Genomic DNA, 121,896 nt, shown 5'->3' on the forward strand with positions numbered 1-121,896 from the left:
GAAGTAAAAACTAAGCAGACGAACAAAAAAGCTTTTAACCAATCATGAGCCCCCTAACCATAGATAACCTCTTTAATGCCAGACCAATCGGCGACGGCTATTACTATTTTCTTGCCGTCGACATAACCGGGAAGGCCGGAAGGCGAATTTGCGGTAGGCCTTATAAAATATTCAACGTTTTAAAGCTCAGTTTCGAAATTTTTTGAGACATTTACTAAGTCTTCAACTAAATATTATAAGATTTTTTTAAATTTCAACATAAATATAGCTCTGCCAATAAAATTAGACACGAAAACTACACTAAGCCTTGGCTAGATATCAGCGGCTGAGGCCGAGCGGCGCATCTCGAGCCGCCGGCGGCCGGGCTTGCCGTAACGGCGAGAACAGAAAAATACCTCGTTAAAAAACAGATGCGCGACGTCTTAAATAGTCCAAGCAAAAGCTACAAAGATTGATAACATTTTAACGTCTTACTCCCAAATAATCTTTGGTATTGTGAATAGTTTTATCTAAAGAATATTTTAGACACCCTATTCAGTCTTTATAGTAGTTCTCGAATTTAGGTACGAGGTAAATCGGTTCTTTAGGCGGAAGGATCGGATGGATCCGGAGGAGCCGCGTTACTGAACTATTTCCCTCCGCGTAAGGGGAGGTTCTTTCCTAGGAGCTTAGAGAATATCGTGTAGCTCCCCAAGGCACATGTTACGTACTTCATGTGTAAAGCCTAATCGGCTTCTGCTAATATACCGGTCAGAGGGAATAATTTTTCAATGGCTGCTTGGCAAAGAGAATCAAATATCGCCAACGCCCGTTACTAAATTACTAATACTACTACTACTACCACCACTACTACTCAGGTAAAACTATTAGTCCCATCGATTCCTTGTAGCTAAGAAGAAACCGAAAAATTTCCAAAGCGCGCTTCTAGAATTCTCGCCCGCTCGGACCGGTTCTACATCCATCCCATTCCTCTCTCCCTCTCTCTCTCTTAGAGCTCAGCACAGCTCGTAGATACTTTCGTTCTCTCTCCTATCTCTACATCCGTCATTCAACAAGCGCCTATAGAGAAGGCAGTTTAGTATCAGGCTAGCATGCCATAGGTTCCGGGTTCGGTTCCCGGTAGCGGTGGAGAAGAAAATAGATACTAAGAATTTAAAAATCGTTCACACGAAAAATATGGAGCCAGCACCACCTAGAAGTGATTTTTCGACGTACTATTTAAAAATAGCGAACGAAACATCATCATCATCATCATCTTCATCGTCATCTTCTTCTTCTTCTTCTACACACCAGGTCAAACTAATAGCCCATCGTATATACGATGTGGCTAAAAATTTAAAAGCTCAATTTTTAAGAATGCAAATGTTGGTGAAAAATTAACCTAGTATCCCTTAAAAAATTCTTGTAGATACTATTTATTCTAGATCTACTATTGAGAGCAAAATACTTGTGCATATAATGTTGAAAATATTTTTGGGCAAATGAAATTTTGGTGAAAGAAACTAAGATAAGAATTTTTAAAAATAATTGATGTTTAATAATCGTGTCTTCAAAAGAGAAAATTTGAATATCTGTTACTTCAGGCAATTAATTTTCTACTTTTATCTTTTAGTTTTTCGCGTCTTTGTCTACAATGACAGTTTTTATTATATCTGTTACTTCACTCTTAATATTAGTTAAAATTGTTTAAAAACCTTGGGAGAGAAAAAGTCTTAGGGCGATGCGCATGCAAACTATTTTCTCTCTATTGCTACTTTGTGGTGTCGATATGTTGTTTTCGAAAGCTTTTCCCCAATGGTATACGCTGGAAGTAGAAGGCTGTAGCACTGGCAATAGATCCCTTCACTATATTGTGATAAAATTTCGGTATTTTAGAAGATTTCCGACATGGGCATTCTGAGAGAAAAGACTGGTGCAGTTCCAAAATTTTCACTGCCACTTGCCCTCTACCTAAAACTTCTATCTCCGCTTCCTCAGTGGGAAGGACCTACCTACACCTCCCTCAATTATATCTGTTACTTTGGTCTTAATATTAGTTAAAATTGTTTAAAAACCTTAGAAGAGAAAAAGTCTTAGGGCGATGCGCATGCATTAATTAACTCGTTTGAACTAACATAAATCTATTATAGAACTGTAAATTCAGACTGCTTGACTAGACAATCGACGCCCAGTCGAAATAAAATTGCTTCACCGTCATTTTAACATGCAAAACTTAGAGGAAGCGGTAGTTTTACCACAAAAAAATTAAGTTAACCTGTACACAAAAATATTCCGTAGACCTATGCTCAAAAAATTCCGTTGACCTTTGCACACAAAGATTTTTATACCTGTACACAAAAAGATTTTTTAGACCTGTGCACAAAATGACTCCGCAGACCTGTTTACAGATTCCGAACAAATATCGTAGACATGATGTGCACCAACACATGTCATAGAGTTGTGCACCAACACATGTCATAGAGTTGTGCACCAACACATGTCATAGAGTTGTACACCAACACATGTCATAGAGTTGTACACCAACACATGTCATAGAGTTGTACACCAACACATGTCATATAGTTTTGTACCAACAGATGTTATAAAGTTGTCCACTAACTCATGTCAAATAGTTGTGCACCAACACATGTCATAGAGTTGTGCACCAACTCATGTCATATAGTTGTGCACCAACACATGTCATAGAGTTGTGCACCAACACATGTCATAGAGTTGTGCACCAACACATGTCATAGAGTTGTGCACCGACACATGTCATACATACCAAGCTTAATTACCTCTGTTCAATAATCTATATTAATTACCTCTGTTCAATAATCTATATTAATTACCTCTGTTCAGTAATCTAGCTTAATTACCTGTGATGAGTAATCTAGCTTAATTACCTGTGATAGGTAATCTAGCTTAATTACATGTGATAGGTAATCTAGCTAAATTACCTGTGATGGGTAATCTAGCTTAATTACCTGTGATGGGTAATCTATATTAATTACCTGTGATGGGTAATCTAGCTTAATTACCTGTGATGGGTAATCTATATTAATTACCTGTGATGGGTAATCTAGCTTAATTACCTGTGTAGGTAATCTAGCTAAATTACCTGTGATGGGTAATCTAGATTAATTACCTGTGATGGGTAATCTAGCTTAATTACCTGTGTAGGTAATCTAGCTTAATTACCTGGGATGGGTAATCTAGCTTAATTACCTGTGTTCGGTAATCTAACTTAATTACCTGTGTTCGTTAATATAGCTTAATTACCTGTGTTCGTTAATATAGCTTAATTACCTGTGTTCGTTAATATAGCTTAAATACCTGTAATCGGTAATCTAGCTGAATTACCTGTAATCGGTAATCTAGCTCAATAACCTGTAATCGCTAATCTAGCTTAATTAGCTGTAACCGATAATCTAGCCTAATTAGCTGCAATCGGTAATCTAGCTTAATTAGCTGTAATCGCTAATCTAGCTTAACTAGCTGTAATCGGTAATCTAGCTTAATAAGCTGTAATCGGTAATCTAGCTTAATTAGCTGTATAATCTAGCTTAATTAGCTGTAATCGGTAATCTAGCTTAATTAGCTATAATCGCTAATCTAGCATAATTAGCTGTAATCGCTAACCTAGCTTAATTAGCTGTAATCGCTAACCTAGCTTAATTAGCTGTAATCGCTAACCTAGCTTAATTGGCTGTAACTGCTAATCTTGCTTAATTAGCTGTAATAGCTAATCTAGATTGATTAGCTGTAATGGCTAATCTAGCTTAATTTGCTGTAATCACGAATCTAGCTTAATTAGTCTTAGACTTGTGCACTTACAGAATTCAGTGACGTCATAGACTTGGGCAAAGCTGTTGCTTCTAAAAGTAAATAAGTTAGATTTGAACCGAGCTTATCGACTCGCTAACTATTCAAGCTTATTTAACCTTCAATAGAGAATTTCATCCATAAAACTTGAAATATAATCACTCCAAATGTTACTCAATTACTAAACGCTAATAAAGGCAACTTTCGAACGTTTTGTCAATTTCTAATATCATTGAAAAAAATCGCAAATTAAAAATAAACATACTAAACCTTAATTTTTCTGAATAAAAACTAGAAAAGGACCTATTTATGAAGATCATATGTTCATTCAAAACCGTTTAAAATCCTACGAAATGTATAGTTTTTGTAGTATATGTTCCACAATTTGGCCTTTTCTATAAAAATTCCCATGTTATTTCTATGGGAATTTTCCAGTTTTTTGCCAAAAAGGCTGATTAGTTTTATGTAAATGAAAACCACCCTTAGCAACTTTATTTTATATAAAGTCGTGTTTTCGATCGAGTGGGAATCTAGCTTAATCCGTTACATTTCCTTTGATATTTTTGTAAATTAATGCTTAAAAATTTATATTTCAATCGGGCTAAATAAGCATGTTACAGTAAATTGTTAGATTTTTAATGAAATTCTTGTTGTAGCACAAATTTACGGCAGCAAAATCATGCAATTTTAGTTCAGAATAAATCTTGTAATTATTTGGGTTTTCTATACCTGCAACCCGATTTGTTAATGGTCGACTTGATGATCTGTTAATGGTCGTCTTGGTGATCTGTTAATAGTCGGCTATATGGTCTATAAATGGTTGCTTTGCAGACCAGATTTGTTAATGATCGGCTGCTCTGTAAACGATCGACTTAACAGAATAATTGTTGGCTTCCAAATGAAATTTATTAACGGTCATTTTAATGTAAAAATCGAATGTGTCGTACCAAGAGAAATCCAGTAGAGTTGTATCTTGGAGTTGTCCATATTACTGCTGATTGAAGGTATAAATAATTTATTGGTCAACTGCTGTATTGATTTTGGGTAGAATTGTTTACTCAATAGCAATGTTTCCTTTGATGGTTTATTGGAAAGTTTCAAATTAAGTCTGCATCATTTATAGAATTAATAAGAAAATAAATGCAATATACGCTAGCAAAGAGAAAACAGTTCTATAATTATGACTTGAGTAATAGCAAGGGTAAATTTCAAATAGAAAATACTGAAAGTAAGTTGGTACTGGGCCGGAAGATACTTTTCTGTAGGGTGAATAGTATGTGGGGTTCTTTGGTTGAGAGACAATATGTCATGAGCCGGTCGTACTACCTAACTTTAAGTTATTCCTGTTTGCCTTTGAACCTTGGTAATAGGTTTCATAAAAATTGTTCTTGCGTGATACTTAATAAAATCCATTATCTCGCTCATAAATAATAGTTTCAAGAATTCTACAGGGCCGGTAGGCCCTTGTAGATATGACTTGATACTCTTCTGTAACGTTAAAGCAAAATTCACATGCTTTTGCCAATTTTCCTATGGAGATTAACATGGGGTTTTTCGTGATATTTAGCCACCTCTAACCGAAAAACTAGAGCGAAGTTACTTTTCGGAATACTCTTAATTTAACAATTAAGTATTCAGGGTGTGCGATCGGCTAGTCTAATCAGAAACAATTAAGTCTAAGTATGTTAATTTTAGTTAATTACGGAAGTACAACTCTTGAGTTAAACGTCAGGTTAACCTGTTAGCGCGCTGATACTCATTTCTTCAATTTTCAAGCATATTGAGAACAAGGGAGGGCCTAGCTTTGTGCCTAATAACAAGTTAAATTGACATTTTCAGTTTGATTCATTCTGTGGAAGTTGAACCATGGAGCCTTAATCTTAACAAGATACAGGCTCCATGGTTAAACTTGTTTTTGAGCAGTCGACGCTTGTTTAGTATTTTACCGGCTCAAAATATTTATTTCATTTTATAAATTTTCTGTAACACTCTTGCTAAGAAACACTTTGCTATCAGGTCGAAATTTTGTTTAATAAAGCAATCCAGGTATAAAACTAAAGGTAATTGATTTCATTAAATTATAAGATATTGGTTTTTGGATGTTCTTTAAGACCAAGGCTTAGGTTTCTTATGTATTGTATTTGTATATATTCTTGATTCTCGGAGTCGGGACTCGGGAGAACCCAGTTACACTTACCCAGCTTCTGAGCCTCCAGTGTCGTCTAGTTTGGCCTACACTCTCGTGTTTTTAAGCTGAAGGTTATGTTGCAAACTTGCAACGTTTTTGGTTTACAGACTTGGATAATTTTAATAATAGTGATGCTTCTTGATCTTTACTCTTTAGGATAGTAACAGTATGTTGTAGAAAAAGAGCTGCTACTTGAAGGACTTATCTTTATTTTATTTTAGAAGTATTATTAAAATTTCAGAAGCTCCGCAACCGTTACAATAACTGTTTCTATAGCAGTTAATTCAACATTCCTTTGAGGTATACAGGGTTTTAGTATTTGTTAATCTCACCAAAATGCTACTAATTCAGAAGGTGTGTGGTACAATTCCTGAAACTCAACCAATGTAGAGGACGACATCATTCGTTAAAACAATTTTTTCCCGTTGCAACAGTCCGTATATGATATTTCGTTTTATAAATTATTTGTTTCCAAGAGTGGATTGTTTAATTCAGAAATATAAGTAACAGTGGTGCTGGTTAATCCAGGAGAACATTGTCTTTACGTAATTTAATTAGTCAAATAAATTACATGTGGAGATTTTTTCAACGTAACCATGTGGGAAACAGAGGGTTACGTTCGCTATTTCCACAGTCCTCATTGCCATTTGTTTATTTGTCAGAATTGCTATGAATTGTTTAGGTATTTGATTTAATTACTGGTATTTAAGCGAAACTATGGAATCACATCATTCATTAACATTGTAATCTTTGTAGTGATCCCTTGTAACAGGCTCCCCGTTACAACATATTTTATTGTTAATCTTCACGTTACCGCAAATTTAGCACGGGGCTATGTGTTGGAACTAATTAAAAACTCATCTAAACAAGCTCAATTTATAAGCTAAATCAATATTGCCAAACCATAATCCTTCATTAATTTCAACTCAATTAAGCCTAAAACCTTTAAATTAAACTTAATCAAGATAAACCTTCAAATTAAACTTAATCGAGATATACCTTTAAATTGAACTTAATCGAGATATACCTTCAAATTAAACTTAATCGAGATATACCTTCAAATTAAACTTAATCGAGATATACCTTTAAATTAAACTTAATCGAGATATACCTTCAAATTAAACTTAATCGAGATATACCTTTAAATTAAACTTAATCGAGATATACCTTTAAATTAAACTTAATCGAGATATACCTTTAAATTAAACTTAATCGAGATATACCTTTAAATTAAACTTAATCGAGATATACCTTTAAACTAAACTTAATCGAGATATACCTTTAAATTGAACTTAATCGAGATATACCTTTAAATTAAACTTAATCGAGATATAACCTTCAAATTAAACTTAATCGAGATATACCTTTAAATTAAACTTAATCGAGATATACCTTTAAATTAAACTTAATCGAGATATACCTTTAAATTAAACTTAATCGAGATATACCTTTCAATTAAACTTAATCGAGATATACCTTTAAATTAAACTTAATCGAGATATACCTTCAAATTAAACTTAATCGAGATATACCTTTAAATTGAACTTAATCGAGATATACCTTTAAATTAAACTTAATCGAGATATAACCTTCAAATTAAACTTAATCGAGATATACCTTTAAATTAAACTTAATCGAGATATACCTTTAAATTAAACTTAATCGAGATATACCTTTAAATTAAACTTAATCGAGATATACCTTTAAATTAAACTTAATCGAGATATACCTTTAAATTAAACTTAATCGAGATATACCTTCAAATTAAACTTAATCGAGATATACCTTTAAATTGAACTTAATCGAGATATACCTTTAAATTAAACTTAATCGAGATATAACCTTCAAATTAAACTTAATCGAGATATACCTTTAAATTAAACTTAATCGAGATATACCTTTAAATTAAACTTAATCGAGATATACCTTTAAATTAAACTTAATCGAGATATACCTTCAAATTAAACTTAATCGAGATATACCTTCAAATTAAACTTAATCGAGATATACCTTTAAATTAAACTTAATCGAGATATACCTTCAAATTAAACTTAATCGAGATATACCTTCAAATTAAACTTAATCGAGATATACCTTTAAACTAAACTTAATCGAGATATACCTTTAAATTAAACTTAATCGAGATATAACCTTCAAATTAAACTTAATCGAGATATACCTTCAAATTAAACTTAATCGAGATATACCTTCAAATTAAACTTAATCGAGATATACCTTTAAATTAAACTTAATCGAGATATACCTTCAAATTAAACTTAATCGAGATATACCTTCAAATTAAACTTAATCGAGATATACCTTTAAACTAAACTTAATCGAGATATACCTTCAAATTAAACTTAATCGAGATATACCTTCAAATTAAACTTAATCGAGATATACCTTCAAATTAAACTTAATCGAGATATACCTTTAAATTAAACTTAATCGAGATATACCTTCAAATTAAACTTAATCGAGATATACCTTCAAATTAAACTTAATCGAGATATACCTTTAAACTAAACTTAATCGAGATATACCTTCAAATTAAACTTAATCGAGATATACCTTCAAATTAAACTTAATCGAGATATACCTTCAAATTAAACTTAATCGAGATATACCTTTAAATTAAACTTAATCGAGATATACCTTCAAATTAAACTTAATCGAGATATACCTTTAAATTAAACTTAATCGAGATATACCTTCAAATTAAACTTAATCGAGATATACCTTTAAATTGAACTTAATCGAGATATACCTTTAAATTAAACTTAATCGAGATATACCTTTAAACTAAACTTAATCGAGATATACCTTCAAATTAAACTTAATCGAGATATACCTTCAAATTAAACTTAATCGAGATATACCTTCAAATTAAACTTAATCGTGATATACCTTTAAACTAAACTTAATCGAGATATACCTTTAAACTAAACTTAATCGAGATAAACCTTTAAATTAAACTTAATCGAGATATACCTTTAAATTAAACTTAATCGAGATATACCTTCAAATTAAACTTAATCGAGATATACCTTTAAATTGAACTTAATCGAGATATACCTTTAAACTAAACTTAATCGAGATAAACCTTTAAACTAAACTTAATCGAGATAAACCTTTAAACTTAAATAAAATTAAGGTGAAACTAACCCAAAACACGATTTTTTTGGTTCAATTCATGGATACGTTATTTAATTAAAATTAAAACTAAACTTATCTTTCACCCAGTCTCAATTTTCCTTTTTAATCTTTACAATTAAATGAGGATTCAAGTCGATATTTACACCCATTTCAAATCCATATTTACACCCATTTCAAGTCGATATTTACACCCATTTCAAGTCCATATTGACACCCATTTCAAGTCCATATTGGCACCCATTTCAAGTCCATATTGACACCCATTTCAAGTCCATATTGACACCCATTTCAAGTCCATATTGACACCCATTTCAAGTCCATATTGACACCCATTTCAAGTCCATATTGGCACCCATTTCAAGTCCATATTGACACCCATTTCAAGTCCATATTGACACCCATTTCAAGTCCATATTGACACCCATTTCAAGTCCATATTGACACCCATTTCAAGTCCATATTGACACCCATTTCAAGTCCATATTGACACCCATTTCAAGTCCATATTGACACCCATTTCAAGTCCATATTGACACCCATTTCAAGTCCATATTGGCACCCATTTCAAGTCCATATTGACACCCATTTCAAGTCCATATTGGCACCCATTTCAAGTCCATATTGACACCCATTTCAAGTCCATATTGACACCCATTTCAAGTCGATATTTACACCCATTTCAAGTCCATATTGACACCCATTTCAAGTCCATATTGGCACCCATTTCAAGTCCATATTGACACCCATTTCAAGTCCATATTGACACCCATTTCAAGTCCATATTGACACCCATTTCAAGTCCATATTGACACCCATTTCAAGTCCATATTGGCACCCATTTCAAGTCCATATTGACACCCATTTCAAGTCCATATTGACACCCATTTCAAGTCCATATTGACACCCATTTCAAGTCCATATTGACACCCATTTCAAGTCCATATTGACACCCATTTCAAGTCCATATTGACACCCATTTCAAGTCCATATTGACACCCATTTCAAGTCCATATTGACACCCATTTCAAGTCCATATTGGCACCCATTTCAAGTCCATATTGACACCCATTTCAAGTCCATATTGACACCCATTTCAAGTCCATATTGACACCCATTTCAAGTCCATATTGACACCCATTTCAAGTCCATATTGACACCCATTTCAAGTCCATATTTACCCCCATTTCAAGTCCATATTTACCCCCATTTCAAGTCCATATTTACCCCCCATATTTACCCCCATTTCAAGTCCATATTTACCCCTTTTCAAGTCCATATTTACCCCCATTTCAAGTCCATATTTACCCCCATTTCATGTCCCAAATTAAAACCCCTATTAATCTCATATCAAACCCATGTTCACCCCATTTCAGGACCATACGCCTGATTTACAGGAATATTTATAGTCGTGTTCAGTGGGACTTCACAACCTTTCCTATTGTGTATGTACACGTTGAAGGCTTTCTTATTATATCAATCCTGAATGAACACGATTATAAGTTAATGCCGTTGAAATTATCCAAATGAACTCTTTTGGGCAACAACTAATGGAGTCAGATTGGTTTTAATAATGAGCATGTTTTACTTTTTAAAACATCACTTAAAAACCTTTCTGAGTTTTGTATGCACAATTTTTTAAAAATACATGCTTTCAATTATTGCTTATTGGAAAATATTTCATGGCATAAAAATTTTATTTTTATTTTACAAACCGAGATTTAATATTAGGTCATTACTAAACAACGCGGGCCTTTTCCAAAAAAAAATCGTTTATTTTTCAAGGTCCTTCAACTAAAAACGTTGAAAATATTGCTTGTTTTATAGGTCGGGTTAGGTAAGGCATATGTTAGTTAGGTTACGTTTCATTGAGACACAAATTTCAAGCATTGTGCCTCTTAATAGTAGAAGTATTTATCCTATAAATGCTATAAATTTAATAAAAAAATAGTTCAATAATAACAAACGTTTTATCGTTGACAGCGTTTAAAAATAAAAATATTTGCTTTTAATAATATGTAATAATATAGGCACTATATTACGTTAGAAAATTATTTTTGGGAACTCATTCTATGTTCAAACTTCGTTTAAAGTGTTAGTGACATAATTTTCGTCACCCACAAACTTAAAATGCTAAAAAAATCCTTGAAAAATCTAGTTTATTATGATATGTTTACTTTTGTATTTGGTTTCGTAGAAATTTGTAAAATTGCAATCAAAGTTTAGTGTTTGGAAAAGGCCTAGTTAAAATTTTGTTTCGCTTAATGACGTAGTAAGGAGAAACTTTCACTCTAGATGTCGCTCACGTGACGCGCCTGTTAATATCGCCGCGCCGCGTTAAGCCTAATTTATTCAGACTCGCGCGCAGAGATAGTTCTATATTTTCTTTGCTCGCGCGCGCGCAGCATTAGTAGACTCGGGAGTCTCGGGCGCGCGCGCTTGGCTTTTCCGCGAGATGCCGTGAGTGACGTAGCAAGGAGAAAACCCGCCAAAAATCTTCTTCGCAAATTTGCTTTTGCCCCCCAAATTTCAAGTTTTCAAAGTGTTTTTTCTGTGTTTTCCTTCATATTTAAATATTAATCAAGCATATTTTTGGAATCAGAAGAGTTTAAACTCTCAAAAAAGTAAGGTTTTCTTTAGATTTGAGATCATTTTTAAATCACGTCGCTATTCCTTTAAGTTCGTTACAGTGTTACGTAATTTGACTTAAAAATTAAAATAAGCGAATCGCTTTATAACGGTCCATTTCTGCGACTTAAAAATATTTCATTCTTCTAAACTATAAATTTTGCTTAATGTTTTACAAAATAGATGGGATTTTTGCTCATTTTACATAAAACAATCTTTATAAATTAATCAGACCTAAATGGGTCAATAGGGCCTTAAAACGGGGGAAATAGGGTCTTTAAATGGGTAAACAGGGACTTGAAATGGTGTATTAACGGGTTTGTTTTACACCATAAACGTGGTGCTAAATATGGAAAAAATAAATATTTAACAACTATTTCACAGTTTTTCACTTCACTTGGTTTAATAATGTGACATAGGTAGCGTACTTTTCCCTACTTTTAACACCATTAAACTAAGTAATATTGAAGTTCAACAGATTGCCTAAAAAAGATGTTAAAAACCACTGTAAATGGTGCATAAATGCCTAATATTTCCTTAATACTTGCAAATGATATTAGAAAATGGCGTCAATTGATCATAAAAATGGGGTTAAAGTACACCATGAATGATGTCTTTTTTTGGCACCGGAAAAAACAGCATAAATGGTGTTTGAATGAACCGTTATATTTTAGAGTGCAATGGTATGACGGTAAAGCAAACATAATTATTCAAAATTTAATTACATTAAGACTGAAGTGACAGATATTATAAAAAAACGTCTTGGTTTGGACCAAGGCCGAAAAAACAAACGATATGTGTGAGGTTTATCAATTGACTGAAGTTTCAGATATTGAAATTTTTTTCTAGTTATTTCTATCCACTCAATCCTTAATCAATATTTAATTCAATCAACTGATTTTACTGTTAATCGATCTAGTCCCTCTAAATTAATTGAAAAAATTACATATCTACGCTTTTTCAAGAACAATTACATTTTCCGAAAACATTTTATCATGAAATTAATTATTTTGAAGGGATTTCGTGTCGATGCTCACTAACTTGTAAGCACCTTGACCGACATAGTTTTAATTGTTGCTGGCTTGACAAATTTTCAAGTTTGCACCAAAAGAAGTTTAAATCTGTTTTAAGTTGTTGATAACTGTCGTTTACAGTGAATGTCGTCTACTTAAGACAAAGCAACAAAGTTTATCCTGTGTGGTAAAGGGTAAAGATCACATAAACAGAAATACTTCTCAGTACCAATGACTTGTTATATTCATTTCCCGCGGAAATAATATGGTTAAACACATCATTCATTACTAGTTATGCCAAGAAGGTCACATTTAACTCCGACACCCTTCCCTTCCTCTATTTTCCCAATATATGGCGTTTTATAATAACCAGTGGTTCCAGTGTATGGGTCATCTGAGCCGTCGCAACACACTCAGCCAATAGATCGAAACCTTTTCACATTAGTAAACGGTACATGACACTCCGGACTTGCCCACCAACCTTTTTAACCCAACACTATAAAACATTCGTGTACATGAATGATTATGGTTATGGCTTGACACTCGCTAGCGCCCGAACGACCGATCACTCAGTGTAATCGGTGTACATTTGTAAGTGAGTAGACCATTTTGGAAATTACATACAGAGAAACTAAAACACAGGTGTGATCCCGCCATTGGGGTGTTTTCTCTCATTCTCTCGCTCGCTTAGAAACACCGCTATAGGCAGTGCTAGTTGACTAGCCTCCTGCCCGTAGTGAACTTTGGCACCGTCTGGCGATGACCCTTGGTGCGACGGAGAATACACCTCGCCCCTGATCTTTGCGCTTGCTAAAATGATTACGCGTAATACGTAACCGGTGTAAAAGTAGCGCCAACAATGTAGAAAGGGGTGGTGACGTTTCAAATGAGGACTGAGTTATGACCAAGAAATTCTAAAGTACGGAAATGGAAGTTCTAGTGCAACTTTACCTTCATAGAGGCGGCAATAGAAATGAAGAATTTCTATATACGAAATTAAATGTATAATTTCGCGCAACACCCTCGTTTGGCATCTATTAAATATTTACATTTTCCATTCGAGTTATACCAAAGTTCGCTTGCTCTTTTTAGACATCCAGTAGAACATTTCAAATATTCAATACTAATCCCTCAACACGTACTCCCTTCAAAATAATTAATTTCATGATAAAATGTTTTCGGAAAATGTAATTGTTCTTGAAAAAGCGTAGATATGTAATTTTTTCAATTAATTTAGAGGGACTAGATCGATTAACAGTAAAATCAGTTGATTGAATTAAATATTGATTAAGGATTGAGTGGATAGAAATAACTAGAAAAAAATTTCAATATCTGAAACTTCAGTCAATTGATAAACCTCACACATATCGTTTGTTTTTTCGGCCTTGGTCCAAACCAAGACGTTTTTTTATAATATGTTTATGGACTTGGATTGCAACAACACTGTAAAATCAATATTTGAAAACCAGAACAGTGACTTTTTCTTCAGAATAACATTCTACTGTAACCATGCGCACCAGAAAATAGCTTTAAAAAATGGAAATAAGCATTGATCATGGAGATCCGGTAAGTAAATAATTAAAATGTATACATAGCCATCGGTGATTTTTCTCCTAATATTCATTTCGATATTTCATCAAAATATTTGAGATTGAAGTTAAACATTACGAAGAGGCTTTTATAAACCTTAGACCAGAGATGGATGCTTAAATAGAATATAACGTTTGGTTATTTAAAACTTACCCCGATTTACGACACTAAATATATGTGGTAGTATTTAGCCATGATTAACCTATTGTCATAATAATTGACTCTAAATGAAGTCGTATAAATTTAGTCAAAAAAAACCAAAAACTCTCCAAGATAGATTTGATTTTTTTACTTTGAGTGTCGAGATTGTCAGCAACATACAATAAACTTTTTTTAAGAAATATCAAATAATATCTTAACCTTCATGTTTTTCCATTTCAGTACAGGCCTCTTTTCTACAAAGATGTTGGTGCTAATCTCGGCACTTACTTCGAAAATTCAACAGGTCCCATAATAGACCTAGCTGTAGCCATCGCACTCAGCCTAAAGTAAGGATAACAGGAAAATATGGTCTCGCTGATTTGGTCGCGGGACTAATTGGTCTCACCGATTTGGTCTTGGGACCATTTGGTCTCGTGATTTTTTGGTTCCGTAATTATTTGTTCTCGGGACTTTTTGGTCCCGTGATTTTTTAGTCTCGGGACTTTTTGGTCTCGTGATTTTACGGTCTCGGTACTATTAGGTCTCGTGATTTTACGGTCTCGGTACTATAAGGTCTCGTGATTTTTTTGGTCTCGTGATTATTTGGTTACCTAATTAGTTGCCACCTTTACCAAAACAATGGTCCCAATAATTCAATGTCACCTTTTCCAAAACAATGGCCCCAATAATTCGTTGCCACCTTTTCCAAAACAATGGTCCCAATAATTCTTTGCCACAATTTCCAAAATATTCTCCTATTAATTAGCTGCCGCCGTTTCCAAAATATTCTCTTATTACTTAGCTGCCACCTTTTCCAAAACATTCTCCTATTAATTAGCTGCCACCTTCTCCAAAATATTCTCATATTAACTAGCTGCCACCTTTTTCAAATTGTTTCTATTATTGCTAATAAATTGTTCGTGGTAAGAGGCGGGCTTTTAATACTCATATAAATAATCATTTTACCTCCAAACAAGGTTGGGTTAGGTTAGGTTTGGTTAGGTTTGGTTTGGTTTGGTTCGGTTAAATTTGGCCGGTTAAAAAAATGCTGAAGGGGTGATATTTTTTTAAAAGAGACTTTCGTGTCCAGAGACCAATTTGACCCGAGACCCAATTGTTCCGGAAATAATTTGTCCCAAGACCCAATTGTACCGTGATCCAATTGTCCCGAGACCAAATCGGCGAGACCAAAATGGCGAGACCATAACGGCGAGACCAAATTATCGCGTACCGAAGGATAACAACTGTTAGTTTTTACTTTTAATCACAATCATCATTTAATAATTTGCCTCTCTTTTATCAAGTTGGACTCTAACTGATCACGGAAAGGCAAGTATTCCATATTTGGACGGAACTTAATATGCTTGTTGTTTAACAATATGATATAAGCATTAAATACATTTTATTACTATATGATTAGGATGAGTATTATGATATGAGCCTCTATCCTTACGCTCTTACGAAGACAAGACATGACGAATGGAAATTCACCTCTGAACTTTATTATTCGCGAATTGTTTTGTTTTCAAAGCGATCGAGTTATAAAACTAATTCTCCTTTGAAAAGTATTTCTAAGATTCCAGCTTCTGTAAGTTATATCTTATTTATTTGAGGAATGTAATAATCACGAACCTCACTTATTCAAGAAAACACTAATCGATCATTTAGTCGCAGTATATAAATTGAAAAATTCAATATTTTTTTACCAGTTCCCCATGTCTATTTTTCTATTGTACTTGGTGTTGTCATTGCTTTCTCTCTGGATGGAGCGTCTTCGCCATAAGACGAAAAATCACGGTTTTGAATACTTTTGGAATTTTTTCGAAGCAATTCTCAAACAATGTAAGATTTTTCATATTAAAAAAGCAATCAGTCCTCGTCACGTTGACAATCGATTAGTGATTAATATTGCCACTTGAACAAAATATTTACTTTTCCTTATATGAGATGTTTCGGTAAGGTGATTCGACTAACTTTGGTAAACCATCGAGAATAAAGAATTTCAGCAATACCAGGGTTCAAATTAAAAAAATCCCACCCCAAATTAAAAACCCACAGTTTTATTGGGTTTTACCCACCATAAAACCCACTTAATAAAACCCATCACTAATATCTTCAAATTTGAATATTTGATGAATTGGAATGGTTAAATAACTTAATTTTAAAGATAGTTTAAAGGGATAGAATCATTGTTTTCCGACTAGTACAAGATGAGGGCAGTTTTAGCAGGAGTTCCTAATAACCCCCCTTCGGGGGCGAAGTACGAAACTGGCCATAGAGCTAATGGTAAAAATCGCGAACAACAAGATTCTGTCGTTGCGCATAGAAAGGATTAGCCTGTTTATGGACATACAACCTTACAGTATATCGTAGTGGTATCTATGCTCCTTGGTTTTCGTTCCGAAACTTCCGTTGGCTGGGATCTCCGTCGAAAAGAAAAATGGCGATATGGTGGACGTAGAAACACGTTGCAATTCCTATATTAAAGATACTGGGAATAAATTTGTCCAAACCGTTTTAATTTAACCACGGAATTCTCACTCACACATATCACAACAAAACATCATTGACGATCGTTTAAATGTTTTGTAGAAAACTAGAAACCCCGACTAAAAGCCAACTTCTTAGCCAAGGCTTAATTTACACCGTTCCGACAGAAGCAGACGTGAGCCATTTTCGCTCCCAAAATCACAAGATAAAAATAGTGCTAAACCGGAAGTGTGTAAGTTAATGCGCGTGGGCGCTAAAAAATGGGGTAACTATTTCTTTGGGAGTTAAGCGGTGTATGAATCCAATGAGCTTTATGGCGAAACTTTGTTGTTACGGGCTTTTTAACCAGTTTCGTACTTCGGGTTATTATGAACTCCTGGTTTTAGGTAAAAAATGTGCCTAAAATTATGTGTGCCAAAAAATATATCGAATTAAAACGTTTAAAATTAAGAAAAGTACGTTAGAAATTTTGAAATTCAAACTAGCCGCGAAATACCGCCCAACTTGTTTTTCACGTAGTGACGTTACTAATGTCTCTTGATTCATTGGTTGTTTGGAAATAGGAGAATGTAGGGAGCTCTAGACCACTGTACAGTAGCTTTTCACCTTCACTGGGGAAGCGGCGCATATTTGAGACCTTTGTAAACATAATTCTGTTTTTTCATGTTTATTATCCTTTGTTCTCTTAACTCTCGGTTACGTTGTAGAGTAAGGATGATAGAGATTTGTCAAAATTGTTACAGGTAATGTCCAAAACACCACATTTTTGAGCTATTTTGGCAAAGGCTTAGCTTTCATGTATAATAATGGTATGACTTTATTTTAGCCTAATGGCCCTAATCTAAGCTTTAAAGTTTAACATATTTTTAATTGTAATTAAACATAGTAAAACCAGAGCTGTGCTAATTAGCTGACAACTAATTGACTTAGAATTAGCAATTAGGGAAATATTTATGAACAAATTAATTTTCCAATTAGCAATTAGACATAGAAACTAATTCAATTCAATTAGAAATTAGGCATTTATTTATCAAACTAATTAATTAGAATTACTAATTTCTAATTAATTACTTGTCTAATTAAGGTAAAAAAGAAGCCATAAGTAAACATAAAAGTTTAAAAGTGCCCATGGATTTAGTACTTTGGTAATGCAAAGTTTAATGTTTTAATGCCATTGAAAAACGGGTACGGAAGCCATGAATTATTCTCGAAAAGTGAGACAAGCCTCGAGCCTTCCGTCATGTTAAAATTTGTCTCATTTCTTCATTTTCTTGCCACAGTTCCTATAATGGACTCCTGAGTAGTAAATACATGCGCACTGCTATTAATTCGAGTAGGTAAAACCAATGAGATAGAATATATATATTAAACCTAGAGTCACAACGTGAGATCTCGAGATCGACGTTTCGCAATACACCTTTTGTCGAGCATGAATCTTTATCAAATACGGGTGGCGGCGCCCTAAGAACTTTTTTATTACCGTCTGCTGCTAAAATCTGTGTAACAAGCTGTCAAGATAGTTTTTAAACGTGTTAAATAAAATACGCGAGTTAAATAATAAAACCTCTAGTCCTTTTTAATCTGATAAATAGATGAAATAAAAATCATAACGATGTTTCTGAATGCAAATAAGCAAGTAAAAGTTGTAATTAGCTCCGCTAGAGGCTCCCAGGTGGCGCTGTCATGTTTTGATAAACTTGCTAGATAAAATCAAAGTGTTTCGTGGTAAGCCGATTTGAATTGTAACTCTATCTATCTCATTGGGTAAAACAGTCGAAATTTCGAAATGGGGCAGTTGCGAACTACGAAATTTTCTACTAGTACTTACTAGTATTCTCTCATGTTTCATCACCTACAGGGAGGAAAGTTCTCAAATGCAGCACTATACCTCTATAAGCGAGGGTTGTTGCGTATAAAGTCATTTTTACGGGTTAATAAACTTCTGAAAAAGGCAGAAAGTTTTGAAATTTGTACAAATGCATAGGGTATTAAATTAGTTTTGGAGGCTATAATATTTAAGCAGTAGATATAGACGTTCTTGTTAAATTTAATAATCTCTTTTCACTAAGAGTTTTTCGAGCACCAGAAACGCGTTTAATCTAATTTGCACTACAGATTTTACAAAAAAAAATCCATTTAGTACTTTAATTTTTCTCAAAATAATGATAAAACAGGTCACAAAAGCAAGTGCCCCACTTTGGCCTCTCAAGCTGGCCCTACTGTGAGGCCAGTACCTAACCTAGTCTCGTTTTTTAAGAGTATCGCTTAACACCTGTAAGAGTGTCGCCTAACACGTTTAGCATAGTTTTATAAAGGTACAACACTGCCAGATTACCAATTTCTTTTTTAATTTTATTTAAAGGATAAAACTGTTTTCTACCATGAATATCATCTTTGAAAAAGGTTTAACAATTACGTTTTTCAATAATTTTTTACTGTTTGTATTGACTTTAATATTAAAACATTAATGAAAATGAAAGACCTTATTTAAGAAACCCGCAGTATTATAATTTTTCATGTTTAATTTCGATCGGTGTTTTAATAGTGTTATTTTACACCTAATATATACACTTTAAATTGGCCCCTAAAAAATCAAGGTAATAAAACTCTCTTTCGGCTGTTTTTACGGTGTTTACACCGTTTTAACACGTTTTTAACACTACCATTTCTTAGAGTGTACGGACTAAATATAATCTTCACCAGTGTTTAGCAAAAAACAAGTCTTTAACGTGGACCAATAAGGACACAGTTTGATTGAAACCGATTTAACATTCTAGCTAGTTCATTCAAGAATTCTGAAACATCGAAAAGCGTATTACTCCTGGTTTGGTGGATTTCAATGATTGTGTTTCATAACGTTCTGAATTCGGTCATCCTCGCGAACCTAGTCACTGGAAGCTGCAAGTTTATTGATAAACTACGTGATATTCTCGAGTACGACGACCTTAGTATATTCCCTAATGGCAGATCAGAGGGACTAAAATTGGTCTTAAATGCAAGTAAAATATTAACTAAGAAACTTATTTGGAGGTGAAAGAACGTAGTGTAAGAGATAACACATGCATTAAAAACTTTAAACTGTGTTTAATTTAGTTTAAATTAATTTAAATTAAGCATGCTTATGAGACAAAAATTTAGATGTGGAAGATGGCACACCAATGTACAATTCATGATCATGTAAAATTGTATTTTAGCTTCTTTATCTTAAATGGTATCTTTGCTTCATTATCTTAAATGGTATCTTTGCTTCTTTATTTTAAATGGTATCTTTGCTTCTTTATTTTAAATGGTACCTTTGCTTCTTTATCTTAAATGGTATCTTTTCTTCTTTATCTTAAATGATATCTTTGCTTCTTTATCTTAAATGGTATCTTATTTGCTTCTTTATCTTAAATGGTATCTTTGCTTCTTTATCTTAAATGGTATCTTTGCATCTTTATTTTAAATGGTATCTTTGCTGCTTTATCTTGAATGGTATCTTTGCTTCTTTATCTAAAGTTGCATCTGCACGTCTTCATTAAAAATTTGAAATATTATTTTAAATGTTTTGTTACACTCTAAATCGCGACATCTCTATTTAATTAGAACCTGCCGGATCAAATAAGAGATGAAATTTGGAAACGAAGAATCCTAACTTACGATTATGAGTTTTTACTAAATAGCGTCGAGAAGGGAAACGGTGTTTTTTTAAATTTCCACGACTCTTTGGAACAATTTAAAATATATTGCAAATTGCATGGAAAGAATTTGCCAATTTTTTACCGAACTTCTATGGAGGTTCATTTGCAAAGTAACGCTCTTAGAATAACCGGAGAAAAAATAAACAAAACAATGTTGGAAAAAATAAATACAATGTGTGTATAAAACCAAATATATATACAATTTCTTTTCGTGAAATATTGAACCATTCTTGATTAGGATTCGGTATTACTACGCCTCAGGGATTGTCGACAAAGCCATTGAAAAGGAATATTGGATGTTGGAAGACAGGTGCATTACGGAGAAGAAAACAGATTTTCAGGACGGAGAGAGAAGTTCAAAGAATCAGGTCATGCCATACGCTTTTATATATTCAATGGGAATATGCGTCGCTATCATCGCTCTCCTTTTGGAGCTTATCTTGAAAGGAGTGACCAACTTGCATAAGAGTGGGGTGGCGTAGCGGTTAGCGCTTTGCAGTAGCGTCGCTAGGGTTTGAAATTTGGGGAGGCTAAATCTGGGCAAACTAGCTATTATAAGAACTTAATTAAAAAAATTGCATAATAATGGGTTCATTGGATAATGTGTAGACCTTTAAAACTACGTAATTTTGTGTCAACGTGAAATTATTCGTATTTTAAAGACATACAGCCTTTTATTGATTAAAACGGAACCGATTTTAAAGGATTTTCACTCGTCTTAAGTTTATTTTTAGTTTTGGTTACCTTTTAGTCCAGACTATTGGGGCTCCCTTCGAAAGAAAATGAAACATTTTACTTGTCTCCATCTGTTCTTTTCTTCAAAATTGCACTGTTTGATATTGAAATTAATCTCTGCAGAGGTGAAACTTAACGAATCTATCATTATAATTTTTTATATATTGCTAAAGAATTTTAGGATGCTAACAGCAATTTTTTGGTAGGGTTTACGGATTTTTTTGGGGGGGCTAACTTTGGAATTTGGGGGGGCTATAGCCCCCCCCCCAAAAAAGGCCTAGCGACGCCACTGCCTCGCAGCAAGAGGATCCCAGGTTCGATCCCGGACTATGGCACCGGGTGAAAATCTGGGAACAAATCCTTCTGCGTAGAGTTTGCAAGTTCTCTCTCACTTGTTAAAAGGAGTTTTCCTCCGCGGTCTAGCCCGGTTTCTCCTTTCCATTAAAACTTGCAGAGGTTAACGGTAATAGTTAGTATAGGGCCTGTAGGTTAGCTGTGGCATAGGGGCTAGCCACCACCCCTATATGCAGTGTAAAGGGACCCACCTGTAAACAAGCCACAGGCTTAGTGTGGATATCCCTTCATAGACAAAAGCTTAGATTATTATTATTATTAATATTATTATGGGCTAATTGTAGCCAATATCTTAAAAATAAAATTGAAGGCGTGCAACGAAAATTTATTGAGTTTTGCCACAGATTCTTTATACCCCGATCTACCTTATTGTTAACTATTCTTGATATTCTAAAAATTGACAATATTATTCGTATGAATGATTTTACTTTTATCTTTAAATTGTTAAATAACAAAATTCCTCTCTCTGATCTTTTAATGGCCCTTAAGTTTTCAACCCGTAAAAATTTACGTTCCCCAGACACCTTCTATCTCAGTCGTAACAGTTTAAACCCCATAGTCCGCATGCAAACTACATGCAATAAATTCGCTAACATAATTGACATTTTTTCTGACAACCTACAAGACGCCAAGCGCTTAATTCGTCTAGAGTTGTTACACAATTACTAAATAACTCATTTAACAATACTAACCTTATAAGTTTCTCCAAGAATCAACTAATGTCGCGGCTTTGTACATTTTGTATAAATTCGGATCATACTGTCTAAATTTGTGTATATATCTATGTAATTTTGTATAATTTGTGTATGTACAATTTGTATAATTTAATCTCGCGAGTTGTTTTGCAACTTTTTTATGCACATTAAACTTCAATTTCATTTCATTTCATATCATTAATAGGATAAAACAGCATCTGCTATGCACACGTTAAAAGGTTTCCGTGTACTTGGTACATGAAATGAATTTGCATGCTTCGTAAACTTTAGTCTGTCTGTATTAAAAGTCAAAGATTAATTTTGATAGTGAGTCAATAATAATTTACACTAGAAACCTCTTAATTCTAGAGGGCCGGTAGGTAGGCCCTTCTAGATAAGAACCCACACCCTCCCGTAATGTTAAAGAAATAATTCACAGATTTTAGGCTTAGCGTCCCATAGAAAAAGCATGGGATTTTTGGTGGTGCACTCCATCGAATAACTCAGAAACTACTGCGAAGTAAAGGTTCGGAACACTTTTGAATTATCAAGCAACTATTGAATGTTGAACTTCTGAAGTTTGATTAAGAACAATTAAGTCTAAGTATTTTATTTTAATTAATTTATAAATCATGGTAAAACCGTTACATATATTACACTGTTTGCATAGCATTTTGTTCAGCTTCCATCGGGTTGTGTGGCGCATAGGATAACGCGTCTGCCTATGGAGCAGAAGATTGCAGGTTCGAGTCCTGGCAAGCTCGGTGTTTATTTTAACAGATCTTTTATTCAACATAAATGAAATAATCCTATAAATACAATGTTTGGATAATTTTTTTGTTACGAAGTACGGGCATGTGGCGTAATGGACAACGCGTTTGCATTCGAGGCAAAACATTGCAGGTTCGAGTCTTGGAAAGCTCGTTGTTTATTTTTGATGAAGAATCTTAGTATATAGAAGGGAAAATTCTTAAATAACAAACTTTCATTGAAATGTGCGCGTGCTGGCGTGTGGTTCAGAAATAACTTTTTTTTTTAAATCTATACAAAAGGGTCAACTAAACTTAATTGAGTTACCAACCGCCAACCAATCGTAAATTGAGTTACCAACCGCCTTTTTATCATGAAATAAGTTACCACCCGCCTATCTATGGTGAATTAATTTACCACTCGCCTACCAATTGTGAATTAATTTACCACTCCCCTGCCAAATGATTTAAAATTTTAATCTTTCCCATAAAATAATGAGAGGCACTCGGAGTGAGCCAATATGCTCACGAACATCTTACTGGAACATCGAATTAATGACGTTTGACAAGCATATTATTATTTGTATAATAGATTAATACAAATTAAGGCTGAAGGAACAGATATAAAAAAGACTTGGTTTGCCCAAGCCTTAAAAGCAAAACGATAAGAGTTTTTCCAGTTGACTGAAGCGCGGATATTATTTTTTTTCTATTGAATTTTAAAGACAATCCGTATTTAACTTCTCTTTAGAATTTAATTCAATCACCTGATTTTACTGCTAACAAAAGCGGATTATGCTTCACACATAAAGTACGTAAGTCCCACTTTTCCATAGCTTTGGCCATGGATTTCATGACATTCCAGAAGTAAAAACTAAGCAGACGAAAAAAAAAGCTTTTAACCAATCATAAGCCCCTAACCGTAGATAACCTCTTTAATGCCAGACCAATCGGCGACGGCTATTACTATTTTCTTGCATGGGAGGGACCTCGACTCGACCTCGCCGTCGACATAACCGGGAAGCCCGGAAGGCGAATTTGCGTAATCGTTCCGTAGGCGTTATAAATATTCAACGTTTTAAAGCTCAAGTTGCGAAATTTTTCGAGACATTTACTAAGTCTTCAACTAAATATTATAAGATTTTCTTTAAATTTCAACATAAATATAGCTCTGCGAATAAAATTAGACACTAAAACTACACTAAGCCTTGGCTAGATATCAGCGGCTGAGGCCGAGCGGCGCATCTCGAGCCGCCGGCGGCCGGGCTTGCCGTACACTCTAAGAAATTGGGGTGTGCTTTAACACCTTTAAAAGTAGTTTATATGGGTCCAAATTTGACACCGTTACAGGTGTTGATTTACACCCCTGAAAGGGTTTAATAACACTTATTTGAGCAATTGGTGTCAAAGATAAGAATAAAATGGTGCAACAGAGGTGTAGTTTAAAACCTTTTTAACTCTTATATCGAACTAAAAGTTAATTTTTTACTCTCATATGAATGTTGTGCAATTCCTTAAAAGGTGTGGCATAGCACCTTTCCGAGTTTAAATAACGCTTTTAAGAGTGTCGCATAACACCTTTCAGAGTGTCGCTTGACACCTTTTCTAGAGTCACCTGACACCTTTCAGAGTGTCTGATGACACCTCTAAGAGTGTTAGATTTTATGGCAAATAGCTCTTTATTCATAGCAATGTTCCACCTTGAGAGAACATAAGAGGACAGTTCTAACATGCAGAGCTATACCCCTTTAAGCAAGAGTAGTTCTCGCATGCAATGGAAACTGCGTAAAACCTTGGCCACTTGATCGACTTAAAATCCAGCGTGAAACTGCATGATAAGTTGGTCATTTCCACTGACTAAATAACTTCTGAAAAGGCAGAAAGTTTTAAATCAGTACAAATTCATCGGGCATTAAATTGGTTTTGGAGGAAATAATATCATAGCAGTAGATATGGACGTACTCGTTAAATTTAATAATCTCTTTTCACGAAGAGTTTTTCGAGCACCAGAGACGCGTTGCACCTAATCTACTCTACAATATTAAAAAAAATAAATCCGTTTCGTACTCTAATTTTTCTCAAAACAAAGATAAGACATGTCACAAAAACATGTGTCTCACATATTGGCCTCTCAAGCTGGCGTTTATAGTCGCCCTACTGTGAGGCCAGTACCTAACCTAGTCTCGATTTTTAGTGTCACACAATACTTTTAAGAGTATCGCATAACACTTTCAAGAGTGCAATAGCGTTGCTAGGGTTTAAAATTTGGGGGGGGGGGGAAGGGGCTTAATATTATTGTTCGTATATTAAAGAAAACTTTTATTGATAAAGAGTACGGAACCGAGTTATTGACTATGAGACAATTGTGGATGAAAGAATCTCACTCGTTATTTGTATGTTTAGTTTTCGTTTGCTTTTAGTCCCCACAACTATTTGATACTGAAATTCATCTCTACAAAGATGAAACTTAACGAACTTTTTATTATAATTTTTATACACCATATTGCTACAGAATTTTAGGAGGCTACTAGCAGGAGTTCATAATAACCCGAAGTACGAAACTGGTTAAAAAGCCCGTAACAACAAAGTTTCGCCGTAAAGCTCAGCGGATTTATACACCGCTTAACTCCCAAAGAAATAGTTACCCCATTTTTAGCGACCACGCGCATTAACTTCCACACTTCCGGTTTAGCACTATTTTTATCTTGTGATTTTGAGAGCGAAAATGGCTCACGTTTGCTTCTGTCGGAACGGTGTAAATTAAGCCTTGGCTAAGAAGTTGGCTTTAAGTCGGGGTTTCTAGTGTTCTACAAAACATTTAAACGATTGTCAATAATGTTTTGTTGTGATATGTGTGAGTGAGAATTCCGTGGTTAAATTAAAACGGTTTGGACAAATTTATTCGCAGTATCTTTAATATAAGAATTGCAACGTGTTTCTACGTCCCCCATATCGCCATTTTTCTTTTCGACGGAGATCCCAGCCAACGGAAGTTTTGGAACGAAAACCAAGGAGCATAGATACCACTACGATATACTGTAAGGTTGTATGTCCATAAACAGGCTAATCCTTTCTATGCGCAACGACGGAATCTTGTTGTTCGCGATTTTTACCATTAGCTCTATGGCCAGTTTCATACTTCCCCCCCCGAAGGGGGGTTATTATGAACTCCTGCTACTAGCTATTTTTTGGTATAGTTTACGGGTTATTTTGAGGGTCCTAACTTTGAAATTTGGGGGCGCTATAGCCCCCATAAAAGGCCTAGCGACGCCACTGCAAGAGTGTCGCCTAACGCTTTTAAGAGTGTCGCCTTACACGTTTAGCTGTGTTTTATGAATGTATGTACAATACCGCCTGATTACCAATTTCCTTTTTAATTTTATTTAAAGGATAAAAATATATTCTTTCATGAATATCATCTTTAAAAAAATGTTTAGAAATTAACTTTTTACCTCTCCGAGTGACGTATGTCACGGAGAGGTTCTGTAACGATCGTGTGTGTCTGTTTGTTTGTGTGTGTGTCTGTTGTTACACCCACGTGACCGCGTTCGCAGTTTCCAAATCGGAGCAAACGTGTTCGCCATTTCCGAACTGCTTTCACAGGTTCGGAAATGGCTCCTCTAATTGAGTTCTCACACCACCATCTTCTGGTCTTTGTCCATCCCACACGGACACCAGTCTGTACTTACTGGCTTCTAATCACCACCATCTTCTGGTCTACGTCCATTCCACTTTGACACCAGTCTGTACATACTGGCTTCTAATCACCACCATCTTCTGGTCTTTGTCCATCCCACTTGGACACCAGTCTGTACATACTGGCTTCTAATCACCACCATCTTCTGGTCTTTGTTTTGGTCCATTCCACTTGGACACCAGTCTGTACATACTGGCTTCTAACACCACTATCTTCTGGTCATTGTCCATCCCACATGGACACCAGTCTGTACATCTGGCTTCTACACCACCTTCTTCTGGTCTTTGTTTTTGTCCATCCCACATGGTCACCAGTCTGTACACCTGGCTTCTACACCACCATCTTCTGGTCTTTGTTTTTGTCCATCCCACATGGACACCAGTCTGCACACCTGGCTTCTACTCCATCGTCATCGTTGGGTTTAAGACATTCGCGGCGATCAGCTAGGGTTACGAGAAACGTCTAGCCTCCCTAGGGTGGGTTGTCCACGATAGGTTTTCGCAATTGCGGTTGTTCTTGCTTTTAGCTGTAGTTCGACACCCTTATATACTACCTATTTGAGTAAAGCGAAGCAACCGGCGTATGCTTCATTTCAAACGCCAATATTAGTCAAGTCTCTCAAGAATGTTTAATTGTTCTTTTTAAAAACGATGTAACGTTCAATAAGGCGAATAACTAACGAAGAAAATATTAAATATTAATTATATTTATTTTAATATTTAAGATAATCTTGTTTCTCAATTCAAAATTAATACGGAAAGAGTTAAAAAGCAGTCTATGTTTTTGTCTGTGTGTGTCCGTCCGTTGTTACAGTAGTGCGCTGCGTTAGAAGTTCGTTTTGTTTTGATGTGTAAAGAAATCCTACAGAACCATAATATTCCCTTTATCCTTAATATAAAGTGAATATGTGGAAATATTTTTCGTAATTATGATGCATTTAGTACTTTTGTAGCTTTAAAGCTCTATTTCATTTTGATATTCCAAAGATTGTTTTTAATATTATTATTTAAAATCGATGTTTATATATTACTTAAGCTATACTACATCTCTTTATACCATAATCCTTTCTAAAGTGAATACAAGCACAACGCTACTATGTTGGTCGAATGAACTTTTATTTGTCAATAGGCCTAGTGAACCAAAAAGTAAACGCTTGGGTATGGTTTTCGTTTCTGTAATGCAGAGACATTAACGGTTCAGAGTGAGCCGAAAGTTAAATACACTTTTAAATTATTAGGCTTAGATTTTATAATCATGGTGGAAATCTGGGCTGCGTTCAGCAGAGCCCAGCGTTGATAGCAGTGTCCTACATTTTGACGTCACGGTGGTTCGCGCTGAGCTAGCGCGGTCTTCAAAGAAAATAGTCGGCTTTTTGATTGACGTGACGTAAAACGCGTAGTTCTCAGCTTGGCGAAAAAACCATGGAGGAATTAATACAAATAGCTCTATGGGACTATAGCTATTTAATTGGCGTGAAACCAGTTGATCACGCGAGAATTTTAAGAGATATGTTAGTTTCTAATTTTAATTATAAAAGTTGTTATCTATCTCTATAAATATGTTATCATACAATTTTTGTTAAACCTTGGTACCTTGCACGCTTTATTGCGCTAGCGTCATTTATAAATCGCCGATGACCGGAGAAAAGCTATGACGACAGACCTCACCGGTAAACATTTCCAAAATCCGCTGTCTTTTTTGGTGAGCTCTGCTGAACGCAGCCCAGACCAGTGAAAGGTCTGATCGTAATCGGATAATAGCTTCATGTTTTCATGCTTTTTATGGTACGCATTTACTTTCAGTGTGTGTAGCCACAAATAAGCTTTGGTGTTATGTAACGTTAACAGTCATGTTGACAAACTAAGAAAATCGTTGAGATGAAACGAGAGGATAGTGTTTACATGGCAACCCTGTTGTGAATATGGCTTTGAACATAGAGGGCATACAGTTAAGGAGTAAAAAATTGGGGCTTTACAAACACGTAAAGGTAATATCCCTCCAAAGTTTTATCTCTTCATTTCCCGTTTTTCCCCCATCGGATGATTTTAATGTGTACAAGTATATCATTATTGGATGTAAAATGTCGTCTGATTTACAGTATATTTGCTATGCTTTGTACACTGCTTTAATATTTCATAAATTTTAACTTAAGAAACATTTCCATATGTGGGTAAATAAATTTGTAAGTAGTCGTCTTGACTCGGAGAGGTAATATTTTGGTTTTCCCAACTTGTTCAATAATTTTTTACTGTTCGGATTGACTTTAATATTAAAACATAAATGAAAATGAAAGACCTTATTTAATAGGGTTTTCCTTTGGGTCCTCGTGGAGCGCACCCAAGGAGCAATAAAAATGGTAGTAGTAGTTTCCAGCTTCGTTAAAGACTGTTTTTGAAGAATAGGATCTCCTAGTTTTATTCCTCCATGGGAGCGCTCCGCGAGGACCCAAAGGAAAACGCTATAAGAAACCCGCAGTATTATAATTTTTCATGTTTAATTTCGAACGGTGTTTTAATAGCGTTATTTTACACCGAATTTACACTTTAAATTGGCCCCTAAAAACTCACGGTAAAAAAACTCTCTTTTGGGTGTTTTTACGGTGTTTACACCGTTTTAACACGTTTTTTACACTTCCATTTCTTAGAGTGTAACGGCGAGAACAGAAAAATACCTCGTTAAAAAACAGATGCACGGCGTCTTAAATAGGCCAAGCAAAAGCTACCCAGATTGATAGGATCTTCGTGCCTTACTCCCAAATAATCTTTCGTATTGTGAATAGTTTTAACTAAAGAATATTTTAGACACCCTACTCATTCTTTATAGTAGTTCTTGAATTTAGGTACGTGGTAAATCGCTTCTTTAGGCGGAAGGATCGGATGGATCCGAAGGAGCCGCGTTACTGAACTATTTCCCTCCGCGTAAGGGGAGGTTCTTTCCTAGGAGCTTAGAAAATATCGTGTAGCTCCCCCAGGCACATGTTACGTACTTCATGTGTAAAGCCTAATCGCTATAACTGCCTTGAATATTGTGATAATAATATTATTTTGCGGAGTTAAAAAACTATTTCGTTTATTTAAGGAATGTTTATATATGCAAATTGTAACCGCTTTTAAAATGCCTTCCGTCATGGTTTTACTACAACTAAACCGTGTCCAAGAATTATTATACCGATCGAGTCAAGTAGTTTATTGGTTGGTAACGTCTTTCATGGCATTAGTATTTGTACAATTATAAGTAGAGAGCAGAAAGTGTTTCTTTTCTGTATTTAAGGATTTTGTATATATAATTTTAATTGGTTAAATGGTAATTAATTGTTTAATATATGATTATCTTCATTTAATCATTTTATTTTGTTAATAACGTAGCATTAGGAGAAGTGATCTTCCCCTCGGTTTGCAGTGCTTTAAAATTAGCTTTTCGAATAATAAATGTTAATTTTTTTTACTCTTGATTTCACCGTTTCATGATTTTAACCAATAGTGAAGTAAACTCGAAACTTGTATAAATGATGAAAATACCAATAGTTTTAAAATAAGTTTCATATAGCAAACCCTAAAATTCGAAACTTAATTTGAGAACTTTCTCGAAAGTATACATTTCGATCATTGATCTTTTTAGAATGGTACGTTCAAGGTAAACTGACTATTTTGCTGAAATGCTGAATTCCGAACCGTGAACCTTGAAAATAATGTAAGATAGAGGCCGTCTGAACGTTTTTTACCATTTTGCTGAAATGCTAAACTTTGAACCGTGAACCTTGAAAATAATGTAAGACAGAGGCCGTATGAACGTTTCAGACTATATTTCTGAAATGCTGTATTTCGAACCGTGAATCTTGAAAATAATGTAAGATAGAAACTGTCTGAACGGTTTTTACCATTTTGATGAAAAGCTGAATTCTGAACCGTGAACCTTGAAAATAATGTAAGATAGAGACCGTCAGAACGTTTTCGACTATTTTGCTGTCATGCAGAATTGTGAACCGTATTCCTGGATGTTTCCATATGCAGCTTTGTCTTATAAAAAGTATATATAATCCGTAATTAAGGACATGATTTTACTTTTCCCCATCCCTTTAAAGCGATAGTGGAATATTATTAAACCCAAGCAGGGATCCATGTAATTTCAGAAGCAGGAATGGAGAGCAGGGTAATCTGGGCGCGCGTCTAAGTCCACGACCGCCTTCCCTGGGACGGGGGTATGAAAGAAGAGGCGGGCCATAGCATCAGAGGTAACTACATATTTTCCGCCGTCCCCACCAGCAAGATCATCAAAATTGTAACGGTAGGGCTGACTAATGTCCGACCCCTCGACAATCGCGGATATGGCCGATCCCTCGGCTATGGAAAAGTTCTAACACCTAACACGATGGATGGAAGACCCACGTCACGGGCAAAACCCCTGGCTTGCCCCACGGGTCTCAAAAAAGAAATAGAGAGCGCGGACTTTACAAATAAAGAGGAGTCGAGATCGAGCGCGCCTCGTGAGCAGGTACTTGGTACCTCTAGCCATGAACTTTATAAAAAGACTGGACTAATAATTTGTGCGTGTGTTCACGGCTTAAAAATAAAGACGCGGGCAATAAGACAAAACGTTACCACGAGGGTGATCACCCATGAACAAGCGTAACGAGGATTTACTTAACCCTTCTGGTTCAACCTGAACTAGTTACTTCTTGTAGTAATCTTGTGGATCTCACAATGATGGTCGTTCACATAATTTTTTTTGGTTGTTATGTAATTTTCTTGTGGCTCTCAACTCATTCCACTGTTGTGCTTTATTTTATTGTTGTGTTGTGACTCGCTTTTGTCTTGTGCCCCTCCCTGTTGCGTAACTTTTTTGTACATCATGCTGGACTTTTTCCTACCGGTTGAGCGAGGGCGCTCAACATTAAGTCGGGGGGAATTGTAACGGTAGGGCTGACTAATGTCCAACCCCTCGACAATCGCGGATATGGCCGATCCCTCGGCTATGGAAAAGTTCTAACACCTAACACGATGGATGGAAGACCCACGTCACGGGCAAAACCCCTGGCTTGCCCCACGGGTCTCAAAAAAGAAAAAGAGAGCGCGGACTTTACAAAAAAAAGAGGAGTCGAGATCGAGCGCGCCTCGTGAGCAGGTACTTGGTACCTCTAGCCATGAACTTTATAAAAAGACTGGACTAATAATTTGTGCGTGTTTTCGCGGCTTAAAAATAAAGACGCCGCCAATAAGACAAAACGTTACCACGAGGGTGATCACCCATGAACAAGCGTAACGAGGAAAGCAGAACAACAGAGACAATTTGAGTATCTTTATTATTAATTATAAATTGTATTACCGAGAGTCCACAAGATTGAATTGTTTAAGATTAAATATTGCAATGACCATAGTAAGTTTCTCTAATTTAAGTTTAGTATTCATTAATAGTAGGAAACGTGTCAAAACGTAGTTTAAGTGAGCCAATTAGATAATTTAAATTTCTCGTTACGTGTTGAAGGGAGGGGTTCTATACTGGGTTATAAGCCGTTCTCCATTTCTGCTTCTAAAATTACCTGGATTCCTGACCCAAGCAAACATTCCCAGTTAAATTTTTAATAAATATTTGAGCTACTTATCTCTAGTCATACCATCAAGTTGTGAGACAATTAACCCTTTTTGACGGAGCATTCGGTATGTGGATCCAAACCGTTATTGTGGCTTCAGAAAACGAAGAACTTAGTGGACTGCTAACTTTGAAGACTTATCTGACCTTCATTGGGCCCACACACCGAATGTTTCGTGTTAAACCATCTATATGAAGCAAACAATGAAAAGGGTTCATTTGATTGAATGCAGTTTACAAAAGAGATTTCAGTAAGGTATTTTTTCAAATTTGTTGTTAATCAATGGAGTAATGTTTGATAAATTTACTTAATAAGTTTATGTCTTTTCAAGAGTCACGATTAATTAAAGATATCTTGTTCTTTAATCGATTAAAAAATATTCTTTTATTCAACGTTTGCTTTGAGATATCTCAGCGATTGGATTATCAGAGAAATTTTATTATATTTATTCAACCATAATGGAACGTTATCTTATTCATCGCAAAAATAACCGTTTTAAAAATATAGCCTAAAAGCGTTGAAAGCGATAACTCTGGGATTTTGATTTTGATGTAGAACACTTGCGTTTAGCAAGGTCTGTAGTACAGAGGATTTTACTTCCTCTACACAGTCAATTTTTACTCCATAAAGTCGAAAACATCAAAGGCTTGAAAATCGGAAAGTTTTAAAAAATTCGATTTGAGATTTATTGATATAAATGAAATTAATTTTAAAATAGCTCGATGAACACTTTGAGGCTTTCTTGCTATTTTGGGAGACTGAACGTTAAATCATCATATCTAAATTTTCCATTATCCAAATTAAAAACAGAGGCTCCAAAATGTTCAAACAAACAAGCGATAGTTCATCGTTCCAAAAAGGCTTGCGCTTATAAACTCCAAGGGTATAATCTAGACTGATAATTTACATCATTGACACGGTTTACTTCATAACGATTCTTTCGTCGATTTGAAACGAAGGTTACAATTCATATAAGGATTAGAAAATCTTTAAAAGGCGAGATTGGTGAGTATATTTTTAATATCTGCGATTGCGTAAAACTCGTATTTTATAATTTAAATAAAAGATTAGGTTACTTTGAGAAGATAAATTTTTCATAAAAGTATACGAGTATTTATAGCCAGACGTCTCGTATTTTCAGCTCTAATGTATACGCATTCGTTTTCGTAAACACTTGCGTTGTACTGACGAGAGACGATCAAGGTCTTAATGTAGGGTTTATTTGAAAGCATAGAAAGTTTTAGTTCGTCGTTTGAAGAGACTCGAGTCTTGTTTAATTTGAAATGGGTTCGTACATTTTGGAGGACTTTTGCGAATCTCCATTTTGGGTACGTTACGTGTTTTTACCTGATTTTAACTTTTAAAAGCTTTAAAATCGTGTATATACACTGAAAAAAATGAGCGTGCTTTCGGCATTCAAAAATGATGGCGACCGTTCAATTCTGAACAAACCTCTATTGACGAATTCAGATTTAACCAGAAAAATTCAATTATGAACAAGGACTGTTTTACGCGTTCAAAACTAACCACTAGCATTCATTTTTGAACAGCTTATATATTACCACTCAAAAAAGAATCTTTATTCCATTCAATTTTGAATAACTGCCTTGCGCTAATGAAACGTTCAGACATGGTCGTTTAGGCGTTCTAATAGGATTGTATTAGTATTCAAACTAGAGCGTTTTAGGCGTTCAAATAAGAACATTTTGGCGTTCAAATGAGATTGTTTTTCGTGTTCTAACAAGAGTGTTTTTGGCTTTAAAACAAGAGCATTATGGGCGTTCAAAGGTGACTGTTTTTGATATTCAAATGAGACCGTTTTTTGCTTTTTAACGAGAGCGTTATGAGTGTTCACACGGGAGCTTTTTTCTGTTCAAAAGAGAGCTTTTCGGGCGTTCACGGGAGCAATTCTTGGCGAGTTTTTTGGGTGTAATATTTACAATGGTAAAAATCCAGGTTCATTTTATCAAAATTTAATATTATAATTCAACAAATCATTTTTATTATATTTTGATGTTCAAGAACATAATAACTTGCCAATTATTCATTACCATTATATTATTTTCTTGGCTCAGACTAATGATTTTTTCAGGAACACAAGCACACACAGAGTCAAATTACGAAATATTATTAGAAAATGGAGGTTAAACCTAAACTAATTTACTTGCTTAACTGGGTGATTAATTACATAACTAAGTTTGATAGGCGATCGTCCTCTCTAAATAATCGTGAAAACTACTAGCTAAGTTTATATACAATAAACACCTGCCTTTTTCAAAATTTGTCTTGTTTTGTAGGTCAGGTCAGGTTGAGTTAGGGTTAGAAAAGGCTTAGGTTAGGTTTGGTAAGTGTTAGGTAAGACTTAGTTTAGGTTAGGTGTCTTTAATACCTACGGTTCCAAATTTAAGCATTGATTCTCTTAATACTAGACGCGTGCATATGCACACATCCAATAAATGCTATAAATTGAATTTTTACCTCTCCGGGTGACGTATGTCACGGAGAGGTTCAAATTTCGACGTGTCTGTCTGTCACACCCCAGGGGACCGCGTTCGCAGTTGGAAAATCGGGGTAAATGTGTTCTCAATTTCCAAGCCTGAAATTTGGAAAATTGTATTCCACTTATAATGGCTATTACTCCATTGTCTGTCTAACACCATTATTCTCTTGTGTTTTGTCCATCCCACATGGACACCAATTTGTACTCACTGTCTTCTAAACACCACCATCATCCGGTCTTTTGTCCATCCCACATGGACACCAGTCTGTACTCACTGGCTTCTAAATACCACCATCAACCGGTCTTTTGTCCATCCCATATGGACACCAGTCTGTATATACTTTCTTCTATCTCCATCATCATCGTTAACGTTAAGACAAAAGCGGCGATCGGCTATGGTTACGAGAATCGTCTAGCCTCCCAATGGCGGGGTCTTCCTCCAAAGGTTCACGCAATTGCGATGTTCTTATCAACAGCTGCGATTCGAGTCCTTTATATACTACCTATTTGAGTAAGGCAAAGCAGCAGTCGTATGCTTCATTTCAAACGTCAATATTAGTCAAGTCTCTCAAGAATGATTAATTGTTCTTTTTTAAAACGATGTAACGCCCAATAAGGCGAACAACTAACGAAGAAAATGTTTAATATTAAGTGTATTTATTTTAGTATTTAAGATAATCTTGTTTCTCAAATTAAAGTTAATACGAAAATGGTTAAAAAGCAGTCTATGTCAATGTCTGTGTGTGTCCGTCCGTTGTTACACTAGTGCGCCGCTTTAGCAGTTTGTTTTGTGTTGATGTGTTAAGAAATCCTACAGAACCTTAACATTAAATTTTTTCATAATATAAAGTGAATATGTGGAAATATTTTTCGTAATTACGATGCCTTTAGTAGTTTTGTAGCTTTAAAGCTCTGTTTCATTTTGATATTCCAAGGATATTTTCTATTATTATTATTTGAAATGGCTGTTTATATATTACTTAAGTTATACTACATATACAATAATCCTTGCTATAGTGATCACAAAAAGAAAGCTAAGGCCTAGAATCAGTCGGGTAATTCAAGGATTATCAGAAATTAGCTTAGTGAACCAAAGAGGAAGTAATTGAGACCCGAGATTTAGTAAATTATGGGTTCTGATTTTCTTGTCTGTATTGAAGAGACATTAACGGTTCAGAGTGAACCGAAAGTTAAGTACACGTTTAAATAAGGTCTAGTTTTTAAAATAGATGTAAGCACCATGGTGGCAATTAGATCATTGAAAGGGCTTATCGTAATCGGGTTGTAGCTTCGGAGTTTTCATTCTTATTGTGGTGCATATTGACTTTCATTGCGTCTAACCACAAATCAGCTTTGGTGACAATTAACGTTAAAACACCCGTTGGCAAACTAAGAATATATATGAGGTGAAACGAGACAATAGTGTTTATACTGCAAAACCAGTTGTGAATGTAGTTATGAGAATACAGGGTTAAAAGTTGAGGCGTAGACAACTGGGCCTTTTAAAACGCATAAAGACTATATTTCTCCCAAAAGTTATGCACTTAAATTCCTGTTTTTTCCCCATTGACTGATTTCATGTGTCCAAGGCACATTCTTAATGGATGTAAAATGTCATCTGCTTTACTATATATCCTCTATGCTAGGAATACTGCTTTAAGCTTAGTTCCCACTTGACCGAAAAAACGACGGAAACACGGCGTAAGTACCTCTTCGGTAAAACATCTTCCGCCTAACGTGACCGAAACAGCTTTCGGTCGAACAGAATTGGTGTTCTATTTTTGAAGCAGAGGCCGACGTAAAATTATTTTCATAGCCAATCAAAATTCGTTTCGGGTTAAAGCTTCTGCTGACGTAATAATAGGGGAGTTCTTTATCGCCGCTTCGAGTTTTTTTTTTCACCTCGCCAGTCGCCATTGCCACCTTTGCATGTTATGAACTTTTGAGTTTGAATTCTCTAATCGGATTTGATCGCTAGTCGATATTGCCGTGTTTGTATGTAATAAACCTTTGATTTGAATCTCTGACCTTAATTTGGTAGAAGTAAGCTCCATAATTAAGATACCATCAAGGGAAAATCAAAGGCCAAGGCTTAAGTTCTTCCAACTCGTGCCACGTGACCCTGCCGACCGCACCTTTTGGTCTGAATTCGGTCGTATGTGTGAACCGAACTAAAATCTTGCCGTCGAAGGCCTGCGTAAAACTCAATTTTTTGACGCAGCGCTAAGGTTTTCGGTCGTCATTTTCGGTCAAGAGGGAACCTAGCTTTTATAATTCGTAAATTTTTACATCTAAAAAAGAGAGATATAATTCTATATCTAGGTAAATAAGTTTGTAAGTAGTCCTCTTGACTCAGAGAGGTAATATTTTGGTTTTTCCAACTTGGTTTTTTAATAATAAGAAATTTTTATCGTCGGCAGCGATTAAAAATAAAATATTTGCTGATGTCTTTTATATGGGCAGTGTATTACGTACTCGTTTTATGTTCAAAATTCTTTGCAGTGTTATGTGATGCATATGACTTAAAAATGAAAATAAATATCAAGAAATGTTTTTATAAAGGTGCATTGCTTTAATTTAAAATTATTTGGTTCTTGTGAACTATCTATTTTGCTAAATATTTTACAAAATAATTGGGTTTAGTGCTCATTTTATCTAGCCACTCAATCGTTATAAGTTAAGTAGATTTTTGCAGGACAAGATAGAATCTTTCCGTTCCCGGGAATTAGTAATTTAATATCACTGGGAACATTTAACCCAAGATGTTTGTCCCATTTGATGAATCCGACAATTTGCGGCGTCGGTCGTCAGAATGGGAGGAAAGCGGTTAACTACTATAGTCAAATCAACTTGAAATGCTGTAAATAGGGTACTAAAATGAGGTAAATTAGGTGAATAGAGGCTTAGATTAGGGTATTAATACGGGCAAATAATATTTCACCATGGCGTGAATGGATCACACCGAAATCGTTCTCGTTAAATTGTTAATGCAATCGTATTATAACGCGATACAGTTACGTATGAATGCCAATTCGTTCTCGTTTGAACGCCAAAAGCGCTAACATGAGAACGCCAAAATCGCTTACCTTTGAACGCCAAACACGATCTCGTTTGAACGCCAAACACGATCTCGTTTGAACGCCAAACACGATCTCGTTTGAACGCCAAACACGATCTCGTTTGAACGCCAAACACGATCTCGTTTGAACGCCAAACACGATCTCGTTTGAACGCCAAACACGATCTCGTTTGAACGCCAAACACAATCTCGTTTGAACGCCAAACACAATCTCGTTTGAACGCCAAACACAATCTCGTTTGAACGCCAAACACGATCTCGTTTGAACGCCAAACACGACCTCGTTTGAACGCAAAACACGATCTCGTTTGAACATTAAACACGATCTCGTTTGAACGCCAAACACGACCTCGTTTAAACGCCAAACACTATCTCGTTTGAACGCCAAACACGATCTCGTTTGAACGCCAAACACGACCTCGTTTGAACGCAAAACACGATCTCGTTTGAACACCAAACACGACCTCGTTTGAACGCCAAACACGACCTCTTTTGAACGCCAAAACGCTCTCGTTTAAATGCTAGTGCAATCATATTTGAATGCCAAAATGGCCTAATCTGAATGCTTCGTTAGCGTGAATTTTTGAATATCAATATTAGCGTTCAAATATGAACATTTCGTTAACGTGTACAATTGAATACCACTTTATGCGTTAAAATTTGATTGCTAAGGCGTACCACCACAGTGGCAAGGTATTGAACGCTGAAACATTCAATTTCGAATGTTCTTTTTTTACTGTGTATATTTAACGTTTTTGTTGAATTATGAAGTATATACATTTTTATTAAACAGGACGCTAATTTGACATGGTACACTGATAATCCGGATTTTACACCGTGTTTTCAAAAGACAATTTTAGTTTGGGTGCCATGCATAATATTATGGTTGCTTCTTCGTTGGAGGTTTTAGTGATCACCAGGGCTCAACGGAGAAGCCCTTACTCTTCTCATCTTGTCATTACGAAAAGTGTAAGTGCTTCTAAACTCAATAAGAACCTTTGTAGGACAAGAAATGCATGCTCATCTGCCTATGAGAAAAGCAGTGCCTTAGTGTTCTTCTCGAATCCAGAACTTCGTACAATGTTATAAAAATATTGTTGCTACTTCTTAACTTGTCCTTTCAGGTCTTGACTTTGTTACTGGCCGCAATTACGGTCTTAAAATTCGGAAAACAAATTTATAGCGGCAATTTTCAAGTCGTTGACAATTTGGCAGTCGTCCTCCAATTCGGAACATATGTAAGACAATTTATTAAACTCTTCTTGAGAGCTCTACATCTGATGAAATAAACTGAGATTTCGTGTTTCAGATACTGGCGTTATTTCTCACCATTTACGGCCGAGTGGGTGGTCCGGTTTTGTCGGGAATCCTCACGTTGTATTGTTTTCTCTTAACACTAGCGGAAACGATTACGTTGAGGTCTACCATCACGAAATACTATTTCCAAGTCAGTGACAGTGTTTCCCATTATTTGCTAAGTGTAGTTATGTATATCCAGTTCAGCCTTTGCGCTGACGGTGTGTCGGGACGTTACACGGAAAAACAAGTGTGGCTAGCAACGAATTAAGGCGAGATCCGCTACTACCACCGACCTAGTATTGTGATACAAATTACAATGTCTCTATCATATGAGTTGCATTTTCGAAAAACAAGTTTACGGGTCCCAGTAGAAAATAGTATATTTCTCATGTCCCAGTAGAAAATAGTATATTTCTCATAACTAATGGATTGGCTTAAATTAGTTCACCCATGGTAAGACAAAGGTCTTGCCGTCTCAAGTAATCCTCCGTTAAGGCTAGATGGAGGTGAATATGATAGGACCGTTAGTAATACCTTTGTAAAATTTCAAGAATTGTAGAACGGCTTAGTCCAACTTCTCGCCCACCCGCTCTACTGCTAGTAAGGGGATTGCCTTCAAAACGTGCTAGGATGTTTACTTCTCTATCATCATTACCTACTATACGGTATCTTCTACGTTCACGGTCTTGCACGATGAAAGTACCGAAATCAAGATGGTTGTCGCTAATGTCGGTTTTTAAAGGTACTTCGCACCGGATGTCGTCGGTATGGAAAGCCTTCGGCATATGGCACTGCTGCTTCTCAAACGGTACCGCGACATTCACTTAAAATAAACACGTCCAATTTTTCCTGGTTGGAATAGCCTGGCATTTTGCTACGACACGTAGAGCTCGGCATTATCTATCCATTATCCATGTTATTTTATCTTTATCCATACTCGAAAATTATCCACAGAACTTACATGTTAAATCGTATTGTAATCCACAAATTTGTTTATAAATAATCGGTTATCCACCAATTTGTGGATAATGGATAGATAATGCCGAGCTCTAAGAAACGCACCTCCCATCCCTAAATAACATGATAGAAAGACTTATGATACATATATATTCATGTTAATGAATAAATTTATGCTCGTTTGTATTCCTTATTTAGTCCAAAGTTCTAAGGTAGGGGTGTTTTAATATTTTCCAACCATTATTGCTATGGTTTGTTAGAGTATTTGTGTCTTTTTAACAGGCGTATCGTTACAAATGTATCACTACAGACCTTATATTTCTATGGAAACCCCCAATACCGCAAACTTGAGCCTAAAAACCAGGATCGTAAACGCTTATACCTTTCGCGTCACGACAAAAGAGGCCAAGACATCCAGCAGTGCCACGCGTTGAACGTTAAAGCGACCTTCACCCAATATACATCATAACGTGCTCAAGCCGGTAATCTTTATACACTCAACGTTGTGGTATAACCAGAGGTACAAAATCTGTAGTGTAGCGGCAAAGGTTGTATTATAGTCTCGTGTCTTATAAAAATGCCAGTCTATACCAACTGGTTTCTACACCATTACCATCAAATGTGATGGAAAGTAAATGTTTGGGGGGTCATTCTTGGGAACCGAACTATCCAACCCTTCTTCTAAGATCAAAACATCACTGAAGACATTTACTTGAACTTCGTGCGTCATGAGTTTAGTGCTTGTAAATGTAATACAAGACATTGACAGTCGACTTGTAGAGTGCGTCCACCACGATCATTTCTGTTTGGGTGTTTACCATAGAGATTAGAGGTTGTAATTTGAGGCCTAAGTTTTAAGGCTAGTCGTAGGACTGAGCTCTAAAACATTTTGTTGCACTAAGGGATATTCTATATTCCCCAATATTCCTCTTGTACCTTCTCATTTGCATATAATAGAATCTGAAGTTTAAAACGCATTTATTTACGCCCTGTAATTGAGGTCAGTAATTTAGCATAGTGATGTCATCCGATGGCAGTATTGTGTAGTGTCCACAAAAGGAACTTGATTAACACCAACCATTGGACCATCGAGTTAGAAAACATGGTTTTGTTCTACATAACTAACACTTAATACCCAACACCAACTAAACCTAGCTAATACGGAATGTTTTTTAACGTAACTTGTTAAAATCTGTCAAAAACCCATGGTTCACCACTGTCCACGAAGACCCCATTTCCTCCCAAAAACTTCATTTCAGAGCTAAAGTCAAAACCAAATAATGTCAAAAGTACATTGGAAAAATCATGAATTTTTTCAATACGTTGAAAAATATTTTCGTTAAATGGAATTTTGGGGAAAGTATTAGTAATTAGCGCGTATGAAACTATCATTCCCTCCTCACGACCAACCACACACACACCCAGCTAATAAGGAAACCTAGATTTAGGTGACTTGTACTATAGTATTATAATAATATAGAAAATATTAAATTTTTCAGAACGACAAAGATGATTATTTTGAGCTGGTAATTCAGTCGGTAATTTTCGCTCTAGTAGTAGTTACCCTCGTATTAAACACGCTGAGTGACACTGAGCGGCACTACGGAAAAAATACGTATTCCATGGAGGACAATTCCGTAATATTCTAAACATTTTTATCTCAAGTTTTAGTAGATACGTTCGACACTATTTTGCAAGAGCTAGTTGATTAGTGGTCGTCCCCGTTTTAGAATGGCTTAGTGCACGTGTTTCGGTATTGCATACAACATACTATAACAAAAACGATTTAGCTTTACAAAGTGTGGAAGTCATTAGACTTTAATAAAAAGATTATTTTCTAACTTGAAGAGATCAAAGGAAGATGATGCATCGTTTTGTTCTCGTGTCGTTCATTCATGGCTTACTAGGTAAATCTGTTATTGAAATGTACTGGGTCCCATAATTGAAGAAGCTGTTTCAACGAAGCTGATTGTAATTTAATTCTAAGTTGCAAATTGATCTTTTAAATTCATAATATAATTGCAGCGCCCTGTGGAAAGGTTGGAAGAAAAATCTAGAGCCATCGGATGTGTTCGAACTGAATGAGGCGGAGCGAGCTCTGACTGTTTCACGCCTTTTGGAAAAACACTGGAAACTCCAAGCTAAGGCAAAACGTGATGGCGATGAAATGGAAATGAAAAGATATTCGGAAAAACGAAACAGAACCGAATATCACTTCAAATCCATTGCTTGGTCCTTGTTGAGGACTATCGGACCTTGCTTAATTTTTGGAGCGGTATTTCAAGTTTTGGCAGACATAGTGTCTTTTGCCTGTCCCCTCTTGATAGGGTAAATACTTTTACTATTTTGGCTACAGAGGAACCATCACAAATCAAGAATTAATGAAAAAAGGACAATAAGTTCATACATTGCTGCCAGTAGCCTTTTTGAAAAAGTCTAAAACGCGGTCAGAAATGTGCATGTCCTAAGATAGGAACCTTCCTTTTTTATCGGTCACATAATGCTAAATTTAAGAACTGATTAAACAATAATTGAGCTTACAAGCTATTGGCAACACTGCTTTGAGCTTAAAACAGCGGAAACGGGAAGAAATTTCCATTAGCTCTTAAAGCGAAACCACCCATTACTATTAACTCAATTCTGTCTTTAGTTCGATTATTAATTATTCTACGAGCGAAGATCCTTTCTGGAAGGGGATTTTCTACGCTTGCCTTTATGGTTGTGCCGGTCTTGCGCAATCTTTATTGCAAGAAGGCAGCGCTATTTTCCACACCAAACTCGGACTGAGACTCAAATCTGCCACCATGCACGTTCTGTACAAAAAAGTAAGTTAGTTCTATCGTGCTTGTGGGACGCTAGTTCATTAATGAATTTCGTCGAAGCAGACATTTCGCTTGACGAGTAGCGATCGACGTGACCTGACAATGGGCGAAATACTGAACACGATGTACGTCGACACGAATAGGTTCCAAATTCTGTCGCAGCAACTTGGCCTCTTGTGGTCGGTACCTGTACAAACAGTACTGTGCTTCGCCTTCATGTATCAAGAACTGGGCTATTGTACCTATTGTCGTTCTCCTTCCGCTTAACTATATCAGCACTAAGAAATACAAAGAATTGCAGGTAAATTTTGTCCATTAGAAACACCATTTGATTGATTTCGTAAACCCGATAAAGTTTTCAACGGTTAGAACACACCTAATCTCCCTTTTAAGTTTAGATTATTATAAGAGAAAAAGTGGTTTATGTAAATAATGCATTATACAAATCTGGGAGCACGGCAGTGCTCTCCGCCAAGTCGAGCACTGACATCCTTTTCTCGAAGCAGCTCACGGGACTTTTAAGTCCAGTGTATCTTCGTGATGGTTATAGGTGTACGTCTGAAATTTTGCTTGCCGTGAGGACTGTCAATTCTACCTATAGTTTTCAAATTTTAAGTTCCTACCCCAAATACTTTTCGAAAAATCGCAGGTGAAATTTACCTAATTTTGTCACTCACCGATCATCAGAATTCTAAGGAACTTCTAGGGGGGATAGAAACTTAAAATTTATGACGTAGTTTTTATTTATTCTACGAAGCACAGAAAAATTAAAACATCCTGAAATCGCGATATTTTTGATACGAACAAAGATGTATAATAATGATAGAGTCAAAGAATATTGGTTATTAATTAGGAAAAGGACTTAATTTATAACATAATTTTTCAATTAGCGATTGAATGAAAAGAAAATGAGAGACTTGGCTCTACATGGGATCTCAGAACGTTTTACGGCGAAGAGGGCACGAAGCGAGGCTTGGCCCATTTTTTTACATGTTAATGTTTTTGATATGATAAATATTAGCTTTAAATATCTACTAGTATATTTCCGTACAGTTTTAGTAGCTTTACAAGAGATTCGCCTTGCACCTATTGCTACAATTGACTTACACGTTCTGCGTTTTTTATGCTGCCCCCCATACAGTAGCTAGGTCGTACAAAGCTTGGCGTATATTCTCGTTCTTGAAAATGGAAAAATATAGCGGGTTGAACATTAACTTAAAATATATATCACAACCGATAAAGTCTGGAATTTAATTGGTTCGTTCAATAGGTTGAGCTGATGAAACTCAAAGACAAGAGGATGAAAATGATGAGCGAAATCTTGAACGGAATCAGAGTCTTGAAGTTGTACGCCTGGGAAAGATCGTTTCAAAGAAGCGTTCTTCAAATCAGGAAAGAAGAAATTGCACTCATGAAGAAACAAGCCCTCTTCCAAGGAATAAACCTGTTTATAACATGTGCCATACCGGTTTTGGTACGAACTTAAATATTTACCTTTAAAAGTATTGAAAAGAATTACAGAGCGCGGTATAGCATTGTCCGAACGCATCACATAGTGGTCACTATAGACCATCGTTGTTAATCTAAATACCCTCTCAGCCGCAAACGCGACGGAAACTCGACAATATCTTGCTGTTCCATTTTTTTCAAGTCGACGGATGAGAATTAGATTTTGAATGCGTCACAGATGTCGTATCTTGGTTTTTCGTGATATGTCATAGTGACTACCAGCTGAGTTTCCGCCGTCGCGAAAATTAATCACGCGAGAAGTTTCAGAAAAGTAAATAGCGATGGACTGACTGCAATGGTAGACGGACAAAATATTTTTTGCAGTTACCGTGGCAGTGGTCCAGTCAAAACAAAACCTTTGATCTTCTGATCCTTTAAACTAACTATACATATTTTTCAGGCTAGGATGACTGATTCCATTTACACTAAGAGACCAGGCTACTTGGCAGTGTCTATTAGCCTGACCTCGTGGTGTAAATGGTATCAATCTTCCTTGTCTGAAAACTATGTATTGAACTCCAAATCTTACTTTTTCTTTCATACTTCCAAATTAATTTTAAGTCCTTACGTATATTCTTTCTATATATTCAGATAACTTCCCCGTGTTTTGCCGTGTACGTATTAACTGACGACGATAACGTTCTTACCATGAGAAAAGCCTTCGTCTCCTGGCAGTTGGCACGATTATTAATGATTTCAATGCTTACTTTTCCGGAAACAATAAACACGTTAGTTTTGGTAAGAAAAGTGTCAATCAGATTGAAGGGAAGGTCAAAAGACGAGTCTTATCTATAAACATATAAACAGATACACACACTTTCTTCTTCTTTTAATCATTTTCTGGGCCTTTCTGCTTAAATTAATGAGGGGGGGGGGGTGAAGAACCATACGCAATCTTTCTTTGACCCTTGTTTAACTAGAAATCCGCGTTACACAACGACAGCGTTGTAGGAAGTACAACGCTCTCATATGATTACACTCAATACATTTTGGTGCCAATTTCATAGTCGTGAATATGCTGCATCGCTGGGTCGACACTTAACGGCGAAACCAAGACGATTCATGTTTTTAAGGTTGTTGGAAACTTCCTCCCGGTTCTTCTGGTTTTAATTTGGTGATGGTCTACAAACGGCTGTTGGAAGTTTTATTTCCTTGTCATGATATGTCGTTCCACCAAAAACAAATAGGGGAAAGTGTCTGACTGGGCCCAGTGGCATAACTGCAGAGGAGCAGAGCCCGCAACCGCGGGCGGGCCCATGGCTTTTGGGGGCCCTTTCGAAATTTTGCTTATAGACTGATTGTCCAATATTTTATAAAGTGTCCTATAATTTCACAAATCGTCCAATTAAGTCCTATATTTTTGACATTTCAAAGTAATTATTTATAATCTCAGCTGTATGACGTTTTAAACGCAGAATTTGTGATATCTCATTTGGTCAGATCAAAAAATCACGGAGCTCGCTTTGCTCGCTCAGCCATTTTTGATCCTTAATTCTCACATTATTGAATTATACGAGTTTTTAAGGTTTTTATATGAAATGATAACAATTACTTTCCATTCTCAGCAGCACAGTCTGCACTCAAAAATACCACAATTCAATTTTGCCTCAGACCTTTCATTTAAATATCTAAGCCCACAAATTTATATAGCACAGACCTTTAAAATATGTTTAATTATAAAAAAGAGTTTTGAAAATCTGTCATCTCTGAAAACATCTCTTCCTATACCTGACCCTTTTAAATTGCTTGATTTACTCATTATCATTCACTTTTAAGTCTCTTTTTGCTTACAGTTTCACTTAATTAATAGTCACTGTTTCAAGCAAATCTAAATCTGTCTGTGTGAGCCCTTCAGTATTTGTTTAGATCTAGGTGCGATGTAACGCTTATTTAAAGTGTTTTACGCTCTCAATAAAATAAAATTATTCACACTCTAAATCGAATCATTTATAAGTCCCGTATAATGGTATAATTTGATTAATCTGCTATAATTTTGGGAAGAAAAAGCTTTTGGTATTAAAAATCCTCTAAAGACTAGAACGGCCCTGCATTACAGTTTGGGGGAGTGAGCCATGTATGAGAAATCTTAGTCGAGAGCTATAAATTATGAAAGAAACAAGACGGCCCAAGGGCTCGTAATAGTAGCCACATCGTACGAGTGAATAGCCCCTCTATACCCTACCCAAATGAGTGGATAACTCCTCTATATCTTACCCTAATGAGTACAATGCTGAAATGATTTACCCATGCTGTAATTGTAATATTCCGGCGAAAAAATTTAGACATTATTAATGGTGTATCCGACTAAAAAGATACAAGTTCAGTAGTATCCGACCCCAAAGATACAAGTTCAGAAGTATCAGACCCCAAAGATACAAGTTCAGAAGTATCCGACCCCAAAGATACAAGTTCAGAAGTATCCGACCCCAAAGATACAAGTTCAGAAGTATCCGACCCCAAAGATACAAGTTCAGAAGTATCCGACCCCAAAGATACAAGTTCAGAAGTATCCGACCCCAAAGATACAAGTTCAGAAGTATCCGACCCCAAAGATACAAGTTCAGAAGTATCCGACCCCAAAGATACAAGTTCAGAAGTATCCGACCCCAAAGATACAAGTTCAGAAGTATCCGACCCCAAAGATACAAGTTCAGAAGTATCCGACCCCAAAGATACAAGTTCAGAAGTATCCGACCCCAAAGATACAAGTTCAGAAGTATCCGACCCCAAAGATACAAGTTCAGAAGTATCCGACCCCAAAGATACAAGTTCAGAAGTATCCGACCCCAAAGATACAAGTTCAGAAGTATCCGACCCCAAAGATACAAGTTCAGAAGTATCCGACCCCAAAAGATACAAGTTCAGAAGTATCCGACCCCAAAAGATACAAGTTCAGAAGTATCCGACCCCAAAGATACAAGTTCAGAAGTATCCGACCCCAAAGATACAAGTTCAGAAGTATCCGACCCCAAAAGATACAAGTTCAGAAGTATCCGACCCCTCGAATTACCTTTAGCAATGCTAAAATGATCAAACGCATTACGCTCATTTAACACTATGTTAGCTCTATCTAAACCCACATTTGAATTAACCGCCAAAACGTTCCAGTCAATCATAACATAGATGGCGATAGCTACCGAACGAGAACGAAACGGGGAAAATCGTTATCCATTTAATTAGCACATAAATAAAAAGAAAATAAATATAAAAACCCCAAACATACAAATTCATAAGTATCCGACCCCACAGATTAAGAGGTACCCCACCCCACTTCACCCCGACATTTTAGAGATAAAAATAAATAATAAAAAACTCGGGGTTCCTATCAAGTCTCTATGGCTCAATGGTAGAATTTCTGTTTACCACGCCATCGACCCGGGTTCGATTCCCGGCTGCGATCCGAAAAAAATTTTAATTAAAATTAAATCTCTAACCGAGCCCAGTTACCCCTATGGGTGGGTTGTGGTAATGTGGAGTTCCTTTTAAGCTAAAAAATAACGATAACGAAAGCGAAAACTCCGGCCACATGTACTACTACTACTACTACGGCTCGGGTCAAACTAAGAGCCTCATCGTATACTACGATGTGGCTAAAAAGTAGTAACGTTCGTGATGCTTTCATAGTATCTGAAAGCTCGACACTCAATAAGGGGCCCTAATCGTCGGGTTGCGGGCGGGCCCAACAAACATCGTTACGCCAGTGCCTTCGTCTGTGACATGCATTTGGAGGGGTAAATACATACCCGCGAAATCTGTTTCATCACTTTCCTAAGATAATTTGTGATATTGCGCGTGAAGAAATAGTACGGTTTTATTTTACATTAGCTACTTTTGACTGAGGCTAACCGTGACTGCAGTTTATCGCCACAATTTAATTTGATGGTGTACATGATTGTTAGAGATGTGAGTCGGTAATTTACCGTCCGTAAATTACCGGTAATTTACCAAATACCACGTAAATTACCGTTTTATATCTTACCGTAATTTTACAATGGTAATTTACCGGTAAATTACCGTGGTAAATTACCAAACATTTTTATTACGCATTAAATGTTCATTTTACACTTAAATGAGCAATCATTTCTGTGTTTACTTCCAAAATGACTCACCAGGCGCTATTTGCTAGTCAGTACTTACAAAGTTGCGCTAGAAATTAGTCTTTTAATAAATATTTAACTAGAAATCAGATCAGAAAGGCCACAGCTGCCGTCTTGGTAGCAAAAGCCGCAAATGCGTGTAAAGCAGTCATATAATGCTCACAATTAAACTATGTTTTAAGTAATGCATTGTAAGCACAGGAAAATATAAATTACCAAAAATTACCGACTGAACGGTAATTTTTGTTTTCCAAAAATTTCAATCGGTAATTTACCCGGTAAATTACCGTTTTTAAAAATTACGGTAATTTCACATCTCTAATGATTGTATTAATTTAGTTTGCTATTATTGACGTTATTTACTAATATCAAATGTGGATGAGAGGGAAAGTATGACAATGGCCATAGAGCCTGTGTTAAAAAACGCGGACATTGAAGTTTCGCCAATAACTATTTAGTTTACTAGTGACTGATGGACTTGCAAACTCGCGATTGAAAGTAGTTCAGACATTTATGCTCCTTGGTTTAACCATAGCCCTCTCGATCACGCGAATCACGACGCAAGCTGCTCGCGCTATAGCTAAATTACCGAGATTTTTTTAAACGTATCTAGTTTTATGTGCTCTTCTATTGCTTCGATAACCTTACTTAAATCCATATTATACCTTCAGATACCTTTAAAAACATTATCAGCTACTCTGTCCTGACTACAAACACAAATCGAGGAAGTTCTAGCATACACAATAGCAGACGGTAACCGCGTAACCGCGATTTAACACAAGACCTATTTTAAGGGAGTGAACAGGCCCAGTATAGCTACGCCAATAAAACGGTCAACTACGGCGAAACTCTGATGACTCGCGACTTTTGGCCATTTTCATACTTTTCCTCTCATCCACTTTTGCTAATATTAAAAGGTTTTAGCTTATAATGACAAGTTTAAACGAAATTCTAAAGGATTTTAACGATGGATGTTTTTTTAATTAAATGATGATTTCAAGAACATCCGCGGCATTTTTAATTTAATTTCGGCATGCTAAGGTTTTAAACAAACTTTAACCTCGTTCAAACGCGAAAATAACATTAAAGAAAATAGAACAGAGCGCGGAAGTTGTGACTCTTCCTTGAGATATGCCTATGCCAAATTCTCCCGTTTGGTGGCGTACGAGCGTTATTTTCGAAAAGAATGACATCACCAACTTCAAATCTGATTGGCTGATACCATTTTAAACACCTCTCGCGCGCTTGAGCGTCTCGAAATGTATGTCAATGCAAAGGCAGGACAATATGGCAGTCCGACACTGGTTCCACTGACGATTCAAATATAATATTAATAAACCTTTTTCATATATCATGTTATTGGTTTTACTACTGCTTGAACCTAACCTTCGCAATTAGCGTTAGACGTCTTTAAATGACGGTACATATTTTGATAAAACATCATGCCGAAAAAAACATTTTGCAATGAGCTTTTGTTTTTAGAAAAATAATCGGATAAGATTGCACTGTTGAGCCTCCTTTCAATGAAAGCTTTTCGAAGTGACACTAATGTAGTAAGTGATTCATTACAGACGCAAGTCTCAGTGAGAAGAATTGCACACTTGTTGAGTCGTGGGGAAAGCAAGGATTACGTGGAGCATATGGCTAGCAACACAGAAGATGGTAAGTCAGTTACACTACTGAATGAGAAGCTCAAGCAAATTTAACGTCAAATGGATTTATGGGTAAATATACAAACGTGAACTTGAATGGAAGAAAAAAAGAGAATAGAAGAAATATTAGGCCTATAGTTGATCGTGCAATTTGTTAAAAAAGGTTATGGGAATTTAGTTATATATTCAGCTTAAAGTCCCTTTATGAGAGCATGGATATAAATAAATACTAACTTATTACATTATTATTCACATATATACATGGTGAGTGTGTAATATGGCTTTAATGAAAAACCAAAGTCCATGTCTTTTGCACAGACAATTGCCAAACGGCATAATGATATACCCTCGGTAAATCCATAATATTTCGAACAATGAGTTGATTTTTATCGATACAATTACACAATCATTAATGTTTTTGTATGAAAACTTTAGCAATTGTGATTCAGAAGGGAACGTTTCTTTGGAACGTGGAAGAGCCGGCAGCGGCGTGTCTTCAGGACATCAATTTGAAAGTGTCCCGCGGCTCGTTGGTGGCCGTAGTGGGTCCGGTCGGTTGTGGCAAGTCTTCCCTCTTGTCCGCTCTGGTTTCCGAAATGCAGAAGATGGAGGGGGAGGTGAGAGTGGCCGGCCGAGTGGGGTACATCACTCAACAACCCTGGATACAAAACACCACACTCAGACAGAATATACTCTTCGTCGATGAACTGGACCGGGAAAGATACGACAGCGTCATACGCGCATGCGCCCTACAACCAGACCTCGACCAGCTACCAGCTGGTGATGAGACCGAGATCGGAGAAAGAGTACGTATCAGTGGAGAAGTGAGAACTGTCATATGCCTAGTGTACGCCTCATACGTATTTGGTCTCACGTCTTGAAAACGTGAAACACAGCACTGTGCTAATTTACGTGCTGTTTATTATAGGGTATAAATTTGAGTGGCGGTCAAAAACAAAGGGTCAACGTGGCTAGAGAAATTTATCGAAATGTTGATGTCTATCTCTTGGATGACCCATTGGGGGCAGTGGACTCACACGTGGCCAAACATCTCTTCGACGAAGTCATAGGGGCAAATGGATTACTTCGTAATAAAGTAAAAAGCCTGTAATCTTAAATTTCCCACGAGAGAACTAAGAGTGACATTTCCGAGAAGAGTACTGGTTTAAAGCAATTTACCTTAACATTTGTCCAGAAATCTAAGGAAAGTTTTGTTTTGAGTAATTTTGACATCTTGTCAAATATTGAGCCGAACACAACATTTATCCATAAAGAATTCAAGTTCTTTGACTACAGCTAGTCAGAAAATAAAATTTTTACTGGCAGTTTGTTTATTGGCGACTTAAAGTTTTTGAAAACTGCTAAGTGTATAATTTCGAAAGGTGAGCAGAATATCCTGGCGTAGTAAGCCAATGACTATTGTAGTAAACAGACATAAATCTTGATCTTTCACTCTTTGGTTGAGCCTGTTTGTGTAATATTCTCGTTGCTTAACCAGTTCCTCCTCAAACAGACCAGAGTTTTGGTGACGCACAACTTGAGCTTCATACGAGAGGTAGACGAGGTCTTCTTCATGAACAATGGCAGAATCATCGAAAGGGGAACCTATAACGAAATCATGAGTCGTCAAGGAATGGCTAGAGATTATTTCGCGCATCACATGAACGACGATGACAAAGTTGAAGCGTCGTGAGTAAACGGAGGCTGTATATACATATTAGTGACAAATTTGCCTTGCACAAAGTGCCCATATTGTTTCTACCTCTCCGAGTGACACTAGACGTCTCTGAGCGTGTATCTGTCTGTTACCGCTTTCTTAATTAGCAAATAGCAGAAGTGTCACTAGGGTTAGAAATTTGGGCGCCTAATCTGCGCAATCTCTAATAGAACCAGAGTTATGAGCCTGCAAAGTTGAGTGTAATGTAAATCCTATGAAGATAATGTTTATGAACATTTTGCTTTATTACTCGGCCTCTGTTTGTTCTAACCCAAAGTTTTTAGGATCATTGAAAAGGGTACAAATACGACTATGACGTACTCAAAGGACATCCCCAAATTTCTAATAGAACCAGATTTATGAGCCTCCAAAGTTGAGTGTCATGTTAATCCTATAAAAAGAATGTTTATGAAAATTTGCTAAATTTCTCGGCTCATGTTTGCTGTTGGTGCACAATTGCCTAAAATTTCCTTAATATTTTCAAATAGTATTTAAGTATCGTTTCTTGATCACAAAAATGGTGTTGGAGTACATAATAAATGGTGTGGATTTTGGAACCATTATTCTTTAGAGAGTACGTTTTTCTTCATTTTCAAGCCTTTTTCCACATTCGTCGCAATGAAGTTTTTCCGTTCTACTTTATACTATCCTCCAAATAGTTGTCCATTTCTTTGTCCTGTTTCCCGTAAGCGTCTCTAGTGCAATTGTGCTTGCATAGATTGCTCGAATATTGAGTCGTTTGAACTGATTCTTCCAAATGTGTTATTTTGCAGAAAGTTAAATACTGAAGTGGGAAGATCTCATATTACATCCAAAGGAAAAGGATCAGACGCGGCTGAGGCGAAATTGATGACCAAAGAGACGCTAGAAGAAGGAAATGTATGTACATACTGTTTAATTGAAAAAGGGAATATGAACTGGAGACGAAGCCAGTTTTATTCGTTTCTTGATAATTAACACGTTCTCCAGTCCATTCGGCTTGTAATCATGTTTTTTTTCGCATTTGCAGATTTCCCTATCACAATATAAACACTATTTTAATTCCTATGGGATAATATGGTGTGCTATTTTCGCTGTAATTGTTGTCAGTGCTGCATTCTTTAATTTGGCGTCTGTGTACTGGCTGTCGCTGTGGTGCGCGGACACCAAAGGAAATCTAATAGAAAACCCAGACTTAAAAATAACCCGTATAGCGGTGTTTATTGTTTTATGTCTAATCTTCTCCATTATGGTATCGGTCTTTTCAATTATCAACTTGTTTCGCAACCTAACAGCAGCAAACTGTCTACATGGTAAAATGCTCGAAAGCGTATCTCGCTCTCCCATGTCCTTCTTCGACACAACCCCCATAGGAAGGATACTCAATCGTTTCTCCCAAGATATCGACGCCGTTGACCAGCAATTACCCCCAGCTTTAAGACTTACCGTTTTCGGATTAACATTTGTAATTCTATCGTCGTTGGACAATGCATTTTTTTTGCCATTATTCCTTATTGCCTGCGTTGTTGTTACTTTTGGATACATTTTACTTCAGGTAGGAAATCGACTTTTCTTTTTCTTACAAACAATTAACGCATTATAACTCGACCCTGAAAGTTTTGCGGATATTCGTAAGAAAATCAATTATGGGCCCCCTTAATTATTGTTAAGAAAATTGAAGAACTCAATGTTTAAATTGTTTGTGTGTGTTTATTATCTTAACTCAAAGCCAGCAAGTACGATGACGACGAAATTTTTATAGCCACAATTTTTGTAACCGTCCAAAAACTACGTCACGCAAAAAAACATTTTCTGATCCCCGTCCCCACTAATCACGTTTGGTCACGTTTTCTCAGATCACTACCCTAAAAACCACGTCATATTTTTAACCCACCCTCTAACACACTATGATTTGTCTTTATTTACAAATCTAATTTGATTAACTTGAAACCCCCCCCCCTTTTTGAAAGACATAGCGTTCCACTCAAATATTTTGGTGAGCTTGAAATTCAAGTTCTATTCCGTTTAGCCTCTGATTGAGCTTCAGAAATTTAATGTCTAGATGTGTTTTTCCATAAGCTTCAAAACATTTGTGGGTTTCGACAATGTTACACGAAAACCTTAGCCTAATTGAGCTTAGGATTCAAATTTTAAAAATGTGCGAAGGAAACGAAACCTTTTAAATTGGAATGCAGGATCAGATTCATCTTCGCTTAAGCATGGTTTTCACTTGACCGAAAAAAACTACTTTGCAGCTCGATGTCAAACGTCAGATTCGTTTTCTATATTTTCGCCCAGCGTTATAGCGTTTTCACTTAGCATAGTTCTTTCAAATAATGGAACCAAGGCTATCCATATAAACTGAACATTGCAACAATTGCGGCCCATCTATTGTCCTTCTTTTTTGGTCTTTGTAATATTTGTGTCCCATCTCATAAAGATATGGATGGTTCCGAGCCTCTTCAATAAAACTTTCAGCATCGCACTTCTCAGGGATTTGCACCAGTAACTGGCTCGATTTGAAACTAAATAAATAAAAACATGGCGGACCGCGGACGCTCTTTTCCGAACAAGCGTGGTCGAAAATGACGTCACGGCTCAAGCTTCTTGCTGATAGGCTCGCGCAGAGCGTTAACGTTCAACGCCGCCGAAAAAATAGAAAGCCACGCTCAACGGTCCAGCGTAACAATGATTTGTTTTTTTTGGGTTGATGATTGACGTCGCGCAAAAAGTGGTGATTTACGCCAGTGAAAACCATGTTTTATGCTAATGGCGTATAAACAGTGACATAAGAGTGTTTAAGCTGAAACTACGGGTTCTCACTATTTATCAATCCTTACGCGTTCGTGTAGCTAGCTAAGTTCTACACTGAACTGGTCTTTTTGTTTTAAATAGGCAACAAGTACGCGTAAGTAGGAGATCATGACTTAAATGATGATGGAATAAAAATTTTGGTAAATTATTGGGAGTGGTCCTTCCCAGGTAGAATATTGTGTTTTTTCTTTTATAACAGAAGAGAGCTATCGGACTCTTACAGACTTCGTAACAAAATTTATGTTAAATGTGACGTCATGCATCGAAGAACCCCTCCCTCCAACTTTTTTTCGGACCGTCACAAATTAAGAAACCCCTCCTCCCACGAGTGTGACGTGGGTCATGGACGATTATTTTGACGCTTAATTTTTCATGTCCTTTTTGTCTGTAGAAACAATAAGTTTTAATTATTTCCCTTCTCAAGGTTAGTGATCTAGCGCAACGGCCCAATTATTTTACGTTAAGAGGCACTTTCAGAGCCTTACTGGGCCCCTAACGGCGTTTATGATCCCCCAAAGTGAAACTTAAAGTAGGCTATAGCCTGTGTCGCCTACACTTGCCACCGCCACTGTGTGTTCATGTGAGATCTTACAAATTTCGCCAATTATAAAGGATTTATTGGGTTTTTGTAGCGTTTCTTCATGACGAGTAATCGGCAATTGAAGCGTATAGCTAGCTTGAGAAATTCCTTCTTGTTTTCGCACGTGGGAGGATCAGTGTCTGGCAGCACTGTCATCAGGTCATGTGATGTGGGAGATATATTCGAAGGACAATTTCTGAAACTGATCGATGAAAGCACTGCCGCTAATTACATGATGAACATGGCACAAAGGTATCTTCCGCACTGACTTTCAGTGTTGGTAATTAACGAAACAAATTTCATATATAAGTTGTGTCGAATTTCGAATGCAAAGCGAGAATGAGGTGTAAAAGCAAATGAAAGCACACTTTCCATGCTTAATTTCAATTCCGTTTCTTTTTGTTGTTAATAAAATGAGTTCTTCCTTTTCAGATGGCTAGCAATACGTTACAATCTCTTAGGCAATTGCTTGATGTTTTGCACCGCTTTATTCATTATTTTGAACAAAGACACTATGTCAATCGATTTTGTGGGAATGATCTTGGCTAATGCAGATTATGTATGTACAAACAAGTAAATCGACTTCTTTCCTACGACTAAATTAAGTTCCCTAAAATCTTTGTCGTCGTCCGAGAATATTTGTTTAGCACTTATTACTGTGAACTTTAACTGAAACATTCCAAATTATATATGGTGGAACACTTCCCATAAGCATGTTGCTGTACTCCCGATACAATATAAAAACGGTATGATAAATGTCAGACCTGTGACTCCGAATATATTACTAGGTGTAAAAATATAGCAATAACAATAGTAATCAAAGTATTTGTCTTATCTTTTCCACCCTGTATAATATCATATTGTATAAGCTGACAGACTAGAAAGCTATGTCGTTGAATTGTGAAATTAAACCAGAAGAAATTACTTTTATGCGAAGTGATTATTTACCTTCTGCAATCAAGTATCAATTTTATTTTTGATATTGTAGCTTCTACAAATGATCAAACTCTTTATAACTTCATTTACTGGTTTGGAAACGAATACCGTCTCCGTTGAAAGGGTTGACGAATACTGCCATTTGAATCCAGAGGCTGAGTGGGAGAAACCAGAATCTAAACCGCCAGCCGACTGGCCGCAACGAGGAGAAATCGAATTTCGTGACTACAGCACCAGATATCGTGAAGGCTTGGATTTGGTCTTGAAGGACATAGATGTCAGGATTAAGGCCGGGGAGAAGGTTGGCGTAGTGGGGCGGACCGGCGCCGGAAAGTCATCGCTGACGCTGGCACTCTTCCGCCTGATCGAGGGGGTGCGTGGTCAGATCGTCATAGACGGAATAGAGGTGGAGGGATTGGGCTTGTCCGATTTGAGATCGCGGCTTACCATCATCCCCCAAGAGCCCGTCCTCTTCTCGGGCACGCTCAGACTTAATCTAGATCCCTTCGGTCAACAAGACGACCAGCGATTGTGGGCCGCCTTGGAACACTCCCACCTGAAAGTTTTCGTAGCGTCACTTGAGCAGGGACTCGATCAACCCGTAGCTGAGGGAGGTAACAATCTGAGCGTCGGACAGCGTCAGTTGGTCTGCTTGGCTCGTGCCTTATTAAGGAATACCAAGATCCTTATCTTGGACGAAGCGACGGCCTCAGTCGACATGGACACCGACGATCTCATTCAAGAGACTATCAAGAAGGAATTTTCCAACTCTACCATCATCACCATCGCGCACAGAATAAACACCATCTTGGAATACGACAAGTTAGTTTACCTTTGAAACACACTTACTCGAATGATTCTCTAATTCGTCTCTTAACTCCTCATAGAGTGATGGTTCTCGATCAGGGTCGTATTGTGGAATTCGATTCTCCACATGCCCTTTTGAAGAATGATCAATCAATGTTCTACGATTTGGCGAAAGATGCTAACGTACTCTAGATCACTTTTATTTTACGTACGTTATTTACTAAAAGTTCGTAGTATATTGGATTTGTTTTACTGTAATTGTTAATGTTTTATAATAATACGTCGGGCATAAAAACTTAAAAACAGTTTCTTTATTACTTTGATATAAGTTCGTTAGATAAACATTAAGAATGACTACATCGCTCGAGTATCTGATCCTGACTGTCGACTCGCCGATCTACCTAGCCTGACTATAGCTTTGTTTATCGTGTAAGTTTCTTATTGGCCAGTCTAGATCACGTGAATAAGCTAGCCTCGTCTGGGTCACGTGACAACATTATAACCTCTTTCTTTTCATTAATTTTTTTTTTAATTTTATGCCTATGCTAGTATTGCCCTATCCTATGTTTGGTATCATCGTGGTGGTATTAATGGTCTACCACTCCTACTGGTTCTGCTAGGCTGGGCGTATGTTCTGGAGTTGGTTGCTCCGTGGTCTGGTCTCGTTGACGTCGTTGTCAGGCGTCTGGATCCTTTCGTGAGTGTGGGAGGGTTCAGTCTCATCAAGATTGCCCGCTGTCTGAAGAACTGTTCCGGGAGGGTGTTGTTCGTCTATGTCCTCTGGTTGTAGTGTTGGGTCCTGTCGTTGATCAGTCTGTCTTCGATAAAACGTCCTTGAGTTGAATGAGGCTGTATGGTTTGCTGGACTTGGACTCTGCTCTGGCGTGTTGTCTGGTCTTGGGAGTGTTGGTGGAGTGGGATTGCGAGTACTGATATTGGAAAAGTTCTCTGGCTGTTTAGGTCGCAGTTGGATTCTGGTGCGTCTATAGATCTGACCCGTTGGCGTCTCGATCTTGGATGACAGAGGCTCTGTTGCTTTAGCAACAATTTTTGCCGGTTGCCAATTCCTTTTCCCTTTTTGATAATAAATGGCTTGACCCTGGTATAGCGGTGTTGACGTCATAGTCCGTTTTTCGTTGGCTCTATGTACCATGTCTGCCTGTTGATGAATTATGGCTGTCCTGGCCTTTTGTATCGGGAACCGGGGTTACAAGGTTTTGTTTGTAGTTGTGAGTAACGTGCGTAGCCGGCGACCCATGCTTAATTCTGCCGGGGATGGACGATTCACTTTGGGGGTCGTCCTGTATTCTAATAGGACCGTTTCTAAGTCTATTCCATCTTGATTACCCTTGATAATGGCGTTCTTGATTGTTTGTACCATTCTCTCGGCCAGCCCATTTGATTGGGGTAGTGAGGAGAGGATGTAACATGTTGTACGCCCCATTTCTTCAAGAAGAGTTTAAAGTCCATGGCGTTGTATGGGGGTCCGTTGTCCGATATGAGCCGTTGAGGTGGACCATATCGTGCAAATTGAGATCTCAGGAAAGTGGTTACTGTTTGCTGTTTGCTTTAGGTAGTTCTTGTACTTCAACGTAATGTGAAAGATAATCGACCAGAAGAATATATGTTTGTGATCCGATCATAAACAGATCTGTGCCAACCATTTCCCATGGTAAAGCGGGTACCAGGTGTGGTGTCATGCTCATTGGAGGATTAGCCCGTTGTCGTTCCATGCAGATCGTGCATTCCTTCACATAGTGATGTCCTGTGTTATGTTTGGCCAATAGACATTGAGTTTGGCCTTGGCAATACACGCATTTGTGCCTTGGTGAGTATTATGGATTTTCCCAAGAATCTCTAGTCTCATACTTTGAGGTATGACCAATCTGGTGCCACGAAAGAGTAAATGGTGCTTGCAGTATAATTCGTCCTGATAGGGCCAGTATGGTTTACATTCTTCAGGTAATGTCTTTTGATGTTTAGGCCAGCCACCTTTTACAATCCAATTACCAGCTGTAAGGTAGAATCCTGCTGCGTCATTTCTATGTATCGATCCTGTACTTCTTGGGGGTGGGTAGTTATGGTATGTACTGCGGTTTGTGGGCCTTCCAGTTCAGGTGTGTTGATTAACATGTGTTTTTGAGGGGCTCGTGAGAGCATGTCGGCGATCAAAAGTTGTTTGCCAGGGACATAAATTAGATCGATCTGGTAGCGAAACAATCGCATGGTAAGCCGTTGTAGACGTGGTGAGATGAGTCGTAGAGGTTTTTGCAACAATCCTATGAGAGGATTATGGTCTGTTTGTACGGTGAATCGTGTTCCTGCCACATAGTAGTGGAAGTATTCGCATGCGTAGACTATAGCCAGTAATTCCTTGTCTATTTGGGCGTAGCGTTGTTGGGTTGGATTAAAGGATTTCGATGCGTATTCCACTGGGTGGCCGTCCTGTAGGAGAACGGCTCCTACTCCGTGCGGGCTTGCGTCTACTGATAGTACGATTGGTTGCTCCGGGTTAAAATATGCTAGTACTGGGGCTGTGGATGTAAGTGTTTTTAAGTTGTCATAATGACGTTGGTGTGTGGCTTCCCATCGAAAATCTGCATCCTTTTTAAGCAAGGCTCGTAGTGGAGCTGTGTCTTCGTTAGAATTAGGAATGAATTTTGCGTTGTAGTTTATCATGTCGAGGAAGCTTTGTAGCGCCAGTTTGTCTGTTGGTGGTGGTAAGGACGTAATCGCTTGGACTTTTCTTGGATCTATTTGTACTCCAGATGGGGTAAGGAGATGTCCTATGTAGGTTGTTTTTGTTACTGCCAGTTGTAGTTTTTGACTACTAAACCGTAATCCTATTTGGTAGGCTTTTTCTAGAATTCTTATTAATGAATGTATGTGCGAGTTCATGTCCGGTGTGGCAATAAGAAAATCGTCCGTCGATATATGTACTTCTGGAAATTGTGTCTTTGGATAGATGCGTCGTAAGGCTGCTTGACAAACTTCCGAGCCTGTTGAGATGCCCATGGGGAGGCGCGTGAAACGATATTAGCCTTCTGTCGTGGCAAATGTGCACAGCTTTGAACTGGATTCATCAAGTTGTATTTGCCAGAAAGCGCTCTGGACGTCTAATACAGTAAAGATTGTAGCTCCATTTAGCTCCGCAAATATTTGTTGGGACGTTGGAACTGGATATGGTGTGCGCATTATAGCCTTGTTGAGCCGCCGAGGATCAAGACAAATGCGGACTGTGCCATCCTTCTTTGGGGCGGTCACCATCGGATGTACCCAATCCACTGCATCCTGGACTGGGACTATGATTCCAAGTTGTAGAAGTCGGTTTAGTTCATGTCTCACTGGCTTTTGCAGTGCTATCGGTATTTTGTGGGCGGTGGCTATGTGAGGCATAGTGTTGGGTTTCAATTGTATGTGATGGGTGCCCGGAATTATGCCAATTTCGCCGAATACTGAGTATTGTCGAATTACTTCCGTGGGTGTAATTTGTAGAGTCGTTGTCGTATGGTCTTCTTCGCCAGCTAATGATGTCGAGTTCACTTGATATTCTGGACGTGATCCCAATGGTCTTCGGTGGTGTTCAATGAGGCCTAGTTGAAAAGAGGCTGCGGCACCCAGGATTGGCGTCCGGTCGTCCTTTATGACGTAAAATGGGCAGGTGATTGATGCATTGTAAGAGGTGCATGGGAGATCGACTATGCCTTCTATCGGGACTGTATGGCCAGAGTATGCTGTTACCGTGTGGACAGGTTGTCGAAGTGTCAGCCTGCCTGGTAATGTTTCGTAAATTTGGTTTGGAATGATGTTTACTTGAGATCCTGTATCCACCTTGAAGGTTATTGGCTTGTCAAGGAGATATATTTGGTCGTAGATCTCGTCCTCTCTCGGTAAGTGTGTAAGTGGACGTAAGTCTAACTTGGGTACATCAAGTGTGTGGGTGTCCAATGTTATACTGTAGTTGAAAACCTCGTTATAATCGGCTGGGATCTCGTCAAATGCCATGGGTTGGAGTGAGTAGTCCTGTAAGGGCTCTCTGTCCTCCTGGGCCTGTTGTATTTCTTGAAGTGAAAACGTCTTTCGACACTTGGGGCGCCAGTGTCCCCTAATGTTGCAATTGAGACATTTCGAGTTTCGTGCTGGGCAAGGTCTCCCCCCGTGACTTGTAGTACAGTTGGGACAGTCGTGATTAGGTTGCCGCTCCTCATATGGGGTATTCCGGCGATTACTGGTTGAAAAGCGCGAAGAGTTAATTTGGTAGTGTGGCTGGCGCAAGATGGTTATGGGTGCGGTGTGACGTGGTCGCTGTGTCTGGAACCTCCGTCGATTCATTGCATCAAGGGTAGCGATTGGTATGTCGTTTGTTGTATTTACCCGAGTGGCGTGCTGTGTGCCCATCAAGGAGGCCTGAATGCTGGATGTTTCTTCCGCTTGACATCGGGCAACAGCTATGTCAAGTGTCAGGTTGGGTGTAGATAGTAGTTGTTTCCGTAGTTTGTCATTGTGTATGCCTACGACGATTAGGGTGGTTATCAATTGATCAGTTAATGGAGTAAAATCGCACTCATAAGCCTTGGCCTTCAACTCCGTGAAGAAATGATCGAATGTTTGGTTCTCTTGTTGTTTCGTTGTTAGAAACAAATAACGCGAATAGAGCAGATTTTTGTATGGTTGATAATAAGTGTCAGATGCCGCTATAATTACCGGAACGGTACGGGCGTCATCTACTTCTGGAATTGGAAGCGTATTGTATATTCTTCTGCCAACCGGGCCTAATACGTGTAAGAATGTGGCGCGTTGAATCGATACGGTTTCGCCATTTAACTTGGCTGCAGTGGCGTATATGACGTAACCTTCTTTGTATTCCCTCCAAGCGGTAGCAGGGTCTGTACCGGGTATAAATTGCGCAGGGCTTTTGAACGATGCCATCTGGAGTCAGTCTCCTTCTTCTGTGGTCGAAATCAGTTTGGGCCTTGGCGTGTTGTGACGGTGCGGATCTTTCTGTATACGTTTGCGTGGGGCCGGTATCCCACCTCTATCACCATGTTATAATAATACGTCGGGCATAAAAACTTAAAAACAGTTTCTTTATTACTTTGATATAAGTTCGTTAGATTAACATTAAGAATGACTACATCGCTCGAGTATCTGATCCTGACTGTCGACTCGCCGATCTACCTAGCCTGACTATAGCTTTGTTTATCGTGTAAGTTTCTTATTGGCCAGTCGAGATCACGTGAATAAGCTAGCCTTGTCTGCGTCACGTGACAACATTATAACATAATGGGCGCCACTGGAGGCTTGCGGGCGCTTTAGCTTTGATAGAAATGAAAGCAAGTGATCTTTCAATTACCACCTTAGAATCGTTACTCCATGCAGAATACCAATGTAAAACGGAACTACATTTGAAAACCTTAATTTACATAAAATATTTTTTTTGAAAACCACATAATAGCACAAGGAGAATAATCTAATATTATTCACCTTGTGATAATAGTAAATATGAAGCATTCAACAGTTGAAAAATCTGAGCTTTTGTTTGAATTCAATTTAATTTCATTGCCTTAAAAAACCATGACAACCCAAGAATGGCAATATTAAACAATTTTTGGTCAATTTTGACGTACGTATGTTTGATAACTCCAATAGTTCTAAATCTTAAAAAATAATATTGCAAATAATTTCAAAAAAAATGATTTAATAAATTAAATAAAATTGTGTTATAAAAGAACGCTACACCTGAAGAACTACGTTTTGTCTCCAAAATAAATAAAATATGTTAAACTTCTGAAGTTTTTTTCATCTTTATTATAGCATTTACAAATAGAAATTTAAAATATTTATAAATAAAATAAGGTATACTGATCTAATGTTCATTCATTTCATGGTAATGTTCAATAAGCCTAGGATTCATCGTCAGATAACTTAGTTTTCGCTTATGAATAAGTTTGAACTGTGTGCGAACGCGATCCGGAAATTTTTGAAAACGTTTGCTCCTATTTGCCGACTGCTAACGCCGTGACACACACAGACACGTCCAACGTACTACCTCTACGTGACGTCATCGTCATTTCGAGAGATAAAAATCGTTGAACATGTAATTATGGGTATTATTTTTAGTGTAGAACACATGCGTATAGGAAAGTTATTAGCGCAAAGGATTTTACTTCTACACAGACACAGCTTGCTCCATAAAGCCGAAAACATCCAAGGCTTTAACAACAGAGAATTTAAAATTAATTCGATTTGAGATTCATTTATATAAATGATATTAAATTTAAAATAGTTTGACGCTTGGGTGCTATTTTGGGAGACTGACGAGCCTTAAATTTTCTATTATCCTAAATAAGAACATTTGTGCTCCGAAATGTTCAAATGAACAATAAAAAAGTCATCACTCCCAAAAGGTTTGCGTAAATAATCTGTACTGATAATTTACATCCTTGAGACGGTTTGCTTCGTTTTCTAAGACATAACGGTTCTTTCGTCGATTTGATACGAAGGCTGCGATTCATTTAAGGGTTTGAAAATCTTAAAAAAAAGAGATTATTAAGTACATTTTTCTGTGTTATCTGCGATTTCCTATTTCTCACAGAGGCTTCTTTTTCTTTGAGATCTAAACAAGTATTTATCGCCTGACGTCTCGTATTTTCAGCTCAAATGTAGACACATTCGTTTTCAGAACCACTTGTGTTACACGGACGAGACTAGACTAAGCGTTGGGTTTTAATAACTGTATGGTGTTTATTGGATAACGTTGAAAGTATTATTTCGTCGTTTGAAAGGCCCCGAGAATCTTGTTTAATTTAAAATGAGTTCGTACATTTTGGAGGACTTTTGCGAATCTCCATTTTGGGTACGTTTCATGTTTTTATTACGTTTACCATGCAGGGCTCTGATAATAACATTTAAAAGCTTTAAAATAGGGTAGAAATATTCAAAACTTTTGTTGAATTATGAAGTGTTTATTTTTGTTAAGCAGGATGCTAATTTGACCTGGTACACTGATAATCCGGATTTTACACCGTGTTTTCAAAAGACAGTTTTAGTTTGGGTGCCATGTGCAATATTATGGTTGTTTCTTCCGTTGGAAGTTTATGCGATAGCCAGGTCTCCACGGAGAAGCCTTCGCTATTCCCATCTAGTCATTACGAAAAGTGTAAGTACTTCTATACTCAATTAGCACCTTTGTAGGACACGAAATGCATGCTCATCTGCCAAAGCAGGATGCCTGCGTTCTTGACACTGCTTATTCGTACCTACTGAAGCGTGATTAATTAGAATTTCAAAAAGCCGGGAAGAATAGTCGTTTGACATAAACCAAATTGGGGTTTAAGTCGCAGAGTGAAGTTATGTGTATTTCTCCAGAAATTGAGAGAAGTTCTAAAAGCTAAAGTAATTATATACTAACTTGTGGTCCCGGGATATTACAATTTTAAGGGAAGTAAGAATTTCCGTTAATAATTTTTCACTCTAAAAATAGCACATCGAAGTGCTAAGCACTGAAATTTTTAGAGCTCGGCTTTATCTATCCATTATTCACGTTATTTTATCTTTATCCATACTCGAACAGAACTTACATGTTAAATAGGATTATATCCACAACTTTTTTTATAAATAATCCGTTATCCACCAATTTGTGGATAATGGATAGAAAATGCCGAGCTCTAGAAATTTTAAGCCTTCTATTAAGGGTTCGGGATGTGTTAGGGGTAATCGTCTTAGCAGTACATAAAGTTGTGCATCGTCGGGCTATTTACGCCGCTACTCACTCAATATTTCTTCTTGTGTCGTACTATTACAATTATTACTATTATAGTAGTAAGGGTTATGGCTAAACATTTTAGATTTCTGTTTGTGTCTCACTAATACAATTATAACCGAAGTAAATTCAGGGAAGTAAGCGTAGCACATCGAGGGCTATTCACCCAAATTCTAAAAGGAGTTAATTTTTTAAAGTAAGGATTCTTTCGGTAAAAATAAAGAAACTCTTGATTTACCTCTTGTTTTCAAGAGAAATATTATGCTTTTAAAAGAGCTCGGCATTATCTATCCATTATTCACGTTGTTTTATCTTTATCCATACTCGAACATTATCCACAGAACTTACATGTTAAATCGTATTATATCCACAACTTTGTTTATAAATAATCGATTATCCACCAATTTGTGGATAATGGATAGAAAATACCGAGCTCTAGCTTTAAAGAGAGGGTGAAGTGAAAAATCAAGTGATTTTTCATTTTTTTAACGATTCTTCTTTAGAGCTCGGCATTTTCTATCCATTATCCACAAATTGGTGGATAGCCGATTATTTATAATCAAAGTTGTGAATATAATACGATTTAACATGTCAGTTCTGTGGATAATTTTCGAGTATGGATAAAGATAAATTAACGTGGATAGTGGATAGATATTGTCGAGCTCTACTTCTTCATGTTAGAAGAAGAAGGCCAGTCGGCGTAGTGAAACATTCAGGAAATATCCCCGAATAATTTAAAATTAAAATTATGTTGGAATTTTATGGATAATTTGAAATATGGACCTCTGACCAATCGCGTGACGCCCTACTTTCTTGTTAACAAAATTTTCGTGGCACGATGCATGCCAAATGAAATTTATAGCGAGATTTGATAAAATTTGCGTGTGATATGACAATCTTGGCGCGAGATGTAGAGTGTGCAAATGGAATCGAAACCTAATCTGAATTTTAAAATCATTCGGATATATTTCCTGAATTTTTCATTATGCAGACTGGTCTCATAATTATTGGAAGAATCGATAAAAAATTACTTCATTTTCCACTTCCCCCTCCCTTTTATAAGAGCTGTAGTATGGGAACGATGTGGCTTTAACACGGGTCTTGACAATCTCGTTCTTTTCGAAATTGATGGAACTTCGTAGAATGTTCATAGAATATAGCTGCTACTTCTTACCTTGTCGTTTCAGTTCTTGACTTTGTTACTGGCCGCAATTAGCGTCTTAAAATTTGGAAAACAAATTTATTACGGCAATTTTCAAGTCGTTGACAATTTGGCGGTCGTCCTCCAATTCGGAACATTTGTAAGACAATATGTTAAATCCTTCTCGAGAGCTATACATCTGACGAAATAAACTGAGATTTCATGTTTCAGATCCTGGCGTTATTTCTCAACATTTACGGCCGAGTGGGTGGTCCGGTTTTGTCGGGAATCTTCACGTTGTATTGGTTTCTCTTAACACTAGCGGAAACGATTACGTTGAGGTCCACCATCATAAAATACCATTTCCAAGTTAGTGACAATGTTTTTCCATTTTTAGCTAGATGTGGTTATTTATATCGAGTGCAGCCTTGGCGCTGATGGTGTTTCTGTCGTCTGTGGAGGTTACACGATAAACCAGTGTGACTTGCAACAAAGTAAGGCAAGATCCGCTATCACCACCGACATTTTATTGTGAAAGAGTTTAAAATGGTGCCATCATATTAGTTGGATAGGCAGAAAGAAGTTTACAGGTGTCAGGTTAAGCAATGATCAGCTTCCAGCTCTGGATAATATTGGGAAATAAAGAACATTGACATTGTGAATGAATTTACCCGGTTATGTTGTGGCAATCCTGAAGTTAAGATTTAATTTTATGGAAAAAAGCCGATTTTTCGGAAAGCGTTTATAGGTCTAGTCAAAATTGTTTTGTTTAAAACTCCGATTTTCCGGTTTGCACGGTACAGTAGATAGAATTGAGAATTATTTTCAGGCGTAGAGGGCACTATTAATAAAGGCTGGTTTTCTATTCTTTATTTACAGTTGTCATTTAAATCGTTTCCTCACTCTATAATATATTTTTATTGGCAACAGCTTTTTAGCTACAAGTGTGAAAGACTAAGTCACTTTTACGACTATGATCTAAGAGTGTGTTTTTGGTTTGTATAAATATTGATTGGGAAGAGTTTTAAATATAATCCTTTGAGTTAGCGCGTGGGCATTAGAACTTAATCCAATCGTTGGACGTCTCGTACATTACCTTAGCGAGTTAGAGAATTGTTTTATGTCAGCGCGTAAAAAGCTAACACTTCCTCCCCACCACCAACCCACAACTAGCTAATACGGAAATCTCGATTTACGTGACTTACATAATGGTATTGTTAAAATAAACATTTTTTTAAATTTTTCAGAACGTCAAAGATGATTATTTTGAGTTAGTAATTCAGTCGGTAATTTACCCTCTAGTAGTTGTTACCCTCGGAATACACACACTGACTGACACTGGGCAGCACTACGGGAAAAATACATATTCAATGGAAAACAAATCGGTAATATTCTAAACATTTTTATCACAAGTTTCAGTAGATAAGTTCGACACTATTTACCAAGAAGTAGGCTTATTTGATTAGTTTTCGCTAACATTTTAGTAAAGCGTAGTGCACATTGCATTTATATTATATACAATAACAAAGTTTTGACATCTGAATGTTATTGAACACAATATCTCTAACAAAAAGATTATTTTCTGACTTAAAGAGATCAAAGGAAGATGATGCATCGTTTTCTTCTCGCGTCGTTCATTCATGGCTTACCAGGTAAATGTGCCGTTCTCATGTATGCACTTACTTGAAGAACTTATTTCAAGGAAACAGATTGTAGTTTAATTCTATCTTGCAAATTTTTTATTAAAATTTTCAAACGAATTGCAGTGTACTCTGGAAAGGTTGGAAGAAAAACCTGGAGCCATCGGATGTTTTCGAACTGAATGACTCGGAGCGAGCACTAACTGTCTCGCGCCTTTTGGAAAAACACTGGAAACCCCACGCTACGGCCAGAAGTGAAGGCGATAAAATGGAAATGAAAAGATTTTCGGATGAAAGAAATGAAACCAAATATCACTTCAAATCCATTGCTTGGTCCTTGTTGAGGACAATCGGGCCTTACCTAATATTTGGAGTGGTATTTCAAGTTTTGGCCGATATATTGTCTTTCGCTTGTCCCCTATTGATAGGGTAAATACGTTTACTATTTTGGCTACATATAGGGACCATCACAAATCAACAATTAATGCTAAAAGGATAATAAGTTCATACATTGCTTCCAGTTGCTTTTTTGAAAAAGTCTGAAACGCGGTCAGAAATGTGCAATGTCCTCAGATAGGAACCTTCCTTTTTCTATAGGTCATATAATGCTAATTTGAAGAACTGATTAAACCGTAGTTGATCTTAAAAGCTGTTGGCAACGCTGCAATGAGCTTAAAATTAGGGGATCGGGAAGAAATTTCCATTAGCTCTTAAAGCGTCACAATCCAGTAAAGTAATTAACTTAATTCTGTCTTTAGTGCGATTATTGATTACTCGACGAGCGAAGATCCTTTGTGGAAGGGCATTTTCTACGCTTGCCTTTACGGTTTGGCCAGTCTTGCGCAATCTTTTTTGCAAGAAGGCAGCGCCATTTTTCACACCAAACTTGGACTGAGGCTCAAATCCGCCACCATGCACGTTTTGTACAAAAAAGTAAGTTACTTTTTTCGTGATAGTGGGTTGCTAGTTCATTAATGAGATTCGTCGAAGCAGACATTTCGCTTGACGAGCAGCGATCGACGTGACCTGACAATGGGCGAAATACTGAACACGATGTACGTGGACACGAACAGATTTCAAGTTCTGTCGCCGCAACTGAGTCTCTTGTGGTCGGTCCCGGTACAAACAGTACTGTGCTTCGCCTTCATGTATCAAGAACTGGGCTATTCCGCCTTAGCTGGAATCGTACCTATTATCGTTCTTCTGCCGCTTAACTATATCAGCACCAAGAAATATAAAGAATTGCAGGTAAATTTTATTCAAAGGAAACATCAATTGATTGAATCCCCAGACAGTAGATCGTAAAAGGTTTAGCGTATATTCTTGTTCTTTTCAAGTTACGTAAATAAAATTTCCGTATTAGCTAGGTATGGTTTGGTGGCGGCAAGGGCGTGTTAGTTTCATATGTTCTAATGTATGAGTGGTTTCATATTATCTATATCGCTAAGGTTATGTCCGAGATAGACCAACGGTTCTGGTACATTAAGTTCTTACCAAGGTGAGAAATAAGGAAAATTTTTATACTGGTCATTTGACCAGTAGAGCCCAAGGGTTTTAATTAAAAAACTGGTCAATGACCACTTAATGTTTCTACATACTGTCAGAGCTGCACTGAAATGGCTCTAGGAATGGTTTTATATACGGTTTATTTGTTTTATAAGCATTTATTTCTATAACCCACTACTGGGAATTATTTTTTACTAAAGAAGGGGAATTTAAAAAGTTGTCACGGTAACCACTGGACCCCCAGGCATTTAATAAATAAACTGGTCAAAGCAATTTTTAAACTGGTCATTTGCCCATTGCCACCGTCTTATTTCTCACCCTGGTTCTTACCACACCTAGATAAAAGGTATTTGCATCTATCCCACCGCAACACACAAACCTCATACAAACATACCCCGATCATATCGTAAAAGCTTCATTTCTTTCACAAATTTACCTAAAAACCTATTACAACTACATATATATAAAAGGGTAAGGAAAAGTTTTCAACGACAACTGTACCTATAAATAAGTATCTTAGCCTTTATAAATAGTGTCCTTACCACCCGAAAATGAATCTATCATTCAAGCTACCGTTCCCGCATTCTCCATCCCCCGACGGTAACCCCGAAAACCGCAGATTAGAGAAAAATATTTCGATATTAAACGCTTTCCAATAAATCAGCTTCGATACAACCGTCCATCAAATTAAACCTAAACTTCAGGGTTGCCGCAATCTATTAAAGTGACGATAGCAAGGCTGTTCCATTCCCAATACTTCCAAGAGCCGAAAGTGGATCTTTTCTTAACAATTGTCCCAACAAACTTTGTTTTATGTCCAACCGAAGTCAAAAAACTGTTGTTCCATAGCGCAAATGTACTTCCTTTCACAATTCTTTCACATTACAAGCTCCAAGGTGTTAGTGGATCTTTCTTTACTCGGTTTATATCCACGCTTATTTTTCGTGTACCCGGGTTACAAACACACACAGACAGACAGACAAAACACCATCCCAAAGCTAGGTCTGGTTGCATTACCACATCTAGGAAAACTGAAAGAAATTACGCTGATGAAACTGAAGGACAAGAGAATGAAAATGATGAGTGAAATCTTGAACGGAATCCGCGTCTTGAAGTTGTACGCCTGGGAGAGATCGTTTCAAAGAAGTATTCTTCAAACCAGGAAAGAAGAAATTGCACTCATGAAGAAACAAGCCCTCTTCCAAGCAATCAACCTGTTTATAGCATGTGCCATACCAATTTTGGTAAGAATGTAAATATTTATCATAAAGTATATTGAAAAGAATTTGAGAGCGCGATGTACCCGTGTCCTAACGCATCGCTTAGTTATCACCATCGTTAATCTAGACTCGCTCTCGGCCGTAAGCACGACGGAAACTCGAATCGGTTTTCGAATAAGTCACCGATGTCGTATGGTTTTCCTCGATATGTCATAGTGAATACCAGTTGAGTTTCCGTCGTCGAGAAATTGAGTCACTCGAGAATTTCCAGAAACGTAAGTTGAGATGGACTGAGAACAAAATTTGACGGGCAAATTTTTTAAAACAAAGTCTGTCAATCATCTTGTCCTTTCAACTATATTTATTGAACTCCAAAAGTTACTTTCTCTTTTTCCTTCCATATTAATTTTAAGTCCTTACGTAAATTATTTCTAAATATTCAGATAACTTCTCCGTGTTTCGCCGTGTATGTATTAACTGACGACGATAACGTTCTTACCATGAGGAAAGGTTTCGTCTCCTGGCAGTTGGCACGATTAGTAATGATCTCAATGATTACTTTTCCGGAAACAATAAACACTTTAGTTCTGGTAAGAATAGTGCCAAGTATATTGAAGGGATGGTCAAAACATTAATCTTATATTAATATATTGCCACTATTCTATCCTTTTCCAAAGATCTTTCACTTCTAGAAAAAAATAATAAGATAGGATTGCCCTGTTGACCCTCCCTTTAATGAAAGCCTTTCGGAGTGATACCAATATAGCACGTGATTCATTACAGACGCACGTCTCAGTGAGAAGAATTGCAAACTTGTTGAGTCGTGGGGAAAGCAAGGATTACGTGGAGCATATGGCTAGCGACACAAAATATGGTAAGTCAGTTGCACGACTGAATGAGAAGCTCAAGCAAATTTAACGTCAAAAGGATTTATTGGTAAAGATACAAACGTGAAGTTGAACGGAAGAAAAAAGATAATTGAAGAAATGTTATAATTGATAGTGTAATTGGTTAAAAAAGGTTGTGTGAATTTTGTTTTAGATTAATCTTAACGTCCCTTTACGTTATTATTTACTTATATCAGGGGTAAATAACGAAAGGAGTTAGAGACGCTAGCTTCCGTAGTGTAGAATACAGTGGGACTTTCAAACGTAGACACAGAAAAGAGAAAACGCCTCGGTCACGCCGCCTATAATTCAAAATAAGTATGATATTTTGCAACCAATAGCGTGGCAGCAAAGATTCGAAAGGCATGCTGGGATATCGATTTTCTCCTGTCTGCTAGTATTCGTCTGCTAGTGTTCGTCTGCTTACGACTGAGTGACAATTAGGGTTAGAGTAAAGTTTATTCATTAAGGTGCACTTGAATTAGAAACAGACAACTTTAAAGTTGGTAAATTCCTTATTCGATAATGAAATGGAATTAAATGTCGTTTTTGCATCCTTCAATACAGTTTTAGTTGTTTTAATTTCTTTAGTCACAGATACAGTCGATGATCCTGATCCCACAGTTCCCACTAAGCCTTGGCTCACTGGGCCGACTCTGTAACCGCGCACTTACGGCAAAAAGAGTTTGATCACATTTTGAGGATTTCCCCGGCTTCAAATTGCAAATTGTTGACTTATCTTTCTTCTTTAAATCGCTGTTTACTCGCGATTGAATATAATAATTATATTGGGTTGATTTATGAGACGACTTCACAACATCGACAGTTCGACACCCGCCATTTTACTTTACCCAGAATACCTTGCGATGCGAGATTTTAAGGCAAAACTTTTAAGGTTCTGCTCTTATTTACAATACAGTTCCAAAGATGGCACTACGTTAGTTACAAATTTTATGACGTTTCACGGTCCCACTGTATTCTACACTACGGAAGCTAGCGTCTCTAACTCCTTTCGTTATTTACCCCTGCTTATATCTATGATGAGTGTGTAATATGGCTATAGGGTGTTTCCGCGAGAGTAAAAAGGGAGAAGAAATAGGGGGCGAAAACCGGTTTTCAGGGGATGTCAACATGGCGTCCTAACGTGGCCAGAGCGGGCAGCCGGCAAGGGGAGAGGAAAGGGGGAAGGTAACTTGACGTCACGCGCAAAGACCCTGTAATGAAATACCTTCGACCTTAGTCTTTTAGCCAATTTGCGTGTCTTTTGCAAAGTTATTTTGGGTTGTAGTTTTTGAGCTACCCTCTATTAATCTAGCAAGTTTCAAGCAAGGAGTCGCTAAGCATAGACAAATAAAATGGTAGAATCATACACAATTTTAAATGAAAATTTCAGCCATTGAGATTCAGAAGGGAACCTTTCGTTGGAACCCGGAAGAGGTGGCAGCGGCGTGTCTTCAGGACATCAATTTGAAAGTGTCCCGCGGCTCGTTGGTGGCCGTGGTGGGTCCGGTCGGTTGTGGCAAGTCTTCCCTCTTGTCCGCTCTGGTTTCCGAGATGAAGAAGATGGAGGGGAAGGTGAGAGTGGCCGGCCGAGTGGGATACGTCACTCAACAGCCCTGGATACAAAACACCTCACTCAGACAGAATATACTCTTCGTCGATGAACTGGACCGGGAAAGATACGACGGCGTCATACGCGCATGCGCCCTACAACCAGATCTCGACCAGCTACCAGCTGGCGACGAGACGGAGATCGGAGAAAGAGTACGTATCAATAGAGAAGTGAGAGCGATCATAAGCCCAATGTACACCTCATACGTATTTGGTCTCACGTCTTGAAAACGTGAAACGGAGATCGGAGAAAGAGTAGGTATCAATGGAACCATAAGAGCAATAGGCCCAATGTACGCATGGTTGGTCGTTAACCGGGAAGATAAGGATCCTCTCTTGAAAACGTAAAACCCAGCACTCTACTAATTTATATGCTGTTTATTATAGGGTATAAATTTGAGTGGTGGTCAAAAACAAAGGGTGAACTTGGCCAGAGAAGTTTATCGAAATGTTGATGTATATCTCTTGGATGACCCATTGGGGGCAGTTGACTCACACGTGGCCAAACATCTCTTCGACGAAGTCATAGGAACGAATGGATTACTTCATAACAAAGTAAAAACCTTGTAATCTTATATTTCTCATAAGAGCACAAAGAGTGACATTTCCAAGAAGAATATTGGTTTAAAGCAATAGGTGGATATAAAAAGTATTTGGTCTTGCTGAACTTGTTGAAAAATAAGAAATTGTCATCACAGTTGCGCGTGATTTTGTACGTCACGTGAGTCTGGTGATTCATTGTTAAACCATGGATAAAGATTGCACGTGAGGAAAATTGTTTTCACACTCTTATTGCATGAAAAACATTTTCTCACGCGCATTCTCTATCCATGATCTTACGAATTTGAGCGCGAGCTTCATTTCTCCAGACTTGAAACGTCACTCGTGACGATTTTTTATATTTTTCAATTAGCTCCTCCTACTTTATATATTTGCCTATTTACCTAAGTATTTGCAAATTAAGCTAAAAGGATTAAATGCGTGGTAATCTTTGAAAAAGTTGCCAAGAAAGTCTAAAATAAACGTCGTGAACATCAACGCACAATTTTTCCTTTGACCAGCACATAATTTATCCATAACGATTCTTTCAAGGCCTTTGAGTATAGCTGGTAGGAAAGTAAAATTTCACCTGGCAGTTTGTATATTTATGATTTACTATTTTTACCTCTCCGAGTGACTATCATGTCACGGAGAAGTATTACATTGGACGTTTCTGTGAGTGTGTCTCCCTACCAACGCGCTTGCATTTGGCAAATCGGAGCAAACATGTTCGCAATATCCGGACCGCGTTCGCAGTTCTCAGAAAGCTATATTTATTTCTACGTTAGGGTTAAGATGTACGTCACGATCGTGTAGGGTTACGAGAAACGTCTAGCCACCCATTGGCAGAACTTTCACATGACTTTCATAAAAGGTTCACGCAATTGCGGTTTTCTTATCATTTATTGTAAATCAATCGCATTATTTACCCTAAATTTTCAAAAATTGGTAAAGAGGCATACGCTAGGATTCAAACGTCAACAATGGCTATGTTTAAAATGATTTTAGGGATAACTTTTCTTAAAACGATATAACTAGAATTAAGGTAAATTACCGACGATTAAAATATTTAATATCAGTTATTATATATAAAAAAGGACTTGGTTTGCCCAAGCCTAAGAAACAAAACGATAAGAGTTTTTTCCAGTTGACTGAAGCTCGGATATTTTATTTTTCTATATAATTTTAAAGACAGTCCGTATTTTACTACTCTTTAGAATTTAATTCAATCTCCTGATTTTACTGGTAATGGATTTATTTCCTATAAATTAATTGAAATAAAAAATGACTTATCTCAGATTTTTCAACAACAATTCCATTTTCGTAAAATTTTATCATGAAAAATCTGAGATAAGTAATTTTTTATTTCAATTAATTTATAGGAAATTGTTGTTAAAAAGACGACAGCCCGAGTAATTAAGATTAATACGATTTATTCAAATCAAAGTCGACATAGGAAGAAGCTTACAATATTATGAAAGCAGAGTATTTATACAGTAAATAAAAAACATTTCATGTATAATTCTTTATGACGTCGTAAGTTAGATAAGATGATAAAAAACTAAACAGGGGAGGCTATACCAACGATCTTTATATTTTCAATTTACAACAGTTCCCCTTAAAGTTCGTGGTCATGATGTTTGGTTTAAGGCTTCTTTCTTTGTGGTAGTTGATTGAACACCTAAGGACTGGACACAGCTTTGATGTTTTGGAGCGAAAAGCCCTTTCGTTAAGACGTCTGCAGGCATATCGTTCGTTGTCATGTATTCCAAGGTGATTAATCCAGATTCGAATGCATCTCTGATAAAATGGTGCCGAATGTCGATGTGTTTGGTACGCGAGTGGAAAACCGGATTTCGGACAAGCTTTTGGGCGCCTTGGTTGTCGTTGTAGATTTTGATAGGTTTCACGGGGAATCCAATCTCCTTCATGAATTGCGTGAGGTAAATCGCTTCCTTGGTCGCCTCCGACATGGCCATATACTCCGCTTCAGTACTGGAGAGTGCGATGGTTTTCTGTTTCTTTGCTTCCCACATTACGGCTCCATTTGAGAGTTTAAATGCGTAGCCGGTGTATGAACGTCGGTCGTTTAGGCATCCACCCCAATCAGCATCGACGAAACCTTGTAGTTCTTCATCGTTTTTTCGGAAGAGGATACCATGGTGAGTGGTTCCCCTTAAGTAACGTAATATGCGCTTTCCAGCCTTCCAGTGCTCTTCGTTGAAGTTAGTGTTGTATTGACTGAGGTTACTGACGGCGTACGAAAGGTCTGGTCGGGTAGAAACTGCCAAATACATTAATGATCCAATGAGGCTTTGATATGGGAATTTTTCCATGGTCTCCTCAGATAACGTTTCAGGCTTCTGTAATTTGACGTTAGCATCCAAGGGAGTGGCGATTGGTTTTGAGTCTTGCATGCTGAAACGTTGCAATATGGATTCCGCGTATTTGGCCTGTGACATTGTAATGGTTGAGTTTTCGAAATCTTGACGGAATTCATTGCCAAGGCAGTGGTGAATGGCGCCCAGGTCTTTCATTTCGAATCTCGATTTTAGTTCGTTTTTAATCATCTCCGTCCATTTGGCATTGTTGCAAGAGATGATTAAGTCATCGACGTAAATGGCAATCAGCATAATGTCTTCGTCGTTTCTCGTCATGTAAATGCAAGGATCAGCATTCAGGGGTTCCATTCCGATTTCTCGCAAATGTTTGTCGAGTTCTTTGTACCATTGCCGTCCGGACTGCTTCAGGCCATACAAAGATTTCTTGATTCGGCAAACTTTGCTAGGATCTTCTAAATCGGAGAGCCATTTTCGTGCCGTTTTGATGACTTCTTTATTTTCTTCATTTTGGTCAATGATTTCTTGGAGAACATCCTCAAGACCATCTGGAACATCCATATAGATCTCCTCTTCAATTTCACCGTTAATATAAGCGGTTACCACGGTGTCCCCCCATATCACCCAATCTCATTTGTCCCAATCAGAAGAATTTAACCCAAATCATATATTCCTGATTCACCAAAATGTATTTCTCCCAATTCCCGTTTGCCACAAAAGGCGATAACACAGGAATTTGGCAAGAATAACATACCCGTTTTATTAATTCGTATTTTCCATTAAAAAATCAATATTTTAAAATTATTATAGGAGAGACTGTTGATCAGTGTAACTTATTAAATATGGAAGTCGAATGGCTGAAAACTTCGAAAGGAAAATATGCCCCCGTAATTCTGAATTAGGGTTAGATAGGTTAGGTTTGGTTAAGTTAGGTTAGTAATATTTTATAAATCATTTAACTATGGTACGCCTTTTCCAAAATATCGATGTTTAGGTTCATTGACTTCCCAAATAATATGCCTTTTCCAAAACATTACTGTTATGTTAGGTTAGGTTGGGTTAGGTTAGGTTAGGTTAGGTTAGGTTAGGTTAGTAATATTTTATAAATCATTTAACTATGGTACGCCTTTTCCAAAATATTGATGTTTAGCTTCATTTACCTCTCAAATAATATGCCTTTTCCAAAACATTACTGTTATGTTAGGTTAGGTTTGGTTTGGTTTGGTTAGGTTAGGTTAGGTTAGGTTAGGTTAGTAATATTTTATAAATCATTTAACTATGGTACGCCTTTTCCAAAATATTGATGTTTAGCTTCATTTACTTCTCAAATAATATGCCTTTTCCAAAACATTACTGTTATATTAGGTTAGGTTAGGTTTGGTTTGGTTTGGTTTGGTTAGGTTACGTTAGGTTAGGTTAGGTTAGATTAGGTTAGGTTAGTAATATTTTAAAAATCATTTAACTATGGTACGCCTTTTCCAAAATATTGATGTTTAGCTTCATTTACTTCTCAAATAATATGCCTTTTCCAAAACATTACTGTTATGTTCGGTTAGGTAAGGTTTGGTTTGGTTAGGAGGACGTCTCTTCCTCTTTGGAGCGGTTATACACTTCAAGTAAGTGTATCCCTTATGTTATGAAAAAATAAATAAATAAAACCATCAAATTCTACTCTATTTGAGTCTTTTTGGGTATGCAATATTGGGTTAATTGGGATAGGCGAACTGGGAATTGGGTTGAATGGGATTTGGGTAAATGGGAATTGGGTGTTTTAAATTGGGTGAAATGGGGGGTAACCGTTACCACGTCCATTTGGTGTACCATCAAGTTGTGTTTCACAGCTAGTGCCATCAGCAATCTGATTGAACTTGATCGGACAACCGGGGCGAACGTTTCCTGATAATCTACTCCAGGCTGTTGTGCGAAACCCTTGGCATCTAGACGGGCTTTACGTCGCTCAATTTTACCACTGGCGGTGTACTTTGTTCGGAAAACGAGACGGTTTCCGATAAGATGGCGATTTTCTGGCTTCGAGGTTATTTCCCAAGTTTTGCATTTTATCTGGGATACGAATTCGCTTTTAATTGCTCTTTTCCAGTCAGTCGCATCTTCTGAAGATAACGCCTCTTTTATGTTCATTGGGTCCGGAATACCGATCAGGTTTGCGGCTTCGTCTTGATGATTAGCTTTGACTTCGTCTTGAGGATTCTGAAGCGTAACCATGTTGAAGACTTCCCGGTTTTCCAGTGCGTTCCAATCTGGGTCTTCCAGGTCCTTTCTTCGTTTCAGGTAGCTTGGCTTCGCGATCGGATTCTGTTCTAGGAGTTTGTTCGTCTTTTGGCTTGACTGCTGGTTCGGTTATTTGCTCAAAGGGTGGACTCAATTGTACTTGGAAGAAATCACTTTTCGTTGAATCGTTCTTTTGGACTCCAGGTTCCATACCATATTTGGCGTAGACTTCTTGACTAATGAAATCTTCGTATTCGTCCCCGCAATCGAATTTCCCGAGAAACTTAGCATTCCGACTCCGTACGATTTTACCTTCGTTCGGCAGCCAGAATCTGTATGCTTTTGATTCTACTGAATATCCAATAAAAATAGCTTCTTTGCTTCTCGGATCGAATTTTCCCTTCGACGTATTTTCGTCCAGGATATACGCTTTTACGCCAAACGTACGTAGATGATTCAAGATTGGTTTTCGTCCCGTCCATCTTGTGTATGGGAGGTCGCCGTTAATACTGCGAGAAGGACATCGGTTTCTGATGTACGCAGCTGTGGCGATTGCTTCACTCCAGAATGAGGGTGGCAACTTTGATTGGATCAGCATGCAGCGGGCCATCTCTACTAGGGTGCGATTTTTACGTTCGGAAACTCCGTTTTGTTGAGGCGTTTGCGGAACTGTAAGTCTTCTAGCAATGCCATTTTCTTTAAGGAAATTGTCGAAATCTTTATTACAGAATTCAGTCCCGTTGTCGGACTGTAATGTCTTGATTTTTCGTCCCGTCTGAAGTTCCACTCTTTCTTTGAATTCCACGAATGCCTTGAAGACTTCGTCTTTATGTTTCAGGAAAAATACTTCGTTCCATCTTGACTTGTCGTCTGTGAATGTGACGAAGTATCTTGCTCCACCTTTAGACGAGACTCGCATTGGGCCACAAAGGTCTGTGTGAATTATCTCCAATAGTTCGATGGTGCGGTTCTCTTGTGCCTTCGGAAATGGTGTTCGAGATTGTTTTCCCAGGATACATATTTCACACGTTGCCAGATCTTCGTCTTTATTCAGCTTTAGACCATGGACCATGTTCTTCCGAGACATGTCTTTTAGACTTCTTTCGTTTACGTGACCCATTCTGAGGTGCCAATCCTCCAGTGTGGATTTTGGATTGATTTCTACTTGTACGCTGTTTGCGGTTTCCGGATCTTTTCTCAAGAAGTACAAGTCTCCTGTACGATCAGCGAGGGCAACTGTTGTTCCGTCGTTTTTCAGAATGATTGCGTTAGATTTCTTGAAGAGAACTTCGAAACCTTTGTCCGTTATCTTAGAGATGGACATCAAGTTTGTTCTCAGGTCAGGAACGAGAAGAGTCTTTTCCAGGTTTAGGATTCTTTCAGTATTACCGTCTGTTGCGCTGATTTTGACTGATCCAATACCTTTGATGTCGGTGGAGTTATTGTTTGCTAGGTTCAACGTTTTCTTGACTCCCTCGATGTTTAGGAACTTCTTTTCGTTCGAGGTCATGTGCGAAGTAGCCCCGCTATCTAGGCACCAGTCGTCCTTTTCATTTTGATCAGTGTATAGGGCGAATTCTTCTGGATTTCCGCATACATGTACTGCGTTGGCCTTTTCTTCAGCGGTGCCGGCTTTATCTTGCATAGTCGACCTGCAATCAGCGGCTTTGTGACCTGGCTTCTTACATCGGTGACACTTATACTTGAAAATAGTCTTCTCTGTTAGTTTCGAGGATTCGCCAATTGATTTCGTAGGTTTCTTGCGCCAGTTCTTCTTGAAGGCTACCATTGCATTCTGAACCGTGTCTTTCTCTTTGGACTTCCTCGCGTCGGCCTCTTCCATGATTTTAATTTTCAGGGCTTCTGGATCCGGGAGATTATCTCGGGTTTCGATTGCGCACCTGAAGTTCTCAAAGCTTTCGGGAAGGCTATAAAGAAGCATAATCGCTAGAAGGTCATCATTGATATTGAGGTTCATGTCTTCCAGTGTGTCCACGGTTTCAAAAAACTTCTTTACGTGTTCGTGGATATCCTCGCCTTCCTTCATCTTGGTTAGTGTCAATCTTTTCAGTAATGTTGCTTTCCGGGCTGGACCTCGTGACTGGTAAGTCGATTCAAGCTTCAACCAAACATCTCGAGATGTGACGCAATTTTTAATCTGCTTCAGTTCAGTTGGGCTGATCGCAAGGATTAAATCTGACTTAGCTTTTCGGTCTTGGCGTTCCCAGTCCGTGACTTGTGTTTCATTTCCGTTCGTTCCCGTAACCAAGATAGGTTTTGGTAAGGTTCCGTCCACGTAGCTCCATACGTCATTCTTGACTAGTAGTGCTTCAACTTGCAGTTTCCAGGTATCAAAGTTGTCCTTGGTGAGCGTTTCGATCCTTGCATGGTGACTCATGGCCATTTCTGAGTATTAACCAGCTACCTTGAATTTTGATCTTCTTAACGTTCACAAATACTTAACGGACTAAACTATACCCTAAGCAAAGTCTCGGCAAAACTTTATCTAACATGCAGGGCCCATAACCTGTTGTTAAAAAGACGACAGCCCGAGTAATTAAGATTAATACGATTTATTCAAATCAAAGTCGACATAGGAAGAAGCTTACAATATTATGAAAGCAGAGTATTTATACAGTAAATAAAAAACATTTCATGTATAATTCTTTATGACGTCGTAAGTTAGATAAGATGATAAAAAACTAAACAGGGGAGGCTATACCAACGATCTTTATATTTTCAATTTACAACAGAAATAAATCCATTACCAGTAAAATCAGGAGATTGAATTAAATTCTAAAGAGTAGTAAAATACGGATTGTCTTTAAAATTATATAGAAAAATAAAATATCCGAGCTTCAGTCAACTGGAAAAAACTCTTATCGTTTTGTTTCTTAGGCTTGGGCAAACCAAGTCCTTTTTTATATAATATCTGTTCCTTCAGTCTGCATTTGTATTAATCTATTATAAAACAATTTTTTGCCTGAAATGCGAAATTTTTCACTTCTAGGACGAGGTTAATTCTTATAAGATACGGCTCACAATTCGTTTTAGAACCCGAGCTTTATAGTCAACTTCAAAACCAACATCCTGCCACGATTTTTAAACTATCAAAGCCGTATCTTTTACAGTCCACTTTACGATTGCAATTATCCATGACATTGCGTTCACTGCCCTTGTACGTTTACAGTGAGTGGCACCGTGGCCAGTTATTTTAATTAAAATACCTAGGCCACAAGTCCAGTTTTAAAAAAAATCCTTATTTCCAACACTGATCCATCTATCCTTTAAGCTTTTACAATCACCCATTGCATGGACTCACTCAATAGTCTGCCTAAGCATGGATTTATAATAGAAGCTTACGCTTCCTTGATATTTCACTCACCTTAAAACGCGCACAACGTGCGAAAACAAGAAGGAATTTCTCAAGCTAGCTATACGCTTCAATTGGCGATTACTCGTCATGAAGAAACGCTACAAAGACCCAAGAAATCCATCATAATCAGGGATCTTATCTAGAAGGGCCTACCGGCCCTCTAGAATAATTTAATTATTTAAGAAAATCTTCTTAAGGGGGTAAAAGCCTTCGTTACGACTGGAGAGGTTTATTTTGGTTTTCCAACTTGTTGAAAGCTTATAAGTGTATAATTTCGAAAGGTAATCAAAATATCCTGGCGTAGTAAGCCAATGATTGACTAACATAGTACACGCACATAAAGTTTGATCTCTCGCCCTTCAAGTTGAGCCTGTTTGTGTAATATTCTCGTTGCTTAACCAGTTCCTCCTCAAACAGACTAGAGTTTTGGTGACGCACAACTTGAGCTTCATCCGAGAGGTAGACGAGGTCTTCTTCATGAACAATGGCAGAATCATCGAAAGAGGAGCCTATGACGAAATCATGAGTCGTCAAGGAATGGCTAGAGATTATTTTGCGCAACACATGAACGACGATGACAAAGTTGAAGCGTCGTAAGTAAACGGAGGCTATAATTACAAGTATAGTTATTGTGAACAAAGTCCAACATCGCTAGAAAGGTTTAAGTCATAAATTTGCCTCTTCGAAACGTCACTGTTTCTCTGGAGTGTCTGTGTGTGTATGTCTATCACCAGTGCTTTTCTTTTTGTACTAAAGGCATGAAGAGTAAAAGTGATGTTCGACTCTCTCCTATTTTACACACGAGCTAAATATATCTAGCACATATATCTAAACAACTTTAAATTTAAATATCGGGTCAGTCAGCGGATTTCCTTTTTAAGAAGGAGTGTAGTAAATCCCATGATTTGCTGATGTCCGAAGTTTAAAACTTGAACCCTGTTTGCAGTCATTTGGTGCTACTTTCAATAGTTACCAATAGGGCTTATGTTGCATTATCTTAAATTTCAACACTCGTCGCAATGAAGTTTTCCCGCCCTTTTTTATAACTTCCATCAAATTATTATGCATTTCTTTGTCATGATTGGGCATCCTGCAGTATATCTCGTGAGCGTAGAGCTCGGCATTATCCATTATCCACGTTAATTTATCTTTATCCATACTCGAAAATTATCCACAGAACTGAGATGCTAAATCGTATTATATCCACAACTTAGTTTATAAATAATCGGTTATCCTTTGTGGATAAAGGATAGAAAATGCCGAGCTCTACTTGAGCGTTTCCGGTAGCCTCCACTTCTTATCCCTTAACCGTATACTCGGTTTTGACCCTCGACCTTTGCTTTAATGTTCAGTTTGACTCCAATCCACTTGGTTTTCAATAATCTGGAGATTACAAGCCATCGAAATTATTCACAAACACGTGTTCACTTTATTAAAACACTTATTAAAAGTCAAAACACCCTTACACAATGCCGCCTAGAATCTGAGTGTAAATGCGCGAACTGCTGCTCTAATTTTGAGCTGTTTGTTCTTTCAAATGTTTTGTTGCCAGAAAATTAAACAATGAAGTGGAAAGATTTCATATTGCATCGAAAGGAAAAGTACCGGACGCGGATGACGCGAAATTGATGGCTAAAGAGACGCTCAAAGAAGGAAATGTATGTACATTCTGGTTAATAGTGAAAGAGAGAATGTTCTTCATTCTTCATTTCTCCATAACTACCATGTTCTCCAGTTATTTATGCTTTTGATAATGTGTTTTCCCTTTTGCAGATATCCCTGTCACAATTTAAACAATATTTCAAAGCCTTTGGAATAATATGGTCTGCCATCATCGCTTTAATTATTGTTAGTGCTGTATTCTTTAATTTGGCGTCTATGTACTGGCTGTCTCTCTGGTGCGCGGACACCAAAGCGAATCTAATGGAAAACCCTGACTTAAAACCAACCCGTATAGCGGTCTTTGTTGCTCTATGTCTAAGCTTCTCCATTACGGTATTGGTCTACACAATAATCAACTTATTTCGCAGCCTAACAGCTGCAAACTGTTTACACGGTAAAATGCTAGACAGCGTATTTCGCTCTCCCATGTCCTTCTTCGACACAACACCCATAGGAAGGATACTCAATCGTTTTTCCCAAGATATCGACGCCATTGACCAACAACTATCTCCAGTGTTAAGAATGACCGTTTACGGATTAACATTTGTTATTTTTTCAACGTTGGATAATGCAGCTTTTTTACCATTATTCATAATTCCCTGCGTTGCTGTTACTTTTGGATATATTTTACTTCAGGTAGGATCTCGACTTCCCTCTTTTCATACAAGCAATTACCAAGAAGGGATATCTAGTTTACTAGGGAGATAAGATGCCTAAGTATTCGCGGCCCTTAGTCCCAGTCCTCCTTTCAAAATACAAGGGGAGACGTAAAAGGAGGCCGGGCTATTTCGCCTCTGCTCAGTCGTCAGTAATCTTCGTCATTCGCGTCGCGATGACTTGAGTTTTCAAAAACCAACGAGAAGCTGGTTGTAATTTAAAGGCGGGAATTAACTCCGGGCCTACGTTTGGACTGGAGATAAAGCTAGAAATGTGGCGAACTTATACTATCTCCCTAGTAAACTAGAAATCGCTTCTTGAACGTTTGGGGATGTACACTATTTTTCAAAGGTTTTTGACCGTTGTTTCCCTCTTGGGAAATATTTAATAATTCACAAACCGTGTACCACAGAGAATTGATAATTGACAGGTAGATACATAACACAGTTGCGAATCAAATGCGATACAATTTGAAGGCGTAGGTCCAAGCACGCGCTAGAAAACGAGAAATTTTCCCAAATCTGAAATTGTGCAAGTTTTTAAATATTAGTTTTTGGACAAAATTAATGTGATTTTGTTATCAGCGGGGTCGATTTATAATAGAAAGTGTCTTCATTGTCCTCGTATCTTTAATATTTCGCGAGATATTTCAATTTGTTTAAATTAATAAAATTTAGAACCCTCAAAATTCCACAAAACGTGAAAACGAAAACGTTTACCCAGATACCTAGAATATCCCATATAGGGTTTTTTCCGCTATATTTTTATTCAAATGACGAATTAGTAGACTCCAGCTAACTTTTCATTAAGTTTAAAGGGATACACCAATGTCCTGGATTTTTTTGTATTTAGTGTTTTAGTTAAACCATTACCTGGCCGTTGTAACTATCATCAGGAAATATATTTTGTTTTTAAATGTAATGACTTTTTCTCAGTTGTTTTGTAACGTTTACTATATGTGGATTACATCTAGTAATTTAAGCTGATGTTAGTCACCGAGCTTTATGATACTTCATTTTGCCAAATTATAAGAACGCCCGGTTTACTCAAGAAATTTAAAATTAACCCGCCAAAATGGACGTAAAAAAATTGGTATTTTCTAAACTATTTCTTTGAAAATAAGTATTATACCTGAAAAATAAAAAAGCAACAAGATATAAATGATATATTATACAGGGTGTTTCTGAAAAGTCCATCACAAATTAAGGGGCGTGTTTATGGGACCAAACTGAGCGGAAAGTACCAAAGAACATGGGGTGTACAACATTTTGTTACGGAGATATGGCCTTCCAAACATTCGCCCCTAAAACAAGGAAATATCCAAAAATGAGGAGTAACACTTAAGACCGACTAACCAGCTTGTTTAAAATTACTAGACAATTTCAATAGCCTTTAATCGAACAATTGATTTCTACCTTTACTAATCAGAAGCGTATAAATGAGTAGAAGTATGCCTACGGTGGTAATGTAAAATTAATCCCAAGTGACATGATGTTTCAAGATCTTCCCAGCACCAAGTAAAATGGTTCTGATTGAAGGGACTTTTATTAGCACAGCGTAAACAACGTTATTTTCAGGAATTAGTCCAAATGTCCACGGGCGGCATTACAAAAACGAGGCAGTCTTTCGAATGATACTTGGACATGTTGGAAGATCCCTGGCTTGTTCCTGTTATCTCAAACCGTAAAAAGCTACGCAAATCTTCATCATCACGGACAACACTCTTGTACGTTAGGTATGACCTTGAGAAAACCTAAAAGGACATCTCGAATGTATTTGAAAAACCCATCTCCAATTAAGGGGCGTGTTGTTTGTTTCCAACAGAGTAAACTCGCCCAGAGAACAATTACAATGCAGAGCCACGTTTCGGCGTTAATGGCCCACAAAGGTGGTCCCAAAAACAAGAACCAACTTTAATTTGTTTCGTTCAGTAAGTGTTTCATGTGTCATAGATAAAACGCCATGATTAATGCACGAAGAAAATGAATTTATTGACAAGTTTTAACATTTAATTGCAACTAGTTACAAAAATTGTTCAAAGTGTTCACCACCCGCGTTAAGGCACACATTAGCACGTCTTACAAATGATTCCCTTACACGTTGAAAAATGCCTGGAGTTTCGCGAATTGTTTGACAGCCGTGAATTATTCGTCGACGTAGCTCTTCAACATCGGGCACTTCAGTCTGATAAACTAAGTCTTTCAGGTGGCCCCAAAGAAAGAAATCACAAGGGTTCAGATCGGGTGATCGAGCAGGCCACTCCACAGGTCCACCTCGACCTAACCACCGCAAAGGGAAGGTCGCGTTAAGATAATTTCGGACCGCGATGCTGAAATGTGGTGGTGCACCATCGTGCATGAACCACATTCTGTTTACCAAACCTAAGGGTACGTCTTCGAGTAGTTCCGGTAAATCGTCCCGTAAGAACTGCAAGTAAGCCACACCGTTTAACCTGGGCTCTAGGAAATATGGCCCAATTAAATTGTCACCCACAATACCACACCACACGTTTAAACTGAATTGTACTTGGTGACTTCTAACGCAAGTTGCGTGGGGGTTTAGCTGGGACCATTGATGTTTATTATGTAAGTTAATAATACCATCCCGTGAAAAGTTAGCTTCGTCAGTAACCAACAAATCCCGTGGGAAATCGATATCGTTTACTTTAGCCAGAAACCACTGACAAAACGCCGTGCGTCGTGGGTAGTCCGCTGGATTCAAACCTTGAACTTTTTGAACATGGAAAGGATGAAACCGGTGGCTTCTGAGGATTTTCCACACGAGCGTGTGGTTTACGCCTAATCGGCGACCAACTTGGCGGGTACTTGATTCAGGCTCGTCCTCGAAAATGGTGAGAACTTCGTCTTCTACGGCCTCTGGGATGGCTCTCGCTCTAGGTTGAGGTCCAGCCGGTTGGATTCGTCCATCTTGCCTCAAACGTCTGTCCACAGCCTCGAACGTCAGTCGATTTGGTAGTCGCCTCTGCGGAAATCTTTCCTGATACAAGCGTACAGCTGCAGCGGCATTCCCCTCGGCTAGTCCATACATTAGGTGCATATCCGCATATTCGGCATTTGTGAAGAAAGGCATTGTAACAGACTTCGTTGAATTATGAGTTTAATAAAACAAACACATGTACGTGAAACCTCTTTTATTCCTTTCTTAAAAAACATAGTGCTCTGTTTTAGTGTTCTGTGTTTTAAGAATAGGCGAAGTTCTCACTATTTTCGAGGACGATCCAAAAACAAGCAGCCGCCAATTGGTTTGCTGATTAAGAAAAAACCACACGCAACTTGCGTTAGAATTCACAAAGTACAATTCAGCTTAAACGTGTGGTGTAGTATTGTGGGTGACAATTTAATTGGGCCATATTTCCTAGAGCCCAGGTTAAACGGTGTGGCTTACTTGTAGTTCTTACGGGACGATTTACCAGAACTACTCGAAGACGTACCCTTAGGTTTAATAAACAGAATGTGGTTCATGCACGATGGTGCACCACCACATTTCAGCATCGCGGTCCGAAAACTTGTCAATAACATTTTCTTTGTGCATTAATCATGGCGTTTTATCTATGACACATGAAATACTTACTGAACGAAACAAATTAAAGTTTGTTCTTTTGTTTGGGACCACCTTTGTGGGCCATTAACGCCGAAACGTGGCTCTGCATTGTAATTGTTCTCTGGGCGAGTTTACTCTGTTGGAAACAAACAACACGCCCCTTAATTGGAGATGGGTTTTTCAAATACATTCGAGATGTCCTTTTAGGTTTTCTCAAGGTCATACCTAACGTACAAGAGTGTTTTCCGTGATGATGAAGATTTGCGTAGCTTTTTACGGTTTGAGATAACAGGAACAAGCCAGGGATCTTCCAACATGTCCAAGTATCATTCGAAAGACTGCCTCGTTTTTGTAATGCCGCCCGTGGACATTTGGACTAATTCCTGAAAATAACGTTGTTTACGCTGTGCTAATAAAAGTCCCTTCAATCAGAACCATTTTACTTGGTGCTGGGAAGATCTTGAAACATCATGTCACTTGGGATTAATTTTACATTACCACCGTAGGCATACTTCTACTCATTTATACGCTTCTGATTAGTAAAGGTAGAAATCAATTGTTCGATTAAAGGCTATTGAAATTGTCTAGTAATTTTAAACAAGCTGGTTAGTCGGTCTTAAGTGTTACTCCTCATTTTTGGATATTTCCTTGTTTTAGGGGCGAATGTTTGGAAGGCCATATCTCCGTAACAAAATGTTGTACACCCCATGTTCTTTGGTACTTTCCGCTCAGTTTGGTCCCATAAACACGCCCCTTAATTTGTGATGGACTTTTCAGAAACACCCTGTATAGGAACCAGATCTTACAAGGGATCAAGGCGGGCGTATTCGGTGTTGGGATTTTGCGGTTTACCGTTTTAGCTACCTCTCTCGTCTAGCTCTCTAGCTCTTTTCATTGACGTCATACGTGGGCGCCAAAGAATACGCGAGCTGTCTTATATGAGATATAAAGTTTGTATGTCCGGAAAAAGGAGAACGACGACGTGTCTTTTTGCATTCAAAATTGCTATATTTAATAATGTTCACCGTTATTTAGGATAATTATAATGTACCCATAATAGACCTACATTTAAAATGAAGAGACCAAGTATTTTGTAACAAATTTTATTTCAAGTAGTAACTTTTTTCATTTTCATTTTATCATCGTCAGCTTTGGTTTGTTTTGAAAAGTGATGGCAATAACTCATTCATATAATAGTTCGTAGATTTGTAAAACCTTACATTAAATTAAAAGTTCATGACGTAAATAATATTTACCTCACAGAAAGAATTAGTCTGAAAGCCACTAAAGGCGAAGCGCAACGCACCGTTACCGCCTAAGATTTGAATTTATAACGGATAATCGGCCTCGCCCTAAACCGTTGCAAGTAGAGAGACGTTTTCTCTCTGGACGCAGCTACCGCAGATACTTGTTTCTCGCCCACGTAAGACGTCATAGTAAGGGAAAAAATTACTAGAGCCCCCCTACTACAAAAAGGAGAATCTCCCGCTTACCACCCCTGAAGGATGCTCCGACCTAATAATGCGAAGCGGTATACAGACCTTGACAAGGGATATCTTTTCGCTAATTATTTTGTAATTTCGCCTATTATGATGGATTTCTTGGGTCTTTGTAGCGTTTCTTCATGACGAGTAATCGCCAATTGAAGCGTATAGCTAGTTTGAGAAATTCCTTCTTGTTTTCGCACGTGGGAGGATCAGTGGCTGGCAGCACTGTCATCAGGACATGTGATGTGGGAGATATCTTCGAAGGACACTTTCTTAAGCTGATCGACGAAAGCACTGGTGCTAATTACATGATGAACATGGCACAAAGGTATCTTCCGCACTGACTTTCAGTGTTGGTAATTAGCGAAACAAATTGCATATTTATGTTATGTCGAATTTCGAATGCAAACTGGAAATGTAATGTAGATGCAAATGAAAGCAGACATTCCAAGCTTAATTTTGATTCCCATTTCTTTTTGTTGTTAATAAAATGAGTTCTTTATTTCCAGATGGCTAGCAATACGTTACAATCTCTTAGGCAATTGCTTGATGTTTTGTACTGCTTTTTTCATTATTTTGAACAAAGAGACTATGTCAACTGATTTTGTGGGAATGATCTTAGCTAATGCTGATTATGTAAGTTCCAACAAATAATTCGACTCCTTTTCTAGGACTAAATTAAGTTCCTCAATATACTGTCGTCCTAGAATATTTGTTTAGCACTTATTACTTAGAACTAGAGGTGTGTGAGTCCTCATTGTTAGGTTTGGAGTCCGAGCCCGAACCCAAGAAATTGGGCTCGCCGAGTTCTCGAGTCCTTAAAACATGGTTCCGAGTCCAAATTTCTTAATCGATTCAAATCGAATCGGAATTTAATTACTTCTTTACAAAAGATATAATGGTTTCATTTTTCTAAATGATTAAAAAATGAAAATTAATAAGAATTTTACATTTTTGATATATGAAGATATTTTTATCACTAAACTGATAATGTTGGCTATATAAAATAATTATATATTAAGTCTGCCTCTTTAAGTTGGCCCCTTTCCGCCTTGTGAAAAAAAATGGAATCGTCCAGAAAAAATGATTGTTAATGAAAAAAGGATTTGTCCAGCCCTACTTGGGTAATTTTAGGCCGTGGCCAAGGACCCGGGTTTCCGGTTCGAGTCTTCGAAAAACGAGTTTCGACTGCGACTCCAAGGGCTCGGACTTGGATTCAAACCCGTAATTTTTTAGTACCCGTACAGGCCTACTGAGAACGTTAGCTGAACACTTGAGCTGTGCTAATTAGCTGACAACTAATTGAATTATAATTAGCAATTAGGTAAATATTTATGAACTAATTAATTAGCCAATTAGTAATTAGACATATAAACTAATTAAATTTAATTAGAAATTAGGCATTTATTTATCAAACTAATTAATGAGAATTACTAATATCTAATTAATTACTTGTATAATTAAGGTAAAAAAAAGAAACCTTAAGTAAACATGAAATCTTAAAAGTGACCATGGATTTAGTACTTTGTTAATGCAAAGTTTAATGTTTTAATGCGGAGCCTCCGAAATGAACTAGGCCCATGCGTGTCGCGAAGCGAGAATATTTTTTTAACCAATTTAGTTCGCCGTGGTTTTACGCTTGGGGACGCTTATAGTACCGTAAAATAAACAAGGTTCAACCCCGTGACCCTGTCGACTGCTGAAGTATTTGGGCGAAGGTCGCGGATTGTAAGTATACGTTTTTATTACTCTTGCTGAATTATTTTAATTGAAATAATTTATTTTGTTGTCATCCATACAATCTAACCAAAAGATTCAATAAAAAGTGAATAGCCCCAAAAACATTTACGTTAATTTTAGGATGAAACTTTTCTCTATCATAAAAATTTTATGACTGACCCCTAAAATATCAACCGAATAAAAACGCCATCTCGTACACATATATGGTGAAAATATTTTCCTTAACAAACTGGATATTTCCCCACCTAAAATTTGACATGCATGGGCCTAGTTCATTTCGGAGGCTCCGTTTAATGCCATTGAAAAACAGGTACGGAAGCCGTGAATTATTCTCGAAAAATGAGACAAGCCTCAAGCCTTCCGTCATGTTAAAATTTGTCTCATTTCTTCATTTTCTTGCCACAGTTCCTATAATGGACTCCTGAGTAGTAGGTCCATGGGCACTGCTATTAAAGGGACTGTAAAGAGGTCGGCGGACCGTTGAATTTCTTTTTTCAAAAAAAAATCACCCCACCCATCCTCCCCTCTCTCGTGATTGGTTGTGATCCGCCCTGCTTCGGTGTTTCCCCAGTTCTGACCCGAGAGAGTCCGAGACCCCCGCTGCGTTTGCTAGAAGGAAAGACTTTCGTTTTGCTCACCCCCCCCCGGATTGTGACGTCAATAACGACGTTTTCAAAAAATATTTCCTACGGTCCGCCGACCTCTTTAGAGGCCCTTTAATGCTAGAAGGAAAAATAGTCAAAATTTCGAAGTGGGGCAGTTACGATTTACGATTTATGAAATTTTCTACTAGTATTCTCTCATGTTTTGAGGAGCTGAAAATTTAATAGTAGCACTAAGGTTTCCTCATCGATATAATAAGGCCTTTTTTTGTATTCAAATAGATGAATCAAGAGTAAATTCCTCGATTTTTAGTTTTTACTACAAAGTGGCGTAAAAAATTAATTGAAAATCCAATTGCCTAATTAGTTAATCCTAAATCTAATTAAATAATTAGATAATTACCTGTCCGATGCATACTAATTAATTAGAATTACTTCTCAATTAGCACCTAGGTAATTAAAATTCAATTACCTTTTTCAATTAGTAAATTATGCTAATTAATTAGAAATTCAATTAGCTAACTAATTAATTAGCACAGCTCTGCCTGAGTATCAGCATGTTGCAGTATTGCCTCCCGAGAATGAAGACGGATATGATAAATGTCAGACCTATAACACAGAGTATATTACTGGCTGTAAAGTGACAGTAATAATAATGAGGAATGTCATTTCAAGATTAATTTAGAGACCTTTAAGCTGTCAGTAAGGCTAGTAAGATATGTCCCTGAATTGTGAAATTAAACATTTCTCTCATGTAAAACTATTATTTACCTTCTACAATCAAGTGAGAATTTTATTAATAATCTTGTAGCTTCTACAAATGATCAAACTCTTTATTACTGCATTGACGGGTTTGGAAACGAATACCGTCTCCGTAGAAAGGGTTGACGAATACTGCCATTTGAAGCCTGAGGCTGAATGGGAGAAACCAGAATCTCAACCGCCAGCCGATTGGCCTCAGCGAGGAGAAATCGTGTTTCGCGACTACAGCACCAGGTATCGAGAAGGCTTGAATTTGGTCTTGAAGGACATAGATGTCAAGATTGAGGCCGGGGAGAAGGTGGGTGTGGTGGGGCGGACAGGCGCCGGAAAGTCGTCGCTGACGCTAGCGCTCTTCCGCGTGATCGAGGGGGTGCGCGGTCAGATCGTCATAGACGGAGTGCCAGTGGAGGGATTGGGCTTGTCCGATTTGAGATCGCGGCTGACCATCATCCCTCAAGAGCCCGTCCTCTTTTCGGGCACACTCAGACTCAACCTGGATCCCTTCGGTCAACAAGACGACCCGCGATTGTGGGCCGCCCTGGAACACTCGCATTTGAAATCCTTTGTTGCGTCGCTAGAGCAGGGACTCGATCACCCCGTGGCCGAGGGAGGTAACAACCTGAGCGTCGGACAGCGTCAGTTGGTCTGCTTGGCTCGTGCCATATTAAGGAACACCAAGATCCTGATCTTGGACGAAGCGACGGCCTCGGTCGACATGGACACTGACGATCTCATTCAAGAGACCAGACCATCAAAAGGGAATTCACCAACTCTACCATCATCACCATCGCGCACAGAATAAACACCATCTTGGACTACGACAAGTTAGTTTACCTATAAAAGACGCCTATTCAAATGATTTTCTAATTTGTCTCGTAACTCTTCATAGAGTGATGGTTCTCGATCAGGGCCGCATTGTGGAATACGACTCCCCACATGCCCTCTTGAAGGATGATCAATCAATGTTCTACGATTTGGCCAAAGTTGCCAACGTACTCTAGAAAGCTTTTATATTACACACTTACATTTTCATGCAATGTTATTTGCGAATAGTTCGTATTCTATTGTATAATCTCTATCCTTTGTTTTACTATTATTTTTATCATCTTTCAGTTCTTGTGGTATTCTCTGCCTTAAAACTATTTAATAAAATTACACAATTGTGAACTTTAGGCATGATTATAGAAATATAGAATGTATTAACGTAGGTACTAGGCAATCCGTTCTTATGTCCAACTTCAGAGCAAATTTTGGAGGGTTTTTTTTTCAAAATACTGCAGCACCTCTTCTTGGTATGGTTTTTTAGAATTACTGGACGTGTGTGACCTTGTATGACGTTGTATTGCCACGTCCTTATTATACAGGCTTAATTTAAATAAGCATAAAAATATTGCTTATCAAATTGTTGTCCAAAATTGGATATAAAAGTATCTAAATATCTGACTCTGAGACAGCACAGTTTTTCATTTATTTTTGGATAACGTAACTAGTGTCCAAAATGGGACTGTCGAATGATAAGCCAGATTTGTAGTTTCATCCCAAATTGGATCGAGAATCAAATTAATGGATTAGTTATTATCCAGAAATGGTCAGGATTGTATCCATATTTTACGAAAGTGGACAGAAACGAACTCCTATCCTCCCAATATTGGGCTAATATCAAGCTCATAATGGACTAATATCTAAGCGATATTTTACTAGAATCAATCCTTTTGTGTTTGTGTGTGGGGTTAACTTAAGTAAGAGCCGACATTGACAAACATACTGGTTGTAATTTAAAATCAATTTATTAATGATTACATTAAACGTTAAACTTTATACATTAGAAATGAACTGATCGTCGTCACACCACGCGTAGGAATGCTGCCTGTTCTAGATTCTCTTATCTATATATATACAAATTTTGGCCTATTCTTTATTTTACGTTGTTACATAAAAAACTATTTCGACTACTTTTTTATGTACACAACAATATCCCCTTTTTTAAAGACCTAATCTATCGGGTGGTTTAATTCGTCGTCCGGAAGTTCGTCTGACTTGAGCGGAGTGATTCTCTTGAGTGTCGTTATCGTTGGTAAGGATAGGTCCGGCAGGTGCTGAGGTTGCTGAGGTCGATGATTTAGATTTGGCTTTGGACGTTGCTTCAACAGGAATTGGAATGACGCTGGAGGTAGAAGGTTCTGGCTGCAAGGTTTGATCAGTCGACTCGAGGATGACTTGTTCAGTAGTTTGCCTTTGGGTCGTGCTTCCTGATTCGTTGATTGTGGGTTCCGAAAAATCTAAAGGATAGCTGTATGGTTCAGGCTCAGGATCAGTCTCCGGTCTATCGCTGTTCGATGAACGTCCTCGTAGCTGGTTTGAGTGCTTTCGCAATGTCCCGTTTTCAGAGTTGACCTCATACATCGTATTGCCCAGTCGTTTAGTAACTAGTGCTGGAAGCCATGTGGTTTTTCTTGATTGATTGTGAACGTTGGCATAGACTGCATCTCCTATATCGAACGATCGATGGTGCGGTTGCTTTTCATGTGACGTCTGAACTTCTTGTGCAGATAAATTTTTCGGATGAAGTAGGTCTAGTCTTGTTGTGATATTCCTCCCGAAAAGTAGTTCAGACGGTGACTTTCCAGAATTCAGTGGAGTGCGTCTATAGTTGATTAGGATTCGTGCCAAACGTTGTGCTAGGGTTCCTTTTCTGTAAGTGTCGAAGCCATGATTTAAGACGTTGATTTCTTCAGTTGTTAGTCCGGGGTTCTTTTTAAGTGACGTTTTGATTATTCTGACGCTCCTCTCCGCTTGTCCATTTGAAGCTGGATGGTATGGTGCGATCGTAAGATGTTTTATTCCATTTTGAGACGTGAATAATTTGAACTGTTCGCTTGTGAAAGACGTGGCGTTGTCGCTGACCAATGTCTTCATTATCCCGTATCTAGCAACGTGGTCTCTTAGTGCTGTGATTGAAGATTCAGATGATGTGTTATCCCTTATGTAGACTTCGATCCATTTGGTGTATGCGTCGACTATGATGAATAAGTATTTTCCGTCAAGAGGACCGGCATAGTCAATATGAGTTCTTTCCCAAGCTTGATTGGTGATTGGCCAAGGATTGTAGTTTCGTGGTGGCATGGCTGCGTTTTCGTTACACGTTTTGCAATTCCTTGCCATTTCTTCAATTTGCTGGTCGATTTTTGGCCACCACACGGTTGTGCGGGCTTTGTTTTTCATTCGAACGATGCCGTCATGTGTCGTGTGAAGTTCTTGCAATACTGCAGGCTGCAAACTTTTTGGAACGACAGCTCTCGATCCAGTTATGACTATATCGTGCGCAATGGATAGTTCGTCTTTTTTCTTGAAAAAGGGCGTTAATTCGGGCTCAATTTCTGATTTCGACGGCCATCCATGGAGTAAATATCCCATGACTGTCTGTAGAGTCGGGTCTTGAGATGTTGCTTTCATCATCGTGGTGGTGGTAATTGGTTGGTTGTTCAAATCTTCAAGTAGTAGCACGTATTCTTGAGGTTGAGATGTAGTGAAATCGTCGGTTATCAATGGTAAACGACTGATGGCGTCGGCGTTCGAGTTCAATATCCCTTTCTTGTATACGATCTTGTAATTGTGTGATGATAAGAGAAGTGCCCATCGTTGGAGTCTGGAGGCGGCCATCGGTGATATAGGTTTTTTTTCTGATAAGATTGATACTAATGGTTGATGATCCGTGAGAAGAGTAAATGTCCGTCCGAGTAGATAATCTCTGAATTTGGACACTCCATAGACTAGTGCGAGGGCTTCTTTTTCTATCTGGGGATATTTCTTTTCCGCCGTGGTGAGGGTTCTCGATGAAAAAGCAATCGGTCTCTCTACGCCGTCGATTATGTGCGATATAACCGCTCCGATTCCAACAGGTGACGCGTCGCAGGCGAGTAGAACGTCCTTTGTTGTGTCAAAATGCGTTAGTACATTGGAGTTCTTAAGAGCGAGCTTGGCTGTCTTCATCACTCTTTCTTGATCTTCTCCCCAAGTCCATGCTACGGATTTCTTCAGAAGGTGGTACAATGGTGATAACAGCGTCGAATTATTCGGTATGAACTTCGAGTAATAATTGAATAATCCCAGGAACGAGCGTAGTTCGTCGACGTTCTTTGGGGACGGCGCTTCCATTATGGCCTTCAATTTTTCCTCTTGTGGGTGAAGTCCGTGTTGATCAAGTCTGTAGCCCAGAAAGTCCAATTCCGGTACCATGAACAAACATTTGTCCCTGCGTAAGCGTAGGTTAGCGTTTTCTAGTGTTGTTAGTACTTGATCTATTCTTTTTAGGCAGTCTTGGTCGTCTCTTCCACCGATGAGTGTGTCGTCCTGGAATGGACAAACACCATCATGTTTGGCAAGTAATATTTCCATTTGCTTCTGGAATATAGCGCTGGCTGATGAAACTCCGAAAGGTAGGCGGTTGTAGGCGTATAATCCTTTCGGCGTGTTGACGACCACCAGTTTCTTTGATTCTTCATCCAGGGCTAACTGGTTGTATGCGTCGCGCATATCTAGTCTTGCGAAAACTTTGCATCCTGCCATTTTGGCAAAGACATCTTCAGCCTTGGGTAATGGATAAACTTCCGTATCGATCATTAGGTTCGCTGTGATCTTGTAGTCGCCGCATATTCGCACTGTTTTATTAGGTTTCAGTACTGGTACTATTGGTGTGGCGAAGTTGGAATGAGGAATTGGTTCAATGATCCCCATTTTCTCCAGTCTATCCAGTTCCTCGTTGACCTTGTCCTTCAGCGCGTATGGTACGCTTCTGGCTTTGTAGAACTTGGGTGTGATTCCGGCTTTAGTGTGTAGATGTACCTTGACGTCTTTCAGACAACCCATAGTGTCTGAGAATAGCTTCTTGTGTTTGTCCAGGATTGCCGTTACTTCAGGATTATTTCTATTAATATGGTTGACGTGGAGAGCTTGAAATGCAGGGTCTTCAATTCGTAGTGAAGAGTAAATCCATGCTCGACCGCAAATGGTGGGTCTGTTGTCACTGGCAATTAATAGTGATAGCATCGCTGATCGTCCGGAAAAGTTGACGTGGACTGTGGTTTGTCCAAGGATGGTTACAGGGTCCCCGTTATAGGCGATAAGCGTTCTTTCCGTGAAAGGTTGTATGTCTTCCGTTGTAGATATGGTTTTGAATTTGTCCATAGGCATAATGGAATATGCGGATCCGGTATCGTATTCCATATGCGTGGTTTGGCCATTGATTTCGCATACGATGATCGTTGGTTTCGGAGGTTTTTTGTGTTTCGAGCAGGCTCCATCGGTTTTCAGGTGGAAGACTTCGTATCCATGGTGTTCCTGATGGTTTTGGCCGGTCTCTGTCGATAATTGCATTGGTTCTTCCGAGGTGATCAAATTCGTGTGGTGACGTTGTTGTCTGGAAAACGTTCTCTCGGCGAGGCATGCTCTGGCGATGTGGCCTTTTTTGTTGCACTTTAAACACGTAGCGTTGAGGTATGGACAACTTGACGGTATGTGGTTGGAGTCCTTGCAACGAATACAGCTACGTTGACGTGTATAATCCGGTTTCCTTGCTGGTGGATTGAACGTGGGGTTTTGAGATTTTGCTTGAGACGATTTAGCGTGAGATCTGGGTCTACGGTTGTGTATTGCGTTGACTACTGTTGAGCTGGCGTTAGGGCCTTGCTTCAATTCTCTGGAGTTTCGGGCAGCGGTTTCCATGGCAACTGCCGTGGATGTTGCTATTTCCAGGGTTATGTCCTTTATAGTAATCAGTCGCTCGTAGATTTGTTGGTTGTTGATTCCAAATATCAACCGATCACGTATCATTGTTTCCAGGTCTTTAAAGTTACAAAACTCACTCATCTTTCGTAGCTCTGTGAGGTACGTGGCAATGGTTTCTCCGGGATGACGTGATCTGCTGTAGAATTTTTCCCTCTCTGCGATTTCAGTCGGAATGGGGTTGTAGAACTTTTTCAATGTGTCCAAAACTGTCGCGTAAGTACAGGCGGCATCCTGTGGTGTGACTGGATTCAGGATACTTCGAAGAGTCGTGTATACTGTAGAGCCAACGCAAGTAAGTAAGTGTGTTTTCTTCTTAGCTTCGTCCGTGATGCCCATAGTTTGGAAAAAGAATTCCAGCCGTTCGGCGTAAATAGTCCAAGTTTCCAAGTACAAAACCTTTTAAGTGGGAAAGCGAAGGGAACATGTGCTATTTAGCTGTTCTCAACTCATGTCGTGATAGAAGTAAAGATAAATCGCAACGCTTTTGATTATTTATTTGCATCAGTTCAACATGAAAACTATCATTTACAAATCCTAAAATGCCACAGAAACACATGGGAAATTGAATAGTTCACAGACACAAAATTAATTATTTTCATTACAATTATTTCACTGCCTCATTTGAAAGAAATTTTAAGTTTCTAACTAGGGCATAAATCATTTTGCAATACTCCGTGTGGTTTCCAATGCACCCATCAACGAATTAAAGCTTTACATTGGTTTGCATATAATAAAAATATGTAGAGTGCCACATAAACTTGTGGAATGCCTGCCCAACTCAATACTCAGTCACCGCAACAATAAAAAGAGAAATTCCTAGCATAGCATACATTTTTTCAAGGGGTCCGACATTTCCAAAAAATGTACCGGATTTCGTGACAGGGCCGTAGCCACGGGGGGGCACCAGGGGGCAATGCCCCCTCAAAAATATATCCTGCCCCCTCAAATAAGATTTCGGTTTGCCCCTAAATGCTCCCTCAAAATTTTCCAATGCCCCCTTATCAAATTAACTTTGCCCCTGTAATGCACACAAATTTTAAAACTATTTAGAATGTATATCAACATATTTTAGACTTTATTGTCTTTACCTGTGTATATTCCTGATACATTTGGATTTTTTTACTTGATATATCCCTGATTCATTTGTATGTTTTAAATTCACTTTTGATATGTATCCCTGATACACTGGAATTTTTAGCTTTTTGTCGTTATCCTTTATATATATCGCTGGTTTTGTCATCCAGGACCAAAATATTATGTCGGAGTACAGCGAGGGGTCGGACGTTTTGGAAAAAGTGTACGGGATTTAGAAATCCAATTTCATTTCTTCGGATTCCGTTTGATTTCAGAATAGGTGAATATATAAAGTATTTGGTCTTGCTGAACTTGTTAAAAAATAAGAAATCGTCATCACAGTTGCGCGCGATTTTGCACGTGACGTAAGTCTGGATGTAGTCTCAGAATGCTCGTGAGGATTTTTTTTTCAAACTAAAACAAATTTCCTCACGTGCATTCTTTCCATGATCTTACGAATTTGAGCGCGAGCGTCATTTCTCCGGACTAGAAACGTCACTCGTGACGATTTGTTATATTTTTCAATTAGCTCCTCCTACTTTATATTTTTACCTATTCGATAAAATCCAATGAATTTCATCGAATTTTGAGATTTTTCCCGTGATTCCGTCGGATTTTGCTATTTTTCCCGTGATTTCGACGGATTTTGCGATATTTCCCGTGATTTCGACGGATTTTGCGATATTTCCCTTGATTTCGTTGGATTTTGCGCTTTTTCACGTGATTTCCTCGGATTTTGAGATTTTCCCCTTGATTTCGTCGGATTTTGTGATTTCTTTGGTTTTTGGAATTCGTGAATTTTGTAATGGATTTCACGATTTATTTACTGATTTTGTTTCTGATTTTGTTATTTCGCTTCTGATTTCGTGATTTCTTTGTTGATTTTGTGATTTCTTTGTTGATTTTGCTTTTTTTTTTCCTGATTTTATGATTTCTTTAATGATTTTGTGATTTCGTTGCTGATTTCGGATTTTTTATTTGATTTCGAAACCAGCATTGATTTCGGATTTCTTAAGTTGGATTTCACGGGTAGCGTACGGGATTTCATGAATGACCCACCCCTCGGGGTACAGACTTACATTTGACGCGAGGCAAGCTTTTCATGCCCAACTCGCGAATTTTCTCTTTAACGACGAGCTATGTCACATGAAAGAAAGTGAAACTTAACTTCCCTAGCCTACGAAAAAGATCTGACTAGAAATTTAGATTTAGAATTGTTTATTAACAATTTTTTTTATACTTTTTAAAAAAGTTTGATTTTCAAATGTTAAATGAGTGTCAATAATGAAATATTGCGGAAAAATTTATTGTCTGACATTTTGATATTATGTTATTCTATAAAAAAATTCCATTTGCCATGCCCCCCTACAGAAAGATACTGCCCCCTCTGCGTAGCTTTTCTGGCTACGGGCCTGTTTCGTGATATCTTCTTTGATTTCACCAAACATTTCGTGATTTCTTCTTTGATTTCGCCAAAGATTTCGTGATTCCTTTTTTGATTTCGGCAAAGATTTCGTGATTTCTTCTTTGATTTCGCCAAAAAATTTTATGGTTTCTTCTTTTATTTCGCCAAAGAATTCGGGACTTTCTTTTATTTCGCGATTTCAACAAAGATTTCTTCTTTGATTTCGCGATTTCAGCAAAGATTTCTTCTTTTATTTCGGGACTTCTTTGATTTCGCGATTTAAACCAAGAGTTCGTGATGTCTTGATTTCGCAAAGATTTCGTGATTTCAACCAAGGTTTATAAATTTCCTCTTTGATTTTGTGATTTTTTTCAAAGATTTCGCGAGAAGCGAACGGTATTTCGTTTAAATGTCAAACCTCTCGCTTTTATTCTCTTTCCGTAAATCGTAAAAAAATCAACACAATCATAAATAAACCCTTGCAGTAACAAATTTCACAATTTTGTTTGCCAAAAAACAAAATCCATCAGAATACTGTTCAATTTAAGGTGTTCCCGATGTCTATGGAAGTTTGAAAGCAACCTCACCGTGTCTAATCGCTTAACTTTTCCATATTCAAAGCTCAATATTTTCCAGCTCATTTAATGTTATCATGAGTGAATCATATACTAGTTCCCTATAAGTTACTCAGTCACACTGGCCTAACGTATCCAGCATTTTCTTCCGAATAGTCGAGAGGAGGGTGAAAGTGATAGTAGACGGCGCCCTCTCTTAGGGCCTTGAAATTAATATATCGAGAACTTGAAAGTGACGATAGTTCCAAATGGTATAAACGGTTTTGGAGGTTTTGGTTTCTTTGCGTCACATCAGGAGCAGATGACAAAGGAGTCTCGGACGCTAGCTTCCACAATGTAGAGGGCAATGGGACCCGCGTACGTCACAGCTGTAGCGGTATCGTTTGCCATAGAGGCGCTATCAGACAGAATAGCAGACGATGCTTTTGGTGGATTATATCTGGCACCAAAGGCTGCTGGGAATTTTGTTTAGTAAGAACGGACTAACGGTGGCTACTGAGGTTCGTCTTATCCGTTCGCGACATAAATATACACAATGTAATTACTATATTCAAACAGCTGTAACCGTTGTTGTTAAGATAAAAGATAAGGCTACATTTTGTGACTTTAAAACTACTAAATAGTCAAAGTACGTCCAAACTAGCAGAGAAATACATCAAAAGCCAGGTAAGCCAAGGCTTAATTAACAATTTGTGCCCACTGGAATGATTGGACTCGGGTTTTCAAAACATAAAAGCAAGGTTTTAAAAGATTCCGTATTTCTTTTGAATTAATTGACTGCTACAAGAGGTTGGAAAAAGATATCACTATCTCTTACTTTTTGGGTTTTAAAAGATCGTGAGTGATTTCTTTTCCCAACCTCTTGTAGCTATCAATTAATTCAAGAAGAATTCTAGAAAAATTTGGTACTGAAACATATTTTAGTTTTTTAATAGTGTACATACGTTACTTCCTGGGCTTTTAATTATAAATGTTAGTCCCAAAAATACCTAAAACGCCGTTGAAATCCATTTTTACCTCTCCGTGTGACGTAGTCCAGGAGAGGTTCTGTAACGGCCGTGTCTGTGTGTCTGTCTGTGTGTCTGTGTGTCTGTCTGTTGTTACACCCACGTGACCGCGTTCGCAGTTTGCGTATCGGAGCAAACGTGTTCCCAATTTCCGGACCGCATTGACAGTTCACAGAAATTTGGAAAATTGTATTTCTCTCCGTTGGCTACTCTATACTTGAGTTCTCACACCACCATGTTTGGTCTTCGTCCATCCCATATGAACACCAGTCTGGTACTTTTCCGGCTTCCACCACCACCACCATCTTCTATTCTTTGTCAATCCCACATTGACACCAGTCTGCACTTACACTGGCTTCTAACACCACCATCCACTGGTCTTCCGTCTATTCCACATAGACACCAATCTGTATCATTGGCTTCTACTCCATTATCATCGTTTGGTTTTAGGATATACGCGGCGATCAGCTAGGGTTACGAGAAACGTCTAGCCTCCATAAGGTGGGATCGACCACCAGAGGTTTCGCAATTGCGCTTTTTCCTTACTATTACAATGGAAACGAATCGTATATATACCCCAAAATTTAATGATAATCTCTCTCTTTGCACGAGAGGTTTATCTTTAATATTTAAATAAATATAATTATTTTTAATTATTTTAATCTTCAATAATTAACATTAATAATAGTTAAATCTTTTAAAATAAAGTTATACCTATTATCTTCTCAAACTTTGCTAATATTGACGTTTAAAGTGAAGGGTACCCCTCTTCCCGCTTTCTTCAAATTTTGGGGTATATATACGATTCTTTTCCATTATAATAGTAAGGAAAAAGCGCAATTGCGAAAACCTTCGGTGGTCGATCCCACCTTAGGGAGGCTAGACGTTTCTCGTAACCCTAGCAGATCGCCGCGTATATCCTAAAACCAAACGATGATAATGGAGTAGAAGCCAATGATACAGATTGGTGTCTATGTGGAATAGACGGAAGACCAGTGGATGGTGGTGCTAGAAGCCAGTGTAAGTGCAGACGGGTGTCAATGTGGGATTGACAAAGAACAGAGTATGGTGGTGATTAGAAGCCAGTATGTACAGACTGGTGTCCACGTGGAATGGACGAAGACCAGAAGATGGTGGTGATTAGAAGCCAGTAAGAACAGAGTAGTGTCCGTGTGGGATGGACAAAGACTAGAAGATGGTGGTGTGAGAACTCAAGTAGAGGAGCCATTTCCGTGACTGTGAAAGCAGTTCGGAAATGGCGAACACGTTTGCTCCGATACGCAAACTGCGAACGCGGTCACGTGGGTGTAACAACGGACACACAGACACACACACAGACAGATACGGCCGTTACAGAACCTCTCCTGGACTACGTCACACGGAGAGGTAAAAATAAAACTTCCTAGGCGACAACCTTAACCCATTAAAATAATTTCAAAGATAAAATACGACTGTGAACCATCCGCAAACAGTCACAACATTTCTAAAACTTCGTCTGCTTGTACTAACTACCTTTCAGTTCAATGTTTCATTGGTTGATCCCCTTTTCCGGTTTTTTACCGGAAATACGTAAGCGCCGAGAGTAATGCTATTTTCTCTCACTGTGGTTCGCATATAGGTAACACTTTTTTGGCGAGAAGAAAATGCTGGATACATTAGGCCAGAGCCGCCAGAGTGTCTGAGTAACTTATAGGGAGCTAGTATATGATTCACTCACGATGTTATAATATGTCTGTCGATTTCCATTATTCACGCTTCGAGAAATTTTTTGATTACCCATTTCGAATATTCAATCCAATTTTCAATGTTAGATGAAATCGAAAATCGAAATTAATGACGCGTTATCTTTTAAAGGACAGTCACATAATGTGAAATGAAAACTGGTTTAACACTAACGGGGCTGCCTTAATCACCCTTAGGGTATTAGTTAATTTAGGCATTTTAGTAATGTAAAACAACTAAGAACTTCTGGAGTTCAGCGCAAGGATTAAAAGCAGCAAGAATGTTGCGGGCTAGCGGCCGAGGAAGTTTTCATTCAAGGTAAATAAAATCTCACAAATTAAGTGAAGTTGACCATGCCTTTCTTTAAAAAGTCTAAAAAAAGTGAAATCAGGTATCAAAGACGTTTAATTTAATTTAAATTCAAAAATTAACGAAGTTATCAGTCTTAACAAAATTGTAACTTACTCTAGCATTACCCTGAAGTCCACTCTCAAAAAGCGAAAGTAGGAGACAAATTTTATAACCAGTAAGAAGCAAACCTTGATGGGCGTGGCTTTCTATTTCTCCAAGCAGACGGCATGGCCAACTCAAATAATGTTCTTACGCAATTGTGATCACGCTATATGACGGTCGAGCATCTTGCGTAAGTGAACGCCGTATTCGAGTAGGCTATGCAGACGGCCGCGGTTTGGAGTGATGAATTCGTTAGGGCTTAAAAAACCGTTTAAAATGGCGGAAAGTAATAATGAACTCTTAAATGTCATCATACTGAGCGCCTGTCATGAATTTGAAAATTGTGTTAGAAAATGTAAGCCTTGGTATATCTTTTGAACCAATCATGAGCTTGACAACACTGTTACCCCTTAATTGCCGTCCTAGGTAATTTTGTTAGTCATTCATGTTATTTAGGAGATTGTAGGAGTTTTGAATTTGGTATATTAGATTCAACGGGCTATAATTAGTGACCTAGAACGCGTCATTGGTTCTGGCTATTTTGATGCGTTAACAGTTGATATTTCATGAAAGCTTAGAACAATTAAAAAGGTTACGTATAATATCCATCGTCATTAAGTTGAAAAGTGTAAGTTAATAAGAACGAGCTTAAAATTCCATAAAAAATAAACAATTATCGTCTATTTAAAACAACTGTTTTCTTTTCCAAAATTCTATGAAAGCCTTAGCTTCGTACTTGCATTAATAAAGTGTATTTTGATTCTTATTATGGAGTTATGTGCTATTATCCCTTTAATCTCAAACATCAGTTCTCATTTTGTAAAAAAATTCGGCAAAAGGGTTAATGGTTATCCGTTCCACGCTGAGTGCTTTAATCTATTTTGGTTTACTCTTATCCACGGTTGAATTAAATTTAATGAAATCTTTAAAAAAAATTCTATTTTCAAAATTGAATCAATCTATTGTGTGATATTTTTCTGCCGTTCAGGTTGAATTTTGCATTTTATGAAAGTGAAATTCAGTCTTTCATAAATTTTATTGTTAAACGCTGCAGTTTTGCGACATGGACGAAGAGGAGCCAAATTTACGGCTTAATTCCGTTATGGTACCTATATGCTTATTGAGTAATAATAATTCGAACTAACCAAATTGGGATTTTTTTTAGCTTGCCGGTTTCTTTGGATTGTTCCACGAGAACCTAACTACGATCTTAGCTCCAGGACCTTTCGGAAAATTCTATCTGAAACTCAAGGAAAAATTACCAAAGTACGTATAACTATATAAGTCAATCATTTTCCAACTCGTTACTTTTTCTTTTCGGAATGAAGTATGTGACGGACGTGTCTGTTGATACAATCCAGGGGGCGTTCGTCATTATTCAATTCTAGTTTATTTCCCCTGTATATCAACACTTTGTTGGTGCTATCCACAGGAATACAGAGTATTAAGTTAAAATAAGGTCTAAAACCAATTAAAGTAAAACAAAAATTATAATAAAACAACATTGAAAAGAAAAATTGTATATAAAATATAAATAACACGATTTTTCTTAGCCTTAGAAGTTATATATTACGTAATCATTGCTTGAAATAGCTCATCACGATTCCTCCATTATACTTTTAAGGTTTTTCAGAAATGAAGTTTTTCGATTGTCAAAAATGTCTGGCGATTAATAGAGGAGATTGTACGAGTTTTTAATTCGGTATATTAGATTCAACTGGTTATAAATAGATACGTCATTAGTTTATTTTGTTGCGTTAACAGCTTTACATTTGCTAAAAGCTTAGAACAGTTAACAAAGTTATTTATTATATTAAATAGAAAGGATATTTCTAATTATTTGAATCGATTATAATTGATGCCTAATTGCCCAACGATACGCAGAATATTATTAATAATATAGAAATTTCCTGTTGTTGTCTATACCATAAGAACGTGGAATGGTAACATTGTCCCCTGATACCGTGAAGTCAGGCCGTTGCTATTTTGCCCCGAAAATCGGGGGCAAATAGTGTCGCGCTATTTAGCCCCGATTTTCGGGGCTAAATAGTTCAGAACTGCTTGGGACACTATTTTGCCCCGATTTTCGGGGGTAAATAGCCTTAGCCGCGCGGGGCGTGCTATTTGCCCCCGAATATTCAAAGCCCCGATTTTCGGGGGTAAATAGCACACCCCGCGCGGCCAAGGCTATTTACCCTCGAAAATCGGGGCAAAATAGTGTCCCAAGCAGTTCTGAACTATTTAGCCCCGAAAATCGGGGCCAAATAGCGCGACACTATTTGCCCGATTTTCGGGGCAAAATAGACACTCCGCAAAGGGCCGAGAAATCCGTTGTACCAGGAGTTCATAATAACCCGAAGTACGAAACTGGTTAAAAAGCCCGTAACAACAAAGTTTCGCCGTAAAGCTCAGAGGATTTATACACCGCTTAACTCCCAAAGAAATAGTTACCCAATTTTTAGCGCCCACGCGCATTAACTTACACACTTCCGGTTTGTTGGAACTGAACTGAACTGAACAGTTATCTTCGCTATAATCACATGATATAGATAAAGAACCTTTGCACCTAACCCGAGTTTAGGATTAGACTGAATTAGTGATAATGCATCACTCCTCTATCGGGCCTCTATCAGTCTCCCTCAGGATGTGCCTCTCGTGTTTCGCGCTAGTAACCTAGTATTGTAGTAGAACGTGTTCGACTGTTTGTAGTTATAACCAGTATGTAACAACAGTAAGAGTGCTTTACCGAAATGAAGAACTATGACTAACTTAACTTAAACTGAATAATAATAAACTAATATCAGAAGGGAATAAGAGAGAAGGGACACACTTTATATCTCCATAATGCTTTACACTCGTAACAACAGTCTTACTAACCTCAAATCAACTACCCTTCACTGATTGGCTATCTAACTTCTGTCTTAGCTGTGACATCAGATAAGGTGACGTCTCGGTTGACGTAAAAAAGTAGTTTTGTTTACAACTTTACATTGTGAAGGAGATAAAAATGGCCGAGTTTCATGTTGATAAACTAAATCAAGCTGTGCAGTTAATTTAGATGCACGGGAATTGAGAACATACCAAAATCAGATAATTTGAAGGTAATAAATAGATGAAAACTAATTATTCTGAATTAATATTAAAATGTAAAAATTAGTTTCAATAAAAAGCATACTTGAGGTTATAATTACACAAGAACGAAACATCGACAGCCCTAAGCCTTTGGAGAATGAAAATCTAGCAGACAAATAGGCCGCCTGATACCGCGGACTCGGAGAACTTAAAGAACTATATTTGCAGTAAATAGGTTAAAAGCTGTGTACTTGCGCAAAGTTTTCGCGGTTTTCTTGAGGTTGGTCAGACTCCCGTTACCATAGCAGGCTCTAATGTCTCCCTTCTCTCTTATTCCCTTCTGCTAATATGGTTTTATATAATCCGGCGTAATTACTTGAATATTAATTTAACACGGTTTAGCACTATTTTTATCTTGTGATTTTGGGAGCGAAACTGGCTCACGTCTGCTTCTGTCAGAACGGTGTAAATTAAGCCTTGGCTAAGAAGGTGGCTTTTAGTCGGGGTTTCTAGTTTTCTACAAAACAAGCAAACTATCGTCAATATTGTTTTGTTGTGATATGTGTGAGTGAGAATTCCGTGGTTAAATTAAAATGGTTTGGAGAAATTTATTCGCAGTATTTTTAATATAAGAATTGAAACGTGTTTCTACGTCCGCCATATCGCTATTTTTCTTGTCGACGGAGATCCCAGCCAACGGAAGTTTTGGAACGAAGACCAAGGAGCATAGATACCACTACGATATACTGTAAGGTTGTATGTCCATAAACAGGCTAATCCTTTCTATGCACAACGACAGAATCTTGTTGTTCGCGATTTTTACCACTAGCTCTATGGCCAGTTTCATACTTCCCCCCGAAGGGGGGTTATTATGAACTCCTGGTTGTACTGACTTTTCCCAGATAAATCTGGGTCTCTAGAAAAATATATTCTTTATAACCACTCTATTTAAACATATCAGTTCATCATTAACGATTTTACACCGACACCAACACTCCTTGACCTAGGAGACTCCATTTTTCGTATTCCCAAAAATATAGGCCCGTCCCTCATATTATGAAAAGTATGACTTCATGGCGCCATCATTGCCTTGTTTCAACGTTCTTATGGTATCCTGAATTCGCTCTTACTTTAACCTTGAACGAAAGACGGCCCTAGGTTTTAATGTCGAGTCTTAGGTTTTTGAACTAGACTTTTTAAGATTTCAGGACTGTCGAAGGTTCCATCTTCTTTTTAGGTACTCCGAGTCGAATCTCTTTATTCTTATTTCTTCTTGGCTAATAACCCGTCATATCCTCGTTTGGCCCCACACAATCGAGGTGGGGCTGAGAGAATTATTTTCCCACGAAGAAATGAAAAATAGCTGTTTTATTTTCCTTTGAGCGGACACGGCGCCTTGGGTTCTTTACCTTAGATAGGTTGCGTGCCATTGTTCCGAGACATGAACGTTTGGTTATTTATGAGTCAAAAGCTGAAGCCATCAGGGCGGACCTGTACATTCAATTCTCGTAAAAAAGTAGATGGAAATTTCGGTTCGCTCTCAAAGATATGAATTCCAAATGAATTGATCTGCTCTATCTGCAGTCTCATATAGTTTCAAACTTTGGGGTACCTTTTCTTTCCGGGAAATCCTGGATATAATTCCCTGGATTTTGGTTTTTACAATAGTAGCAGGTTCGTGGCTTTCCGCAACAACCCCTCATGTCCATATGGGCCACCGCGGGTGTAAACAGAGAGTCACTCAGTTGAAAAATTTGAGGTACATGATCTTAATAAGAAAATGATCGAACTCCTAAGAACCTGTAAACGATGTCTTGGCCCTCTAAAGTCTTTCCAGCCTCTTCCAGGCTTTTCTTTACTAAAGAAATTTTGCCGATAAAGAGGTACATACTTTCTCCATCTCAATATTTCGTGCCATAAACCTCGTTTTGTAACGTTCATATCCACGCACGTGTTTTTGGTTCAAAGGTACCTTCAGTTTTCTTTCATATATCGCTACTGGGTTGTTCACGACGTCACTGAGTATGCTTCGTAGCTCTTCAGTTATGCTCAAGGCAATTGACTTTATTTGAACTTTCTCTGCACTTCTGCACTTGCTATTGAATGTGGACCTCTTTCATCTCCTGTCAGAATCTACCATTGTAACAGTTCATTCAACAAAATTTGGATAAAATAACTTCCATGCTTAATAGTTATCAGACCTCACTTTCTGTCCTTGTTGTCCAATATCGCAGTTAGGGCCATCCGCCATCTTGTTAGACTTAGTTTTGACGGCTACTACGAAATAGTTGAAAGTTTACTTGTCTTTGTACTTCTTTCAGTTCTTTGATGCAGAGCCACTCTCTGCTACCGTTGTTATTAATTTGCATCCTATTAAAATAATAATAATAATAATGAACTAAGTAAAAACAAGCAATGGCATAGAAGGTGTTCAATCTTGACAGTTTTCCTGATACGTTTTGAGGTTTTTCACGTATTTCAATTACATTACCCTCAAAAATTTAACAAAACTTTCATAAAAGTTCAATAATATCTCAACAAGTTACTGTAACATGCTTATTTACCCTAAATTAAATATAAATTGGTCTTTACAAACATCATTTTACAATAATATCAAAGGAAATGTCAAGAATTATTGGGTATTTCACCTTTCCCTTATATTTACGTAAGACCTCATATCGTGTTAAAACTCATATTTTTTCTACACCATCATTGTTGGAGAAAAATGACAATGATCACTTTCATCAAGTGCAGTCCCTGGAGGCTATTTACCACTTTTCGTAAACCGCCCAAGGTGCGGGAGTTCGATCTAATGGAATCTCCCCATTTTGGTTCCGGTTGAATGGGAATTCGGTCCATTGGAAAGGAATCAACCAAAATATCGAAGGTTGCATTTATATGAGATATAATGGCCCACTAAACTATTCAAAACTGTCACCTTAACTGGCACTATAAGTTTTCCAAATTATCATTCATACCGTTGAATGTTGATACTGTTAAATGTGGACAGACGAACGGGCTTACCCTATTAGCTATCCAGTATTATATGTCGAAGTTGTTTCCCCGCGGCGATGAACTTTATAACTCTCTTTTTGTTTTTATTACTCTTTCTAAAGGCGCGTTTTCAATCAAGATTTTTTTGAACAAAAATGAAGCTTTTGCTTCAAAAGTAGCAGCGGAAAGCCGAAGCAAAAAATCTTGGTGTTTTCAAACAAGCTTCAAATTCAGCTTTTCGTCTTTTCAGGCTTTAAACCTTCGAGAAGCAGATATCTAAATGAGTTTGATATTTGCTTCTCATTTTCTTTAAGCTTTTGCCGCTCAAACAGTTTTGGCGCGTTCAGTTTTGCTACGGGTTTAGGACTGTTTTGAAAAGAAAATGACGTCTACACACATGAAAACACGCCCACTTGTAATTTTTTATTCAATTGAAGCTTGTTTGAAAACGATACGAGTTTCAGCTTTTCCGTTTTAATTTTTTTGAAGATTTTTTATCTTCGAAAGCCCGTCAAAAGTTCCCAAAAAAGCCACAGCGAAAAGCTTGGAAAAAGTTGATTGAAAACGGGCCTTAAGGCGAGCCGTCAGTCGCTCTGTAACCTTTTTACTATAAACACATGTAAACCTTTAGCTTATTAAATTCGTTTCTATTCGATGTAAAATCTCGTTACTTTCGTTGATTAATTTAATTAGGATAAGCTTAGCGCTCTGCACACTACTATTAACAGGTTATGGGCCCAGGTACGCGTCAGTTGCGCGTGGAAGCACATTAGAAGTATCCTAAGTGAAGAAGTTCAAGTTAATTTTCGGAACAAGGAAGTTGAACGAGACAGAAAGCAAAGATGGCTACGCAAGGAGACGAATTTAAAATCACTCGCTTGTCAGCAGAGAAAGCGAACTATCATTCATGGGCGATTCGTATGAAGGCGGCACTCATCAGTAAAGGATTATGGGAAGCCATTGATCCTGGCTACGGACCTGCTATGTCAGATGCCGAGAGGAAGACTAATGACAAAGCAATATCTCTGTTATTTTTACTGGTTGAAGACAATTTCTTGGACGACATTGGAATTCACCAAAGAGCGTCAGCTGCATGGACCACATTAGCCGACATGCACACAAAGTATGGTCTTTTACATATTTTGCAACTCATGAGGGATTTGTTCAATGTTTATAAAAAGACAGAAGAAAAGGTGCAGACCTATTTGGCTAGAATTATGGATTTGCATAGAAAATTAGAAGCATGTGGATACGGGTTTACTGACAAAGAAGTTGCGTTAATTATGTTATTGGGCCTTCCTAAATCATATGAGCATCTCATTTTGAATTTGGAGCATGATGTGACATCTTTAACCACGCAAATAGTCAAAGCCAGACTTGCTGTTGAAGAGAAACGGCAAGATAGACTTGAAGAAGAAGAAAATCAAAATGGCGTCGAAGGACTTAATGGCGGAAAAGCTTTAGTCACCCGTAAAAATACAATCCAGAAAAACCCCAGAAAGATGAAGAAGCCAACAAATACGCGTTTTGTTAAATGTTTTTGTTGTAACGAATTTGGCCATATAGCGAGCGAATGCCCCGACTACGAAAGGCAATATAAGGACAAAGTACAAAAAGAAGACGTCGCATCAAAAACTCAAGAACGAAAGAAAAACGCCGCGAAGAAGGTTCAATGTCAGACGACAGACACCAATGAAGAAACCGCATTAGTTTGCGATAAAGCACTCTATCTAAATGCAAAGAAAGGAGCCGAAGTTAACTCGAACGTTTGGTATCTGCTGTTGGATAGTGGAGCAACGGATCATATGTCTTCTCGCAGGGAGAATATGACTAACTTTTGCGAAACGTTTAAATCGTCAGTTGAAGTTGCCAATAGAGAAGTTATACGCGTCGAAGGGCGAGGAAAGATGGAATTCCGTACGAAAAGAAACAAGTCGTCGTTTAACATTCAGTTGGAAAACGTGTTATATGTACCCGAATTGGATGGAAATCTCCTTTCCGTAGGGCGTATTGAAGAAATGGGCTATTCGATACTTTTTAAAGATGGAATAGCGGAAATAAAACAACAAGATGGACAAGTCATCTTAACAGCTACACGTGAAGGCAGGCTATATAAAGTCAAAGAAGAAGAAGTTCTCAGATAAACAGCTCAATTTACAAAAGAAGTTAATGCTGAACTTTTGCACAGAAGAATGGGTCATGCAAACGCTGAAGCGCTACATCATTTATTCAAAGAAGATTACCCTCGAGATAAGTCTAAAGATAAATCATGCGAGATTTCTATTTTGGGAAAATTAAGAAGAAAGCCGTTCCCGACTAACGAAGCAACTAGAGCTACAAGACCACTAGAGCTTGTACACTCAGACGTCATGGGTAAAATAGAACCAACGTCTGAAGGCGGATCAAAATACATCATTACATTTGTGGACGATTTTTCACGACGCATCTCTGCGTATTTCATGAAAAACAAGAGCGAAGCGCTTGACAAATTTAAGCAGTTTAAGGAAAGCGCGGAAACGCAGCTCGGATTCAAAATAAGCACCCTGAGATCGGACAACGGGGGAGAATACTGCAGTAAACAATTTGACGACTATTTGAAGAATAACGGTATAAAGCATCAATTGACCATACCAGCAACACCACAGCAGAACGGAGTCGCGGAGAGAACAAATCAGACTCTGATGGATATGACAAGATGTCTATTACTGGAATCAGAAATACCGCGAAGCTTTTGGGCCGATGCATTGAATACAGCAGTTTATTTAAGAAACCGATGTCTATCGAAGGCTATCAAAAACGAAATACCAGAAGAACGTTGGACCGGGAAACCTATCAACTTGGATAACTTAAGAGTTTTTGGATGCCGTGTTTGGTCAGTGAAGAGCAAATTAGAGAAACGCACGAAGTTGGATCCAAAAGCAGAAGAAACAGTTCTCATTGGTTATCCAGAAGGGGTTAAAGGCTACAAATTATGGAATTTTAAAACTAAAAAAATCTTCGTTAGCCGCGATGTTATGTTTGAAGAAAATCACTACCCTTTGAAGAAGAAAGACGTAATCCCAAAAGAAAACGAACAACCCAAAGAAGTCGTTTTCGTTGATAATGACTGGAAGACTAACTCGGACGACTCAGATGAAGATGATGAAGACGAAAACGAAATTGAAATGAACAATACAATTGAAGAACTCGTTACATTGCAGGGGAAGACATCAACACCAATAACTGATGTACAAACTCATATAACATTGCCAAGATCAGAGGTCAACGATAAGACAGAAGTAGGACAACAACCACTTAGAAGATCAGAAAGAATAGCAAAGAGAAAAGAAAACTGCAAAATCGCATGCAGTGACCCAGACCCAAGCACCGTTGAAGAAGCAATATCCGGAGACGACGCCAAGACATGGAAAGAGGCAATGGCCGAAGAAATGTCATCACTGAACAATAATAAAACTTGGACATTAGTACCACGACCTAACGGGAGGACTGTTATTGGATCAAAATGGATATTCAGGAAGAAGTTTCATTAAGACGGAACGCTTGAAAGATACAAAGCAAGACTTGTGGCGAAGGGATTTTCACAAGTTAGTGGTACAGACTACACCGACACATATTCACCAGTAATGAAAATGAAAAGTCTCAGAATCCTAATAGCTCTCGCTGTTAAATGGAACTGGATCATTCGACACATAGACGTTTCAGGTGCATACCTCAATGGCACATTGCATGAAGATATATATATGCAACAACCAGAACTATTTCAAGAAGAAGGAAAAGAGGACTGGGTATGTCACTTACACAAGAGTTTGTACGGATTGAAACAATCTGGGCGTGAATGGAACAAACACTTTGACGCATTCCTAAAAACAAGTAACTTGGCAAGATCGAAGACAGATCCATGCATTTACTACAACCTAGAAGATGGCATTATAGTAGGGCTTTACGTGGATGACACTCTCATTATTGCCAAAGACGAAAACACCGCCGACCGCTTTGTGAAGAAATTAGAAGATACATTTGAAATCCACGACCTTGGTTTTGCCGCAAATGTATTATCAATTTGCATTGAAAGAAATGAAGACGAGTCGATATCATTAAATCAAAAAGCATATGCCGAGTCAATTCTGAAGACGTTTGCCATGAGCAATTGCAAAGGACTAAAAACACCCCTTGACCCAGGTGTTAAATTAGACAAACTATCCGATGAGGAATGGAAAAATGAAGAGGCGAAAAACAAAAGTATTCCTTACAGACAAGCCATAGGAAGTATACTATACCTGGCTGGTACAACCAGACCTGACTTATCGTTTGCCGCAACGTATCTAAGTCAGTTCAATAAAGGATATACTGAAGAGCATTGGAATAGCGTGAAGCACGTTTTACGCTACATCCAGAATACGAAAGACTACAAATTGACATTTGAGAACAAATCGGAAGGCCTTGTCGCGTTCTGTGATGCTGATTGGGCTAGAGACAAAACCGACCGGAAGTCTTACAGCGGTTACATTTTCACAATAGGAGGAACTGCCGTTTCTTGGTGCAGCAGAAAACAAAAGGCAACCGCACTATCAACCGTGGAAGCAGAGTACTTAGCAATGTGTGAAGCTACCAAAGAATTACTCTGGTTAAAAAGCATTTTGGCTGAATTGGGTGTAAAATCCATATTTGAAGAACCACCCAATATCTATGTTGATAATCAAGGAGCAATGTGTTTGGCCAAGAACCAAATCTGCTCAGACAGAAGCAAGCACATCGACTTAAAATATTTCTTCCTTAGAGAGTTGGTGGAAGAAAATAAAGTTGTTTTTAATTACGTCCCAACGGAAAACAACCTAGCCGATATGTTCACAAAACCTCTTGGTGCAGCGCACGTGAAACATCATTGTGAACGTTTCGGATTAAGCGTGGATTAAAACAACATCGCCAAGGGGAAGTGTTAAATGTGGACAGACGAACGGGCTTACCCTATTAGCTATCCAGTATTATATGTCGAAGTTGTTTCCCCGCGGCGATGAACTTTATAACTCTCTTTTTGTTTTTATTACTCTTTCTAAGGCGAGCCGTCAGTCGCTCTGTAACCTTTTTACTATAAACACATGTAAACCTTTAGCTTATTAAATTCGTTTCTATTCGATGTAAAATCTCGTTACTTTCGTTGATTAATTTAATTAGGATAAGCTTAGCGCTCTGCACACTACTATTAACAGATACATTATGTGTGCCAAATTTTTAACTGTACTGTTCAATTTTGCATCCCTAAGAAGAAATCCTACCACACGCAGTGTTCAACAATGAGCTCGAAAGTGCTCAACCTAGCACACTGTTTTAGTGTTCAATTTTGGTACCTGTATTTACTGTTCAAAACAGCACGCATAAGTGTGCTCCCAGTGTGTTGAGGCTTTGCACAATTATTTGTTCAGGTTGGAGCAAATATTTCTTAGAGTGAATACTTTATTAGCGAAATGAAATAAATATGATTCTCCTAACATGCACAAGTAACTAACGCTTAGTCTTTTTAATTCCTATGTCAAAAGCTAATTGAGTCAAAAGGCCTAACTTCCAAATCAGTAAGCCCATATTTTCACAACTTCAAGTCTCCAACAGTTGAAATTTCAAAATGGACGCGCTCCAGTGCTTCCAGTTATTCATAGAATAAAATTTGCCTAAGACGCCAGGTACTGTAGTGCTGATCTTAAGAAGCTCTGCAACCGACCAAACAAAATTGTTCAAAGTAATATTTATGGGAACGAGCGGGCGAGGATTCTATAGACGACGCACTTTGTCTATATTATGTCCATTATCTACATTGTATCAATGCGGCAAATAGTTTTAATTAAATAGTAGCAGTAGAAGTATTGATAGCGAATACGTTATCGTTTTGGCTTAATTATGGGCTAGCCCATCTTTTTATATCTCATTTGACTGGTGATTCGTCTTCAGTTTCGCTATTAGAATTCTTAAACTAGGTGAATGATTTTTAAATTCTGAAATGTTTTCCCGAGAAAACGTTTCGCATTCTTTAAAAGTGCGGAACATATTAAAATATATCTGCTATAGCAATAAAGTTTTTAAATTGAAGCCATGATTTCTAAAGTCCAAGCCTAAGTGAGGCAAAAGAAGATGGTACCAGAGGGTAAAACTATGTTCCTATGTTCTTACTAGCTTAAGTCCGTTCCAGATATAAAGTCTTTTTGTTAAAATTTAATGGAAAATTAAGGTTCAAAAAGTCAGCGTTGTTATTACTCTATTTTGATTAGTAACAAAGTTCGAGTACACTTGGCCCCTCTCCCTGATCACCGCAATCCTATATCAAAAAGCACTTTAAGACAAAGTCAACGCAGTGTTTTTTGTCAGTGAACTAACGTCTTTACCTGAACAAGAAAGAATGAAGTAATGACAGTAAAGCTTATGCCTTAGAAGGTATCCCCGATAGGCCTATCACAATTATGGTTTCGGATAATGGAAAAAATCACTTGGTTATTACAGTTAGATTAATGTTACATTACATTTAGGCAAATAAGAGGCCAAAAACCGTATTCAGCTTTCTAAAACTCGAGGGTACTTTTTGTAATGGGTTGGCAAACGCCAACTTTTAATCATCTTGCTTTAATTTCTCTGCCTGTATTATCGGTTGCGGAATTTTTAATCTATTTTAATATAAAACTACGTGTTTTCTAGTTCTACAATTGATATACTACGCATGGACAAATTTATAGTCGAGCAAAATAGCAGTTCCCCTGACAGAGGTCTAACAACAGACGACCTTATTATGAAAAACGTAAGTAAAACATTTTTGGTGATAAAATGAAAATGTATATAAAGACGTATTATTTATTTGTAAATAAGGGTATTCTCTAGAACTACTGAACCGATTTTATAATTTTTTCACTAAGCAAATACAACACTTTATTTGAGTAGACGCTATATTTCATTTGTAATTATAAATATCAATATTTTAAATCATTTTGACCGAAAAGCCTTTAGATACAATGGGCACTTCTCATTCCCTAAAATTATGTTTAGACCAAATCGTGCAATCTCGATATCCAATTTCGGCAACTGTCATATCCTCTGAAACTAAGATCACCAACTGTCATTAGGACTGTTCACGGGCCGAGTTGATTGAGCTTTTTATAAGCTCGGCTGGAGTCGAAAAAACGGTGGCACGGATCGACTCAAGCCGAGCTAGCTCGGTTAATACATATATGTTTAACAAAAATTGCTACTACCAGACTAAGTCTTGAGAACGATAACTACCACATTTTATGTACCTATAAAATACTTAAATCCAATTACATGAATTGATCAAAATTATAACCGGCACTGCTCAAAAATTGATATATTTTGTAAAAATATAGACAAAATTCGTTCTTTTCCTTAAAACCAAATTGATTGAATATCCCTACAAGCTTTGTTAAATCACAGTCATCAGACCCTGACCATTTGTAAATGAACTTTATTTTTTAATACTATACTTATCTCAATGTGTGTAATCTCGTAAACTATGTAATTAGTTTTTAATATACACAACAAAAACTTTCCATTTCATTTCATTACTATTAATATTATCCTTAAAATTTCGAGCACAATTTTTACATCTGAAGTAGGCTTCTTTTATCTTGTTTAGATTTTTAAAATTATCATGATTTAACCATTATAGACTCAAATAATATTTGTCTTTACAATAATTTTAATTCCATCCAGATGTCTGATATTTGCATATTTCCTATTAAACCGGACACCACGAACATCGACTTGATAGACTTCACGAGCACTGTGTTCAGCCAGAAGTTCAAAATTCTCTTCGGAAACGTCGAACAAAATACCGAAGGCAAAGAGCCATTATGGTCATGTTTCAGTAAAAATGTAATTATTCTTAAAGACATTTAGTAAATCGGAAAAGGAAGGGTTTCACGGGAGTCGATGAGAAACTATCATTTCCACTCTTCATACAATTTTAATTTTTTATTTTTACTTTTTTTTCCTACGTTTTATTAAGTCGACTTAGGGCAATATACCCATACAACTCAAAATTATGAATACAAATAGCAAAATATTTACGAATTAAAAACTAGTACATAAAAAATAGGACTGTGATTAGTACATAATAATCAGGCTGCGACTAGTGCCCGAAATATTGAGGCTGCGACTAGTACCTGAAATGATGGGGCTGCGACTAGTATCTGAAATATTGGGGCTGCGACTAGTACCTGAAATATTGAGGCTGCGACTAGTGCCCGAAATAATCAGGCTGCGAATAGTGCCCGAAGTAATCAGGCTGCGACTAGTACCTGAAATAATGGGGCTGCGACTAGTACCTGAAATATTGAGGCTGCGACTAGTACCTGAAATATTGAGGCTGCGACTAGTGCCCGAAATAATCAGGCTGCGACTAGTACCCGAAATAATCTGGCTGCGAATAGTGCCCGAAATAATCAGGCTGCGACTAGTACCTGAAATAATGGGGCTGCGACTAGTACCTGAAATATTGAGGCTGCGACTAGTGCCCGAAATAATCAGGCTGCGACTATTACCCGAAATATTGAGACTGCGACTAGTGCTCGAAATAATGGGGCTGCGACTAGTGCTCGAATTAATGGGGCTCAGACTAGTGCCCGAAATCAGGGGGCTGCGACTAGTGCCCGACTAGAGCTAATCAATGTGGCTTTTTTATTTTGTCGCCATCTATGATGGAGAAAAAATATTACGGAGACATAAAAGACATAAAAACGGAAGATTAGCTCCGCCTTCGTCGTCGTCGTCAGCTCCGCCTTCGTCGTCGTCTCGCCTTCGCTCTCTTTAAACTACTCCAGAGCAATGAGATAGAATATATATATGAAACCTAGAGTCACAACGTGAGATCTCGAGATCGACGTTTCGCAATACACCTTTTATCGAGCATGAATCTTTATCAAATACGGGTGGCGCCACCCTAAGAACTTTTTTATTAACGTCTGCTGCTATAATCTGTGTAACAAGCTGTCAAGATAGTTTTTAAACGTGTTAAATAAAATACGCATACGCGAGTATTTGAATTGTAACTCTATCTATCTCATAGAGATCTATCTCATTGCTCCAGAGCCGCATTGTAGCCGTAACAGGCTGAGAAATAAGGATTTTTTTTTGCTGAGCGCGTGATCGAGTTGGCTTCGTTTGATTTTTGCACATAACGACTTCTAAAGCCTTCCGTTAACGGTAATCAAACATAATTTTCAGTGATTTAAACTATTTTTCGTGTTATCGCCGTCTTTTGGTTTTACCTACTGGCAGCGTTTTGCCATAGGTCTTGGAAAAGCTCGTATTGTTTGTTCCTCGGGACTCATGACGGGGCTTTTCTATAACTGTGTTTGAGACCTTACTAAAAATACCTCCACTCTCATGTTTTCGCTGTTATTCTTTGAATTTCGGTAATTAAACGTGCGGACTCGACATTTTTTGTTGCTCACTGCATTCCGCTAACGGTGTTTAATTTTTTAATTCGGTTTCATCGTTATTTTTAATTCGGTTTCATCGTTATTTGGCTCATTTTCGCCGAAAGTGACGCTGTAACGCCGACGGGGATATTGCCTAGTCCTTGTCTCAGACCGTCCTAAAAAGTTTAAAATTCATTATGCCGTCTGCTAAACACTATGATCTCATTTAAATTGTGCGGAAACGTGTTTTAAACTAATATGGGTCATTCCAAGGACACGTGTCTTTTGTGTGACCTCTTTATGTTCGGCTCCCTGTCATTATAGCCGTAACAGGCTGAGAAATAAGGATTTTTTGGGGTTTGTTGTATCTCGGCTTTTGTTGAGGAGATATTCTTTATACTATTTCAATATTAATTAGCAATGTTACTGTATATAAGTAAGGCATTAATTATACAGTGCCTAAATATAGTTTTTGAAATAATTATCCTTTGCTATTATATCAATATGGAGTTCATTATACATTGCTAAAATACATTAGAAAGCGCGACAAAATTGTAAGGGTTTACTTGTAACCTCTTGTTTCTCAACATATTTAGGATAGTTTTTTGGAAGAACGGGACAAGTGGTTATGCGTGTCGAATTTTACCTAACGAATAAACTATCTCGCGGTGCTTTGCACCTTGCGCGGGCTTTGCTACCAACCAATGATATCAAAGTTAGAAAGACGAAATTAACATGAATTATATGTTGGCACAAAAATTTCTAAATTAGGTGTATGTATTCTTACTATTAAATTGTGAAACGTACTATCTTTCACTGAAAAGGTCCCCCTCTATAAATGATCATTTATATTTAGAACAACTAACAGTAGTGAGTTCCATTTTATTTCAGTTATGGATTGCTATATTGATTTCTACAGTGCTATTTTCATTGGTATGCTTGTTACTATACAAGAGAAAGACGAAATGGAGTGTCAACATTTTAACTTACAGTCGAATACTATATCGTTCCACCGGTGCGCTTCTAGGACAACGTAAGAATCATTACGAACTAAATAGAGTTTATTTTCTGATTATTAACCTCCAAAAAAATAAATAAATAAATAAAATGTCTTCGACTAACATCTCTCAATTTTAATCCTTTACATTTTCTTCGATATTTAATTAAAGGTTTATCTCATTTGAGATAAATAATAGGTTTGAGAAATTGTAGTCGTTCTGATGATCGCGGGAGCGGCTTTGGTTTCGGCAATTTCTCTGTACGTGGCCTGAGCGACCACATGAGTAGCAAATAGGTGATCCTGTTTCGGTACGGCTAGTTGGTGGGGGTATATATCTTCGGGGTGCTTGAAGCTGGTCTTCTATGCGTTCGAGAGTTATAGTCATCTTTTTGATGGCGTCAGCGAGGGCGTCGTCGTTAGCTTTCGGTTCCGGTGTTGTTTGAAGAAAGCTTACAGGTGCCGCGAACAGGTTCTGGGCTATAGCGTTAAGAGGATAGCCCATTATCGGTGGGGTGGTGACGTGATTGGTGGCAAACCCGGTGGAGTTGGTGAAGAGGTTGTAGGGATAGTCGGGTCGTAGCGTCATGAGCGAGGCTCGGCTTAGCCTTTGTAGTTTTTCAAGAAAGTCCGATGGGGATGTAGGGTTCATCACAAGCATCTTCTCTATCAACTGGGGTTGTAACCCTCGCAAAAGGTGCCGTAATTTGTCGCTGTCGGCCATGTTTGGGTCGACACGGGAGCAGAGTAGAAGAACGTCATAAAAATATTGGTCGTAAGATTCTTGGGGTTGTTGTGTCCGCTGCAATAGTCGAATATGGGAGAGCTCGTGAAAGCTCTGGCTACGGAAGGTATTTGTTAATTGAGTTTTCCACTGTTGCCATGTTCTATGAGTGCCATTTATTTAATTGGGATAACTGGGTCTCAAACCATTTTTTCGCATCGCCGTCTAGCGTGACGCAGAGTAGTTCGCTCTTCTTATCGTCGTCCCACCCGTTGATTTTACATACGTGTTCAAACCAAGTCAGCCATTCGTTGATATCTTCGTCGTGTGTCCCTCGGAAAACGGGAGGAGTAAAATTATTATTTCGCCGTAGATTCGTGTTTAATTGCGTGATCGTAGCTTGTAATTCGGCAGCCATTGCGACTTCGGCTTCCAGGCGCAGCTGCACGAGTTGCTTCTTCAGTTCTCGTTCACTAGAGAGTTCGGGGTGTAAGTGATTCGGCTTTTGGCTTCGGGTGATTGGCGCGAACCTCTGAAGTGGTTTATCCAGAATGAGTGTTACTCGAAGAGGGAGAAAATTTTGTTAAAGCCGTCTTCGATTGCTTGCGAATTGGGGTGGGTGGTTTTCTGGCCCTCGGCTCGCGAGTCGCGGTAGGTGACGTTCTCGACCTCGGAACTCGGTTTACGGGTGTCACGGCGTTG

The 121,896-nt window shown here is 37.8% G+C and overlaps 4 protein-coding genes, 1 long non-coding RNA gene and 1 pseudogene across 8 annotated transcripts; 4 read left to right on the forward strand and 2 right to left on the reverse strand.

The window, feature by feature from the left end:
- The first annotated feature begins 39,095 nt into the window (after positions 1–39,095).
- On the forward strand, positions 39,096–93,417 carry LOC149602739 (ATP-binding cassette sub-family C member 1-like; annotated as a pseudogene). Its single transcript, XR_016376963.1, has 21 exons — positions 39,096–39,125; positions 39,208–39,321; positions 39,393–39,530; positions 41,839–41,976; positions 42,188–42,246; positions 42,365–42,667; positions 42,990–43,164; positions 43,225–43,344; positions 43,388–43,462; positions 44,432–44,635; positions 70,965–71,111; positions 71,305–71,395; positions 72,802–73,172; positions 73,407–73,574; positions 81,921–82,096; positions 83,056–83,161; positions 83,277–83,801; positions 88,999–89,198; positions 89,380–89,506; positions 92,024–92,798; positions 92,864–93,417. The product of XR_016376963.1 is annotated as an ATP-binding cassette sub-family C member 1-like (transcript).
- Positions 45,077–57,555, forward strand: LOC149602740 (ATP-binding cassette sub-family C member 1-like). Its single transcript, XM_089860204.1, has 12 exons — positions 45,077–45,178; positions 45,262–45,408; positions 50,339–50,429; positions 50,855–51,225; positions 51,348–51,515; positions 51,933–52,108; positions 52,910–53,015; positions 53,146–53,670; positions 55,562–55,761; positions 55,942–56,068; positions 56,498–57,267; positions 57,333–57,555. Exons 1-12 carry the CDS (start codon positions 45,077–45,079, stop codon positions 57,442–57,444), a joined length of 2,895 nt encoding a protein of 964 aa, XP_089716330.1. The 3' UTR covers positions 57,445–57,555.
- LOC149602741 (ATP-binding cassette sub-family C member 1-like) lies at positions 63,896–70,528 on the forward strand. The gene is made up of 10 exons (XM_089860397.1): positions 63,896–64,108; positions 64,235–64,411; positions 66,202–66,315; positions 66,387–66,524; positions 67,403–67,540; positions 67,749–67,807; positions 67,922–68,224; positions 68,554–68,728; positions 68,789–69,043; positions 70,328–70,528. Exons 1-10 carry the CDS (start codon positions 64,064–64,066, stop codon positions 70,334–70,336), a joined length of 1,413 nt encoding a protein of 470 aa, XP_089716523.1. The 5' UTR covers positions 63,896–64,063; the 3' UTR covers positions 70,337–70,528.
- LOC149602742 (uncharacterized) lies at positions 85,789–88,436 on the reverse strand. Of its 3 annotated transcripts, XR_016377043.1 has the most exons (4): positions 87,827–88,436; positions 87,609–87,766; positions 87,414–87,519; positions 85,789–86,101 (listed from the first exon to the last, which is right to left on the reverse strand). It is a non-coding gene; the product is annotated as an uncharacterized LOC149602742 (long non-coding RNA). The 3 variants fall into 3 exon arrangements; XR_016377044.1 differs by having other exon boundaries at positions 87,618–88,181; XR_016377042.1 differs by having other exon boundaries at positions 87,609–88,180.
- A 10,853-nt stretch (positions 93,418–104,270) lies between the features above and the next one.
- Positions 104,271–120,177, forward strand: LOC149602743 (uncharacterized). The gene is made up of 7 exons (XM_089860234.1): positions 104,271–104,339; positions 104,451–104,474; positions 104,551–104,622; positions 105,049–105,118; positions 105,160–105,260; positions 117,765–117,926; positions 120,070–120,177. The coding sequence occupies exons 1-7, from the start codon at positions 104,271–104,273 to the stop codon at positions 120,121–120,123; spliced, it is 552 nt and encodes a 183-aa protein (XP_089716360.1). The 3' UTR covers positions 120,124–120,177.
- Positions 120,178–120,448: 271 nt separating this feature from the next.
- On the reverse strand, positions 120,449–121,656 carry LOC149602744 (uncharacterized). The gene is made up of 2 exons (XM_089860235.1): positions 121,401–121,656; positions 120,449–121,312 (listed from the first exon to the last, which is right to left on the reverse strand). The coding sequence occupies exons 1-2, from the start codon at positions 121,610–121,612 to the stop codon at positions 120,637–120,639; spliced, it is 888 nt and encodes a 295-aa protein (XP_089716361.1). The 5' UTR covers positions 121,613–121,656; the 3' UTR covers positions 120,449–120,636.
- Positions 121,657–121,896: the final 240 nt, after the last annotated feature.

This window comes from Phalangium opilio, unplaced genomic scaffold, assembly GCF_054372755.1.
Source record: "Phalangium opilio isolate 3A_F unplaced genomic scaffold, DU_Popi_V2 ptg000352l_1, whole genome shotgun sequence".
In the NCBI taxonomy this organism is placed as follows: domain Eukaryota; kingdom Metazoa; phylum Arthropoda; class Arachnida; order Opiliones; family Phalangiidae; genus Phalangium; species Phalangium opilio.

Bases quoted from the DNA above. Each gene is read 5' to 3' on its own strand.
- LOC149602740 (XM_089860204.1), top strand. From the start codon at position 45,077: ATGACTGATTCCATTTACACTAAGAGACCAGGCTACTTGGCAGTGTCT. The intron at 45,409-50,338 runs GTAAGAAAAGTG...GATTCATTACAG, and splicing joins CAATAAACACGTTAGTTTTG to ACGCAAGTCTCAGTGAGAAG. The intron at 53,671-55,561 runs GTAGGAAATCGA...GGGTTTTTGTAG, and splicing joins TTGGATACATTTTACTTCAG to CGTTTCTTCATGACGAGTAA.
- LOC149602741 (XM_089860397.1), top strand. From the start codon at position 64,064: ATGAGTTCGTACATTTTGGAGGACTTTTGCGAATCTCCATTTTGG. The intron at 64,412-66,201 runs GTAAGTACTTCT...TTGTCGTTTCAG, and splicing joins ATCTAGTCATTACGAAAAGT to TTCTTGACTTTGTTACTGGC. The intron at 68,729-68,788 runs GTAAGTTACTTT...TCGTCGAAGCAG, and splicing joins TGCACGTTTTGTACAAAAAA to ACATTTCGCTTGACGAGCAG.
- LOC149602743 (XM_089860234.1), top strand. From the start codon at position 104,271: ATGGCGGAAAGTAATAATGAACTCTTAAATGTCATCATACTGAGCGCC. The intron at 104,623-105,048 runs GTAAGTTAATAA...TAAACGCTGCAG, and splicing joins TCGTCATTAAGTTGAAAAGT to TTTTGCGACATGGACGAAGA. The intron at 105,261-117,764 runs GTACGTATAACT...AATTCCATCCAG, and splicing joins CTCAAGGAAAAATTACCAAA to ATGTCTGATATTTGCATATT.
- LOC149602744 (XM_089860235.1), bottom strand. From the start codon at position 121,612: ATGGCTGCCGAATTACAAGCTACGATCACGCAATTAAACACGAATCTA. The intron at 121,313-121,400 runs GTTTGAGACCCA...TACCTTCCGTAG, and splicing joins GACGGCGATGCGAAAAAATG to CCAGAGCTTTCACGAGCTCT.